Source organism: Dermochelys coriacea, chromosome 19 (genome assembly GCF_009764565.3).
Source record: "Dermochelys coriacea isolate rDerCor1 chromosome 19, rDerCor1.pri.v4, whole genome shotgun sequence".
Classification (NCBI taxonomy): domain Eukaryota; kingdom Metazoa; phylum Chordata; order Testudines; family Dermochelyidae; genus Dermochelys; species Dermochelys coriacea.
The window spans coordinates 12,235,296-12,361,337 of record NC_050086.2 but is presented as its reverse complement, the minus strand read 5'-3'; the positions used below and the strand labels follow the sequence as shown (position 1 = coordinate 12,361,337).

Below are 126,042 nucleotides of genomic sequence, written 5' to 3'. Positions count from 1 at the left end.
TGTCTAGGCCAAACTTGAGCAGCACTGGGTCCCAGAGGCTGCAATGCACAGAGCACAGAAGTGATCCCAGCCAGCCCTGTGGGACATCAGCTGCCACACAACTCTCTTATTTTGGGTGCCAACCCATGGATTGAGAAACCATGAGCTAGGGAAAGTCACTTTGCTTGGGAATCCGAGGCACAGAAGCTAAAAATGTCTTTTTTTTGTAAAGCATGCTGAGATCTAATAAGATCTATGTAAGCTAGGTGCTGTGTAAGAGCTAGGTGTTCCCAGAGTAACAAGGATACTCTGAACTGTAGACAGACAAAAGATTAAGGTTTTTCTGACCTTGCAGGTGGCCATGGTGGTGAGTGGGTTTCCATCCAAACACTACTGGAGAGACAAGAGAAATGAATTGAAATCCCTGTCTTATAGGGATTTTTGACTCGGAGCAATGACGGAACTAAAAGCAAATCAAAGGGCTGGTTAATAGTCAGACTCCTGAAAGGGGTATGGTACAGTTACAGCTGCAGCACTGTTGCTGCTGTTGTAGCAGCTCTAATATAGACAAGGCCTAAGTGATAATTTGTCATTGCATTCTAGTGACCCTTACTTTAGTTGCAGGTGTGTTAAAATGAGAATGTGGGGAAGAAGGCAATCACCAATTGTCACACAAGTTGCTGCAGGCTAGTAGGGACTTTACTGTTATTGATTTTACATGCTTGGATACTATGATGATAAGCAGAATAAAACCCTAGGATAAGACAGTGAGATGGGAAATTTTGTCCATTACCAGGTAACACCCCCTACTAATCTTCATCCATGTTACAAACCCACCCCAGTTATATATTCTGTTTTGTAAAAGCCAAATGCAGGGTTGGGGGCCACTTACCACCTTTCCCAAGCCTGTCAGTGTGGGTGTGGGCTGCATTTTGTCCTCCACACCTAAACCATGGGTGGGAAGGATTTCACATACTCCCCAAAAGCCCGTGAGGACACTCCCCTTCCCTTGTTACAATCCTGGAGATAAGGCCACCCACCCCTTGCGGGAAGCCTGGGGCTGGGGTTTTCTTCCCTGAAAATATTGCCGAGGCAGTTTCCACCCTGAAAGTGTGGGTGGAAGTGGCATTCCCTACCCGAGGAAGTTGGGGAGGGCAGCATTTCCCCAGCCCCATAAGCATGGGTGCAGGAGTTGCCATTCTCCCTCCCATGAAAGCAGCGGGGAGACTGACCCTGTGGTACTCGGAAAGTGAAGCCATGAATTTAGATGCCTAAACATGGATTTGGGAGCCTAGATTCAGGCACCCATTTGCTGCCCCCAAAAAATCTTGGCCTAGAAATATCAAATGGGTACAAATTGGGTTGTGGCTAAAGAAGGGGAAATGGGCTGCCCCGGGAGACTTGCGTTCGCTTCCCATTTCTGCCCTGTCTCATTGGGTGGCTCCTGCTACTCTCCCTACAAAACTGATAAAGAACAAACATTATTTCCTAGGCAGAGGTGTTAATTTATTGATGTCTGCAAAGTGCTTTGAGAGCCTCAGCTGGAGTGTGAGGAAAGGAAAGGGCAATATATTGCATGAGAACTGCTGCCCCACAAAACCTCCCACCCCATGTTGTGCTTGAAGGATCTGCCTGTGTCGAGCATTGTCAGCCCTTTGCTCAGCCTTCTGTAGTTGCAAAGACCCTTGTAATAAAAGAACTGCTCCTGATGCTATCGGGTGACGGGAAGCAGGTGTGAAGATAGAACAGTATCTATTACAGACGCTGCATGAGCTGCCCTGCCCCAGCTCCATTCTTCCCACTCCCAAGATGTAGAAAGGGGAGAGCTGCAAACTGACATACAGGAAAGTAACCCTGTCTCTTCCCCTCCTTTGTACCCTGTCCCTTTCCACAGTTAAACCTGGGTGCTGAGAGCTTTTAACATGGATTCCTTACTGCCCATGCTGGGACCAGCTGGCTCAGTTGGTGGGTGGTGGCAACAGAAGAGCCCGCAACTAAACTGATTATGAACAATAGGGATGGGGGTGCAGGTGATAGGGTCAAATCAAGGATCCAGAGGGTGTCAGAGAGTAGAGAATCTCAGACAGTGTCCAGCGATCTGAGTAGGAGCCTAGAGTCAGTGGATGCTGCCAAGAGGATGGGTACATGAACAGACAAGGGACTAGAAAAAAAGCCCCACAGTCAGAGGTACCCCCCTGCATCCAACTTGCTGGACTGATGGAGGGGTGACTTGGCCAGTGCCAGGAGGAAGGGGTGCCAGCCTGTAAACTGAAATCCCTTATCCACAAATAAGCTACATCACCCACAGTAGCAGGGCAGATTTCCCCCACCCCCACCAAAGTGATCGCACCCTGAGAGGGGGAGCATCTCCATGGCTCACTTAGTACATAGCTGCCTCTCCATTGCAAGGGCGGCTGGTTAGCAGCATCTGAGATGTTTATGAGCCTGGAACACTTGTTCATGAGGAACATGCTGGAGAGCCTACAGCTCATAACAGATGGAAACAACTTCTAGCACCCAGGACAGCCCTGGAGTAAGTTGGGTGCCATGCCTACAAACTTCAGTGGCGAATGCATCCACTTCAGCCTTAGGCCTGGTCTGCACTAGAAATGGTTTGCTACAGAGGGAAGATGCAGCATATATCGCAAAGCAGTGCTTTTGCCAGCATAACTTAGACCCGTTCCCTGAACAAAATAAGCTATACCAGGAAAAGTGCCATTTTTGTCAGTATAACTGTGTCTATGCTGTGGCTTTTACTGGTATAAAAATGTAATTAAAAAAAAATCACACCCCAGCCCACATTGCTACAGTGGCAACAGTTCTAAGTGCAGTCGTGGCCTTACTCGCTATGGGTCTGAGCTGGATTTGAAGCAATGACTCTTCTAGTGCCTTAGGCATTCACTAAATTTGTTTGGTTTCAGAGTAGCAGCCGTGTTAGTCTGTATTCATGAAAAGAAAAGGAGTACTTGTGGCACCTTAGAGACTAACAAATTTATTAGAGCATAAGCTTTCGTGAGCTACAGCTCACTTCATCGGATGCAAGTGAGCTACAGCTCATGAAAGCTTATGCTCTAATAAATTTGTTAGCCTCTAAGGTGCCACAAGTACTCCTTTAAATTTGTTTGGTCACCTTGGGGTTTAGCGGTAGCCATAAAGCAGTGTGTGTGGATCCCCTCCGAGCTCGAAGTCAAAGCTCCCCTGAGCCGATGGCTCATCGGGCTGGCAGTTAAGGCATGTCAGTTTCATAGCCAACAACATACTAGAGAGCGACATGACCGGTATCAGGTTGGACTGCCTTGGACTACTCTAATTTCTGCAGCTGGGTGAAATATCTCCTCTCCTCATCTTCCCATCAAATGAAACAAAGGTGATGATGAAGCACCTGAGAGATGGGGACAAGGCATTCTCACGTGAGCAGCTCTGGCTATGGAATGAACTTCCAGAGGGGATCAGGCGCCTCCAGCATCTGACCATTTGTAGGACTTTCTTTGAGAAAGTCGTTCCACCAAAAGGACACTCACAACATGAACACCCCCTTCTATTCCCAGCCCCTTGCCATCCCCCATCACCTTCTGCCAGCTCCCCTGAGCTTGGCTGTAGACAATGGATTGTGTGGTGTGGTCTGGATGGAAGCTGGAGGCATGTAGGTAGGCATAGCAGTCAGTAGGTTTACGGTATAGGGTGGTGTTTATGTGACCATTGCTTATTAGCACTGTAGTACACGATCCATTGTCTACAGCCAAGCTCTAGACTAAGATACAACCACATTTGCTCCAACCCCTCAGACAGAGACAAACACCTACAAGATCTCTATCAAGCGTTCTTACAACTACAATACCCACCTGCTGAAGTGAAGAAACAGATTGACAGAGCCAGAAGAATACCCAGAAGTCACCTACTCCAGGTAGGCTCAAGAAAGAAAATAACAGAACGCCACTAGCTGTCACCTTCAGCCCCCAACTAAAACCTCTCCAGCACATCATCAAGGATCTACAACCTATCCTGAAGGACGATCCCTCATTCTCACAGGTCTTGGGAGACAGGCCAGTCCTCGCTTACAGACAGCCCCCCAACCTGAAGCAAATATTCACCAGCTGTATTTTCCACCGAATGCATCTGATGAAGTGAGCTGTAGCTCACGAAAGCTTATGCTCAAATAAATTTGTTAGTCTCTAAGGTGTCACAAGTACTCCTTTTCTTTTTTACAACAAAAACACTAACCCTGGAACCTATCCTTGCAACAAAGCCTGTTGGCAGCTCCGTCCACATATCTATTCTGGGGATACCATCATAGGGCCTAATCACATCAGCAACACCATCAGAGGCTCGTTCACCTGCACATCTACCAATGTGATACATGCAATCATGTGCCAGCAATGCACCTCTGCCATGTACACTGGCCAAACCGGACAGTCTCTACACAAAAGAATAAATGGACAGAAATCAACCGTCAAGAATTATAACATTCAAAAACCAGTCGGAGAACACTTCAACCTCCCTGGTCACTCAATTTCAGACCTAATAGTCGCAATTCTCCAACAAAAAGCTTCAAAAACAGACTCCAATGAGAAACTACAAAATTGGAGTTAATTTGCTAACTGGACACTATTAAATTAGGCTTGAATAAAGACTGGGAGTGGATGGGTCATTGCACAAAGTAAAAACTATTTCCCCATGCTAATTTTCCCCTACTGTTACTCACATCTTCTTGTCAACTGTTTGAGAGGGGCCATTCTGATTATCACTACAAAAGTTTTTTTTCCCCCTCCTGCTGATAATAGCCCACCTTAATTGATTAGTCCCATTACAGTTGGTATGGCAACACCTATTTTTCATAAAAACAAAAGGAGTACTTGTGGCACCTTAGAGACTAATAAATTTATTTGAGCATAAGCTTTCTCTGTGTATATATATCTTCCTATTGTATTTTTCACTGCATGCATCCGATGAAGTGGGTTTTAGCCCATGAAATCTTATGCCCAAATACATTTGTTAGTCTCTAAGGTGACACAAGTACTCCTCGGTTTTTTTGCTGATACAGACTAACACGGCTACCACTCTGAAACCTGGGGCTAGATAGATAGATAGATTAGATGATGGATGATGGGTGTATGGGGATAGATAGATAGATTAGATTAGATAGATGGGTGTTGGAGATAGATAGATAGATAGATAGATAGATAGATAGATAGATAGATATTCAGAAATGCTTAGCACCCACCCACAGTCAGAGGCCAGTCTTTCAAAAGATTCCGGTTCAGATCTGCAAAGTTATTTAAGCCTCGACCTCCCATTGATTTCAGTGAGTTCTTCAGTGCATTTGGTGCTCAGCACTTTTGAAAACCCAGCCATTGTGGAAAGCAGGGCCGAAGCGCACACATTTCAGTTAGTTCACATCCTTGTTCCACCATCTCACTTTTTTCCTTTCCTGACTGTGACTCCTGTCATTTAGCCTAGGAAGATGTTTTATTACCTGGAATAAACAGACCCATCGGGTGGAGGGGACAGATTGTTTGCTGATAACAAAGGAGGCCTCCATGCCTCACTCCACAGGGAGGCAATGAACAAGCTGCTATTGTTTGCAGCGTCTTCAGGACTCCTTTATCTGGTAACAATTGAATCAGTTCATTTGATCCATTCTTTGCTTTGCTCCATGTGTTTGGATTTTCTTCACAGACAATCTCTTTCCTAATTAAGTCAAGGTGTGCACTAGGAAAATTCCCTCTTAATGGTTCTCTCTGTCCCTTCTAATCCCAGGGGCACAACAATGGAGCTGCTTGGATAGACAGGGCCAAACTGTCACATTAATGGAGAGATCCTCCAGGGATCAAGCTTGCTTGGGTGGACTAGAGGCCAAACTGTTTTCAACCCCAGTGGAGAATGAAGCAGAGGCTGAATCTGTTGATGCCTCTAAGTCCCTTTGACTTAAACGGAGCCAGGATGTCATGTGGTGTATTGAGAACTGTGCTGAATGACCAGCTATCACTTTAAATTTGAAGGGCCTTTCTGCCCCTGCTTGCAGGTTAGGGGGCTCTGAGGGTAGCATGGGATCTGCATCAAAAGCAGTCTGGAGCAAGGTGGGGTGAGTTGTGCTTCGCTGCCTTAGGGGGCAGCCTGTGGTGTCACTCTGTATTTGGCTGTGGTGTGTGAGATTTCTGGAGTGCGTGCAATAAGTGGTGCATTGCAACCTTCCAGGAAGAGCATTTATGGTTTGAGTCTCCCAAGCTAGCGCCTAAAAATAGCAGCATGACTGCGGCAGCATAGGTGCGGCTCAAATACAAATCCAGGTGCTCGGGTGGGATTGTGCTTGGGACGGCTGTCTGTGTCATACACGCGGTCTCACTAGATGATTCCAATGGTCCCTTCTGGCCTTGGAATCTATGAATCTATGAATTTTAATCACCATCCCATGTAATCACCATCCCAGCGCCCTGTCTACACTTGAGTTCCCCCCATTGCTGCTATCAATGGCATTGCACTGGTGATAGCAACCGGGGAAAATATTAAGGGGGCCGGGGGGAAACATAGTGAAGACACAGCCGGGAGTCAGTACAGACTGAAACAATAGAAATGAGTAATGCAAACCTCACTACCAATCCCAAAAGACCATTAACATTCCACTGCTGGTCTTCCTGCCGGATAATGATCTCTCAAACTGGGCTCCATGGGGCACTTGCTGGGGGTCTGTGGAGAGCTGGCTAGGCACATGATCATGGTTCTTCATTATTGAATACCAGGAAACCAAGCTCTTTCCTAACATTACTTTCCCCTATAAGTAATTGCTGTAATTGCCACATGGACTGTCAGTGCTTGTGAATGGGAGTGGAGATGGTCTCTATTCAAATGCAGATCAATGAGTGTTCTTTCAGTTCATTTGGATAGTTGAGACACTGTGGAACTGACAAGCACAAGAGGTGAAGAAAGACCCTAATAAGAATACGTCTTTCTAGCATGTCCAAGGCGATATTAGACTGGACAAAACATTGCAGAGGGTATATAAACCCTCACGTTTCATGGCATAAACCAACAACTGTCTGTGGTCAGGAAGAAATTTCTCCTGTGGGCATAATTGTCTACTGTGGAGTTTCTTACACAGACCTTTGAAGCAGCAGTTGCTGGACACTGTCAGAGACAGGACACTGGGTTAGATGGAACCCAGGTCTGATCTGGTCTGGTAACTGCTAAATTCCTAGAATTGCATCTCCCCCACCTCCCCTGTGAGTTTGACAGTAATTTGATACAGTGGAGTTGTCTGTTTATTGGCGGGGGTGGGGGGAAAGCTGATAGGGACTAAGGCTGGGAAAGGGAATGGGGGAGTGTCTCTCTCCCCATAGCAGAACTTTGCTCCCAGAGGGGACTCCACTAGGGTGGGGTGAGAGGAGGTTAATGGGATGAGGGTGGAGACCTCTGGTTAAATTCTCTCTCCTTTGTCTCTCTCTCCTGTCATTCCATGCCAGGATCTGGGTTTGTAACCTCCTCCAGGCCAATTCACCCAAGGCTTCCTCTGGGGAATCTGCATCTTAATTCAAAGGCTGCTCCAGTCCCCCAAGCCCCAGCCCTGCTGCCCCTCCTTGGAATGGAGCCGGTGCCACCCCCTCCAGTCTCTCACCTGAATGGCAACTGGCACTACCAGTTCCGGATCATCCTGCTGGGGGATTCCACCGTGGGCAAGTCCTCCCTGCTGAGGCGCTACGCTGAGGGGTCCTTCATCCCGGCTCCCTGCCCCACCGTGGGCGTGGAATTCTACAGCAAGATGATGGAGCTGCCTCCAGGCATCAAGGTGAAGCTGCAGCTTTGGGACACAGCTGGCCAGGAGAGATTCAGGTGAGGAGGGACCAGAGACCCAGATCGCCCCATTTCACACCACACACCCAGCGCACTGGAGCTACCTTACCCTGCAGGCTCAGACACTTCCATCCAGAGTCACATTCCCAGTCTCCAGTCACTCACGCACACACACCCAGAGTTATAATTTTCCTGGCATTGGCACAGCCCTGAGATAAGAACCTTAGAAATCCCTGAGACGGCCCTTACCCATATACCAAAGAGATCCAGTCTGCGGAGACCAGATCCCTTCAGAGAGAGACACACACAGAGAGAACCCTCCATCTCCCCAGACACACAGATCCCCTGCCTGCCCCTCCAGACTGGACACATATACCCATAACTGGGGACCCAGCTCACCAGCTCCAGACCAGTTCCCTTCACCCCAACACACACACATCATCCCTGATCTGGTGCTTTCTCTTTCCTGCCCCAATGGCCTGAGCTGGGTTGTTGTTTTTTAAAAAAAGGTTTTTGTTTCCAGTTTTCTTTGCTTTACAGCTTTGTCAATGTCATGCTGTAGCATGATCATGTGCACGATGAAGTCACCCAGTCATGCTTGTGTGTTTGCAGTGGGTGGGCCTGGGTGGGAGGGGTTGCATTGCAATAGGAGAGCATAGGGTTTTTGTTATAAGTAGGGTCAATTCCAACTGTTTATTTGGCTGTCGATAACCCCCCACTCATTTTTTACTGGGACCTGCCTTTCTTATGGAGAAAGAGCAGCAGGAAGGAGAGTGGATGAAGTTTACAGCACTGGGGAAACTTGGAGTCTAGAAGGCAGGTTTGCTATTGTCGCGATCTGAATGGGGGAGTGGATGGTTCTGTTCAGTGATTCCTGCATGCTGGAGAAATAATGCCTCTGTGTGTGAAAAAGGATCCAACCAGTTGAGAGGCTTGTTTGCTGGTGGAGCCGAGGGTTTGAGATCAGAACGGCTGGTGATGGCATAACTAGATATGGGCCTGGTCTGGCACATCTACGCAGGGGAACAGCTCTTACCACTGCAAATCAGCTCTTCTGTGGGGAGCTACAGCTGCAGTTTATATCAGTTATAATTGTACTAGGCGCTGCGGTTTCTGGTCATGGGGGGGGGGACGTTAGCACTAAGGAGTGAATGGGCAACTAGCACTGAACTCCAGGCATGCTTTCCCCACCTCATGGCACACACGCTACATGGAGCACTCCAATGCAGCACAAAACAACTGGAGTAGGGCCTAGGACAGGGGCCTATTTAGGTGCCTAACTCCCCTGGGCCAGAGGCCTTGAAAACCCTTACTATTCCAGCACTCCCATAACACAGCGAGGGGTATGGTTTTAAAATCTAGAGCATGCCTCCCTAGCTCAGTCTCTAAGGTCTACATGAGCTGTGCTTGACTTAGGTCCGAATATGTGGGGCACAAAGATGATTTTAGGCTAGCTCTGAAGCTCCCTGATCCAGGGGCCAGTCAGGGGGTTATTTGGCTCTTGGCACAATTTAGAGATGTTTCAGAGCTGCTCTAAATTACACCAGCCAGTGACCACAGGCACTGCAACCACAGCCTCCTTTTCCTGGCCATGCTGAGGACTGGGCGGGGCAGTGATATAGAGCTACTACATCAGTCTTGCATAACCCAGGGATTCCTCTTGTGCAAGGAGACACCTCACCCACATAGCCAGTGACGTTTTGCTGGATCATAGGAGAGAAGCCAAACCATAAGGCCAGTCTTTGATGGATCTGCTCCCAGAAAAAAACCTCTTAACATAGATCCTTAAAGATGGATGACATAGTGGGGATCTGCCCTTATTTGTCTTTGTATGATGTCTGAAGAAAGCCTGAAACATTTCTTTCCTGCTTGTGTTTTATATTAGAAGTGTCAGGATTCTCATGTATTGTCTTCCCTGATTCTGCCGAAGGGCTCCTTGGAGTACCAGAAAGATGGATTGGGTGGTTCTCAGCCCTTACCAGAGGGCATTTAACCGTTAACAAAAAGTATTTTTCTCTTCAGTGTGTGCAATGTATTTGAGTCAAATAGATGTTCACAGAAAAAAGTTTCAAGAAGTTTGACTAAAAATCACTTCCCTGATTAATTCATCAGGTTTTATTTCTTTGCCATCTCTGGGGCCCAGATCCTTAAAGTTATTTAGGTGCCTAACTCCTATTGAAATAAATGGGAATTAGGTACCCAAATACCTCTGAGATGTGGGCCTGGGGCCATAGTTTGGTCTCTAGTTGTCCACAGAGTCTTCCAGAAAAATAAAAAGGAGGTAAGACCTGAATTTCTAATGTAAAAGATAAACGTGGGGGGACACCTCTCCCAAACCTAATGTTTATGTCATCAAGTAGCAAAGAAGGGCAGGGCCCCAGCTGAGCGTGAGGTTGAAGGTAACACATGGCCCAAAGTGAGTAAAAGCCAGTGGGGGCTTAGAAGACCAGCCCTAGTCCCTGAATGGCATTTGTAGGTGAGAAGCAAAGTTAAGGGCTCACTGAGTTGTTACGCTTGTGTTCCCAGATGCATCACCAGGTCTTTCTATCGGAATGCTGTGGGTGTGCTGCTGGTGTTTGACATGACCAACCGTAAGTCCTTCGAGCACATCATTGAGTGGTACCATGAAGTGGCCAGCATCCAGATTATGGAGAAGGTCATCTTCCTCCTGATTGGCCACAAAAGTGACTTGAAGTCAGACTGCAGAGTCTCCACTGAGGAGGCAGAGGGGCTGGCAGCCTCCCTGGGCATAGGGTTCATTGAAACATCTGCCAAAAGCAACACCAATGTGGACTTGGCCTTCGAGACCTTGACCAACACCATCTATGAGGCTCTGAAGAACAAGGAGATCGATCTGCAGGAAGGCTGGGATGGGGTGAAGGTGATTCATAAGAGAACCTGCAATCCCCAGAAGAAGAGGCGAAAACCACAAGAAAAATGCCGATGTTAACCTAGAAGTTAGGGACTAGGACCTGGTGTAGGGATGGAATTGGTGGAGAAGGGACTGGATGAGCCGATTCAGAAATAAATTAGGGATGGGCCTGAGATGCAAAGTTGCAGGATCGGGGGATGGGAGTTCTCTAGGGAAAATAAAAACCTCCAGGACTTGCTTTCACCCATTGTAGTAGGTGACTTCCATCAGAATAATAAAAAGTGCACTACTGCCCCCTATAGGTGGAGAACAGGGAATCCAGGACCAGTGACCCACCACTGACTAGCTGCTAGAGGCTTTCCCTTGGTTCTTAGCAGGGGAAATCCCTTTTAATACACTGCAGGACTGGCTCTTAAACTTTTTAATTACTAATTTTTAACTGAATTTTGGGACTAAGAAAATCTTTAGAAATCTAGGAGTGCAGCTCTTACGGCATTACAAGGGATTAAATCCCCAAATCCCTGCTTTATTGAAACATGCCAGAGACTTCAGCTTACAAAGAAACCGGCACGACTTGATTTTGGGTGCCTAAGGAACATGGTGAGTGGAAGAATTCTCAGGACATAAGGAAGCCGATTAGATGTTTCCAGAGGGTAGAATTCAGTTGCAGTGCTCAGTGCAGAGGGGTGAGATTCACCCCTTTGAAAAGGGCCACTATCATGCTTAGGTACCCTTTTAATTAATTCGTTAATTGTAGAACAAATTGCTCATTTTCTAGCATAACCCTATACTGTTTGGTCTAGACTGAGGAGACCTTAAAAGTACATTATTAGTATTCCATCAAGATCGGGGCCCCATTGTACTATGTGCTATACCAACATATAGTAAGAGACAGTCCCTGCCCAAAAGGGCTTGCAATTTAAATAGATAAAGGGGTCAGAGGGGAAACTGAGGCACAGAGCAGGGAAGTGACTGGCCCAAGCTCATAGGCAGAACTGGGAATAGAAACTATGTCTCCTGACTGTCCCAGAAGTGTCCTGTCCAGTCAGCCACACTCCCTCGCTGATCATGCTCCTATGCTCAGCCTTATGGCTTGATTGCATTTGAACACTTAAAAACTGCTATGGTAAACTCCCAGGGAAAGATTTCCCCCTCCCGTATCCCTGTATAATGCCATAAATTTCAATGGCATAGCCTGGATCTAAACAAGAGTGACATTATGGTAACATCTTGCATCTAGTTAGAAAAATCCGAGCTCTGTTCCTCCATAGCCAGGCATACTGCATCTGTCGAAAATCAAGCTGACATTAAAACGCCCTAGGTGAAATCCTGGCCCATGGGAAAACTGCCGCTGCCTATGTATCACCAGGATTTAACCCCAGTGTATTTACAGGTGTCTGTCATTATTGTTTGTGAATATGAAGCGGTGCTATATATGGACTAGTGCAATCCTGCTACTCACATGTTTCCAGCTTGTATGGATTCTTTATTAAAAATAAGTCATTTCCTTTGTATAATTTGGTGCTTCCTTCAAGATTGAGGGTTAGGAAGGAAGAAAACTGTGCCAGATTATACAGCAAAAGGCCTTCTGCTGATGCTCTGCACTTCTGTGGCTCCATTTTATCTGAGGATTTTAAAACCATCAATAGTTTTTAACTAATGAGGCCTCACCCGCCTCCTGTGAAGGGTGGAAATATTATGTTCATTTTATAGATGGGTAAACTGAGGCACAATAAAGTCAAGTGAGTTGATCAGAAAAGTGGCAAAGCCAGGAGTCCTGATGTCTAGGACACCTTCCCTACTCACTAGGCTGCACTTTCTCCACCTTAAAATAGTTTTAAACTTTCAGTTTAAATTAATAATTCTTTCCAGGGATAAAATAATCCAGTGGCTTTCAACTTTTCTAGACTACTGTACCCCTTTCAGGAGTCTGATTTGTTTGGTTTACCCCCAAGTTTCACTTCACTTAAAAATGACTTGCTTTCAAAATCGAACATAAAAATACAAAGTGTCACAGCACACTATTACTGAAAAATTGCTGACTTTCTCATGTTACCATTATAATTATAAAATAAATCAACTAGAGTATAAACATTGTACTTACATTTCAGTATATAGAATATAGAGCAGTATAAACAAGTCATTGTATGAAATTTTAGTTTGTATTGCCTTCGCTAAGATTTTTTAATGTAGCCTGTTAGAAAACTAGGCAACTATTTAGACGAGTTGATGTACCCCGTGGAAGATCTACGCGTAGACCCCGGGGTACACGTACCTCTGGTTGAGAACCACTGAGCTAATCTGTCGTCTCTTTTTTTCTATTGTATCTAGTCTAGCTATCACATTTCTTATAAAGCCACCACTGCAGTATCTGGGCCCATTGGTGTTTCAGTTCTGCAGTAATCACATGATTTTGCCTGGTTCATGTGTCACTGGAGATAGGGAGAACAGGAGTACTTGTGGCACCTTAGAGACTAACAAATTTATTAGAGCATAAGCTTTCGTGAGCTACAGCTCACTTCATCGGATGCATAGAATGGAACATATAGTAAGATATATATATATATACACAGATAAGTTGGACGTTACCATACAAACTGTGAGAGGCTAACACGGCTGCTACTCTGAAACCTGGAGATAGGGAGGTAATTGTGTGGGGATTGTCAGATACAGTTAATTCAGAGGAGTCCTAGGGTCTGTGTTATACAGGTAATTAGACTAGATAGTCATAGTGGCCCCTGCTGGCCTTACATGCTGTGAAACTCCAGAATCAAACTGAGCAGGATCTCCCTAATCTAGTCTCTTCAAGTTCTCACGCTGCTCTCATCACTAGCCTCCAAGGGGCCCTTTCCCAATTTCCACCCCCTTGGCGTGGAACCACATGGGGAAAAGTGCTGAGGCCTCCTCACCCTGTCAGCTGCTGCAGCAGGTGTAATGGGGGTGTTTAACCAACAGCCCATCTTTGATTCTGTTTGTAGAACCTCCTGCAGCTTGGTGGGCTGGCGGCCGCAGGAACTGAACCTATGAATGCTGCATCTTAACCCATGAGCTGCTACTGCTTCAGCTAAAAGGCTCACCTCTGTTAAACTTATAGGAGGGGCCCCAACCTGTACATGTGTGGCCCAGACACCACTGGCAGGGGAGGGAATAGCGCCACCACATGGAATAGGTGTGGGTTACTTGTGCTTGACACCAGTAAGGACAAGTCTGTCACTGCAGCCTGGACTGATGTTTTCAAATCGTTGGGGTGAAACCGGGCTCAGATTCGAGTAAAGCTGGAGCTGATTTTATTAATTCAAATACAAGTATTCTGCAGGCCCAATAGCCGTGCACAAGGCATGAATGAACACAAAGCAATACATGCCCTGTCTTGTCTTGTTGCTTAAACATTCTCCCAAGGGAAACCAGTGGCTCTGACAACAGACCTCTGCTTACTCCAGAGGCTCAGCTCATGCCCACGTTGGCTGCAGCTGGGCGGGGAAGGAACTGCCTTTAAAAGCCAATCCTATTAAGGGAATGTGAAAGTCTTTTAAATATTCTCTATAACAGCATACTAAAATGGAGTCCATCTCTAGGGTCTTCCAGCCAAAGAGCTCAAACCCTTTAAATTTGGACTAAGGGTTTGTCTATAATCTGGAATAAAGTAAAGTGTGGATTTAAAACAGATTAACTATTCCTGATTAATCCTGTGTGTGGTCACTCTTATTCTGGAATAAGTATGTCTACATACAGGGACGTGTAGGTTTTTGGGGGCCCAGGGCAATATCTGACACAGAGGTCCCCCACCCTTCCCCAGAGGGCCGGGGTGGTGGTGATTAGCCAACGAATCTGCCCTGCACTCACCCCACAGAGACAGCGCCTGTCTCATGGGGCCAGGCCCAGCTCCCCGTTCTGGGTGTTGTGACCTTACACAAAGGACCACAGCACTGCCCAAATTTGGCCTGGCCACCACTCCATCATGAAGCGGGTGGGTGGAGTGGCTGGGTGTAGGACCTGGGTGTAGGACCTGGGGCACAGGGTCACAGCCTGAGTGGTGCTGACACCCCATTGCACCAGGTCACAATGCTGCCCATTCATACTCCATGGGTTTGAAGGCGCTCTCAGTTGGGAGATCTGGGACACACTGCACCTTTTGCACCCCCCTATGGGCAGGCTGTGTCCACACATAGTGTTAATCAGGAACAGATATTCTGGAAGAGCTCCCCAGGATGGTAGACAAGCTCTGAGCCTCCCACTGCCCCAGTGAGGTCAGTACTATCGCCTGTATTTCACTGGAGGGAAAACCAAGGTGCAGTGACTTGCTCAGAGACAGACAGTGGCAGGGCCTGGAGCAGAACCCAAAGTCACCTGACACCCAGGCCTCACTAGTTACAAGGCCCCTATACATAATCTAATCTTCTTAATCTAACCTAATGCCAAGGAGATGCTTCCTCATCACAGCGTTTTGCATCTGTTTTGCTTGTTCTGACACACAGGGCCCAGTGTTACTGAGCGGAGACAGTCCTGACAGCCAAACGTCGGAGTAATACCTTCTCTCTGCCTTCCCCTTCTATAAACACTGCGCACTCAGCAGGAGGGGTGGCAGCTGCCTGCCTGGACATGAGCTAGAGCAGCTCTCAGCCTTCAGCTGGAACCATCTCGCTCCACTTCCAGCAAGTCGCAACCGGCAGCGCCGTGAGAGTTCCCTCTCCAGTCCGCAGACACTCGGCTCCAGGCTCCTTGCTGCTCACAGGCTTGTCCCGCTGGATACTCCGGATGGATTCGCTCTGGCACTACCAGTTCCGCATTATCATGCTGGGGGACTCGACGGTGGGAAAGTCGTCCCTGCTGAAGCGTTACACCGAGGGCACCTTCCTCGACTCCATCAACCAGACGGTGGGGGTGGATTTCTATGTCCAGTTTGTGGAGCTGGAGCCCGGGCTCCGGATCAAGCTGCAGTTCTGGGATACGGCTGGGCAGGAGCGATTCAGGTGGGTTTGCCAGGGGAGGATTAGACGTATGTGTAAGTGTGTGTACTGGACGGACCGGAGCCGGAGCCAGAGCCAACGAAGGGCGCTTGAAAGCTGCAATGGGGATTAATACAGGTGCAGGAAACTCCAGGCTCGAGTGCAGGCTGTAGTTTTCTTGCATGAACAATGCTGAGGAAAGGGGCTTGGTTCACAGACCAGACACCAAAGGCCTTGAAGTAGGAAAAGCCTGGACCATGGCTCGGTTAACTGCTCCCAGGCGTCCCCTTGCTGTTGTGTCTGAGCCCAATGGTCCCCGAATTGAGGGGTGCAAAGGAACATTCGGGGGGAGCAGCAGGGTCCAGGCCAGCCCCCAATGCGGGCAGGGAGGGAGTACCACCACTCTGCTCCCAGCTCTGCTCCGGCCCTGACCCCAGCCTCGGCCCCTGACGGTCACTCCATTCCTGGCCCCAGGCCCAGATATGCTCCCAACTGCAGCCCCAGCCTCAGCCTCCTTATCCCTGTCTGTGTCCCATCCCCCACCTCCCCTGGGGAGCCATGGCCCCATTCCAAGCCCCAGATCCTGGGGGAGGAGGGGTGCACTAACAGGGGTAAGAGGGGGCACAACCCTGAAAAGTTTGGGGATCACTGCTCTAGCACAACTTGGAGGGACCCTAGATAGTCTCTCAGACTCTCCTTGGCCTCTCTGCTGAGACAGGCAGCAAAGGGGGCAGCTGGTGCTCTGCAGGAGAGCTGTTTAGTCTATGGGGCCTCCTAACCTCTGGGAACCCGACAGAAACTCCACCCCCAAGCTCATTTTCCGTGGGCTGGGTCCAACTCTGTGTGTAAAGCACCTGCAGCCATGCTCAGGTGCTGCTGTGTGGGGCTCTCTAGAGCATGTTGGGGGAGTTTAAAGCCCTCACTTTAGGGACTCCCCTCCTCCCAAATTCTCGGTGCATGTGTCATCGCCCTGCTAGGGTATGGCAGGGGAGACTTGTAGGGTTTTCAACCAAACACTGGCCCCAGTGCATAGAATAGAGGTGCAGAGTGGGAGGGAGCAGGGACCCAGCCCTTAATTCTGATCAGAGGACTAGTACTGAGAACCACTGATACACAATGGGGCTTGACGGCTGGGCTGGGGCGCTGTCAGGGGGAGTCACACACTGGGTGTGAAGAACTTTCCAGTTAACAACACTGTAGGCACCTACTCAGCCCCCCCATGGCCAAGGGCAGGACCTGTGGGTTCCATGCTGGGGTGGGGTTAGCAAAGCTGTTTGGCTCAGCTCGGCTCTTCCCCTGTTGAATGTTACTATTTGAGCCCTTACCTTTCCCCCCCTTCCATTGGCTTCAATGAGAGCAGGATTCACCCCAGGTTCGGAGGAAGGAAGGCGAGGGGTTAGCAACCACCTCCCAGGTGAGGGGAGTTCCAGCTCTGTGGCTGAGACTGCCAGGCCAGGTGGGGTACAGACACCAAAGCCTCATTCTCTTTGCTCTTACCCTGGTGTCAGGTCAGAGCAACTCCACTGATCTGTCTGGTTTACACCAGTATAAGTGAAAGGAGACCCACGTCCCTAGGGACTGGACTGAGACCAGCTATCCAGTCCAGACCCAAGGCCGTTTAGTCCAGCAGCACCTCAGGGTATTAGGTACAGAGTTTTCTGCTTCCTAAGCTAAGGGGCTAATTATTAACCAGCCACATGCCCCATTGAAAGGAACTGGCTGGGCACACCTGAAGCACCAGGGCCAGCCCCGAGACGTGGAAGAAAAGGGGCTTCTGAAGTCTCATTTACGCTGGAGGTTTGGCCAGTTTGTAACCAGTTAGTGACACGGGCAGCAGGTTTCCAGGAATTTCCCAAGCGTGGGAGCATTAGCACAGATGAGGCTCAGCTGTTTAGTACCTCTGTGTTCGGAGCAGGCAGACATAACACAAGGGTAAAAATACTGGCACTGCTGCCACTGCAGTTGGGGACACACAGATGGCTGGGAAACAGCAGGAGAGTTTCCAAAAACCTGTTCTAGGCAGAACCCAGACTGGCTGTAAACATGCTTTGTTCACACCCCACATGGTTAATTCTCTGCCACCAGCAGCGTAAGCTAGCACAGTGAGTGTAGGAGACTGGCTTGGAGTAACCAGTTCAGCCAGCTCTCGGGCTGCCAGGGCATCCCAACATCCATTGCTCTACCTGCTACTGGGCAGCGGGTCCTCAGGGTACTCTACCCTCTGCCAAAGTCCAATGGGATAGCTGCCTGGATTTTCCTAACATGTACTGATATGGGAGCATAAATTGATAGGAACATAAACCAAGATAAACCGGGGGAAAGAAAAGATGCATTGTGGACACAAGTCAAGCAAGTGGCTCAGATAAGAGTCACTCCTGTGACACGAATCTGGTTGAACATGTACCATAGACAGATGTTATATCTAGGCATTAGGGCTAGTTAAAAAAATTCCATCAAAATCATTTTGACAAAAAAAAGTTTTCCATGGCACGCAGGGTTTTGTTTTGTGGGTTTTTGTTTGTTTGTTTGTTTTGACACGAGAAGTAGCTGCTTTCCTCAGAACATTTAGTCAAAAAAATGATTGCCCCAAACCCAAAGTATCTGCATTCAAAATGGCACCCAGCCATCTCACAGGACTTGTAGATCAGGGGCTTTATGCTTCCATTCCCCTCTCTGGGTGGGCTCTCTACACAGACCACCTCTCCCATGATGCACCATGACCAGGGACTCCGATGGGACGCATCACTTCTCTTCACCACCTCAGGGAAGAGTGGTGCATCATGGAAGATGTAGTCTAACCAGAATAAGGCACCTGAACTATAATTCCCATGAGACAGTACAGTGCCATTCTGAATTGAAGTTTTGGTTTTCGAGAAGTTGAAATTTTCTGCAGAAAAACATTTTCCATGCAGTTTCACAAGGCAGCCTTTGCTGTCTCTGTGCCATAAAGATCTTAGGAAAGTAAAGCAATAAGAGAATGCAGAGTCTCAGGCTGTTCCCTTCTTGTGTCCTAGGTCAGTGACTCGCTCTTACTACCGCAACTCCGCTGGGGCAATGCTGATGTTCGACCTGACCAACCGAGCATCCTTTGAGAGTATCAAGGAGTGGCATCAGGAGGTGACAGACACGGTGAAACCTTTTCACGTAGTCTTTGTGCTGGTTGGGCACAAGAGTGACCTGGTGCCACAGCGCCAGGTTGAGCGAAAGGAGGCTGAGAAGCTGGCTTCCTCACTGGGGGCAAAGTATATAGAGACATCCGCTAAAAGCAACAACAATGTGGATGATGCCTTCCAGCTGCTGACCTTGGAGATCTATGAAGCTGTGAAGGCGGGGGTGCTGAGCCCAAACAAGGATTGGGATGGGGTGAAAAGCAGACTGCCACCCACAGAAGAGCCCAAAGTACAGAACCTGGGAAAACAAGAGAAGCAGAAGAAGTGCTCGTGCTAGCCAGACATTGTAGACTAAGAAGCCAGAGTGAGCTACCATCACTCACCTTCCTGTTTGAGACTTGGCTGCCAGGCAGGACTATATGCAAGGAGAGTCACAATAGCCTCTTCTAACATGCTAGTAGTTCCCGTTAACCTCTCCCAGCAAAGACAACAAACAGAACTGGAACGGGTAATGTTTCCATCCACTCACGTTCAAAGGCTGCAGGGTTACACAGCACCCTTTGTGCTTGGAGGAAATTCCAAATAGGAATCCAATGGTCTAAAGCACTGGAAAAGTCTGGAATTTACACTTGGATACAAAGTTAAATACATTTTATTCATATTTCTGGTTGCCTTTAGCATTAAAGTTAGAACAATAAACATGCCAATGAAAATGGCAAGTGTCCCCCAAGTGGTATAAACAGCGACACTAGACCCAGGTGCATCCGATGAAGTGAGCTGTAGCTCACGAAAGCTTATGCTCAAATAAATTTGTTAGTCTCTAAGGTGCCACAAGTACTCCTTTTCTTTAGACCCAAGAGGTGCCTGCAGATTCAGAGGATTTAGAATCTCCATGGATGCTGCATTTTCTACAGACTAAACATTCTTCCAGCCATCCTGGTTGTGACGCACTCCCAGCATCGATGTTCAGCTTGGAGTCTACAGAGCCACCCAGCGACAGCATCTGAAGCACCCCCAGCTACTCCCATTCTCATCAGTGCGGCTCCTCATTTTAAAACCCTCAAGTTAACATTAAGTGGTGTTTTGCTGCAGGTTGTCCTGCCCGAAACATCCAGCCACCACGTCCCTCTCATGTCACTGAACTTCCCCTTCGCTTAAAAGGAGATGGCCTAGGAACAAGGCTGCAAGTTTCGAATATGAAAACAGTCACTCTATTTGGGAAAAGCAGCTTCCCTCTCAGGCCTTAGCTTTAGCAATCAGGTTCTAGGGCAACAGGACTGGCTATTCCCGCAGGCTGTGTTCTTGTGACTACGCAGGGTACTGAAATGCCTTCAAGACAGAACAGGGTAGCTTTCGCCTCCAGGTTACTGGTTAGAATCCAGACCATGCTGATAGTTTAAAAATCAAATAAAACAAAACAAAAAACTAGGCTCTGTTGGCTTTTTAGGTGACCACTATAAGAAATGAATTGGGCAGGTTTCCAACCAGTTTCCAGACCAGACTGTGGTACCTAAACTTGATGTTCTATCCGTTCACTTCACAATAATTTAAGAAAGTGGCACAAGAACCAATGAAGTTTGGGATCCAGTTTTAAACCACATCATAAAGAACCATCTCTACAACTGGCCCCTACAATGTCAGTCTCAGCGGAAAGACCAATTATTAGCTAGGCACGGAGAATGGATGACATTCATACTTACTAGTGTGAATCCCCATTTTGGAAGGGCCATGTCAGGTACCAGAATGGCAGTTTAGGACACTGCCTATGCTGTCAATAAGAGTTCAGTTATGAAGTTAACCAATCTCAGCAGGATTCTTGCAAAATCCCCTCCCTTACTGCAATAAACACACTTTGTATAGGTTTACATTTTAATGTTTTTAGACAGTGTGTACGGAGAGATTTGGCAAACCAGTAAAGTGCCTGAAACCACTATTGCAAGGGTTCTAAAACTGGGGGTTGGGCAGTTATTACATGGGGGATCACAAGCAAGCCTCCACCCCAAACCCTGCTTTGCATCCAGCATTTATAATAGTGTTTTATATATATATATATATAAAAAAATTTAATTTATAAAGGGGGGGTGTCACACTCAGAGGCTTGCTATTTGAAAGGGGTCACCAGTACAAAAGTTTGAGAACCACTGCACTATTGCTTATTGCTAAAAGTAGTCAAGTCAGCAGGCCGTAAATTGGTCATGCAGCGGCCTTAGCATAACCAAGGCAGGAGGGAAGGGAGTTTTGGGTGCTACAGACAGGGCAGCTTGACCCCACGTCCTTCCTGCTAAGAATGTTGAAATTGCTGATATATGTATTTTAGAAAAACAGGAAGTCTGTCTGTATGTGCCTCCGGGAATGTTTGTCAAGGCCCCAAGGTATGGACACTCGGGAGGGGGGGGGAGAATCTGATTAAGTTGATGATCAGAAGGAAATCTCTTGCTTGACCTTTAAAAACTGCTTGCTTAGCAAGTTTTCTTTAAGGGACATGTCATTGTATTATTAATGTATAAATAAGGCAAAAAAGTTTGAGGTAGCTGGACTTCTCAGGAGGGGCTCTTCAGGAACGCTCCCTCTGGACGCACCTTGGGGTCCCCACCAGCAAACGAAAGTTTGGCCAGCAGAAGCCTATCACGGTGCCACTCGAAAGCCACGTTCAGCTTCGGTAATTATCAAGGGTTGGGGGTGTTTTACTAACCTGTTGCGTACGTTAAAGCACTCTTGCATTGTCCTTTTTGTGCCAGCCATCTATCAGTCGGATGGCTGTCTCCCTTGATTTATTTCCTGACGCCACCTTGCCCAGAATAAAAGTTACCAAGAGCTTTGGGTTAAAAGAACCCCAGGTAACAAGTGGGCCAACCAGATAAGAAGTCTGGATTTTATCTGCGGTGCGGCCTTTAGCTTGGAAAGCGGATGACTTATTTTAGGACCACGTATATATTTCAGTCTTTGGGGGCAGCTTTCAATTTCATTCTTGTCGACCCAAAACTCAAGAGGTACAGATTTAGGAACACCCCTCCCCTTTCATGTTTGCAATTTGAAGAACGTTTCCCACCTGATTAGCAGAGTTACTAGGGTCATTGTTTCATGTTCTCTGTGTGTGTGTGTGTGTGTGTGTGTGTGTGTGTGTGTGTGTGTGTGTGTGTGTGTGTGTGTGTGTGTGTGTGTGTGTGTGTGTGTGTGTGTGTGTGTGTGTGTGTGTGTGTGTGTGTGTGTGTGTGTGTGTGTAAATCTCCCCTCTGTATTTCCCACCAAATGCATCTGATGAAGTGAGCTGTAGCTCACGAAAGCTTATGCTCAGATAAATTTGTTAGTCTAAGGTGCCACAAGTACTCCTTTTCTTTTTAGGGTCAAATTTGTGGCCTAAGCTTCAATTTATTTTCTAAACAGTTTTAAAGTGAGTTATGTGCTGGTGAAATGTGCTCAACTGACAGCCCTGGAGTCTGAAGACTTCCATTTGGTAATGGAATAACACATGCTTCCATCCCACCATCCCTGATCTGCAGAGAGCCAGAGGGAAGTCCGGTCTCTGTGACTCGCCAAGTCCTTGGCCTTTCTGCTGCAGCTGTCAGCCAGGGCTCCAGTTGGTCTTAATGTGAACCCTTGTGCACTAGGAACTGGACAGATACCATTAGTTTATTTCACATAGGCCAAACAGCCAACAGATGGTAGGACTTGTGGTCACTACTCACCTCAGTCGGATCTCAACTGGCTACTTAGAGGCAAAATGGTCTGTGCTGTCCCTTACCAGTGCAAGAGCCATCCTAGTCCTCCCCTCCATTTTGAACCTAAACCTGGCATGTCCTTTAAACATCCCTGCAGCAAGCCGCCCCTCTCTCCTACTGCCTAGAGATTGAAATGAGGCGCTGTACACACATCAAATGCAGAAGCACGAGACAATGCCCGGCTTTAGATTAATAATTTCTTTATTAATGTAAAACAAATGCAAGTATTTATATAAACATTGACATTACAAAGTACTGGAACTGGCAGGTGGGAAGGGGGAAAACGAAAACCTCTACAGATGCTTCTAATACTGTCCCAAACAAGACCAAAATGCTCTGTTCCTTGGACAATCAATCACTTATACAATAAACCACTTTAAAGGTCACAAATAAAGTCTTTGTTTCAAGATACGATGCGCTCTGATTGGGGGCTGGGGAAGGGGGAGCATATCATGGTTTTTGGCCGATCTCCTCAAGGTCATAGATATTGCTGCACTGTTAATAAAAAATATATGCTTCTCTGTAAAGCATTAAAAAAAAAATCCCATGGATGGTGTCATGGAGGCTTCAGCTTAGAGGCAGATATCCCCAAACGCACAGTTGTCTCCCTGTACTCCCAGGGATTATTTCTTGGTTGTTTTGCGGATCAGTGCCATCCTCTGAAACAATAAAGGGAAAATACAGGGAACTGAGCGACTGGAACATGGTTATCTGCAAATCAAGCTGGGAACGTGGCTATAAAGGAATGAGATTGAAGAAACACAGGGTCCACAACAGGTTGCTTATGCAATACCATATGCTGAAAGTAAGCTCTGGTGAACAGTGGCGATATATCAAGAACTACAGACACAATGGCCTTTAAACACTTTGGGAACCACATTTTAACAGTTAAGATGGGTTCTAGCTAAATCCATTTGTAACTTGATTTGTCTAACTTGTGGGTGGGGCCAAACTATAAGCCATGCTGAGAAGTGTTCCACCTGGGTCCTACTCAGGCTTGTACACGTCTGTGGGCAGTGTTCTACCATGAATTAGTGGACCAGTATTTAAACATGGTTCTTTAAGGCTATTTGAATCCTAGCTTGGATAGATCCATAGCCAGAAAGTTAAAAGAAAAAAAAAAAAAAAAAAGAAGTCAGAGAGTCTGGGCATCTCTCCTTGGGAGAAATTCTGTCTGGAGTCATCATTTTGGTTTGGTGATTCTACCTTAATCCTAATTTCACTCAGTCATTAGCACAGTTTAATATTTTACTTGCATTGTGCACTGAATCAAAATCCACCTGAAGGTCCTCTGTCCGCACCCCATAGCATTTCATCTGCTGTGTCAGGAATGCAGCTGTCACGTTACCATGCTGGTGCATTTCGTGGGTGTAGAGATTTTTATTCATGGCTTTAGTCTTTGACTTAAAAACCCAGCAAATTCCAAAATTGGAGCAAGACAGAAACCAGTACTGAGTAAGCAACTAACAGCTGAAATTCCAGGACAAGCACAAGTGCTCTTCAAGAGGAGCCCCAGCCAGATATTTAAGTAGGAGGTGAAACAATTTTCAGCTGCCCCTATATACAATGGCAACAAGTCACTTGCTGCCACATTGTGCAGCAACCATTTATTTCCAGTTGAAGGGACTCTGCAGTAAGACCTGGGTCACTGTTACATACACGCATGGCTGCTGCCCTTAGCTGACAGAGCCATCAGCCACACATTTTAATGCCGTATTTAACAAACGGCAAGACTTACAGCCCTAGTCACTCTTGATCATAGTATGCAAACAGCATCCCTGGACTCCCGTGGTTTTATGAACAGGGATTCCCTTCAGTCAACATGGATTTTTAAACTCTTCTGGAGAGAGAGCTTTCTGGCTATTCACACGGATGCTGGCTCCATGCGGAATGGACCATGAAAAACCAGCCATGCAGCACTCTCTCATGGGCATGATTGTGTTTTGGATCCTGAACTGAGTGCCTTCTCCCTGACCGCTTAACTGGCTATGGGTGAAGGGTTGTTTTAGGCTCCTCCTTGGAGCGTCAGAGGCTAGGTGAGAATTGCTCTCCAGCACTGTCATCAATGCTTAACTGCAAGGTCCACTGTGCAGGGAGCCAGCATTACAAACTAGCAGTCTCTCGTATGGGGCTCCCAACAACTGACTCTCTACTGCAACTTGAAGGGTGGGACCACCAGTTAGAAGAGAGAATCTAGCAGCAGCCTCCCTGTATTAGATTGTTGCAGCCTTAAGAACACACTGCACTCTGAGTCTAAAAGAATATTCAAGATCCACAGTGTCATCGGGATTCCATTCTTTCTTGGCCACAATGCAAGAGTGGAGATGAACAAGAGCAGCACTGGCATGTGTGGAAGGAATTGGACAAGGACTCTGCCTGTATTGACTTCCCTACATTTGGCTATTAGTGCATTCACAAGAGGCTCCTCACCTGTTTGTGAGCTTCTGTAGTGCAGGCTTTTTTGTATGGCCGGATTTCTTCAGAACCAAAACCAGGGATCCACATGTTCCACTGGCGCTCTGGAACAGAAAGCGCAGATCACTGCATAAGAAAGCTGTGCAGAATGTCCAACACAGGGAAGCCCTCAACATACCAGAATAATAAGAACTATTCAGTGAACCTCCTGGTGCCAGGGCTGCAGATATTTAGTGAGAAATGGGGGTGCTGGGGAATCCTGGACTCCTGTGACTAAAGGCACCACAAAGGTTATTTATTATTTGTACTGTGCTTGCATCTAAGGACTCGAGTCAGGGTCCCATTGGGCTAGATACTATATACAGCTATTGTAAACAGCCCCTAAACCAAAGACCTTATAATCCAGGTTACAGAATGGATATAAAACGGCATGCCCGTGCATAGGAATAGGAGCGTTTGGAGGAAGAAAACATAAGGACATTTAAATTGTCCCTGATTCCCAGCAGGTCCATTAAGAAATGATGCCTAGACAGCCACCCTAGGCTCAAGTTCATAAAGGGGCAGCCTCCTCCATTTCTCTGCTTCCACAAGTTTTGGTTAGACTAATTCCCTCAAATGTCCCTATTCAGCGTTTGCTCTGGTTGTGTAGCGTGTACCCAGATCCCTACCCCAAGATCTAGCGGGGACAATCCCTTTTCAGATACTTCTATCCCTCAGTTCTGTCTCCTCACTGACAAGATACGAATCTCTTACCGAGATGCAGCTGGACATCCTTCACTTCCAGAGTGTTTGATTTGCGATGTCGGGCAAGCTGGCAGGCAGCTGTCACCACACTCTCAATGAAATCATCAGCAATCTGCAACAGCATCTGTGGGGGAGTAGGGGGTTGAAGAAAGGAGCACCTCAAACCCATTCATATTTTTTGGATGACTGTTACAGTCAAAAAACGTAGTGACCACCATGAAATTCAACCCTCAGAAGCCACTGCTCGCTAATAACAGTTTGACCACACCCTACAGAAAAGCCACTGGGATGTCTGTCACCAGCAAAAGACTGGTTAATAAATTAGAATGAATACCTCTGAGCACCAGCAATGTATATGGACCTTCAGCACCACGTTTGAAGCTGACCAGAGCTTGCGTAACAGCACAATAGTATAAACCAATCCTCCCTGTATTGGGCAAGGGGCTACGTCAGCTCTGGATTGGCTCTGCATGTCCCATTTTACTGGTACGGGTTGTCACACATGGCCTACCTCCTCCACATCCTCATCCAGCTGCTCATTGGGATCCACCTCTCGCACCAGATCCTGCAACTTCTTCTTGGTTAAAACCTGAGGATAAAAGGGTGATCATTTTCCACACTGCATTAGCAATCTGACTGGCAATACACAGCACAGCAGAAAAAAAAAAAAAAATTGCTCTTGGACTGCCCCCACAACGGTACTCCACGGTCCAGGCCATGCACAGTATTGACAAAATGTAACACCCCAGGAACTGCACAGATAAAAACTCGGCAATAACTAGGCATTCTCAAACCTACTTGGCAGCTACAAACAAAGCAATAGCCAATGGGACAGAATAATGAATAAGGCTGTCCTTTCATGTGAGACAACATTTGCTACCATCTCAAAATACTGTTGATTAAAGCAACAGTGTGCTGGCAAGAAAAAACAATTGCATAATGAGAACTCTTGAAGGGTGGACTGCAAGTACAAGAATAATTTCAATAACTGCAGGGTTATATTATGGGCAAAAGATAATATTTTACATTTCTATGGTGCCCGCCATTCAGAAGTACTTCAAATAAGGTACATACACCACCACTGGGTGGAGGACAGCAGTCAATTAGCACAGAGCATGCTGCATAACAGCTGGGGGGGAGTGAGGATTTTATTAGTTTCTGAGCATCAGCAGCATGCTCACCATTGTAGGATATAGAGGGATGGTATCACCCTGTCCCAAAAGTCTTACAAGATAAACTAGATACATTTGGTTCAATGACACTGAGGCAAACCCCTTCTCTTTTGAGAAGTGCCAATGAGTCAAATGTCCACAAAGCCTGAGTTTAAAAAGCATCAGAAAATCTACACAGAAACTTGGGACATTTAGTTTGTTTCCCAGAGTAGAATGAAAGGCTAAGTGAAAGCTACTGGAATCTGAATCTGCGATTCCCATAAGACTTGGGAGTTCAGACATAATTATGCTGTTAAGCCACTCCCCTCCAGGGGAGCAGAGCCTTCTCTCCATCTCAGCTTCCCTCTTAGTTCTTCTGAAGCGGAGCAAAAGTTTCCATTCCAGCCCCAGCATTGCCACAAGAGTGGAACTGCATGGGGTGGGGGTATTTCTGCAGGGAAAGGAATGGTGTTGGAGAAGACTGAAACCAGATACCTTCCTTTTTTGGAATATGTCCCATTTTGCTGCCAGAATGCAGCCAATCATTTTATGTGTTAAAAACTGAAAACAAGTGTTGCATTATATGCGTAAAATGGCAGCTGTTTGACTGTGGTGCTGCTTCCTCATTGTCCCGAGGAGGTATAAGTTACCTACACACACCATAGGTTGGAGCCAGCAATCTGACTTCAGCAACCAGGTTTAAACTGACCTTTTGACCTATTTCAGGGAGGCCAGGGAGGGGAATCTAGCACATTGCCCTACACTTGTTATGATGACCTACATCACTGGAAAACAGATTTTCATTGTATTCAGTATTTTGTTTTTCATACAAGCCACACTTTGAATGGGATTTTCTTATCTCTCTCTGATGTTTATCACTAGGAGACTAGATGCAACCTGCAGCTGATCTATACAGTTTGTGTCTGATTCAGATTGTAAACTCAAGAGAGGCAGGAACCGGATCTCTGTAGCACTGGGTGAACCGTGGATACTCAACTGATAAGTTTAATTAATGTAAAATATTTCCAGGTCATTTAAGGGAGAGTCATCAAACTAAGGGAGGATCTGAACAACTCCCGGTTTGCCCAAGATCTCAAGTGAAATTACCTGGTTGCTTTCAGGACTTAGGCGTCCCCCTCCACTAGGAGTCCCTGGCATCTTTGCCACAGTGGTACTGTTTGCCATGGAGCTCTGTGGTGGCGTGTTGGCTGGTTCTGGCTTTATCGAGGAGAAACTGGATAGGTTGATCAAGGTAGATGGGCCAAACTGGTTCATAATCTGCTGGGCTTTAGTCTTTAAATCATACAGCTTGTCAAGATCCTGCTTCTTTTTGGGGTTGTGAGGACCCAGACCAACCAGCTGGAGAAGGAAAGGAACACCAAAGTGAACAATGGGGTAAAGGTGTGAATTTAGAGATTGGATTTCACTCCCTAAACTCCCCCTCACTATCTGTACTAAGACTATATCCCAGAGGCAGTGTCTGGAGGCTTTCAACTTAATCCGATACTTCCAAACACATTTTGAGGGGAGGAAGGACATGGGTGGAGAAAGGAAAATATTTTTGTACATTAAAAATAAAACTTTAAAGGAAGGCATTATGTTTGCACAGACTTCACTGATTGGAGAACCGAGGATGGGTTGTGAAGTCTGACTGAGCCAGCCTGAGTACATCCTAAGAACGTTGCATTCCCTCTTCCAGTCTAACACCAAAATTCAATCCAGGCCTGAATCCTACAGACCCATAAAAGGTCTTTTCCCTCTTCTCCTACCTGTGCCTCTTTGGTGGCAGCCTTAGGTCTCCATACTTACTCCTAACTGGCAGATTAATGACAACCTCCTGATGTATAGTTGGGAAGAGTTCACGAAAGAGGAAAAAAATCAGATTATAAACTCTGCAGGGCAGGGACTGTCTTTTCGTTCTATGTACCATGGAGCCTGGTCTACGACTGGGGTCTCTAGGCACTACCACAACATGAGAGACTCCATTTTTACATTTCAGACATCTACTTAGCTGGGAAGAGGAGAAAGCTGATGCAAGGCACCTCATGTAGCTGCGCTGGTTAGAGTCAGGCAGAGAGTAGGAAGGTACAGTTAAAGCATCTGCCACACAACCCCAACAATGCATTTCAAGTCTGACCTGTAATTATTCCCAAACCAAGACATTTCCAATAGTAGGACAGTTTTGCAATGCGAACAGATATTGAAAGTTTGGCCTAAGCCCTAGAATTCAATTTCACCTATAAACCTTGTCAGCATTAAACCAGGTCTCCAAAAGTGACAGGACAGTAGAAAACCCACCTTTGCCTCTAATTCCTTTGATTCCTCACTTCAACTGAGGCTTTCAGCTGCACAATATGGAATTTAGTGGACTGTCAAACAAAGGCCAGAACTGACTAATTTCATACGCCTAACTAACGGCCTGCTCTTTCCAGATTAGCCATAAAATTCTCAGATTAACTCACGTCATAGGCCACTAAACACCAGATGATAACATTTGGTTATCATATCATCCGATGAAGTGAGCTGTAGCTCATGAAAGCTTATGCTCAAATAAATTTGTTAGTCTCCAAGGTGCACAAGTACTCCTTTTCTTTTTGCAAATACAGACTAACACGGCTGCTACTCTGAAACCTAACATTTGGACTGGATCTGAACTGGCAACCTAGATTAGTAAATAGGGTCTAGAACCTTGAAACATCTAGTCTTCCTAGCACACTACTACAGACCTACCACTTGGCTTCCTTGCCGTCAGATTTGTGGCCCACAGCTCCACAATAGCATGGCTCTGTCCAAACCTGTGTTCTTCAGTTATCACTAAGAATGGTAAAGGAAAACTGTAGTGATTAGTACTAATACACAAATATTTATTAAATTGTTTGACCTATCAGAGTAAGAGGTTTCAGATGCTCTTACAAGTCTTTCATCATTCTATTATCTCAATTCAAAGAATGCAGTTGTCAATGGGATACCTGCTTCTGCCACTATTTTGCTGATAATTCAGACCAATAAGTAGGTGGTTACATAGAAAATACATCTCACTATTTGAAAGGACAGACATTAAGCTGTGAAGTGACATTTAAGTGGAAACTTTAATAGCAGTCTATATTAACTCTGAAAATCTTATTGCTCGTGCATTGAGGCAAATGCGTTTTCTGTGTCTGAACATAAAACTGGTTGTGATGACAATTTTTGTATTTCTGACTTTTGTTTTAAGTGATTTATTTTCCATAATTAGATGTTGGGGTCTCAAATTCTCTTATACTGCAGTTTTCCTCTATAAAAGAGCACCCTTCGGAAATGTCTCTTCTCACAGTGACAAGTGATGCAAGCTGAAAACAGGCTACCAGGAAAAAAACAAAACAGATCAAGGACATTTATATATAAATTAAGGGAAATAATATTTTCTACCTTTTGTAGAAAATGTGATTTTCCCCTATAACAGCATTAAATTCTTTGTTAGTTTGTATTAATTCACACAGAAAAATCACTCTTAAAAATAATCACACAAGAATGCTTAGACAGTGGATATTTTAGTGTTTCATTCCAATGCTCAAAGTCATGCACTGCTGCAAACATATTACATATATTTTTCTTTAAAAAAAAAATATAAATGCAAGTCACTTCACGTAGCTCTGATATCAATTTCTAGCCCAATGTTAACAGATTTTAAAATAATGCAAAATCCCTACGTTTGTGTCTTGGGATATTCTTCAATCATACAGAGCCCTATGAGCTCTTAGTTGGCATTTCTGGAGCGAGGCCCCTAGAGCATAGTGCAAGAAGCAGAAGAAAGGATTCCTGCTTCTGACACTAGTTCGCTGGGTGATCTAGGGCCAGTCACTTAGCCCTGTGTCTCAGTTTACAAAGTAGGAAATCTTACCTACCATGGAGGGGTCAGAAGATGTTGTATAAAATGCTTTGAAATCCTTGGGCAAAAAGCACTAAATTAATGCAGAGCAATTTTTACGCTCACCTCTAATTTCAACCTTTGGGCATAATCAAGTCATCAGAACACAAACAAAATGTGGATGCACAGGTTTCAACCTCAAGTCCTACATGGCACTTCATGGCAAGCTCAAGCAACTTACTTACAGCTATCTGAGTGTCTAGATCTTTAATTACATCAGCAACTGCTGTGGGCCCAGTGAATGGAGAGGCCATTTTCCAAAAGCTTCCTGTAAGTAAATAGCCAGTGTTAACCTAGTCTCCCCTCCTCCTGTGCTACATACCTCTCATTCCCACAAAGATACCAATTGTTTTGCATGTCACCTACCATATCATAGGAAGATCAAAATACACACCACAACACAGCTATGCCTTGTCCTTATTAAAATGATCAGATGTAATTTTTCTGGGTGTTTAATATGAAGCCTTACTTTAAACATTAATTGTGAACCTAGCGTTTCTTGTCTTCTGAAGTGGTAAGGTATTTCCCAGGATCCCCAAGGGTGAGGGGAAATCTATGTTTATGTCAAATCTTTGCACCGGAGTAATCTGTATTGTAACTGAGTAAGTATCACTATTGCAGCGTTAGACTAGAAGATGCAAAGTTACTTATCGTCTACAGCAACAAGATAACTTGTTGAACCATTCACCAGAGTGCTTGCAGCTCCCATTTCCAGGAAGAAAAGACATTGAGCAAAGAAACCTATACAGAGAAATTAAAGGTAATCTGCAAAGGATTTTTTAGGAAATTTGGATATACTTTTTTTTTTTTTTTTGCACTTTATGATGGGTAAAGGCTGAAAGTTTTCTTTACAGCTTGCTTTTTAATTTAGAAATATCGGGAGTGTCAAGTCTGGTCATCCCCTGTTTTGCTAGAGGACCCCTTTGAAGTGGTGGATATTTCAGGAGAGGTATATTGCAAGTACTTATACATTAATGGTAAGGTCAGGATTGGCTGAATCTTTAAGAGATCTCCTTTCTACCAAGTGTTCATTAGGCATTGGAGTGAAATATGTATTAAAAAGTTTTTAACTGTGTCTAAAAACCTTCCTCCCTCTCAACTGTTCTGCTTTCAGCCTTGCAATGTCATAATTTCATTATTTCTCAAGTTATCACAGAATCTTCCAGGATAACGAAAACCAGAATTTCTAGTGTTAAAAATTAAGCAGACAAGACCCATTCCAGCCTCCCATGCTCATCACAACCAAAGAAATGTTACAAATTCAGTTGTTTTCCCCTTTGTAGGTCATGTTTAAGGGTTTGATTCAAATCTTAAAGTGTGGAGAAAAAAATGTCAGCACACTTTGTAAAAGGAGCCACTGAACACTGGCACTATGGCTGATTACATAGATGGTCATGGATCTTATATTAATTAATCAGGTTCAAAGACCTAAATATGAACAGAGGCCACCCATCTTTACTTTAAAAAAAAAAAATCAGTTCCACCACTTCTGAAACGAAGAGTTCATTTTGAACCAGTTTAATAAATTGGACGTCAGGAGAACACATTATACAATGCATCCACAGCCCTACTCAGGTTTCAGTATAAACAAACTAAAAACATAATTGTAGAAACAGATTCTGTACCCTAACACCTTTCCATAATGTTCTTCCTTGTGTTCAAGTCAGGAATAAGAATGGTCACTCTCAACTCTAGGAAAATTGATATTGTTTTCTTGCATATCAGAGCAAGATGAACTCATTTTAAAAACTTATACAGGGGGTTCCCTGTAGCTATGCTCCATTAACAAAGGTTTAAAAATTAATCTAATTTCCTCACAGACTTCTAAAACTTCAGTCTCTGAATCCCCAACTATGGTATAATTAAGTTTTCACAGACATTTAGGGAAATCTCAGTAAATTCCGCAAGCTTCCTGAATTGAACATGGGCTCCTAGGTGCAACGACAACGCACTAATTATGACTGCATAGTGTGCAATATATATTCTCACCAACAAACAAGCTCTATTTTCCAAGATAGCATCTGTGGATTTAGCAGAATATAAATGCTGCATTTAACTAAGGGAAAATGTGTAGAGCCCTGTGCGAATATAAAATTTGTATCTGAATCTGATTTGCAAACATGGTCAGCGGACATAAAGCAGATATCCACAGATTTGCGGGGTTCTAAAAATGTGTTTTTACTTTACATTTGCAGGTCCAAAGTCTTCTAAACAAAACACTTCAGGATTTACCAAGGTCTAAGTACTTGCTTATTCAACATGTGTCCCTTGGGACAGAGTTGGCCATTTCTTCCCCTTTAGAGATTTTTTTAAAGCATACTTCCCTTTCACTTCAAGTTTTTCTCTTAGCTGCTAAAAGATATAATATGGCATCTCCAATGAGAAGCAAGGAAAAGGAACATGCATAAATTTTCTAAATGTGAGAACACAGAGGGAAATTCCAGTTTCTCCTACAATATAGCTGTACCCACTGTCTGAAGTAGTTTTTCATTGCACAAACAACTGAATACTCCATGGGAGCTTACAGATGTTCCAGTCACACAGTAAGAGTTCACTTTATTAACTTCAGTACACCATGACCAAAGTGATTTTTCACTGAAATTGTAGGAAATCATTGGGCAATCAAATGGATCTGCCCTCTATTTTCAAATCTCATTTGAAACCAACTTTTTAATCCTTAGAGCTTTGAGGTTTTCCTTCTGTTATTTTCCCCTCTCAGGCATTTAAGAGCTAGAGTTTGGATTGAAGATGTGATACAAAAGAAAGTTAGACTGCACTTTCACATTTGAATTTAGGACACCAAGATATGGTATCCCTGACACCCCCTTGCTCTTGGCTGCACTGTACCCAGCTAGGCAGGGAAGAAGAATCCTCCAGCGATGACTTAAGGTTTGCGTCATTCACATGGTGTTTCACTCCCAGTTCATGCATCCCAGGCGCGGCAAGGGGATGCTGGAGATTAAACCCCCTCCTCAACTCCCCACGCTGGAGGTGCCCCTCTGGTGATGACAGGAGAGCGTGAATGCTCCCTAGAGAGTCTCCTAGGGCTTAGCTTGCCTGGAAGCACAGAGAGGGGGGAGCCCTTAATCCCCTCCTTGGTCCTGCCGGGGAGCCCCTAACTACCCGCCCAACCCCCGCTGGGGGCGGCCGTGCCCCGCGAGCAGACTCTCCCCCGGAGGGCGGGGCCCGCACTCACCGGCGCCCCCTCCTATCGCCCCATGTTCCGCGGCCGGACCCCCCCGGCTGAGCTGCTGCCGCCGCCGCCGGCTCTGCGCTGCTCGCCCGGACCCTCCTGCCGACCCGTCCTTCCGCTGCCGCCGGAAACGCTCACCCGCGGCCAACCAGAGCCTCCCTGCCGCAGCTGGCAAGGAAACGGCGCCGGGCATGCGCACAACGGGCAGCCATCCCCAATGGCGCATGCGTTAAGCCGCCACCCCGAGAGCGCCTCTACTAGTCAGTTCCCGTCATGGACTGCGCATGCCCCAGCCGCCCCCCGACCTCTGCGCAAACTCCCCATCCTGGCGTGTTCCCATGGCAACGCCTCAGGCGCCTCATCTGGCCGTGCCCAGCCCCCTTCCCCCCCAAACACCTAGACCCTTTGGCGCCCCCCCCTGTGCCTCCCGCTCGGGGTCCCCCTCCCCTCGGCTCCGCTGCCGTCCAGCGTGCGGGTAATAGCCCCCGGCGGCGAAGGGCAGTGAGGGGGGGTTGATAGAGTCCCGCCCCCCCCGTCCCGCGAGAACGGGCGGTTCGTTGTGGTGTTTAATGGGAGGTTGGACGCAGCCAGTGACCTGGCTCGGGGTGCGGCGGCCGCTTAGATTGTAGGCCCGCTAGAGAAGGGGCCACTGAGCCATGTACAGCGCCGAGCACCGGGGGGGGGGCAGGTCTGTGACTGCCCCGTCTTGGTGCGATCCTCTTACACATTCCTACGGCGCGGTGAATAATAATGACTCATTATGAAATGTTAGGTCTCAGAGGAGCAGCCGTGTTAGTCTGTATTCGCAAAAAGAACAGGAGGACTTGTGGCACCTTAGAGACTAACACATTTATTAGAGCATAAGCTTTCCTGAGTTACAGATGCATCCGATGAAGTGAGCTGTAGCTCACGAAAGCTTATGCTCAAATAAATTTGTTAGTCTCTAAGGTGCCACAAGTCCTCCTTTTCTTTTTATGAAATGTTAAGCACAAAAAAGACGAATCAAAGAGGTACTGGGCAGAGCTGGGCCCGAATTTGGTTTCCATTGGGATTGTGGGGGTCAGCGTTGGGGCAGTGCCTGTCAGCTTGGCTGTGTTCATGTTGTGCTCACCTTGTCCATCCATACAGGTAGCGAAAGGAAAGGGAAGAAAGGAGCTACAGAGACTGAGGGTCGACAAGAACGAAAGATGGACACAAGCGATGGTGAGAGAAAGGTGCTGGGGGAAAAGCAACACACAGTAAGCAAAAAGAAAAGGAGTACTTGTGGCACCTTAGAGACTAACAAATTTATTTGAGCATAAGCTTTCGTGAGCTACAACTCACTTCATCGGATGCATCTGTAACTCACGAAAGCTTCGTGAGCTACAGCGATGAAGTGAGCTGTAGCTCACAAAAGCTTTTGCTCTAATAAATTTGTTAGTCTCTAAGGTGCCACAAGTACTCCTTTTCTTTTTGCGAATACAGACTAACATGGCTGCTACTCTGAAACAGACTACTCTGACACATTTCAGAGTAGCAGCTGTGTTAGTCTGTATTCGCAAAAAGAAAAGGAGGACTTGTGGCACCTTAGAGACTAACAAATTTATTAGAGCATAAGCTTGCGTGAGCTACAGCTCACTTCATCGGATGCATTTTACTCTGACACAGTAAGCAGTTATAGTAACACAGCCTTGCAGCCAGGTGAGCAGGCTTTCTGGGGGCGTGGGGGTATAGCTCCGTGGTAGAGCATTTGACTGCAGATCGAATGGCCCCTGGTTCAAATTCAGGTGCCCCCTTTAAACAGCCCCTTTCCTCCCCTCCCTTGTTGGCGCCCATCTCTTCCCCAGGGGCTGCTGCAGCCTCCCCCCTCTGAGGCTTGGCTGAACCTTTTGCCTTGTTTTGAAGCTGCTGCGGATTCTCCGCCTTCCCCTCCCCCTGGCCCCGCCCCTCCCCCGGCTCCTCTTTGCCGGGTCTATGGTGGAGTCCCAGCATGCCATGCGCCGTTTTTGCATCTCCTGCCGGCCCACTCTGGTGCGCACAGTTGAACGATTTCTGGATAAATTACAGTAAAATAAACGAAAAGGCCGTGATGGGACTAGATGGGGGTGGTTGTGGGATGTGACAAGTGGCTTATCTCAAGGGGGGAACCGGCCTCTCGTCCTGAGCTGCAAGGCTGAGTGACAGACTGGGGAGGCGGGGCCGCCGGGTGGTTGTTAAAAAGGGCTTCTGCTGTGTATGGCACATGGAGTGGGGCGGCTGCGGCTTTCCCCTGCCTCGTGCGGAATCGACATCAAGAGATTTCGGAAGCACAATTTTTGCTCCTGGGGCAGCTGGTAATCGTTGGTTCCGGCGCCCCGAAGTGCAGTGTTAAAGTCAGACTGAGCTCCCTGTGATATGGTTTTTTTTTTTAAGCAAGTGTTCTGATCACGTTTCTTTGGGACGGATGTTTTCTAACGGATGATGTGAAGGGTTTTCTAGTACCCTAAATTGTATTTCTGTAACTCCTTGTAGTTTAAATGAGAATGTTTTCCTCTTTTTAAGATTGTTTCTCTAGGGTATAACTGCTCGCTGACTGCTGTCCTTTCCACTAAGGGTATGGGTGAATGTAAGTAACACTTGAAATACATTTCTAAATGCCTAGTTCAGAGAATATTTATTTCTGCTCCAAATACAAAGGTAGTCCTTCCTCTAGCTTCGAAGTCTTTCATAATTTTCCAGACAGGAAGTACATTTATCCTCTAGAATTTAATTTGCTTTATATCATTATTAACTACCTAGAACAGAATATGTGTATTTTCCCTTCCCCTCACTCTGTTTTGGCCTTGCTGTTTGCTAAATACTTCATGATGCATTATTTATCCCTTCCCAAAGTTAGATTTTATTGAAGCATGAATTACATGGGGGGGAAAAAAAGAAGCAAGACACCATTTGTATGCTTGCAGTTATTTTAACAGAGGGCCATCTAGCAGAGTGAAAGTAAAGTTGTTTTCCCTGTTTGAGTTTTAACCCCCGCAGGTAAAAATCAGATTTCCCCAAATCTTTCTGCAATCTGCAAAATATTGTTCCTGAAAGTGATCTTGTGGCTGGCAGTGTTTGAATCAAAGAGAGGGGGTGGATAGATTGCTGGAAGGTGCTGGGGAGGTAATTCTTTGGGTGCTGGGATCATTCCAGTTAATGCTGGTTATCAAGAAAAGGGGCTCAGCCCACCTCCCACTGCAAACTAATGCAGACATCATGCTGGGCACAGTACTATGATTTATTAACGTATTTATTCACTGTCTGTATCTGTGTATATAGCCAAGTGTACAAATTTTGTACACTGAGTTTTGTCATAATAGATTAGATAAATAAAGGATGTCTATGAGGATTAGATACATAGATAAAAGGTGTTATGAGGATAGATGAATGGATAGATAGCTAAGGGAGGAGTGTATGGGAATGGATGGTTAGATATATAAGGGGGTGTATTGGGATGGATGGATGGATGGATAGATTTTACAAACATTTTCTCTTTCAAATATGAATCTTAAAAAAGTTAAATGTCTCCCACACAGTTTAAACAGCACAACTTTCAAATGACAAGGACAAGCACTAGTCTAATGTGCTGAGGGAGTGGCTGTATACAGAAAAGTAGCCCAGCAGAAACATGCTGTTATGAGTAACTGTGCACTGCCTAATGATGCTCAAGGCCCCTCTCAATGTGCTCTTGGGAAAGGGGAGTTTGTGTTAGAGACACACAAACAATTTCCAGGGAAGACTGGATTTGCTCTGCTTGCAAAACATTCAGATTGTGAAATTTCCTGGGTACTTTGTTCTCTGATATTGTTCACAATTTGTTGTCACGGATGTCAATGAGAGTTTTGCCATTGACTTCAATGCAGACAGGATATCACCCTAGCAGTTTTTGATTAATTTTTTTGAGGGTTTTTTTTTTCCCTGAAACAAAACTGAATGTTTTTCCAGTCTTCAAAAACCAAAACACTTTTGTTTTTCTGTTTTTTGTTGTTGTTTCCCCTCTGTCTTTCTTTTAACCCTCCCTTTTTCCCACTAAGAAAGAAAGAAAGAACCCCCCCAACTGAAAAAATAAAAATTTTGGCTGAAACAAAAACCTTCATTTTAGTTGAAAACTGATTTAAAAAACAAACATTTAGATATGTTTTCCTGCTAGTCCAAATAACTTTTATTCCCAGCTCTTAGGGGGAAGTGATGCCCACAGTAACCCACCTCTGCAGGCTAGGAATGCTGATGGCTTTGGGTGGGAGCGCTAGGAAGAAAGTCATTGTAGCCAAGTGCATGGTTCCTGAAACCCAGCACATTCTGTAGCCAAGACGGAGGAGTTGTAAAATGGCTGGCTGTTGCCTCCCACCTTTCTGCCCTCCTGGGTGGAAATAAAGGAGGTCCAGTTGGTCTAGTAGTCATACAAAGGTTTGGGCTTCAGGAGGTTCTTGGGAGGCAATATAATCCAGAGGAATGAACAGACAGGAGACGGGAACAACTGAGCTCTATCCCTAGTTCTACTGCTGAGTGGGTGTGGGGAATTAACTTTGCCTCCCTGCGCCTCAGTTTCTGCACATGTAAAACTGGAATAATGATTCCTAGCTTCCACCTGGAATATTGCAAAGATTAATGAATGAGTGCTCATGCAGTGCTTTGAACATGTACCATGCAATGAAAAGGCCATGGATTAATCCCATCCAAGCTTCATAGCTTGACCACAGGAACGTCACTTGTGTCTCAGTCAATGTTACAGGGTAAAAGGAACAAACCTAACTGGAAACCAGAACTGGATGCAGCCAGCGATTGGGGAGGAGAAGGTTTCCAAATGGAAATACCTAGCTTTGATTGAGCCATTCAGATCAGATCTTCCAGTAGTGTGAAGCAGCATCACTCCACTGAACAATGTGGATTTCCACCAGACCAGGATATGGCCCATTCCTTTTCAAGGACTGGAGCTAAGCGAATGGGGCTTTTATTTGGAATCAGTCAATTGCCCTTTGGGGAGATCCAGGTACTGTGACATACGAACCCTCAGGTGCACCATGAGGCCTCCGGAGCAGCATCACCCAAACCTGGGGAGCTGCAATATTGGCACTTAGTACCCAGTCCAAACCCCACTGTAGTCAATGGGAGTCTTTCTGTTGAATATAATGGGAGCTGGATCAGGGCCTTACTGTACACCCCCAGTGGCTCTGCCTCTCCAGTGCCAAGCGTCACAACGCTGCGGGGAAGATGGCTGTTCCCCGTCACTGAAAGCAAACAGGGTAGGCAAAGACTTAGGGTTGGTCATGGGGTTTCAAACACCACAAGGGGGCTCCCACGCTGTGGTATTGAACTTGCAGAACCTCTCACATAGGAAGGTTCTTGCTGAGCCTGGACTTGCTGAATCATTCTGTGCATGTGCATGAGGAGGTACCACAGAGTGCTGCGCCGGATGGATCTGCAGCAAAAGACAACTAGACACACGCATCCTGAGATTCTTGGAATCCATCTGCTGAATATTATAGAACCCCCTAATGGTCCTGGGGCTGCTGCCAAAGCGACAGGGCTTTATCCATGCTGTGAGGTACTGCCAGGAGCTGTACGTGCCTCTACGTAAGTATTTCGGAATGAATGGGGGAGTGCATATAGGGAAGGCTGCACAGCAATCTGTATGTGAGGGTGTGTGCATCTCTGGAGGAGTGTACACGTGTGCTTTTGTTCAGGGTGACTGCAGAAAATGGGCATAGCAGAATGGCCAAGTGCAGTGGTTCTCAAACTTTAGCAACCTGAGGACCCCGATTTTGATTTAAAATTTTTCATGGACCCCGAAGCCGGCTTCTAATTTTCCCTGGGGGGTGGTGCTCAACCCCTGCTCAGCCCCAGGTCCTGCCCCCACTCCACCCCTTCCCCCAAGGCCTGCCCCCCACCCCTCTTCTTCCTGCCCCTGCCCCTGCTCCAACCCTGCCCCTCCTCTTCCCCACCTCTTTCCACCCCTCCCTGAGCATACCCCGTCCCTGCTCCTTCCCCTCCCTTCCAGAACCTCCTGCACACTGCTGAATAGCGTGGAGGGAGGGGGAGGAGTTGATCAGCGGAGCCGGTGGCCCCACACATGACTCACGGACCCCTGGAGCTGGACATGACTCGCGGACCCCCCAGGGGTTTGGACCGTGGTCCCTAGTTTGAGAACCGCTGGCCTACTGGATAGGATACTGAACTGGGACTCAGGAGTCCTGAGTATTATTCTTGGCTCTGCCGCTACTTTGCTGGGTGACCCTGGGCAAGTCAATGCCCGCTCTGTGCCTCAGTCTCCCTATCTGTAAAATGGGGATAAGGATTTATTCATTTGTAAAGTGCTTTGAGAGCTACTAATGAAAAGCACTATTAGAAGAGCTAGGTGTGATTATTATTGTTGTTCATTCTTCTCTCCTTGGGAGCACATTGTCAAACACAACACAGATTTGAGGCTCCATTCCCCATGCACTGGAGGAATTGGCAGCCTGCGATGCTGGAAGGATGGGGTCAGCCAAGAATGAGCAGTTCTGACACTGCAGTCATGGGTCTTTTCCATCCATCTGGCTGCTGTTAGAGAAACACAGTTATAGATCAAATTTCCCTTGGGAAACATTACTGTCCCCAAGCAACACCATGGAGTTGGGACGGCGATGGTACGTGCTTAAGAAGAGCACCAAGCTCCCCGTCCTGTCTCAGCACTGCGGTTAATGTCTAGTATTGCTATGCAGCTTTCTCCCTTTCCAAGAATCTTGGATTAAGTGCTTGTTGCAGGGACAAAGGCAGAAAGATCACAGGAAACAGGTGCAATTCTCTAACAGATAGAAATGAATGGCCCATGACGCTTTGTAACCAGTGTCCTCCTATCCCATTACAAACATTGCCTACTTGATCAGTGAAGAAGCCAGTTAGAGAGAGCATAGAATTGCAATTCCTCTCCTCTTGATTCCAGTTTCCCCTGATCTGTCCTACCATGCATGTGCAGAATATCTGTCGCTTCATAGCTGATTTAAAAGAGGGACTTAGCTCCAGATCTTCAAAGGTATTTAGGTGCCAAGCACTTAAATATCTTTCTGCAGACACACACGTAAATAATTTCATTCCTAAAAACTGCTCAGGTGATTAATGTGATTTGCCTGCCTAGCATCACTGTTTGCTGGACTGAGCCCCTGGTCAGTGAAGTGCAGGTGTAAAAAACATAGTTTGTGGGTTTTTTTAAAAAAACATTTTACAAGCCCTAATTTATCTGTAAATATTTTCCTGCTCTTTTGATTTTATACTTCAAGGAAGAGTAGCCTTTGTTTTGGGATTTAAACCCCCATACCAGCTTGTGCTGGAAAGGTATCTGTCTGCCAGTGACAGGAGACAAACACAGGAATTGAAACCGACTAGAAACAAAACATGAAACTGACCTGCCTGCTTTCACCATGAAAGGCAGAAGAACAAACAAACCAACGGCCTTGGCGCTGATGAGGTTTGTAAAATTCCATTTAAGTTTTAATACCAGAGGGAGGCATTAGAGAGCTCATACGGCAGCAGGGGGCGCTCTTTCACTTTATGTGTAGCCAGTGGCAAAGTATAAATGATGGTTATTAAGAAAACAGTAATAGTGATGCAGGTAAAGGAGAGAGAGAGATAGATAGATTTATTTATTTATATATGTTCATTGATCCTGAAACTGCTCCTTTGAATCTGAAAGGGAGGTGAAGATGATCTGGGGTATCTATTAAGTTCAAGGGAAAAAAACAACCCAAACAAAACAAAATAATCAGGTAGTTAGAAGGATCAGCCTCTTCCACACAAATTGGTGCTATAAACCCCATGGCTATTTCATTTCCCTTTGCTGGTGATAGACAGGGCTGCTGCTTCTTGCTCTATAGGCCCAGAGCAGATTCCCCAGTGCAGCTGGACCCCCTTCTCCAGCTGCCTGGTGTGTGTCCCTTTTCCACAGCCTCACAAAGGTTCGTGGTAAATGTGGGTGAGAGGGGAGTCTCGGATCTGGAAGCAGTTCCCTTCTGGGGAGGTGGTGAGCCCCGCTAGGCCGTCACCCCACAGGGTGGAAGTCCACTCAGTCTGAGGCTCTGTGTACACAATGCTGGCTTGGTGGGATCCCTCCCCTCTTGTGCTGTTCGGCGTCTCACCAAGCCGCTGAGCTGGGAAGTCATACTGTGGCTGGATCCCCAGGGACATCGGGGAGGCCAGCGACCCTGCCCGACCTTGGGTGGTGGGGACTACTTTGATGACACTGGTGTTCTTCTTGGCAATGGCTCCCCCGGCCTCCAAGGCCTGCTCTGTGAAGGGGGTGGCGTATTCAGGCTCAGGTGGCAGGGGCTCTGCGTACTCGTGGTACTTGCCCGGCACGTCATAGTGGTTCACTACCAGCGGGAGCGTGTAGCCTTCGTCCAGGGCGGGTTTGAAGGTGGATGGGGCTGTCTGACTGCTGGGGCTCACCTGGACCACGTCAGGCTCAGCATATTCTGCAAAGGAAAAGCAGCACAAGCCCTTAGAAAGGCAACTGAGCCCCTGAGCCAGCTGGTCCCATGCTATGGGCACAGATTTTCCAACCTAAGCCTGGAAAGGATTCCATCACTGGCTGCTCCGGTATCCAGCTGCTAGAGCTGGGGGAGGAGAGGGGTGTGTCTTGTTCCTTCAGGCCTCCCCTGTGAAGGACCAGGGACCTCTTTCTGCGAGCCCTGGCCTAGCTCCTACCCCCATTGGTAATCATTGCAGTTCCTTGTAGCTGATCGACCCTCAGCAAAGCAGCCGATTGCTCTCTCTGCCAGGCTTTCACCAGCTGGTGCAGATGATGGCGAGATGCCCAGACATCACCAACAATACACTCAAGGCCTCAGATCCCTGTCCTGTTTTCAGCTGATGGATCCCTTTGTACGGATGGCACAGTTATCAGCTGCTCAAGCATTCAGATGTTTGCTGCTGGACTGAGGCCCATTTCCCCTTCCTGGGTGACTGTCAGGTCCTTCAGCAACAGATGGGGGAGAAGATGTCTGAGAAACCGGACTGCCAAGAGGAGAGGATCCCAGGAGCTGAGTCTGAGAAATGGCCTGTGGTAGGAAGCTGGGCAGGGAACCAGTAAGGGGCTCGGAAGGGCTGATTCCAGCCACATCCTGTGGGGCTCTGATCTGGAACCCAGTGGTGAGGGTGGGTCTGGGGTTCCCTATCCTCCCTAGCACAGGGGGAGGAAAGCTTCCCTGAGGTAAAGGACTTAAGGACTACAGAGCCCAGTCTGGGGCTGTTAATCTGATATTGGGTCAGGGGCTGTCTGGCCTGTAGGACTTTTTACTGCCCCAGAAGGGGTGAGATTGTGAGAGACCTGGCCGGAGGGCCAGAATCATGAGACAAGACCCACTGTTGCAACGCCAAACAGCTGACATGGGGGTCGGGGGGGGGGAGGGGGACTGAGGTGGATTTGCTGCAACACTGCCTGGCTGTGAGGGGATGGGCTGGCTGATGAGTTTGCTTGGATACCCTCCCTCTGCCACCTACCTACCTGCAGCTCCTTTATAGACCCTATGTTGATGTATGTCAGGTAGCAATCAAGCCACTAGTGGGGACCCCAGAGAATCCACTGACAGAGAAGGGTCCCCCAGCAGAGTCAGGGCAGCTGGTGACACACATCCTTGGCAGGGCACTCCTGGGGCAGGAGGAGGTGTTGGGGAAATGTTCCTGTTTACACCAAGCTGCTGGTACCCTTGGCAGCTGGCACGAGGAAGGGCTGCTGGGACCTGTACTGAAGGCTGAGGTAATCCTGAGCTGACCCAGCATGGGGAAGAAGGGGCCAAGGTGGTGCTGTAAAGCTGCCCCCCCACCCCACGAGCCATACACTGAGCTGAGCTCCAGTGCAGGAGGAACCTAGCCCAGAGAACGATCTAAGATCTTAACCCACCCCATTGCTGCAACATGTGGGGCCCAACTCCTCAGCTGTAATGAGTGCCCCAGTCCCACAGAAATCAATGGGAGCTAGGCCCAGCCCTTCCTGCAGTGGGGTTTGCCCTAGGGACAGGTGCCACAGTAGCTGCACTGGTGTGATCCCCCTTGTGTAGAGAGGAAAACCCTCCCTTGGGATCGGGCTCCACCTGCTGGGCGTGCGATTAGTGCCTGTGCCTGTCTGCAGGAGGGGCGCACACCTATGCAACAACTCCAACAGCCAGCTGAAATTGGGGCAAATCCACAGGACAGGCAAGGCCTGGAACGTGCAGAGACAGGCAGAGCACTGTGCGCACACACAGGCAGGACAACAGAAGGGCAGAGAATCCTGATCAAGCTGGGCGTGGGCTTAGGGTTACAAACATGTCCTTGATCGGCTCGTGCCAAGGGCTGAGAGGAAGCCAGGCTGAGGTTTCTAGAGAGAGCGAGACTGGAGCTGTTCTTTGCAGCTGCGCTGGGTTGTTTCAGTGAGACCTGACCGGTGGAGCCTGGCTCAGCCATCTGGCCTGCTCTGGCTCAGGAGCTGCTAGCAGTGACAATGGGAGCAGGAGTCTTTTCAGCGCTAGGCTGGATGGAATCTGGCCCAGAGCACCAGTGGCCATGGCAGGGGAGTGAGTTTAATGGATCTCAGCCCAGTCTGCAGTGAGCAGCAGCCCACACTGGAGAATCCACCACCTCAAATGCCCCCTTGCTGTTGGGGGTTGCGGGGGGAGGAGAGGGGAGGGCTAACTGGCCATGGAGACTGAACTCCATCCTTCCCTGCACAGCTAGTTCTTCCAGCTCAGGGTTGGCCAGGGGATCACGGGGGAAGCTTGATCTGTGGATAAACAGAGCTCTTTGGTCTCCAAGGCTGTCAAGCCCCAGCCCTTTCCCACCAGGAAAGCTGTGGGGAGGGTGGCCACAGAAGCCCTGCATGACAGTATCATCCGCTACACCTCTCTGCCCAAAGGCGGCCCACTCTCAGCCCACAGCGGGAGAGGGGTCTCTATGCCAGGCCATGGCTTGGGGCATGCACTCTCCGGGAGATGTGCTATAAAGATTCCCTCTCCCCGGCACAGGAGGCTCCTGTGTCAACGGCAGAAATTTCACTCTCGCTCCTCTTGCCCCCTTAGTTAGCCAGTTCACTGCTGTCTGTGACTGAGCCCTATGTCTGAGCTGGGCTGGCTGGTGTGGTGGTACCAGTGCCCTCTGCTGGCAGGTGCAGCATTGCATTATCTGTGCACCTATTTGTTCTGTCTGCTGGGTCGCAAGTTCCATTCTTGGGTGGTGCATATGTGTAGGTAGCAGATCATGGAGCCTGGTGATAGGTGCTAGTGCAGAAGCAGGGCTGGTTCTGGGGGTGGGCAAGCAGGGCAGCTGACTTGTGTGCCAAGTTCCAGGGGACTCTGTACCACTTGCCTTTTTTGCTGCTCTCAGGGTGGGGTGTGGGGAGGGAAGGGGGAGGATGTTTTCTGCCCTGGCCAGCAAAACACCTCAGGCTGCTCCTGCCCAGGAGAATGGGAGTCAGGACTCGAGTTCTGTTCCTGGCAACAGGAGGGAGCATTGTGTAGTGGTTAGAGCAGGTGTCTGGTAACTAGGATCCCATGCTCTAATGTAGTGGTTCCTAAACTAGGGGTGCTGCTTGTTCAGGGAAAGCCCCTGGTGGGCCGGGCCGGTTTGTTTACCTGCCGAGTCCACAGGTTCGGCCGATTGCAGCTCCCAATGGCCGCGGTTTGCTGTTCTCAGCCAATAGGAGCTACAGGAAGCGGCGCGGGCCGAGGGACGTACTGGCTGCCGCTTCCCGCAGCTCCTATTGGCCTGGAGCGGCGAACTGCGGCTACTGGGAGCCGCGATTGGCTGAACCTGCGGACACGGCAGGTAAACAAACCGGCCCGGCCCGCCAGGGGCTTTCCCTGAACAAGCGGCGCCCCTAGTTTGGGAACCACTGCTCTAATGGAACACCCAGCTCCCCATTACCTGGTGAATGAGCCCCGCTGAGCTCAACTGGGGTCCCAGCCATGGGGAACGAGGTCAGTTCAGAGCTGGACGGTTGTAGGCTCTCACTGGCACACACCTGGCTGGATTCCAATTTCGGGTACCCTAAGGAGAGAGGTGGAACCCCCCAAGCCTCTGTTAGTCGGGTGGCTTTTCTTCTCTTCCCTAAGGCTGAGCGGGAGGCACACAGTGCAGCTGCAGCATTAGGGCTGGCAAGCAGGGAAACAAACTACAGAGGAGTTCAGGTAGTTGGGTGGCCCAGTGGGTGCAAATTTAGAGACCTCTTCTCAAACCAGGCCATAGAAGGGCAAAAGGGGGCCAGCAAAGTACCTGGAGGAAGGATAGGCCTGGGTGTCAGGACTCCTGGATTCTATAACTACCAATAACACTAACTTGGTTTAATACCAATATCTTGCCCTTACAGAGCACTTACCAACAGTAGCAATTGAAGGGCCATACACAATGGTTGCCCAGCTAAAGCCATTTTACAGATGGAGAAACTGAGGCAGAGAGTGGGGAAATGGATTCCCCAAGGTCACCCATCAGGCCCATGGCAAAGCTGGGAATAGAACCTAGGTCTCTTGGTTCTATCCACTAGGCAACATTGCCTCACATTCAGGCAGTGCCCATGGGCTTGTCCACATGGGGACTTAGTGTGCGGCAACCCAGGGTGTGGCTGTTCAGGGCTCTGGCCTGCAGCTTGCTAACAGCAGGGTGTCAAAGCACACAATGGAATTAGTCAGGTGCCCCGTGCACTGCTTACGCCCTTTGCCAGTTGTCCCCAGGGTCACACTAGTGCATGAAGAATTACAGCCCTGCTCACCATGCACTAGCTGGCCATGCAAACAAGCCCTTGTGCCAGTGTTACCAGGTGGATTTTTAAATGGAGCTGTTTACATCAGAGCAGCTTTTCTAATAGAGACAATTCCCATGTGGGAATAGTAAATGACTGGGAATGGGAAGGGCAGCTAAGACGGACACTTCAGCCTTTGGGCCGCTTCTCCCCTGCCCTGCGCCTTTCCCCCCATGCAGAGCGAGTGTAGCCCACCACTTGAGCAGGGCGCTCTCTGCAGAGGTGTAAATGACGTAGGAGGCAGCAAGGAATTGGGCCCCGTGGAGGCCAATGAATTAATGTGGCACTCATTGTGTGTCACAAAGCAGCCATGTGCCGGGGAAGGCACCTGCCCATCCCCCAGACAATCTCCAGCAATATCAGCACTGGCAGAGAAGTGGATGTGAGTGACACCTGGGTGGGGGAGGAGGGTTTCAAAGAGAGCTCCATCACAAGCTTGTAATCAAAGATTTAGGCCAACATTTGTCATTGTGTCTGCTGGTTTTGCGTGCACAACATGACACACCTCGGAGTTGAGGAGGAGGCTGGCCCAATGGTTAGCTTGCCAGCCTAGGCTGTGCAAGACCTAGGTTTGAGTCCTTGCTTTGCCACATATTTCCTGTGTGACCTTGGTCAAGTACCTTAGCTGTGCTCTGTGCCTCAGTTCCCCATCTGCCCAACAGGAATACCAGCACTGCCCTTCCTCCCAGGGGTATCTGAGGATACATACAGTGAAGAGTGGGAGATGCTGAGATGGGGGGGCATTGTAAGCACCTAAGATGGAGAGCTAGAACCTACGACCCCTGCTGAAGTAAGGAGGAGTTCTGGGTGCTCAGTGGCTCTGACAATAGAGACCAAAGGCACAGATCCTCAAAGGTATTTAGGTGCCTCTCTCCCATTGATTTCAAGGGGAGTTACGTGCCTAAATCTGGGCCAAGGTGGCTCAGAGGGGGCACCCAGAATGAGCAGCTGCATCTGAACATTGTGGCCTTTATGCATTTGTGGGGGAGTGAAATGCCTCCTGAGCAGGCCAGCATGCGGCCTGAGCCCCACTTGAGCCCATGGAATATTCCCCTTAAGCGAGGAGCAGCCTAGCTGAGGGTTTGAGCTCAGAGGGGCTTGGGAAGTGCTGCTTTGCTTTTGCTGATATGTCCGCTGAGGAGCATGCCAACTGCCAACAGGACAGACTAGGAAACGTTAACCCAGAGTGACTCATTTCACTACTAATGTGGAAATAACCCGCTCTCAGAGTCCAGCTCTTCCTGACTCTCAGGGAAGCCCTGGGCAGACCGTTTGCCAGCTGGCTACCATCCCACCTGGTTACTCCAATCTTGTGCTTCAGGGAGCACTTACCTTTCATGAGGCTGCAGTTCAGATCAGCTGTTGTCTTCCTGCCAAAAGAGAGAGGGGGAAACAAGGCAAGTCCATAGCAGCTCCACACAGGCTGAGCACCCGTGAAGCCAGCGCATGGCCCAGGTGCTGGTGAGCAGGTTAGAGCAGCCCATTTGCTCCGAACTAGCACAAGGCAGAATCTATCTTTGAAGACTAATGAAGAGCTTTGTTCATGGATTCATAGATACTTAAGGTCAGAAGGGACCATTCTGATCATCTAGTTCGACCTCCTGCACAACGCCGGCCACAGAATCTCACCCACCCACTCCAGCATGTTGTTTGTTGACAACTTCCCAGGGTGTCACATAATTTGAACTCTCAATTGCTCAAAGGTCTCGGGGCACCCCAAATCTCAGGGGCCTGGTAAGTGTGTGCTTAAGAGGTACAGAGCTCCTAAGCTCACCAGGGAGAGCACTGAGCTCCTAATCTGTTCCTGCACTGGGGCTGAAGCCAGCAGTTCAGCACCTGCAACCTCCTGCGACATAAGCCCTGGAGCCCAAGGAGTCAGGGTTCACCTGAACATACCACTCAAACCCCAGTGAATTCACCAGCTCTGGATCAACTTTGCCTTTGCCCTGTGGTTACCGGTCGAGAGGTGCCCAGGGCAGCAGTTCAGGATGCAGAGGGCCAGCTTGGCTTTGGGCATCTGTGCAAATACTGGTGCTGCCCTTGTGAAGGGGGGAGAAATGGGAGAATCCAGAGGCACGGGCATGAATGCAACCGCATGGCGTGGTGGTGAGTGCCGGGCAGCGGGAGTCAGTGGTGGATTAGCCACTGGGCCAATGGGGCCCGTGCCCAGGGGCCCCAGCCAATTTGGGGGGGGCCTGGGAACATGGGCACCTCTGCGCCCCGACCTGCTCCCCAGCAAGAGCGCCAGGCAGGCAGGGAGAGGGGGGAAAAGCCCCCACACCCTGATCCCGCTCCCCAGCAGGAGCACCAGATGGGCAGCAGGGATTGCAGGCAGAAGGGGTGGAGAGGGGCCCCCACTTGTTCTGGCCTAGGACCCCACAAACCCCTAATCCGCCTCTGGCAGAAGCCAGGACTCCTGGGTCCTATTCTTGGCCCTCTCGCTGGTTTGTATGGCTGTGGGTAGCTTCTTTTGCCTCACTGAGCATCAGTATCCCTCATCGATGAGACGGGGATCGCGATTCAGGCCCAGAGCGGAGGTACTGTGAGGAGCCCCAGCAGGGGGATGCTGGGGGTGTGAGTCACTGAAGCCCACAGAACCCCAGCAGGGGGATGCTGGTGAGCGGCTTGTGTGTCTAGCACACTGGCTACCATGGCTCAGGAGCACAAGTCCCAGCAACCATTACGATCGAGGGCTTTTACCTTTGGTGCAGCCTTCGGGGCTCCAGAAGGTTGGCACTGAGCTTTGCAAAGGGTAGGTCACTTCCTGGTGTGGATGGGGCCCCTCAGAGGCATGTTCAGCAGGGGCTGCCTGGTCCAAGCCCACCCTTGTGGGTGCTGACTTCACAGCCTGTGTGCCCAGCCCTGATTTCTGTCAGCAGCAGGTTCTGTTTCAGGAGAAACGCTGCCCCTGGTGTCTTTGGTGAGGGACAAGTCTGATCCCAGAGGAGAACACCCTGCTCCGGGAGCCTCTGCAGGGGGTGCTGGGAGATGACGGAGGGAAACAGGGAGCATGGGATGGGGGAGAGGGCAGGAGGGGCATCACCCACCTCTTCTTACAGCAGAGGAGAGCCAGCAGCAAGAGGCCAGATGAGAGCAGCACAAAGCCCCCGATCAGCAGCATCACCAGTAACATGGAGCCTGGGGAAGGAAGCAGGGACTCAGCAAAGGGCTCCTCTGTCCCTCCCTCCCTCCCTCCTGGTGTCAGTGGGAGCTGGTTACACCACACCCCAATGAGGATGCACTGCTCCAGATCCCTGTTGCAGAGGGTCCAAGCTGTGCCACTGCAGCCCTGACTCCAACGGGAGCCATGTTAGGTAAAGGAAAATACAGAATCTGATTTTTTGCTTCTATGCCCATGTCACTCCATTGGGTGCAGGGCAGTGACTCCTGATTTACTGCACTGTGACTCGACCGGTTTCAGGGGCATGAGTGCTGATTAGACCAGTCAAGGATCACAACCCAGGACAGTATTTTTAGAAAGGCAGATTGACCAAAACCACAGGGAAAAATTCCCCAAAACTTTTAATTGTGGCAGGATTTTTTTAAAAAAGCTCTGTTATTTAATCCTTCTCCTTCTGATGCCAATACAGACCTCATGAAACAGGCTTCAGGTCACCACATGTTCCCCTGCATTTTTGCAATCAGTGGGCAGGTGGCCAGCTTGTAAACTAAACTCAGGAGGCCAAATTCTGGTTAAAGGAGATTGAAAGGGGAGGGGTAGCTCCTACTGCACCAGCTGACCTCAGCTGCACTTGTGTAAATGCAGAGTCACTCCAGATTGACACCACTGTTAGTGCAAGCAGAGTTTGGGCAGATCTTCCTTATTGAAATAAAGGGCCTGATTCCCGGCTATGTCACTGCCGGTTTGCTCTGGCATCACTGCACCGAGGAGGACAGAGTTGTGCTGGATCAAGCTGAAGTGATGCAGCACAAGGGCATGGGATCGGGCTCAGAGTTCTTCCAACTCATTTCAGTCTATTCCTTTCCCTTCCATGTGTGTCATGCAGCTCCCATCTACATCCCTATCTAACTTTGCAGGAGTTCCGGGCAGGGGGTGAGAAGACACATCACAGTCTGAAACAAAACCAAATAACATGCTGATAGCGCCGTAGGGGACTAATCCTGCTCTCACGGGTGTACAGCAGGAGCAACGCCACATAAGTTTGGGGATGAGCCTGTATACTCCAAGTGCTCAATGCATGCTACTTAACTGGGGGGGGGAATTCTAAAAGGTGCAGAGGGGAGTTAGGTACCCAATTCCAACTGACTTGCACAGGGGGAGTTGGATGTCCAGCTGCCCTTTGAAAATTTCTTTCTTATCCTGCATGGCTCCATTGTCAAGAGAGCATTATTATCTCCACACTGTGGGTGGAGAAATTGAGGCACAAAGGTTAACACCTTGATTTGTTTAAAAAATGTGTATCCAATTGCATAAGCTAACCTTCATGTGCAACCAGGAGCCTAATTTGCATGTACAACTGCCTCCGTAGTGTACACAGATCAGGTGTCTGCACAAGCCAGTAGCCGACCACGTGTCTAACTGGCCGCTTAGGTTTGCACATTCTGGATTTGCATGTCCAGATTCATCCCAGGGTTGCCCATTTACTGGTGCACGTGAGTAACTTTTAAAAATTGGTCCCGAAATGACTGACTTCCTCAGAGTTGCACAGTGAGTTAGTGGCAGAGTTGAAGATAAGTCTTCCCCCAGCTTGGACCACTAGGCCATGCTACCCCTGTGCTCTGAGCTGCACCTACCTGCTTTTTCTGGATTTATGGTGACTCCTGGGATCGCAGTGTGATCGGTAGGGATGCTGGTCAGGATGGGAACCTCCTTTGGGGCACTGGGTACTGCAAACCGCACAGTTTAATAAGCACCATTAACATGCAACAAGTAATGAACAGTCAGCCACTCCTCTCCAGCAAAGAATCTGGCCTGTGTCCACCTGAACCTGCCCTGCTCCCTAGACAGCAGCATTGGGCAGGACAGAGGGGTCAGAAATGACTGTTTTCCAGCAGAAGCCTGGTTGTTCCAAGCTGATGGTAACACTCTTAGTTGTATAGGGTGCTTTTCATCCCTCTGCTGCAATGCAGTTACCTCTGTGGTGGAAGGCAGCTTGTCTAACACTTTGCTGAATGCTACACAGCAGCTGAGGACAGGAAGGAAAGAAAATCCAATTGAAACTACAGGGGGAATTTAGAGTGGCAGGATGCACTGGCTAAGGAGGATCTAGCCAGACTAGCCTGCCTTAGGATCTTTAATGGACACATGGAAAGGACCCCAGCCCTTACCTGGGGGATTGGCTCACTTCCAACCCCTCTGCACGCTCTGTGTAAGTCTCCCAATTGAGGCATGATGCAGCCCAACCCTGCTTAGCTTACAAGAGATAAGCACAGCCCAGAGACAGCTGCCACTTGGCCCCATTCCTTGGATGGCATTCATCTCCATCTGCCCAGCCCCAGGTGCAAAGCGTACGCTTTAATTCTTAGCTAACCAGTGCAGAGAGGTCTTGGGTTCAGGCTCGTCTCCTCAGCGCCTAGGGAGCCACTGGAGAGGAGGGCAGCCCCCTGCACCAGAGAGCCATGCAGCAATGAAGCCAACACAGGTCCATGCTGGAGGACACTGTCGCTGGCTAGTGATAACCACACTTCAGTCTGACTGGGCAGCCCCCTCTGCTCCAGCGGAGCCTCTCACCATAGGGCCGGGGCGCCTTCAGACGAGCCACTTGGCAGCCTTGTAGTGCCACCTTCAGGGCGATCCTCTGGTTCCAGCTCTGGGGCATGATGCGGAGGTAGCGGGCCAGGATGGGGGGGATGAACGTGTTGGAGACCTCTTGGAGGCTGTCGGCATTTCCCTCAAAGACCTGGGGAACAAGAGGAAGATAATGGGGGGGTCAGCAAAACAGATTGGGGGTCATGCAGAGCATCACTCCCCCACCTACTGTCTGAGCCCATTGTTCCCATCCCAATGCCACCAGCTCTCCCCGGACACCAGCGGAACCAGTTTAAAACCACCTGCCTTGGACCAGCCTCTGAGCTGTCACATCGGTGTCAATCCACTTTAGCGCCACTGAAGTCAGTGGGGTCACGGCAGGTTTACACAGGGGTGACGAGAGCAGAATTCAACCCAGGATCTGGTCTGTTCTTCTGTCACTTCCATATCTCACCCACAACCCACCTCCCTCTACTCCATCTCACCGCCCTCGGTGCAGAAGCCTTCTCTGCAGCTCTTGCCACCAGGCGCAGCCTTCCTGCGTAACCACTCCCCATCTCATGTCAGATCTCAGCTGGCAATGGCCCTTTTCTCCTTTGCCTTCCCCACTCACTTCCTCTGCTAGGATCTATTCTTTAACCCTATACTTCGAGATACATATGGGGTAGGGGGAGGAGGGAAAGGACCCAGATGCTTTAGGGTGGATCCTTCTCTTCTACATATAGTCACAGAATGGGGGAAGACACTTCTCTCCCCCAGCGTGACTCTGTGCAGGTGTCTCTCCTTATGTGTTGGGGGGGGATCTTTGCTAGGGATTTAGACCTATATGTGTGTGGGGGAGGTGGGTGCCTACATGGAAATAGACAGGCAGGCAAGTGACAGGAAGGGAATGGAGCTGGTTGAAAATTTCCCTTAAAAGTGTTTTTTGGCTTTTCTGACTATATGGACATTTTCATGAAAAAGTCAGTTTTTGGAAACAAAGGAAAACAAAACAATACCCCCTTCCAGTTTTTATAGGAAAATTTAAGTTCTTGGGTTTCAAAAGTTACACCTAACCCTGAAATTTTCCAAGAAAAATGTTGATGAAAATGCAAATCAACATCGTTGTCTACATTTTTCACGGGGGGAAAAAACAAACCCTTTTCCCAATCAGCTTGGGAAGGGAACACAGCCCAGAGACAGGGAAAGACTTGGAACACCTGAAAACTGTCCCCACTTTATTTTAAAGCCATGTTCTCTTTAAGGCACTCTCAGCGCTTTGTATTTTTTGTAATGTCAATTTTTCTTCCCTGTTTTTGCTTCCCCCCCCCGCACCTCCCCAATTTTAATTTCATGCAAATGTTACACCTCAGTAACTGGGAGGCAGTGTTGGTTAGGATGCCTGGATTCTAGTCTCAGCTCTGCTTCTGACCTGTTGTGGGACCTTGGGCAAAACACTTAATCTCTTCATACCTCTGTATCTGTAAAATGGGGATAACAACTGTAAGGAATGGGCTAGTGCAGTGGTTCTCAAAGCCAGTCCGCCACTTGTTCAGGGAAAGCCCCTGGTGGGCCAGACAACTTGGTTTACCTGCTACGTCCGCAGGTTCGGCTGATCGCAGCTCCCACTGGCCGTGGTTCGCTGCTCCAGGCCAAAGGGGGCTGCAGGAAGTGGCGTGGGCTGGTCCAGCCTGCCAGGGGCTTTCCCTGAACAAACAGCGGACCGGCTTTGAGAACCACTGGGCTAGAGTGTATGTGCACCACTGCCTTCTGCATGGAATCCAAACCATATGTCATAGTTTCCATACTGCTAACAACCAAAAGGGATTCTTCTTCAACTCAGGTGGTAGGGGGATGTGCTTTTTGGAGCAGGAAACTCCAGTTCTGTCCTTGTTAAATTCCAAGTGGCTATGATATGCAGGATCAGGACAGCTATAAAGTCCTAATGGCAGCAGTTGCTTACAACACTGACCTAGCTACCAGGAAGTGTAGAGAGGCTTAATTAATGTTTGAGAACTATAGTAATGGAAGGCATCTCCAAAGGCCAGACTCTGATCTATGTTACACGAGTGGAAACCCACAACAACTCCACTGATTTAATGCTGTGGAGTAACTCCAGTTTTACAGTGGAGTAACAGAGACCAGAATCTATTTCTAAGCATCTGTATCCAGACTCCAGAGAAAAATACCCTAGCTCCTATTGCAGGTTCTGCAATCAGACCAAGCCAACAGGCTAATTTAGAAAGATTCAGTAAAATTTCCCTTTGTAGAATTCCCACTGTGCTCTCTGCTCTCGCCACCACCTGACCTCCTTTTGTCAGGCCACACAGTCTCACCGTCTCCTCCTGCCCGCTGCTGGATCTGTAGGCTTTCCAATTCTTCCCATCTCTGCTGGAGAAAACCTGGTAGGATTTCACGTAGAAGTTGTATTTATCTGAGGATCCCTTGGTGATAATTCCTGGAACATGTACAATGAAATCAGGAAATGGTAACCGCAGAACAGGATGTAGGAGTCATGTGAAGGCAGCCATTGGCGGTTGGGGTCTTGAAATAGTCTTGGGGTTGGTATCTGATAGAGACATAGACTTATGGGGGCAGATATCCTGCTCAGAGGGTGGGTCTAATCCAACTCCCATTGATGTCAATGGACAGATTCCCACTGCTCTAAGCAGGTGTTGGAATTTGGCCCTTGACACCAGGCAATGAAGAGCTCTTATGCTTTAATGGCATAATCCACCCTAGTCTTTGGTACTGCAGCTGTTATTATATAGTGGTTGGAACAGGAAAAAACCAAGACTCCTGGGTTCCTTCCCTGATAGAAGCAAGAGCAAGAGTCTGGGCATCAGGAGTTATAGCCTGTGACTCGCTGTGTGACATCCCCCTCTGTGCCTCAGTTTCCCCATCTGCAAAATGGGGGAGATGATACTGCCTGAAGGATGTGGGGGGGAATTAATGGATCCCTTGAGAGCCCCTGAAAAAAACCCCAGAGCGGGGCCTAGTCATTATTAGGTTCTCTCTCTCTAGTCGTCGCCTGCTAGGAATTTAGTAAGAACATGCTGTCACCCCATGTCTCAGCTCCTTTTCCTTTCTTGTCTGAATCCCTCCTTTCCGTTCCCCCCACCTGCCCTCCGGCATCTTCCACTGCAAACTGCTGAGATGCCGCTGGGTTTGAACGTCTAACCTCTGTGGAAGCTGGCTCCCCTCGCCTGAGATGAACAGATAACCCCCAACTGCACTCCCGGCCTGCATTCCACTCAGCCTCCAGCCGCCCGCCTCACAATGCCTCCATTTTCCTCCTTCCAATTAACACAGGCATTCTGGGCCCGCCACACAAAAGCCCCAATTTTGGTCAGGGCTTTCGAAACAAAGGGCATTTGCTGGCCACTGATGCACAAGCAAAACATTAACTTGTTCAGCCCCGAGGTGGCCAATCCTACCCCTGAGATAGTGGGGAGAGGGAGGCAGGGAGGGAGAGAAAAGAGCAAACGACAGAAAAAAGAGAGAGAGAAAGGAGGGAAAAATCAAGAGAGAGAAAAGGGAGACAGTGAAAAAGGAGAAAAGGCCAGAGTGAATGAGAGGGCTAGAGAGAGGAATCATATGATCTGTGACCCCATGCACACAAGGCCAAGAGCCCCATGGGGAGGAAAATGTGTGCATGGGAGGGATCTGGAAGGGATGAAAGGGGAAGGATCTAATTCTGCTCCCAGTTAAACTGGAGCAAATCTGGAGTGGCTCCATTGACTTCAGTGATGTTTTTTCCAGATTTACACCAGGGTCACTTAGTCCAGTATGAGTCCATTGTCTTCACTTGATTTACACCAGTATGAGATCAGAATCAAACCCAGTCTCTCCCACCCCAACTTTGTTTTTTATAATGCCGTCCATCTCTTCCTTTAAACAGGGAGTCCTTATGTGAAAAGCACCTACACCTCAGAAATGTGGGTACCCCTAGGCTGTGGGCTGCCACTTGGCCAGAGAGCACCCCAAATCTATCCTCAATCATATCTCCCAGCGGGGAAAGGGGGCAGTTGGGCTAATGGAAGAAGGAGGATGAGTCAAGATTTCCCAAGAAACCACGCTCTGGGTCCTGGAGGGTGGGGTGAGTTACCGCATGGCCGCTGAACCCTACTGTGTGTGACAACCAAGAGAGCAGCCCGAGAGCCGTGGCTGGACAAGAAGCTGGGGCTGATTCTGCTCTTGCTGATGCCAGCATGAATCGGCAGGAACTCCACCAACGACAACAGTGCAAACCCGGTGCAAGGAGAGATGCGGGCTCCCCACCAAGAGGGGTTAGGTACAGCAGATCCTCTCCGCCCCCTTTAACTGACCCCGGGCCTGCCTTTGTCACTCCCACTCCAATCCGGATGGCTCATTTTGCACACACCCACTGAGCACCATTTACACTTGCTCACTTGGGGCTTGCTCCAGTGCCCACTGACTCCCATCCATTTCTATGGTCTTCAGCTCCACCTACACCTGATATGTCATGGTCACAGCTGCTGCACGAGACACAGTGTATAAAACAGGAGGGATCTAAGGCTATAGGACTATTTGACAAGGCCTCAGGCCAGCAGCACCCATGGGCAAGGTCCTCAGCTGGTGTCAATCAGCTTAGCTTCATTGAAGTAAAGGAAGTGACACCGATTTACACCATTTCAGGCTCTAGCTCTGTATATTCCATCAAAGGCACGCAGAGCTTGATTCTTCTCTCACTTTACTCCTCGCTTCCAGCAGTGCCACCGATCCTGTGTCAGTGGAGTTACTACTGATTTACTCTGGTGCGGGTGAGCTCAGGATGAGGCCCCTAATATGATTGTGAGACAGATTCTGGAGGGACTTCACTGGGACTCACGAGAAAGACTGAGGATCTAGCCTGTAAACTGCCATAGCTGCATGGAAGCAATGGGGCTACAGTGATTTACACCAGCTGAGGATCTAACTCCTACATTGGCATAGCTACAGTGATGTCAACGGAGCTATGCCACTTGACACAGCTGAGGATCTGGCCCTTAAACAGGTGTAGCTACACTGGAGTGATTGGGGTTTACACAGCTGAGGAGCTGCTCCTACGTGTGGTGGTACAGTCCTGGGGGAAGAGAACAGCCTCTGATACTTACTGACCTGTGATGTTCTTCCTTCCGCCCAGATCTATCTCCAGCCATTCGGTCTCTGAGCTGGGATCGGCAGCCCACGAGTTCCCGTGGGCACTGAACGCGGCCTGCTCCGCTGTCCAGGGCTTGTACTGCCCCATGGCGTTCACCTCATGCCAGGAGGAGGAGGCGTTGAAGCCAGCTGCTTCAAGGGCATGGTCACAGGCTGGAAAAGAAGGTGTAAAACTGAAAGACAAGCTGACGAATCGGCCGAGGCAGGAGGTCACAGGGTGGTGGGGGCTGGACGCAGTGGAGGCAGGGGCCTTTATGCCACAGTGGCTCAGCCACAGAGGGAATGTGTTAGGGGGAGTCTGATGGGTCTTAATGAAAAATTCCTCTGTCTGTGGCCCAGCCCTGTGTGCGGTGCAGCCCCAGCAAACAGCCGGCAGCTCCATCTGACTCAGCATTAACCCCTGATGGTAGCTGCCTTTCTTTTGCCATCTCCTCCTTTGATCCTCATCCCCAGTGACAAAGCCTGCCCTGCTTAGAGGGGTAGCAGGGTTTCATTTCCATGTGGCAGGGCTGGATTCAGCCCATTCATCTTCCCCAGCTGGGAGTCTCTCTGTCAAGCTGTTCGCTCATAGCCTGCAGCCAAAGCTCAGCGTGGCTGGCAGAACACAGCCTGCAGTGCAGGATCATCACAAAACGTGCCTTACACTTGCACCTGCCTGATGGCCCGCCTCTCCGTACTCCCCCACCTTAACCTGATGTAGCTCTGCTGGGCCAGGTGCTCCGCTGGAGTAAATTGGTATAGGTCCCTCAACTGCAATGGAGCAGCTGTACGCCAGCTGAAGAGCTGCCTCATTGACTTCACTGGAGTTAATTCTGATTTACTCCGGTGTAAATGAGAGGAGAATCCGCCCCGGGGACTCTCTCCCTATTCCCACTGAAGCTGCCAGGAGCTTTGCTATTGATTTCACAGGCAGCCGGGTTGGGCTTATTCGAGGAGAAATGGAAGAGGACGTACCTTTGTGAAAAATGAGGCGCTTTTCAGATAAGGACCCCCTGTTTAAAGGAAAGGGTGGAGAGCATTACAAAACAGGGGCACAGAGATGGCCTGATTCTGATCTCATGCTGACGTAGTTCAGATGTAACTCCACTGAGGTCAATGCCATGGTAAGTTACACCAGCATGAATCTGGAATAAGTTCCCCAAAGTCACTAGAGTTACCCCAAATTTGCCCCAGTGTAATTCAGAGCAAAATTCAGTTGTCAGGGTTCACTCTCCTTCCTGACTGTTAAATTCGCTGATTTCAGTGGAGTCGCTCCTGAGCCACACTGGTGCGAGGCCACATGCAAGAAGGAACAACCATCCCACAGCAGCACATTTTCCCTGCTATGACACCTCGAGCTGGTGGAAACTAAACCATGTTTGACACCCTGGGCAAAAATCAGAGTGGGTGTAAATGGGTGCTGCTCCCCAATTCAATGGTGTTACATCTACTCTCTGATTATGATCCCCGCCCCGATGTCAAACTCTCCCGACCCCTATGCCACCCCACAACCTCAGCCATTGCTGATCACAGTTTGGCTACTGCTGAGGACAGCCCCAGATCTAACTCCCTAGAAAGCATGACTGGTTCCTCGTTCCACTAGGGCCGACCACACGCTCTGCAACAGACATGAGGCAGTTTGGCCCTGTACACACCAGCTGCCAGACTGGGCAGGCGGGGCTGCTGGTGAGATGAGATTGACATAATGCTGCTGACGCAAGTCACTGTCTTGGTAAAGAAGCAGCTAGATTGTATTATTGGAATTAAATCAGAATTGGCTTCTATTCCCTGATTATTAATGATCTGCATTTCTATGGTCCTTTTCATCTAAGGAGCTCAAAGGGCTCTACAAACATTCATGAACATATTGAGCCTCACCCACCCCATTAATTGGACAAGTCTCATTACAGCTCGGGAAACAGCTGCGCAGAGAGATTAGGACACAGGTTTTTAAAGGCCTTTAAGCGTTGCTGCACGCCGTGATGCTCTGGCTGAGTCAGGTGCAGGGACGTGCACGGGGGGGCAAACAGGGGCACCGCCCCCAAAACTCCTCTGGAGCTGGGGCAGGGAGAGTGAGTTTCTCCAGCCAGGCAGCCCTGGGGCTGCAGAAGGGAGATATCTGGCTGCCGGAGGGGCGGGATGGGGGAGAGCCAGCTCCACCACCCCTGGGCAGTGGGAGAAGGGAGGACAGATGGCTCCTCCAGCTGTGGGGCACAGAAAGCACCCCTCCAAAAGTGAACACATTTTTATTCCTGTGCACATCCCTGGTTAGGTGCCTAAACCGCATTGGGAGATGGGCTCCTAAATCACGCAGATGTTGCAACACTGAGCACAGTATTGACCTAAAGACCTTTAAAAATCTGGACCTAAGTGACTTGCAGGTCAATATCAGAGCTAGAAACAGAACCCAGGTCTCCCAGAGCCCCTCTGATGCCCCAGTCATCAGCTCTTTAAAAGAAAATATGGGCCAAATTCGGCAGCCATCACTCAGGTAAAATGTCAATGGACTTTTGCTTGAGAAAACATTGCAAGATTTGGTCCTCTCTGATTTTGAGCTACACATTGTCCTTCTAAAAGCAGCGGGCTAGGTCTTGGGCTGGTACAAATCAACCTAATTCCATTGCAGTCTGAGGACCAGGGCCAATCATCCTTTGGAGGGGCATGGGCCCCACAGGAGGTCAGCCCAGCCGTATCTACTAGCTCAGCAATCAAGTTGGCTGCTCACCTTTTTGAGTGGAGTCCATTGGCGAAGGCTGATTCATAGAGCGTGATCCCCTTCTCCCGAGAGAGAGTCAGCTGACCTCCCAGCTCATCCAAGATCACTCCAGCGTGAATAGCCGCCTTGCAGAGAACCGAGGTCTGGAGGGGGCATGGAAGTGGCGAATGAAAAGGGAGGTAGAGAGAAAACCCCAATAAGAGAGTCCAGCCTGGGCTCCAGTCTGGAATGGGGCAATTCCATGGGACAGAGAGCATCTGGCCTCACTCACAGTGGTGTAAACCCAAAGCGAACCTATCGATTTTGGTGGAGCTTTTCCAGATTTACACCGGTGTAACGAAGACCAGAGTCTGGCTCACAAAGACTGTGATCTCTGCTTTATAAAGACTTTGGCCCAATTCTGATCTCACACCAGTGCCATCGGGCATAGACACACTGGAGCGAGACCAGAATCAGGCCCTTTATTTTTTGAAGTGAATTTTGCTCTGGTGCAAAGTGTGGTGGAAACAGCAGCCTTGGACTTTCCAGAGCTCCGTGTGCCTATGGATTAGACCCAGCAGGTGCATGCTGTCCCATATTGGCTCTGCCAATGGGCTTGACCTGGAGGACCTGGGGGAATTCACCCTTCAGGAGCCCGTTCAATTCTTGGCCTCCCTGCTGAGACTGCCAACAAGATATGGATTAGGGCAGCTGTGCCTGTGACTCGCTTTCCCTACAGCCGCCACTCAGGGCCGGTCTCTTTGCAAAGAGCACTGAGGTTGGTACTCACGTCTCGGTAGCCCTGCTTCGCATTTCCCCATATGTCACCCGCAACTCCCTTGCAGCCCGCTGGGCAGAAAACACTGAAACACAGGACAAAGGAGAAACCTGGATGAAGTTCTGACCTCTCAGCTCTTCTCCAGCGCAGCTGGGCTTCCCTTCATCCCCGATGACCTGGGGCTTGGAGATTTATTCCTTCCCCGTTATTTTCATTTAGCAAAGTTGGATCTGATGGAAGGTGCTGGACCAGCCCTCTATGATCAGAACAGATAGAGCAGTGCAAGCTTGTCCAACCAGCATCTGAGATTTCGGTGCCCTTAGCCCAGGCATTCTTGCCCTCTCCACTGAGGCTACCAGGAAGGGGGAGCATGGTGGTGGATTGTGTGATGTACATGGGGAAGTCAAGTCAGACCCATCAGGTTCATCCCATGAGCGGCATCCCCTGGTCCTGAAAAGAACTGGGCCAAACCTGCAAACCATTTCCCATCAAATGTTTGTGTCAATTGGGGCTCACTCTCTGCAAATATTCTAATGAGCAAGTTCCCCGGCAGAAACAGACACCACTCGAGTGAATGTCAATGGACTGTTCCTAGAAAGCGAATGTTGAAGTTGTAATTGTGAGTATTCGCACCAGAAACCTGACTGTTACTTTCCTCCTGTTGGGGCACTACAGGATTACTACAAATTATTACTACAAATTATTCACCTATGCAGTGAATCCATTGGTGAGTGGCTAATAACCATGAATAATCTGCACTAATGGCACTTTTCATTGGATGATCTCATAGTGCTTTATAACTAGTGATTACAAAGCCTGACAATCCCCCTGGGAGGCAGATACTACCCCAATTTAGGGGGGAAACTGAGGCACACACAGGGGAAGTGAATTGCTCAAGGCCATTCAATGAGTCAGAGAACCCCGGAATCTGGCTTCTTAAGGCCTAACTATATTATGGAAATTTGCATCAGTGTAAGTGCATCAATGCAGTTACATCAGTGCAAATTGTCACATTCTCCAGATGTCCCCTGGATAATTTCAGTGGAGTTACTGTGTGGATGGGTTTGGTTTATTCTCAGATAATAGACTCTGCATTGGAGTCCGCTTACCTGATTTGTTCCTGGTGGTAATGGGTCCCCTTATCCAAACAGGAAATCAGATCTAAAAGACAGACAGACAGAGAATTCCAGTGGCCTCCCCCATCTCCCATACCCAGAGGCAGACTGCTTTGCTGTTTGTTTCTCGGAGACACCGGCTTGACACTGGTGCAATCCAGGGAGTGCAATGAGTCACTCCTGATTTACACCCATCTGAGCAACAGCAGATTCACACCCATCAATAAAGCCCTTGTTTGTATTATAAACCCCTCTTGCTCAGCATGGTCTCACAGTGGCCTATGCTGCATCCTGCCCATGTTATACCCACACGGTAATGCCATGTTATACCACCATTATCACCCCAACAGTCATTCACAAAGGGCCATGTTCTAACTTCCCATTGACTTCAAAATGGTCTCAGCTTCGGTCACCTTAGGCTGGAGTTTATCTCCCTACTTAGGGTATGTCTACACTATGAAATTAGGTCCAATTTATAGAAGTTGGTTTTGTAGAAAGCGTTTTTATACAGTCGAGTGTGTGTGTCCTCACACAAATGCTCTAAGTGCATGTAGTCGGCAGACTGTGTCCACAGTACCAAGGCAACCGTCGACTTCCGGAGCTTTGCACTGTGGGTAGCTATCCTACAGTTCCCACAGTCTCCACCGCCCATTTGAATTCTGGGTAGATATCCCAGTGCCTGATGGGGCTAAAACATTGTCGTGGGTGGTTCTGGGTACATATCGTCAGGCCCCTGTTCCCTTCCTCCCTCCGTAAAAGCAAGGGCAGACAATCATTTTGCGCCTTTTTTCTTGAATTACCTGTGCAGACGCCATACCACGGCAAGCATGGAGCCCGCTCAGCTAACCGTCACCGTATGTCTCCTGGGTGCTGGCAGACGTGGCACTGCATTGCTACACAGCAGCAGTTTATTGCCTTTTGGCAGCAGACAGTGCAGCATGACTGGTAGCCGTCGTTGACGTAGTCTTGGGTGTTCTATTAACCGGGTGCCCGGGCAAACATGGGAGTGACTCAGCCAGTTCATTTCCCTTGTTTCCTCCCATGGCGATTGAGTCCTACCAGCAGTGCACTGTGTTTTAATCTGCAGCCAGCAGAAGATGATGGCCAGCAGTCATACTGCACCATCTTCTGCCGAGCACCCAGGAGATGACGATGGCTAGCTGTCATACTGAACAGTCTGCTGCTAGCAAGATGTATAAAGATAGATGAAGTGGCTCGAAACAAGAAATAGACCAGATTTGTTTTGTATTCATTTTCTCCTCCCTCCCTCCCTCTGTGAAATCAACGGCCTGCTAAACCCAGTTTTGAGTTCTATCCTTGAGGCGGCCATTCAGCTTCTCGCAAAGCCACCCCCTTTGTTGATTTTAATTCCCTGTAAGCCAACCCTGTAAGCCATGTCGTCAGTCGCCCCTCCCTTCGTCAGGGCAACAGCAGACAATCGTTCCACGCCTTTTTTCTGTGCAGACGTCATACCACGGCAAGCATGGAGCCCACTCAGATCACTTTGGCAATTAGGAGCACATTAAACACCACACGCATTATCCAGCAGTACATGCAGCACCAGAACCTGGCAAAGCGAAATCGGGCGAGTAGGCGACGTCAGCGCGGTTACAAGAGTGATGAGGACATGGACACAGACTTCTCTCAAAGCACATCCCCTGGCAATGTGGGCATCATGGTGCTAATGGGGCAGGCTCATGTGGTGGAACGCCGATTCTGGGCCCGGGAAACAAGCACAGACTGGTGGGACCGCATATTGTTGCAGGTCTGGGATGATTCCCAGTGGCTGCGAAACTTTCGCATGCGTAAGGGCGCTTTCATGGAACTTTGTGACTTGCTTTCCCCTGCCCTGAGACACAAGAATACCAAGATGAGAGCAGCCCTCACAGTTGAGAAGCGAGTGGCAATAGCTCTGTGGAAGCTTGCAACGCCAGACAGCTAACGGTTAGTTGGGAATCAATTTGGAGTGGGCAAATCTACTGTGGGGGCTGCTGTGATGCAAGTAGCCAACGCAATCAAAGATCTGCTGATATCAAGGGTAGTGACCCTGGGAAATGTGCAGGTCATAGTGGATGGCTTTGCTGCAGTGGGATTCCCTAACTGTGGTGGGGCCATAGACGGAACCCATATCCCTATCTTAGCACCGGAACACCAAGCCAGCGAGTACATAAACCACAAGGGGTACTTTTCAATAGTGCTGCAAGCACTGGTGGATCACAAGGGACGTTTCACCAACATCAATGTGGGATGGCCAAAAAAGGTACATCTTCAGGAACTCTGGTCTGTTTCAAAAGCTGTAGAAAGGGACTTTCTTCCCAGACCAGAAAATAACCATTGGGGATGTTGAAATGCCTATAGTTATCCTTGGGGACCCAGCCTACCCTTAATGTCATGGCTCATGAAGCCATACATAGGCAGCCTGGAGAGTAGTCAGGAGCTGTTCAACTACAGGCTGAGCAAGTGCAGAATGGTGGTAGAATGTGCATTTGGACGTTTAAAAGCGCGCTGGCGCAGTTTACTGACTCAGTTAGACCTCGGCGAAACCAGAATCCCACTGTTATTACTGCTTGCTGTGCGCTCCACAATATCTGTGAGAGTAAGGGGGAGACGTTTATGGTGGGGTGGGAGGTTGAGGCAAATCGCCTGGCTCCTGGTTACGCACAGCCAGACACCAGGGCGGTAAGAGGAGCACGGGAAGGTGCGGTGCGCATCAGAGAAGCTTTGAAAACCAGTTTCATGACTGGCCAGGCTATGGTGTGAAAGTTCTGTTTGTTTCTCCTTGATGAAACCCCCCGCCCCTTGGTTCACTCTACTTGCCTGTAAGCTAACCACCCTCCCCACCTCTCTTTGATCACCACTTGCAGAGGCAATAAAGTCATTGTTGCTTCACATTCATGCATTCTTTATTAATTCATCACACAAATAGGGGGATAATTACCAAGGTAGCCCAGGAGGGGTGGTGAAGGAGGGAAGGACAAGGCCACACAGCACTTTAAAAGTTTAAAACTTATTGAATGTCAGCCTTCTGTTACTTGGACAATCCTCTGGGGTGGAGTGGCTGGCTGGCCGGAGGTCCCCCCACTGTGTTCTTGGGCATCTGGGTGAGGAGTCTATGGAACTTGGGGAGGAGGGCGGTTGGTTACACAGGGGCTGTAGCGGCGGTCTGTGCTCCTGCTGCCTTTCCTGCAGCTCAGCCATATGCTGGAGCATATTAGTTTGATCCTCCAGCAGCCTCAGCATTGAATCCTGCCTCCTCTCATCACGCTGCCGCCACCTTTCAGCTTCAGCCCTCTCTTCAGCCCGCCACTTACTCTCTTCTGCCCGCCACCTCTCCTCCCGGTCATTTTGTGCTTTCCTGCACTCTGACATTGTCTGCCTCCATGCATTTGTCTGTGCTCTGTCAGTGTGGGAGGACAGCATGAGCTCTGAGAACATTTCATCGCGAGTGCGGTTTTTTTTTGCCTTCTAATCTTTGCTAGCCTCTGGGAAGGAGAAGATCCTGTGATCCTTGAAACACATGCAGCTGGTGGAGAAAAAAAAGGGACAGTGGTATTTGAAAAGACACATTTTATAGAACAATGGGTACACTCTTTCACGGTAAACCTTGCTGTTAACATTACATACATAGCACATGTCCTTTCGTTACAAGGTCGAATTTTGCCTCCCCCCACCGCGTGGCTAACAGTGGGGAACATTTCTGTTCAGCCATAGGCAAACAGCCCAGCAGGGAACGGGCACCTCTGAATGTCCCCTTAAGAAAAGTACCCTATTTCAACCAGGTGACCATGAATGATATCACTTTCCTGAGGATAATACAGAGAGATAAAGAACGGATGTTGTTTGAACGCCAGCAAACATACACTGCAATGCTTTGTTCTACAATGATTCCCGAGTATGTGCTACTGGCCTGGAGTGGTAAAGTGTCCTACCATGGTGGATGGAATAAGGCTGCCCTCCCCAGAAACCTTTTGCAAAGGCTTTGGGAGTATATGCAGGAGAGCCACGAATCCCAGGGCAAATTAATCATTAAACATGCTGGCCTTTAAACCTTGTATAGTATTTTAAAAGGTACACTCACCAGAGGTCCCTTCTCCGCCTGGTGGGTCCGGGAGGCAGCCTTGGGTGGGTTTGGGGGGTACTGGTTCCAGGTCCAGGGTGAGAAACAGTTCCTGGCTGTCGGGAAAACCGGTTTCTCCGCTTGTTTGCTGTGAGCTATCTACAACCTCATCATCAGCGTCTTCCTTGTCCCCAAAACCTGCTTCTGTGTTGCCTCCATCTCCATTGAAGGAGTCAAACAACACGTCTGGGGTAGTGGTGGCTGAACCCTCTAAAATGGCATGCAGCTCATCATAGAAGCGGCATGTTTGGGGCTCTGACCCGGAGCGGCCATTGGCCTCTCTGGTTTTCTGGTAGGCTTGCCTCAGCTCCTTAAGTTTCACACGACACTGCTTCAGGTCCCTGTTATGGCCTCTGTCCTTCATGCCCTGGGAGATTTTGGCAAATGTTTTGGCATTTCGAAAACTGGAACGTAGTTCTGATAGCATGGATTCCTCTCCCCATACAACGATCAGATCCCGTACCTCCCATTCGGTCCATGCTGGAGCTCTTTTGCGATTCTGGGACTCCATCATGGTTACCCTTGCTGATGAGCTCTGCATGGTCACCTCTGCTGATGAGCTCTGCATGGTCACCTGCAGCTTGCCACACTGGCCAAACAGGAAATTGAAATTCAAAAGTTCGCGGGCCTTTTCCTGTCTACCTGGTCAGTGCATCTGAGCGGTCAGAATGGAGCACTCTGGGATAGCTCCCGGAGGCCAATACCATCTAATTGCGTCCACAGTACCCCAAATTCGACCCAGCAAAACCGATTTCAGCGCTAATCCCCTTGTCGGGGGTGGAGTAAGGAAATCGATTTTAAGAGCCCTTTAAGTTGAAAAAAAGGGCTTCATCATGTGGACGGGTGCAGGGTTATATCGATTTAACGCTGCTAAATTCGACCTCAAAGCCTAATGTAGACCAGGGCTTAGATTGTTTGCTCTCTGGGGCAGCAATTTGGTTCTATGTTTGTACAGCACCTAGAACTTGTCTGGGTGCACGACAGGGGCTCTGTATGTGGCATTCAGTGATCGCTCAGGCCCAGATCCGCAAAGATTCTTATGTGCCTCACTCCCATCAAAAGTGTTTCCTTGAATGAAAAATGAATCAAGCCTCATAACCTCTCCGGTGAGTATCATTATTCCCATATTATAGATGGGGAAACTGAGGCACTGATCGGTGACTGGCCAAAATTTACACAGCTAATCTGTGGCAGAGTGACAGATAGAAGGGAGGAGTCCTGACCCACAGGCCCTGCTCTAACCATCAATGGACGCTGCCTTCCACAGATATAGGCAATGTTTAGCAGCCAAACTGCTAGCTTATGAATGGGACCATGCTGAATAATGCAAGGAACTGTGGCGTATTCCCTAGGAAAGCCACAGGGATATCCAAGCCTCTTCTAAAGGAAATTACATACCGCAATCCAATGTCTGTGGATTCCCAGCAGCCCAGCCCAACCCACCCACTCTCACCATTCCTCCAGAAACCACAGAGGATGGTGGAAAACAGAAGGTGACTCATGAATCTTTATGGCATACACCCAGAGACTGATGTGCAAGCCCCTCAGGGTCAGACGCCAGCTGCAGATGCCGATTGGTGCCTAAGTCAGAATGTAGGGCCCCGAATCTCCTTTGCACTAAGGCCCCGTCGCATCTCTCAGGGCAGCATGAGAGGGGTCGTTAAGTGAGAGCACAGGTGCTCGGTGCCCACTTTATGGCCCCTTTATACCGCCAGCATGGAGCTGAGGGGCTTTAGTGTACATACGAATCAGACACTGTGCGTGCGTGTGTTTACACCATACGCACACACCTACACACTCACGTGCATCAAATCCACAGAGCGTGGCAGGATAGAAAGGATTAGCCAGCATTGACTTTGGGATGGCTGCATTATTCACAAGTGACAAAGGCACGAATCACGCCCAGCATCCCAAATGACAGCTGATAAAAGCTTGTCACAACACCCCGCCTGCTGGATTCTGCACATGCCCCTAGGCTACAGGAAAGGTTCCAGCAGGGGGGTTCCATAGGCCACTGGCGGACCGTGGGGCATTTCCTGATGTGTTGTCTGGTTACATGGCACTGCCTTCCTCACTTCCGACTACTAAATGGCATGGAGAGATGGAGCCACTCAGTATTTTCCTAAACCGACTTTGCCAGTGAGTCTGAGATCCCCGACGGGAGGGGAAGCAACCTGCCTATGTGTGAATGGAAGGGGAGGTGGGTGTCCCAATTGGAAACATCCAGGAGACAATCCCTGCAGTCTGTGCAAAATCTCGAGAATTCCTGGGGCACAGAAAATACACATTAGCATTTGAGACTCAAAAATTGTTTTTACTGCTCTCTAGTGGGTGATCTTTGCCCTGTCTGGGGCAGTCATGATGTTTTTGAGGCAAATTCCATATTTGGGAAGGGAAGGAGATTTTTCTGTGATTCTGGGTTTTTTTTTATGGCAGCTGTTTGAGGCTGTTAAGGTTTGGGATGGTAGAATAGAAGTCCCAGGGAGACGGACCAGTGGGCAGAGTGCATGGGAGGTGGTCAAAAGTGAATGATCACCTGGATAGCACCACCATATATGTGGTTGTGATAGGGCTGGCCCCCCTTGCTGTCCCTCCACTGGCAGCCAAACAGTAAATGGAAAGGTGAAGGCTCAATTAGCCCACAGGATGGCACCTAGAGAGTTGGGGAACCAATTCCTTATCAGGCCCAGCTGGGTTTCTGTAAAGGGAGGAGTTTTGCACAGAGAGTGAGGGTAGGGAGTAAGTTCATCTGCCCAGCCCAGGGGAAGAGCTGCTCTTGGGATCTGCTCCTGGGATGGAAACACTGACACCAAGCCAAGAGAGATCTGGTGAAACCAGAGGCAAGGAGTGAACCCCGGCAGGGAGCCTAGATAAAAGGGCAGGACTTGGATTTCCAGGGGGATAGCCCTCGGAGGAACTGCTTGCTATCTGAGCTGGACAGGACTCTGCGGAGCCTGGAAAGGGGCTTAGAAAAAGGACCTGAGGGCAGGCCCAGGTCAGAAGAAGCCAGGGAAGCAGCAAGGGAGTGGCAGGAGCAGACCTTGACTGCTCATGCTGGAGCCCCTCCTGAGGAAACTACAAGGGATAAGGACTATTGGAAGCCCTGAGACACAAGGCCCAGAGTCAGGGGCTGCTGACACAAGTTTATTGAACTATTTATTAGTGGGACTTTCTGTCCCCCTGGAAGCGGGGGGCGGGGGTGAGGAAGGTGACCTGGCTGGAGGACTGAGTCACAAGAAGAAGACCACCGCACGGCCGGGTGGCTGTCTGCTGGGGCGCCAGGAGTGGAGAGCCAGCTACAGCAGGAGGGAGCATGCCAATGGTGGGTCCCCTTTTCCACAGTGGTATTTTGTATGGTGTTATCTATGTGATAAAGTGCATTTAGCACACACCACTGCTCACTTGGCCTGCCTTCTGTCCAGCTCCCTGGGCTGTATTTTAACATGCCACTCCACCTAGCAGTTAACAGACCCCAACTGGAGTTTTAAATCCACATACTGCAGACATGTTTCCTCCTCTCCTAAATGTGGAATCCCTCCCCTTTCTCCACCACCGCCCCCTCCAAATTACACCGGCTCAAGGCCCAGGCTGGGTGAGATTCAGTTCTGAGCCAGGTTTAAGGTCTGTCACAGCCCTGCAGTTCTGGGACTGGGAGTTTTGTACCTGTGACATTTCATTCCATATTCCTTATGAAAATATGCTTATGATATGGTTATGACATAACATGGCTCATGTAAGATGTCATTGGAAAGGTTATGATTTACTGAATGTGATTATCCAATTTGTATGCATGTATCATTTCTGTATCTAAAGTTAGAAATATGGGCTATGTAACAATTACATCTGAGTGTATTGGGAAGACACCCACCAGAGGAAAGGCCATCCTATTCAGATTCGATGGGCCATTAGGAGGAACAACCAGACTGTGAAGATACTAATCTCTTTCCGTCCTGGGACAGAGCTGTGACACTACTAGGTCAGGTGGTCTTGTCACCTGAGACTGAACATTATCTGGGATGTCTTGTAACTTTCCACTGAAAGGGAAGAGGGGTCAAGCTTGGGAAACAAAGGATTCCCGCCTTGTGTAAATCATAAATCCCCAACGTGGGGAGGAAGATAAACTAGACTCTCCTCTTCTGCCTCAGGGCTTCCAAGAAGAAAGACTATTGAAAGTACCTGAAGGGACAAAGAAACCAATCTGAAGGGAAGGGCAGGGGTGAGTCCAGACTGAGACGGGGTCCAGTCTGTAAGAAAAATAACTGGAACTCAGAGCTACAGAAACTCTGCATCCTGCCTAAATTCAAGATTTAGGGTGAGAAATTACTATTTGTAACCAATTTCTTTAGTGAAACAAGCTTAGTTTGCATGTTTGGTTTTATTTGCTTAGTAATCTGCTTTGTTCTGTCTGTTATCTCTTGTATTCACTTAAAATCCACTTTTTGTAGTTTATAAACATATTTCTTGTTTATAATATAACCCAGTTTTTGCAATTCATAATTGGGAGGGGAGGGGAGGGGACGGGGTGGGAAGAGGAAGAGGCTGTGCATAACTTCCTCCACATTGAGAGAGGAGGTGGATTTCATAACATACCTTTGGGTCTGCACTCCAAGGGAGGTGGATACCTGAGTGCTGGGACAAATCCCTTGAGCTGAGTCTTCCCAGAACTGATCTCAGTGTTTGTGTCTTTCTGCAGCTGGGTGTGGCCCTGCCTGTGTCTGTGCTGGAGGAGGCTTAATAGCCTGGCTCAGCAAGGCAGGTAAAAAGAGTGCCCAGGTTGGCAGAACAGGTGGGCTCAGCGGTATCCCAGTACATCAGGTAGCATCTTATGGGGGGCAACCCCTCACAATACCATCAGAAAGGATTCAAAAGGGGAGGTTCCCATGTTTCTCATGGGGCCCCAGCACTCAATTCTAGCCCTGGGAGGCCCTGAAGTACCATATTTTTAAATTGTCACATTATTGTGTCTAGCAAAGTGAATGCACATCCTTTTTTTAAAAAGACGTCTGTTTGTTGTAATTTTTCTCCCCCTCTGAACCCTGCACTGGTTAATGGATGGTAACGAAGACACCTGGCTTTGAGGGTGGAAATTGATGTGTAGTCCAACATAATTTTGCAAAGCTCTTTAAGTGAGATCCCTGCAATATTTTTTCTGTAATGTGTGTAGTGGATACAGAACTCATTATGGGGGGGAGGGAGGTTGGTATAAAGGGTTAATTGGCATGAGCCTGGAACAACTTGCACAGCTCGATCATAGGGTCAGCATGCGTGTGTCCAGGGGGAGCTGTGTGAATAAGGGAATTTTTGATTTGCTGGCAATTCTGAAAAATGGGGGGGGTATATTTTCAGATCCAAATCCTGCTGTCAGCCCCAATGTGGTTGTAACAGCAACACGAAAGCCCTGGGGATAGGGAGACAGTGTCATTTGGGGACCTCTGAGCCCTTTGTCCCTGATCATCCCGCTCAGAAGGACTAGAGCACAGATGTTGTGAGGGATCCTCTTGGCCTACCCACCCCCACTTTGCCAGGAGCATCCACACAGAGCTGGGCTTGGTGGTGTGCTGGTGGGGCAAGAATCCACCAGCATGGACTCCTGGCTGGGGGACCTTCTGTCCCCATGGAGAGGGGGCTGGATCCGTGTGGTGCAACTTGTGTCCTGTCCCTTCCCCCGCTCCCCAGGACCAGAAGTCCCCTGCTTTTCACTCCATGCTGTGGCTGGGCGGTGTCTTGTACCTGGGTGCTGGCTGGTCGCGTAGGAGAGCAGGAAGCCGCGCCCTGAGCGGTGAGTGGTGCTGTTGAACTGGACAGTCACTGAGCTGGAGTTCATCACCAGAGGCGTGGGGTTTGAATTCCCGCAGTACGGACCTGTTGAGGGAGAAGAGGCCCCTGAGTGACATACACGGAAACATGGGGGAATTTTCCTGCTCCACTGGTGCCAATAACGGGAGAGATGGGCAGAGACCAGGCATGTCTGCTCGGGCAAAGGGCTCTGCCGCCCCTGTTCTGAACCACAGTCATCGGGCTCTTTACCAGCTTTTGCCCACTGACCATGGCCATGATCCGTCGCGTGTCTGCTTTGCCTCCTCATCACTAACATCCACGAGTAAAAATCTGAATCACCAGCTTGCACCCAGCACTGCGACCTTTTGGGGGAGGGCAGATAGAACGGGCCCCAGATCAGACCAAGCCGTGGCTATGAAAGAGGAGAGGAGAGGAAGGTCCTCCAAGCATGGAAGGAGAAGGCAACAGAGTGGGCGAAGGAAACTGGGCTAGAGGTGGGCCTGGGCAAAGCAAGCGAGAAGAGATGAGAAGAGATGCAAACAGGAAAGGGAGCCGTGCAGGTGATGTGGGAGGTAGAGGAGGGATTAAACCATGACGTGGTCCAGGTGACAGGAACAGGAGATTATTCTGGCAGCAGGACTGGAGGGGAGCAAGGTGTGGGTATGTGTCACCAGCAGATAAAGAATAGAAGAGGGAGGGATTTAAAGGTGTTCCGAAGCAGCCACAGCTTTTCTCCTGGCATTTCAGCTCAGGGCTGCAGTAACTGGGATGAGGAGAGCAGATCTGTTATTACTACTGCTCCGAAAACCCATAGCACCTCCCCAAAGATCCCTGCCAAGCCGGTCCCTATTCCTCGTACTTCGAACCCAATCCTGCTGCCCCCAAAGACCACTGCAAATCTCCCCTTGACTTGAGCGGGAGCAGGAATGAGCCCTGATCAAAAAGACCGAAGGGCTGATTTCAGCCAAGACACATTCTAGAAGAATGTCTCCCCAGCAGGATGCTGGCCACATTCAGTGGGGAAATGCTGGCTCGCTCGCCGCGTGGGAGGCCGGCTGCAGTGTCACTGCTGAGCAATACGGGCTGGCCCAGATGGCCCGACGCCTTCTGCAGCGCTGAGTCTACTTCCAAAGGGGCGGCCGAGCACAGCAGCAAAGTGAGCAGACACCCAGCAAAGTCCTCTCTGCTACGGATTATTGTAGGGTGCCCTGTGCATTCCTAATGGGGCCACCCCGTTCCCCCTCCCTACATCTACTTTTTACCCCACTCCATCCTCAAGGCCCCTTTCGCTGAGAGACTGAACAGGGCTTACACCTTCCTCCGCAGCAGCTGGAGCTCAGCTAATGTCAGACCCTGGATCCGGGACAAAACGGAACTGCCAGATACGATCAGACCTGATGTCTCATTTTCGAGCCCTTCAGCATCATCGACCACAGGGGTGCTGTGAGTCATGCACAATGCTGCTTCTCCCTGTCCCACTCAGGGGCACCCTGCTGCAGCCACACACGTTGGCTGGAAGTGAAGGCTCCTTCCTGCCAGTGCGCAGCTATAACAGTATCATTAGCAACAGGACCTTCCCTCCTGTAGGATCCCAGAGGGCTTCGTGTGGTGCTTATGTCCAGGAATCATTTTGCCCACCACTGAAATGCAGCCACCTCTGAGATGGAAGATGGCAGCTCTTTAACAGTGCACAGTAGTGCTAAGCAGTTTAGGATAGGAACTGATAGATACTGGGGTTGGTGCTGCTCCTGGCAGCCTAGGGCCTGTAAATGTACTGCAAGGGGTCAGGGGAGAATCCCCCCAGAGCAGGAGCACAGTAGGGAGGATATTAATGGCCCTACACTGCCCATTTTTCATGTGATGCTGGGGTGGGGCCTGGGGCAGGATGGGAGTACACATCCTATGGAGAAAGACAATGCAGACTATGGAAATTCTAGGCTGGGGCCTGTGTTGTTTGAAAATTAGGCCTTTAAAGGACCTCGTGCCCTACTGAGAGGAAAGGGGAGTCTACACCTCTCACCAAACTCTTGTTTCAGGCCAAGGATATGTTTACACCAGGGATAGTTGTACTGCGGGTAGGCACAGCTGCTTCCGCTTTAATCCAGTGAGTGCAAGTAACACTAGCAGAGAAGACTTGAGTGGCTAGCGCACATTGCTACCTCGGACAAGCCCACCAGGGACTCTGGGTGGGTACTTGGGTGCTGGCAAAGGCTTAGTCTGTGCAATTGCATCTACACTGCTAATTGTTATGTGCGCTAGCTAGATTAAAGCCAGTGTGGCTATGCCTAACAAGCCCCTGCTATACATACACCTTCATTTGGGGCGTAGATGGTCCCTTAGACCAGTGGCTCTCAACCTTTTTAGACTACTGTACCCCTTTCAGGAGTCTGATTTGTCTTGCATACCCAACTTTCACCTCACTTAAACAACTTGCTTACAAAATAAGACATAAAAATACAGAAGTGTCACAGTACACTATTACTGACAAATTGCTGACTTTCTCATTTTGACCATACAGACACTCCCTGGGTTATGCAAGACCTGATTTACGCAAATCCGCACTTACAGAAAAAGTTTGTTTTTTTGGTGTAATGGTCGGGTATACATTTCCGACTTACGCAAAATTTGAGTTACACAAGGCATTCTGGAACGATTGAGTAAGTCGGGGAGCGTCTGTATAGTTATAAAAATCAATTGGAATATAAATATTGTACTTACATTGTAGCGTACAGTATACAGAGCAGTATAAACAAATCATTGTCTGTATGAAATTTTAGTTTCTACTGATTTTGCTAGTGCTTTTTTATGTAGCCTGTTGGAAAACAAGGCAAATCTCTAGATGAGTTGATGTACCCCCTGAAAGACCTCTGCATACCCTGAGGGGTACACGTACCCCTGGTTAAGAAGCACTGCCTTAGACAGTGCTTTCTCTGGAAAAGTTTCCTTCACAACCATAAGGGCTAGAAATTTAGAGCCAGACCCTGAGCTAGTGTGAATCAGTGTAGCTGCTTTGACATCAGTGGAACTAGACTGGTTGACACTCGCTGAAGATCTGGCCTTAACTTTTTTTTTAACTGAAGCCTTAAACAGGGCATAATTTGAATTGGGAGGGGGCGGGCGAGGGCTGGGATCAGCATAGCTGGAGTTTGTCTCATCTGTCCTGAACTAAACAGAAGACCCCAAACTCACTTTGCTTCTGACCTGGCTGGAACCTCCCCATCTCTGAGCTGAATGGCTCGTGCCACCGAGTTCTGTATCAGTGGGGAAAATGCCATTGCACCGGCAATCACTTAAAAATGTGTGCTGAATCAGGCCAGCAACCCAGCCCATCTAACCAGGACAGGAGAATGGCAGGTTCTAGATCTCTCTCCAAGCAGCTTGGTGCCTGCTCATTCCCAGAGCCAGAAAAATATCTGCACTCCTTTGGGCTTCTGGTATGCAAGGCAGTGGCAAGACAAGACTCCCACAGAGTTCCCAGAATAATTTCTAATGAGGATCTCTTCTTAATTACGTCATGTCTGGGGATCGGGAGACAGGCAATCCTAACACTCAGCTCTTATCAGGCAGCCGGAATCACTTGTTCCACTTACTGGATAGACACATGCACTGGCTGGGCTGCCCCAGTATAAACTACTCTTCTTCACTGGAAGGGAAGTCCACTTCACAAATGCAAGCAGAACCAGTGGCTATTAATTCGGCTGATGGCCCTGAAGGATCGGGACAAGACTAAGGGGGCGTCTGTTTAGGCTCCCTGTCCCTCACCTTCCTCTTTGCACAAACCAGACCCAGCAAATAAACCCTTTAGGCCGCAAACCATTTACTCCCAATGAATTTGCCTGCGCTGTCTCCCTGATTAAAACTTCAGCTTAAGCAGCTGATGGTGCCAGTCAGATGGCCTATGGCAGGGGTGGCCAATCTGAGCCTGAGAAGGAGCCAGAATTTACCAATGTACATTGCCAAAGAGCCACAGTAATTGTCAGCAGCTCCCCATCAGCTCCCCCACCCCAATCCCAGTGCCTCCCGCCCATTGGCAGCCCCGCCAATCAGTGCCTCCTCCTCCCTCCCCGTACCTTCTGATCAACTGTTTCCTGGCGTGCAGGAGGATCTGGGGGGGGAGCGGGAGGAACGAGGGCATGGCAGGCTCAGGGGAGGGAGTGGGAAAGGATGGAGTGGGGGCAGGGGCTGTGGCAGAGCCAGGGGTTGAGCAGTGAGCACCCCCTGGCACATTGGAAAATTGGTGCCTGTAGCTCCAGCACTGGAGTCGGTGCCTACACCAGGAGCACATATTAACTTCGGAAGAGCCACATGTGGCTCCAGAGCCACAGGTTGGCCACCCCGTCCTGTCCCTTTGGTTCCTAGTGGGGCAGGTTCCCACATCCTCAAACCACCGTCACTGTTCTTCCCTTCACTGCTTTTGCAAACAGTCTTGGTAGAGAGGCCAGGGGCTGGATGGGCCATTCTGCTTTACTCTATCTATTGTACCACCCGTCACCATGGTCTGGGCACTGTCCAGAAATGCATGGAGCCTCAGGACTAGCAGCATGCCATGGTCCATGAACTCCCTCCACCCTCTGGGGTGGTCTCCCAAGGGCAGGGTGGAGGAGGCCCTGTGGCAGGGAGTTTGTCCTGCCCTGGTCTGCGGGTGGAGGACATCACTCCCCCAACTTGCCCCAGCTCTGTGTTCAGCGAAGAGCACACTACAGGGCCCAGTTCTCCTCTCTCGGATGCCAGGCAGGAGCGTGAACCAAGAGTAGCTCTGCAGAAATCCCTGGGCCTGACTCTGACCTCACGCAGTCTTTACACCAGAGTAACTCCATTTATTTCGGTGAGTGGCTCCTGATTTGCTGCAGTGCAAGAGCAGAGCAGAATCGGGCCCATTATAGGGACAGTTTGTTTAAATATTCCCTTTCTGCCAAGGTCCAGCCACACAGGGCTCTCTTGCTATATTTTGTGCTGCCCTCCCGTTCTGCCTTCTGGGCTTGCTTCCGGCAAGAGCCTCCAATGTGCTGACAATGTACAAAACCTTTTAAAGTGACAGTGCACTGATAAAAATCTTAGGGCCAGATCTCGAGACTGGCCCGAGCACCCTGGCTCATTGCAGTGAGTGGAGGGTAAAAGTACAGGTGGGCTTTCTGCCACTTTCCCACTTCTCCCCTGATCCTTGAGGCTGCTGGGGGCCAAACTGCACTCAGTGCAAGTTGGAGCCGTCTCATGGCTGCTCTAACTCTCACTGGTGGGTAAGTGTTTTGCTGGCCAGGATTCATGGAGAACATCATACTCTGGCCCCACCCCTAGCATATCCCCTCCCTGACCCCAGCCCAACCAGTAACACCTCCAACACCAGGAAACCAAAGCAATCTCTGCACCAGCTGCAGATTCCTACATGGATCAGGGGTTGCTTTAAATCTCCTTTGTGCTGCTGGACTGGTGCAAAAGAGGGTCAAAGATCCGTCCCTTGCATTTAAAATCACTGGCCTCTCCTCTATTGCTGATCATGGAGCCAGTTTAAATAGTAAGGGTCAGAGCCACAGCGGGTGTAAGTTGGCCCAGCTCCACTGACTTCACTTACACTAGCTGAGGATCTGGGCCTAAGTCTGGAGGAAAGGCTGGGCAGGTGGGTGGAGAATGCGGCGACTGTGAGACAATCTGAGGGGGTTTGCAGATGGTGAAAGGGAATCACAGAGCTGGCAGACACTTCCCACGTGGGGGAGGGTTTCCAAAAATGAGATATCATGCTCTAAAAAGGAGGTTAGTGGGACTCGGACTTGATGGTGAATAAAGAGCCAGGAAAGGTGATCTAGGCTTAAAAGTAGAGGTGAGTCCAAGCTGCTCAGATTAGGGTCTGTTCTGGTTCAAACCCATTACAGTGGACAGTGAACTTGTATAAGTCACTTTACTGCTCTGTGCCTTGGTTTCTCCATCTATAAAAGAGGGAGATTAATATTGATCAGTGGTGGACACAGCTTAGTTCACATTTAGAAAGTGGTTGGAGATCCTAGTGCAATGTGAAGGGTGGCTCTCTTCACAGCCTGTGTAAACTGTGGCTACATAATTTTTAACTACATTCACATATCTCCTCGGCTGATGAAAGGCTGAAGCCCAGAGGAAGCATGACAAGTTTAGACCTAAGCACCTGACTCATTCTCTGTAGCTTGGTTGGTCACTTCCTGCTGTATCTTCCCCCTCTCCCTTTCTTGCTGTGTTTAAGAAGAGCTCTGTGTAAGGGCGAAAGCTTGTCTCTCTCACCAACAGAGATTGGTCCAATAAAAGGTATTCCCTCACCCACCTTGTCTCTCCAATATCCTGGGACCAAAACAGCTACAACAACACTGCATATGCCGCTCAAGAGACACTTGTGAACTGTTGGAGGAATTTTCTGCGACATGCTGCCCAGACACTTGAACAAACCCTGGCAGCGCTCACATGGACAGAGGGTCCTTCACAAGGAACGTCACACCTCTCAAATACCGTGATGTTCGTTCCAGGCGTTGGCCCTTGTAGCACTGAGGACAACAGGAAGGACAAAAGAGGACTCATGGACAGTGCAAGGGATTGAGTCAGGACTCCCAGGTTCTATTCCAGGCTCTGACACTGATTCACTGTGGAAGCTTGGGCAAGTCACGTCCCCTCTCTGTGCCTCAGTTTCCCTGTCTGTACAATGAGGACAGCATTTATTTTCCCACCCCTTCTAAGATTGACACTTTTCTCCACGAGGTATACAAGCCTTCATCCTTACCTCAAAGAAGCTATTCATAATTGCTCATTTAAAGGCAATTTGAGAGGGATTTTTTTAAAAAAATGGGCTTGTTTCAAGTCTGGTTGTGCTGGAGAACCTGCTGGATCTCTCAGAGATGTTTACAGTGAGAACATGCATCTTAAATGAAATGGTGTCAGTCTTTAACAAAGGTTTCCCTACTCCAGAGAGTTCATTAGGCATTTGAGTTAAATAAATACGAACCAAAACAAACAATGGGACATGTCCTGAGAGGATGGAAATGAGGGTGGCACCACTGAAGTCAGAGTTCTATTAATTTTACATCAGGTGAGGATCTGACCCTAAGTTTTAAGCCATCTGGTTAAAAATCCCTTCCCCTCCAAATTGCTCAGCTTCCTCTATCCTGGCTCTTGTGATGTTGTCATTTTATGAGTTCTGCAGCCACCACAGAGTCTCAAAGGGCAGATATATTAACATGCTGTTCAGGACACCCAGAACTTTGAGCCACCGTGTTCCATCTCTGGCTCAGCAAGAAAGAGCTTTGCTGGAGATTCAACTGTGTCAGCTCCCTGCCATGCCAGCTTGTCTTCCTCATTGGCAAACTCCTCGAGACTCTATCAGTCTTCACCTTGCCTTGCAGGTGCGCTCAAATTCCCCAGAGACATCTCTCTGCGGCATTCGGCCATCTCCTGCAACACGCCCAGAAGTTACTACGTTTATTGCTCCTTTGAAGAGACAACACACTGCAACTTGCTAATAGAATGGAGGGTCTGGCAAACACTCTTCTTTCAAAAAGAAAAGCAGTACTTGTGGCACCTTAGAGACTAACAAATTTATTAGAGCATAAGCTTTCGTGAGCTACAGCTCACTTCATCGGATGCATTTCTCTAAGGTGCCACAAGTACTGCTTTTCTTTTTGCGAATACAGACTAACACGGCTGCTACTCTGAAACTCTTCTTTCAATTACAGCACTGGGTTGGTTGCTATTCAAAGTAAAACAAATTCATTAAATAAAAGCCAGGTAACAATGCTAAGGAGAAGGCATAACAATAGTATTGTGTCCAGCCGGATAAGCATTGGTGACACAATGTAGTGAACCACCAGTGGGCCTGTGGCACTGCGGGGAGGAAATCAAACCCTGAAAATCTTCCAGACCTGCTTTATGCATCGTAGAGAAGCAAAAAAAAAAAAAAAGAGAGAACCCAACTCCAATGCTGATTTCTTTGTGGGTCAACTTTCAGGGACCCCAAAGGAGACAGATGCTCTGAGCACTAAGATCACCAACAGCTTCTCATAACCTCTCTTCTTCTCCAGCAGCCTCCAATGCTCCAATTCCAGAGCACAAGTCTCCCACCTACTCTCTTGCCCAACAGCCATCCCTTCCAAATGGATTTCAACACCCCCTCTGCCCGCCTGACTCTCTTCCCACAGGCTCCGCTTTCTTGCTGAAAGCTGCCAAGTGTCACATGCCTCAATGGCAAGAGTGCTTGGATTTTGAAACCACCACTGGGTGGGGGGAAGAAAAAAAGCCCTGTTGAGTTATTGCTTCCGTCTCCCCAGCCACAGCCATCAGGGATGCAAGAGGCTAAAGCACAGCTCCCCAGCGCTGTTAGCAAAACCAGCCACGCTGCAAATAATCTGTGTCTGAAGCTTGGTTACTCACATTAGCAGAGAGAGAACCACATGTTGTAACCAGTGATGAGCTGTCAAAATCTTAACAACTGGTTCCTTCCTCTCTCCATGAGGGGGTCATTGCCCACCCCCGCCCCCCGGGACTCCTGCCCCATCCAATCCCCTGCGTTCCTTGACAACCCCCCAGGACCCTTGCCCCATCCACCCCTGTCCCCTGACTGCCCCCAGAACTGGGCAAGAGGGTCTCATGGGCCACAGTAGTGGGTGCCCACCCCACCCCTAAGAGCCAGAGGGACCTGCTGGGGGTGAGGTGGGGAGACCCGGCGGTGCTTACCTGAGGCAGCTCCCAGGAAGCATCCGGCAGGTCCCTCTGGCTTCTGGGGGGGGGGAGCGTAGATAATGGGGGGAGCAGGGGGAGCGGCCGCTCCCCCCACTGATCACATCAAAAGTGGCGCCTTAGGCGCCAACTCCGTGGGTGCTCCGGGGCTGGAGCACCCACAGGGAAAATTTGGTGGGTGCAGAGCCCCCACCGGCAGCTCCCCACCCCGTGCCCGGCCCCAGCTCACCTCCGCTCCGCCTCCTCCCCTGAACCCGCCGCCCTGCTCTGCTTCTCTGCCCCCCACCCCGGCTTCCCGCGAATCAGCTGTTCGGCGGTAAGCCGGGGCGGGCTGAGAAGCAGGTGGCGGCTTCCCGCTCAGGCCCAGGGAGGCGGAGGGGAGCTGGGGCAGGAAGCGGTTCCCCTGTGCCCCCCCCCATGGTTACCTGCTGCGGTGCAGGTGGCCCTCCTCACGCCCCGCTCCCCACTTTGGGCCGGTTAAATTTAGAAGCCCTTTTAGAACCGGTTCTCCCCTCGCGGAACAACCGGCTCTAAAAGGGCTTCTAAATTTAACAACCGGTTCTAGCGAACCAGTGCAAACCAGCTCCAGCTCACCACTGGTTGTAACCCATTGGTTCATTGTGTTACGTCTTGCTCTGCTAGTGGCTGGTGTCCACACAGGAAGATAAGACCCTACTACTGCTACCAGCTAATAGTTACTACTTTAGCTCAAGTGAGAGACGCCTGTTCCAGGTTCAGTCCCTGTTGCTGCCCTGTAGAGTGTGTGTGGAGAGTCACTGTGTTAGCACATTTCCAGTAGTCTACACAGGACTTATGGTAGCTGTTTATAAGAATTTAGGGCAGGCCAAAGGGATTTCAGTGAGCAAGGGACACACCCACCGTTGGTCTGTTCAGGCTGTAATTCAGAAGTGCTGCTGGATTCCTCGCCAATGCTAAGTTCTTGTCTCTCAGTATCCCTGAGCAATGCTTTCCAGCATCTCTGGTTGGCTAGCAGACTCCATCCCATCTTGCTGGATGATGACCTGGTTTCGATTATATAGGCCTTCGTCACCCCCGGGTAGACTACAACAATGCAGTTAGCTGGGCTTGTAGCCATCAGCCCCTGGGGAAACTCCAATTAGTACCAAACGCTGCAGCCCGTCTCCTCAGCAACACTGGCTCCTGCATGCACATCAGACCAGCCTCTGTTCTCTGCACTGGCTCCCCATCCAATACCAAAACTGAAGGCCTCAGTCCTTGTCTTCATGGTGCCTGGGCCCAGCACGTCTAGAAGAGGCTGAAGCTCCAGGATGGGGATTGTGGTTTGACAGCTCTACTTCTCAGGAACAATGGGACTTTCTACCAGAAAGCTCATCTGGGCAGGTGACAGAGCTCTCTGCGGCAGCGGTCTGAGGCTGTGGAATGAACACTCAGTGGGACAAAGGGCCATCACAAACCTCCCGCTCCAGGTGCACTTCTGCAGCTTGCCTTTGCTAACACACACAGCAGCATGTAGATATAAATGTCCCCCCCAAATCCCTACCTGAACAAAAGCCTCCATTGCAGACCCGATTCCCTTCCTGGGGACCAGAGGTAGATTATGGTTTTGTGGGGCCCTAGGCCAGGGCAAGTGGGGGGCCCCTCCCCATCCCTTCCACCTGTGGTTCCACCTGCCGGGGAGCAGGGTTGGGCACAGGGGTGCCCCAATTGGCTAGGGCCCAGGGGATGGGCCCTGTTGGCCCAGTGGCTAATGCGCCACTGGGGAGAGCGTGAGCGAGAGAACGAACCACACACACAATAGATGTTTGTCCTGTCACTTAATGCAGGACTGGAAGATGCTCAGATACTACAGGGATAAGGCTCGGAAAAGGACCCGACAAGAAGGAAAACCTAGGCTGCCTATCAAGCAAAGTGTCCTAAGGGTGCGAGTGACTAGATTGTGGAACAGTCTGTTATTGGGTAGCAGGTGCAAGTGCCATTGCTTGAGTCACTTAAACCTCAGGACGATGCATTGGCCAATGCACTGCAGGGAACAACCCTGCCTGGTCTAGGCGGACGGAGGTGACATGATGCTGGCCTGGGGGTGGGATGCGAACATGAGGGATGCCTGACATGGAGACCTAATGATCCAGTGTAAGTGCGATCAGAGTCTCTGGCCTTTTCTAGGCCCCTCCCCACTGATGTCAGCAGAGCTCAGCACTTCGCAGGCTGGCTCTTGCCCTGTGTTAGCGGTGGATGGTGCCAGAGCAGAAGCCCGATTGGCAGAAGTACTGAGCACCAAGAACCACACTTGAAATCAATGGGAGCTGCAGATGCTCAGCACCTCTGAAAATCAGGCCTGTACTGAGGAAGGGGACAAAATAATCATATTCGGGAGATCCCTGAGACAGGTCAACCCGACTCAATGGATCTGCACCTAGGATGGATTTGGCCCCTCCTGTTTTGGACTGCATGAACCCCAGCAGTGGCTAAGTTTACTGGTGGAAGAGATCAATGCTCAGCCCCCCCCATGGACACGTGAGGAATTCTGATTAAAAGCCCGTGGGTGGGATAGAAACGAACCGTGTAACCTTCCCCTCCCCCCAAGCCCTCTCACGCTACAGATGAGTCACCCCAAATTTAGACTGTGCATCATTAAGACCTTGTGTCCCAAGGCGAGAGAAGAGCCTCCAGCTGTGCTTTGAAAACCCTGGCTCTGGCTCTCTATGGATGGAAGGGTGGTGGTGGTGAGGGTCCTGTCTGGGGAAGATTCCCCTCTCCTCCATTCGGCCAGCCTTGTATTACTGCCAGATGGCGGCGTATGACACATGCTGTACCAGATGTTCCAGCATTACTGACGTGTTTGGCATGTGCCGATTCAGGCTAGAAAATCCGAGCTGCCCCAGTACACAGGGCTGCTTCGTCCAGGCTGTCCATGCAGCCGAGTCAGCTAAACACCCTGCTCTCTCCTGCATTACATCCGTCCTGCTGCGACAAGCAACCAGCAAGGTCATGACCACAGGGTCAGTAAATCAGACCCAGGAAGTTTAACCCTGCACAAAGCTAGCACCAAGCACTTTGTGTGTCGAGCTGGGGCAAGGAGGGCACCAGTTGGCTAGATCAGGGTTTGTGACACAGCTCTGTTACTATTCTTCTATCAGTGATCTGTCTATCTTATGGTTTTCTCTATCAGGCCGGTCGCTGTAGTAACTAATGATTTTCCACAACCCTCCTGGGACTCAGGTGAATATTATCTTCCCAGTTATGCAGCTGGAGAAACTGAGGCACAGAGCGGAACAGTGACTTGCCCTAAATGAGTCAGTGGAAGAGCTGGGAATAGACCCCAGGAACAACTGCTATAAATCACTAAACATCAGAGGGCCCAATCCTCCAACCAGCTTCGGTTGTATGCTACATACATCCACTTTTGACCAACCACCCCCAGCTCCAAATGCCCTTCCTGAAAGCTTTGGGGGTGTTTCGATCTGGGTCCAAGCTTTGGGGGAGTTTGGATCTGGGTCCAAACTTTGTGGCTCAGACTCCACTCACAAGGCAACACGTCACAAAACAAGAGGCTGCAATATCCAGTCTAGCCAAACTGCACTGAACACAAGACCAGAGATGGGATGGGGGACAGACGGGCTTTCAGTCATCTTTGCAGCCTCCAGATCTGGGAGCCAAACTATGAGGGCTCAGACCACGAGTGTAAATCAGAGCAGCCTTAAGGCTGCTCTAATTTAGTCAGGGTGCTTATGGCCCCTGGGTCTCTCCCAGCAGCAGGGGATTGCCAGCTACAGGGACCCTCTAGCCTTGCCCACTTCTCCTGGATATGCTGCCTGAACTGCTATGGTGCAGCAGTTGGAGTTGGGCTGCAGGGCTGGCTCGCTATGTAAGTATTGCTGTGATTCATCTGAAGTGGGGCCGATCACTAGCCAGAAGCGACATCTGAGTCAGAGTGAGTGAATCCCACATCCTCATCCTGCTCAAACAGCACTTCGGAGAGGCCTCTGTTTTCCCAAGGACAGGGCCAGTGAGGAGAGCAGCGGGAGGGACTGGAAGCCCCTCTTCCAACCACAACACTGAGCTCATCCTGTCCTCGGCCCCTCTCCCCCTTTAAACCAACTTTTCCACAGAACTTCCCACCCTGCTGAGCCCCGAGGGGCCTTCCCAGCTGTTCCAGCAGAGGAAGGGAGCAGACCGTTGAGTTTAACTCTCTACTGTTCACAGTGAGCGATAACAACAGGGATGCCTGCTCCAGCATGTTGGGATGAATGTTGGAATCAAAATGCATGAATCAGGGCCCAGATCCTGCCAGGTGCTGAGTGCCCCCAGCTCCTGCACAAGTCAATGGGATATCATTGGTATTAATGTGGCATCCTGGCTCCGTGTGTTGTGTCCCCTTCTAGTGGCTGGTATACACGTAGGAGAAGAGTCTACTACTGCTAGTAACTAGGAAGAAGTTAAGCCCTTAGTTCAAATGGTAGCAGCTCAGGCTTTGGATGAGGAGTTCCAGGTTCTATCCCTGTTGCTGACTTTTGTAAGAGTTCTGGCTGCTCAGCCGCTTTGAAAATCAGGCCCTGCGCTCGTCAGTTGTACAACTTCCTTTCATGCAGCATGGCCAGGTGCTAGATCTAAAGCTTTAGATGCCACTTTCGGGTCCTTCTGAGCCCTGCCCATCTTTATCTGGTTTGTCAAAAGTGCCTATCACCTTGCAATGTAAGCGCCAACTCTTGGGACCAAATCATTCAGGTCTCCGTGATGCCATTCCCTTCCTGGAGCTGCAGTGGCAGAACTGCGGACTTTGGCCCTTGCTCTGTATGTCTCTTATCAGCACCATGTGTTTGTATTAATTGTACCTAACTCTGAACCTTCTGGGGGAGCATGCGCATGAGTGAGAGTGTGTGTGTGTGTGAGCGAGTGGGAGGTATTTGTCTGAGTGTGCGTATATGTACGGGAGGCAGGTGGGGAGATGCACGTCTCTCGCACACTCCAGGATGAATGGCTGATGCAGCAAGAGTGGACCAATTCTAAATAAATTGTTTCTAGTCGCCTGGCAGACAAACTGCTAATCCTCCCTCTGCACAGAAACTTCGCTTAGGAGTCAAGCAAGGGTTGTCGACTCCCCCAGCTTCCTCCCCCCATCCCTTCCTCTAGCCAAGGCGAATGGGGTTGGCTGTTATTCTTATGAAGAGACAGTCACATGGCAGCCCTCTTACTGGAATCTACAGTCACACACAGTGTCTGGGAATTCGCCTGAGATGTAGCGTTAGCTGCCTCCTATGGGAAGCCCCTTGGACCACCTTGTGTGGTAGCACCAGAGTGAAGGCTGGGCTGAGAACAGAAAAGGAGTCCGGGTGGGGTTTTAGGAATGGCAGCAGTTGTGGCTACTACAGCTGTAACCCGCACACCTCCTGGGTGTGATGCTCTGTGTGTTGGCATCACAGCTCTTGGAAAGATAGGCTGCTCCCCAAGGCCGGAGCACGGTGGCGTGAAATCTCTCATTCCACAGCGCTTGCCTCAGCTGTGTGGAGTTTGCCAGCTGTGTAATTTCCCACAGCAAACAAAACCAAACAATGCTGAGGAGACTGGAGTGAGAAGCTGCTCTCCTGTCCCAGCAGCACGCATCCTGCCGCTCCGAGCCCCAGCTCCGGCAGAGCTTCCGCAATCGGAAACCCTTGGCAACCTGCTGAAGACGACACGCAGCCAGGAAAGCTTTGCTCCAGGCTAAAACTTGGTACAAAATTCCCAGCCTGGGAGCAAGGATCTGTTCATAGTGTTTGTGCCAGTCGGGAACAAGAGCCAGTGGGGTGAGCTATGTGGGCAAAAAAATCCAAGCAAAACTTACGCTTTTGTAACCAAAAAACAGCTTCAGTGTAAAGGCTACACTGGACACAAGCTGACCTACTGGGCCAAATTATTTGTTGGTGTAAATTAGTGCCTCTCCAGCTCTATTAAGAGGAAACCAGTGATTGTAGCCCAGTGTTCCTGAGCAACCCTACAATAACAAACCGCAGCGTGGTGCAGCCTCGGTCTTCATGAGCAACCCCTACAATAACAAACCGCAGCATGGTGCGGCCTCAAGGCTCATGAGCAACCCTACAATAACAAACCAGTATGCACGTGCATGAAAGAAAAGGAATTTTTAAAACTATCAGAAAGGAAACCAAATTCCATTTCAAGATATTACCAACAGATGGAAACAACCCATGTGAAATCGGGCACCCCCCCACTCCAGAGAGAGGCCCTTGGGGAGCAATCGCTTCCCTGTGGCCCAATCCCTTTTACTGGGTAGCTAGATCAGGCCTTGCAAGACGCATTAAAAATATACTGGCCACAACTCACGTGCAGCAAATGGCTCCCTGATTTGTTACCATATATAGGCAGCGGGGAGTCGGTGATGACACCGGAGGCCAGGGAGGCTCCATCCCAGGGGTGCCGTATACAGCCTGCGAAATGTCAGGAAAATGGCAAGCTCATTCCAATGGTTTAAAAAAATTAAATCTCTGTCTTCCTCCTGCTGCGAGTGTGTGAATCCACAGCCAGAGCCACCCTCGGCTACATGCAGTCTGCTGCCCTTGTAGCAGGGGGAGAGCACATGCGACTTTCTGCCTTCTCTTTGCTCTCCCAATCAGTGGGGGCCCCCCAGCTGCTTTAACTCATGGCCGCCTGCAATGGCCCCCAAGGCCCATTGCAAAGGCTGGGGATTGCTGGAGCACCCTGCTCTTCTCCTGGCATGACCCTGTGCTGGTGGCAGTGGGGTATGTGGCTTACAGCTGGTTATCCTGGTTCCATGCCACCAGGGAGATCCCCCCTTCATCAGAGGAAAGCCCACTGCTGGGGCTCAAAGCAGCCTGGCCCAGGGCCAAGAATCTAGCTCACTGACTTTAAAGAGAAGCTTATGCCTCCCTCCCATGCTGGCATTTGGTGCTCTAGAAAGGGAGACCAGGCCCCTGTGGGTCCAACTATCCCCTTGTGTTGCACCATGTGTGGTCATTTACACCTGGGCAATCTGAGTGTACCTGCCCCGGTCAGATTTATACTCACTTAGGATAGGTGGAAAAAACCCTATAATGGACAGTTAAGAGATAACCTACCCAGAGCAGAAAACACTTCCCAAACTCGGGCCACTAATGACTGGCTTTGTCCTGAAGCAGCAGGGTTTATATCCGGTACACACTGTTTGTCTTTCCAGTGCAGCTCTGAATTTCACAATTCTGCTCACCATTCTTGGCCGCAGTGAGATCTTGTGGCAGGGAGTTCCACTGGCCAATCATACACAGCATGAGAAGCGTATTTGTATGAAATGTGTTGTGTATTTTCATTATCATCACATCCTCTATAAAAATGTAGGGCTAGGAAAGTGATGATCCCCACCTCCCCAGATACATCTCGGGCCAGATTTACAGCATGTCGGGTGCTGAGCTCCACTTGAAATCTGGCCTTAAGTGGCACAGTGGGAGCTGAGCACTTGAAAATCTGGCCCTTATTTTGGTGTCTAATGGGACACTGAGCTCTAAGTCTGTCTATGGTACTTACGTGATTCCGTCACCATTGTAGCTGTGCACCTCACAATCTTCAATGTATTTACCCTCCTACCACCCCTAGTAGGCAGGACAGTATTACTTGCCCCATTGCACAGATGGCAAACCTAGGCCCAGAGACACTTGCCCCAAGTCTCACAAGAAGCTCATGGAAGAGCAAAGAGTTGAACCCAGGTCTCCAAGTCATAGTCTAGTCCCCTAACCACTGAACCATCCTTTCTGTCCTCACACCCTGTTACTGTTGCCCTTTCAACTAGGAGAGCAGGCTGGCCCTGATGGTCGGGTCATGAATCTGGGACTTGGGAGATCTGCGTTCAAGTCCACACTCTGCTACAGATTCCGTGTGACCTTGGGTTAGTTACTTAGCCTCTCTGTGCCCCATCTGTGCAATGGGGATGATAGCATTGCCCTAGGCGCAGCGGTGAGGAGAAGTCCATTCAGGACTGGAAGGTGTTCACATACTAGGTATGGGAGTTTATAGAAGTACCCGGGGTGGAGAACTTGTGCGGAGGGAGGAGACAGAACACAAGGGATTTTTAAAAGAGCCAGAGCCAGGAGATGTAAAGCTTTAACTCCCATGTGGGTCATGCCCATTAATGCTGGGAGCTCTGCAGCGCCCCGGGACACCCAGGGGCGGCTTTAAGCACAGTCCGTGGTATTTCAGAGTAGGAAAGAACCCAGGTGGGATGAACTTTTTTGGCAGCAACAGGGCCCTTGGCAACCGCATGTGGTTCTAGCTCCTAAACATTTACTCGGCAGTTCACATGGAGTGAAGTGTATGATGCCAAGATAAACGGAGCTGCAGAGGTGACCTGCGAAGGGAGAGAAGTTGCGTTGCTTTGCTCCTCTGGGCTGGAGAAAGGGCTGAAAGGGGGTCACCCCCCACCCCTGCTTTTTCTTTACCTTGGAAATACTAATGGCTTAGAGGGATTTCATGTGCTGGGAATAACCTATCCCTGCCTGGCTAGCTTCATCCCCTGGCAGGAGCTGCTATACTAATGGCACTTCCCAGCTAGAAGCTCCAGCCTAGCGAGCGTCTGAGTTGCACAAAATGTAGCTCAACATTAATGGCCCCTGCAAAATTGGGTAGCTGCCAGTACAAATAGGCATCTACCATCTCTCTCCAGGCAGAGGAGCAGTATGTGTCCCCCGCACAAGGCGGTGGAGGAGATGGGTGTGTGAGGTGAGGACCATGGACGTGGGGTGCATCCCCTGTGGTGTTGCATGGGCCAGGGGAGAGACGGGGCAAGGCCAAAATATCTACTGCTGCAGGGCTCCTCCTATCCAACCCCCCCACCCAGTAACAGAGGCGATGGAAGCCCCCTGACATTTACCCAACAATTGAGCTGCAGCAGCCTGCGCAGTGTGGCTCCAGTGCTGGGCTGCTAAACTCGGGGCCGGATCCCCCACCTCCAACTTCACAGCTGCCGTCGAGGTCGCTCGGGGCTTGCACGAAAGGTGGTGTGACCTGGGGCAGCAAATCCGATGGGTCGCATTCTCTCCTGGGGTAAACTGGAGCAGTTCCATGGAGGCCAATGAAGCTGCCCTGATTTACCCCAGTGGAGGACTGGGCCCCAACCCCTAACACAGGAGCCTAAACTACTTGCTACCAAATATTGAGTAAAATACGATCCTGGGGATTTGTCCTTCCTCTGAACTCTCCCCGACAGGGCTAAATACACTGCAGGGGTGGGCGCGGGGAAGAAAGCCCTGCAGAATAGACTGTAGGAACAGTCCCGGCCCTGGGGATGGACTCAAGGATTTAATAGGCATTTTCCGTCTCTGATTTCTATGGTTATTCAGAGACACATTTGATTTCCCTGCAGTGACCCTCTCCTGTGTCCCTTTGTCGGAGTACAATGGGGCCCTCTCTTCACTGTGCACTGAGCTTCCTGGATGCTTGTCACTCAGCGCCTCTTTGTCGGGCAATTCCCTTCCGGCTTCAGGCTGTGCCACTCCGCGGTTAGCCCCGTTTCCTCTTGGCTCAGGGCTGGTTGACTCCCCCTCCTATTGCCCGGGCAGCCTGTTGCGTGAGTGATCAGATTCCGGGAAGACATCCCCCTGGCAGAGATTTCCAAAGGGGAGGGGGAAACAAGGATTTCTCTGCAGGCAGGAGCCACTGCTCTGCCTGGCCTGTCAAATCCCTCTTACGTCCATTAAATCTCCCCCCGGAAAATCCTGGAAATATTTGGGCAATTTCTCAGCAGACAAAGTTAATTAATTTGCAGACACATCTGTTCCCGTCCCTGCACCCTTTCTCCTCTGTCATGACCCCCCCGTCTCATATGTCTCCTCTGTAAAAAAAAATTAAAAAGCCAGATTTTCTTGATCTTCTCCTTATATAGGATTTTGTGTAACCCTGGTCACAATCCTTCAATCGGATCTGAGCCCCACTGAGCTGGGGAGGGATCTGTTCCCAATTGCAGGCTTGAGATCTGGTAGCTCAGGCCTCTCGATTACTGGATCGTGGCCGGAGGTTGCAGGGCCGTGCGCTTTAGCTTGGAAGCTGGAAATGCCTCAGTCCCACTGGGGGCACCTGAGCTCCAAAAGGCAGCAGAACTGGCAGAACAGCACTGGCCGGTGGAGCTCAAAGGGTCAAGCCCCAGCCAGTGGGTCCATACTCCCTGTTTCACTGAGCGCTGCTCCATGGGTGCCTGTCCCAGGCCATCACCCGTTGGGAGTTCTGGGCAGGGTCAGTGGGTGACTAGGCAGCTCTGTCAAGGGAGAAGGAGCACCAGAGGGTGACTCTATTTCAGTCCATGGGCTCCACCCCGATACTGGGTGATTCCCCTGGACGAAGCTGGTGGGTCAGTGGTGATTGCAGCAAAGACGTTCTCTGGGCTAGGCCGTTGGGAGCAGGACTTGCTGTGCCCTATCGGAGCATCATGCCCTGAGACCTCTGGAGTTTGACGTCTTGCCAAACACTTGCTCAGGCAGAACCCCCTTGAAATGAACAGGTGGCGTTGGGAGCTGGTGGGGCAGGGACTGGGTCTCCCTCCCTTTTTGCCCAGCACTGAGCACCCTGATGGCTCTCAGTACATTATAATAATGGATCAAGAGCCTGGAGAGCAGGCTGCAGACCAAGCAGTCCGGCGTAGCACTGTGATTCTCCCCCCGTGGGGGTTAGCTCACCCCTAAGCACTTCCAGTACTCCTGCAGCCGTGCTGCATGCAGCCAAGGGGTCCACACGGCACAAGATTCCCGGCTCACCCCCACACTCCTTTCCCAGTCCAGCCTTGCTCCCTGCCCAAACGCTCCCTGCACAGATCCCTGCTGACGCTGTGCTCTGGGCATGCAAGGGGGTGCATGGCCTACCCATGCCCCACCCTCCCTGGTACTGCACTGGTTCCACTTCGCCTGCAGAGCTCCACGCTCACTGAAGGAGACAGGGAAAAATTGCCCCCGCATGGCCTGCAACGTCATGCATTGGTGGCTGCCTCTGCCCATGTGGCGAAGGCTGTGCCAGGGAAGTCCTTACCAAGGCTGGTGCCATCAGAAGGGGATGAGAGCAGCAAGAAGCTAGAAGCGCAGCGTTGGGAGGATTCGATGTCCATGTCCCCGAAGGCCAGGAGAAGAGAGCTCCCTTCGGCTGCCAGGATCCTCCACTCGCAGGCTGTGTGATTGGGATACGTGCCAGGGTAGTTCTTGGAGGTCAGCGTCCCACTGTGAGGTGTCAGCATGGTGTGGCCACATCCATCCCCTGGAACACAAGGAGGCAGGGTGAGAGATGGCTGGACGCATTTCAGACACTAGCGGCGCACATGCCTCTCTCAGCTGATACATCGGCCATGATGCAGCTCAACCAGAAATGGGCCCTGTAGTCCAGACACTAACTGACCCCTCAGAATCAAGGAGCACCCAGAGTGGGGCACTGGGAGCTGATTCTTAGGCTGCATCCCTGACTCTGTTGCTGACTCACTGAGCAATGCTGGGCAAGTCTCTGATCCCGCCGCCTCCAGCTGTGGGTGGCCTCTGACTTCCAGAGAAGCTGAATATCTGCCACGCAGCCACACCGGCTGAAATCAGCATGAGCTGTGCATCTCAGCACCTGGGAAATTCAGGTCCCAGGTGTCTCAAGTTAGGCCCCCAAAAGTAGGGGGAAGTGCTGGTCTTAATTTCTCCATGTCTGTTTCCCCACCTCTAAAATGGGGAAAGTAACATCCCCCCACCTTGCAGGACTGTTGGCAGCATCAATTCAGCTGTGTCTGTAATGTGCTTTGTAGCCTTGGTGGAAGGTGCTATAGAAGATCAAACTCTGTATGATTTATTAGACTTATTAATAACCACTAACCTCTAAGGACTTCTCTACATGGGGAAATAGCCCAGAGTACTCATATGCAGAGTTAAAAGAAAAGGAGGACTTGTGGCACCTTAGAGACTAACAAATTTATTTGAGCATAAGCTTTCGTGAGCTACAGCTCACTTCATAGGACACTTATGCTCAAATAAATTTGTTAGTCTCTAAGGTGCCACAAGTCCACCTTTTCTTTTTGCAGATATAGACTAACACGGCTGCTACTCTGAAATATGCAGGGTTGTTGCAGCTGTGTTGGTCCCAGGATATTAGAGAGACAAGGTGGGGGAGGAAATATCTTTTAATGGACCAACTTCTGTTGGTGAGAGAGACCAGTTTCCAAGCTACACACAAATCTTCTTCAGGCCTGGGAAAGGTCCTTAGGCAACATCTACACCAGCGAGCTTACCCGGCACAGCTGTACCAATGCAGGTGCGTCGCTGGAAGATCACTCATGTAGCTGTTCTATGCTGACGGGAGAGAACTCCCCAATGACATAGCGCTGGGCACGTACCACTTATGCCGGTGAAACTTATGTCGCTCCAGGGGGTGTTTTTTCCACACTCCTGAGCAACATAAGTTTTGCCGGCATAAGTGGCAGTGTAGACATGGCCTACAGGGGCTCTAAGGAATACAAGCAAAAGTGTCATCTACCTTTCTCCTTTTCAGATGCGCTCAGCTAATGATTTCGGGGCTTTTAAAATCAGCTTTATAAAAAAAGTCATTGGAAATGAATGCATGTGGATGAGAAAACAATCCAGTAACCTCACTCCTGCCATATCTATTTGGATGCATGTCTCTAATCAGCAGTATGTGTATTGCTTCATTTCTCACCACACGTGTGAAACCATTTCATCTGCTGTTTTCCTAATAGGTTTTAATGTAGAATCATAGAATCGTACAACTGGAAGGGACCTTGAGAGGTCATCTAGTCCAGTCCCCTGCACTCGTGGCAGGACTGAGTATTATCGAGACCATCCCTGACAGGTGTTTGTCTAACCCGCTCTTAAAAATCTCCAGTGACTGAGATTCCACAACCTCCCTAGGCAATTTATTCCAGCGCTTAACCACCCTGACAGTTAGGAAGTTTTTCCTAATGTCCAACCTAAACCTCACTTGCTGCAATTTAAGCCCATTGCTTCTTGACCTATCTCAGAGGTTAAGAAGAACAATTTTTCTCCCTCCTCTTTGTAACAACATATTATGTACTTGAAAACTGTTATCACGTCTCCCCTCAGTCTCTGCCCCAAAGCGTTTACATGCTAGACAAAGGATAGGAGGGGAAACTGAGGCACAGAGAAGCAAAGTAATTTGCCTGACAGAGGCAGGAATAGAACCAGAATCTCCTGACTCCCAGGCCACTAAACTGCACTGCCCCTTCCCCCATACCATTCACCCCAAAGTACACTACAAGCTTCAGGTGCTATGGAAATGCAGCCTTCTTTGGTGTGCGCCCATACTTGCCTAACCTCAGGTGCTCAACTGACTTCAGCAGAGCTATTCCTGATTTCCACCAGTGAAAGGAGAATGAGACCCATGGGCTTTTGCAGGTGAGCCCCCAAGATCTCAGCACTTTCAGCTCCGCAGCTGCACAGGTGTCACTCCGACTGATTCACCGCCGCATTACTCCAGTATTACACACCAGCCTAACTTCCCTGACACTAATGGACATCCCCTCCTTTGTCTGTCTCGGCCATTGAATTTAATGGAGTTACACGGGCACGAAAGGCGAGTAACAGAGTGACGAATCAGTCCCACTGCGTAAAACAGAGGAGGACTAGAGAGAGGGGTCTGGGTTAGACCAGCTTGAAAGCGAACTCCCAACTCCCACCATTCTCTGGAGTCACTTAAAATATTTTCCTTATTAAACATCTTTTTCTGGGTAATTTTTTGGGCCATAGGGCCAAGAAAAATCTTGGGAACTGGCGTGTGGGGAGCAGCCAGGCTGAAAATCCCAGATTTTTCAATTCCCCATTGTGGCCAGCCATGGATGAGATAAGAGGTTGGATGATCTTATGGCTAAGGGACTGGGGCTGGGCTGGGACTCGAGGGCCCCAAACTCCATCCCAGAGTCCCTGTGCGACTTTGGGTAAGTCACTTAGGGCCAGATTTTTAGAGCTATTCACCTCTCTCTGCCTGTTTCCCCACCCACCCTTTGTCTGCCTTGTCTATTGAGAGTGTGAACTCTTAGGGGCAGGGACTGCCTCTCACTCTTTGTCTGTACAGTATCCAGCACAATGGGGCCCCAGTATTGGCTGGGGCCCCTAGGTCCTATTGGAATGCAAATAATACATAGTGAAAAGAAGTCTCTTAGGCTTGGCATGTGAGCTAGAGGGTAGGGCACACAACTGGGAGTCAGGACACTGCGGTCAGTTCCTGGTTGTGCCACTGAGCTGCTGGCCACATAGGCGCTAACTCCGTGGATGCTCTGGGGCTGGAGCACCCACAGGGAAAAATTAGTGGGTGCTCTGTACCCACCGGCAGCCAAGCTCCCCTCACCCTCGCCCCACCTCATCTCCTCTTCCTCCCATCCTGAGCGCGCCACATCCCCATTCCTCTGCCTACCTCCCAGCGCTTCCTGCCCAGCCACCTCCAAACAGCTGTTTGGCAGTGTTAACATGCTCCGGGAGGAAGGGGGAGGAGCGGGAACGCAGCGTGCTCAGGGGATGAGGCAGGACCGGGGCGGGGATTTGGGGAAGAAGTTGGAATATTGGCAGGGAGGGGGAGGAGTTGGGGTGAGGACTTTGGGGAAGGGGTTGGAATGAGGGTGGGGGCAGGGGGTTGAGCACCCACGGGAAAGTGGGGAAGTCAACGCCTATGGCTGGCCAGCCACTTCGCTGCTCTGTGCCTCCGTTTCTCCTTCCATCTTTTGTCTGTAAATTCTCCAGGGCAGGGCCTGGCTCTCGCTCTGGGTACATACATCACCAAGCACAGTGGGGCTCTGATTTTGATTGGCGCCTGTCGCTGCTACTGTGATACAATGATAAAGCTGATCTGAAGAGCTCTGGAAACGGTGACCTGGCAGCTGTTTGTTTTTGCCACAGCGTGAAAAAGTTAAAACCACACTGCCCTTCCTCCTTCCAGCTTTCTCTCTGGCAGCACTGACATGTGGTTAACCAAAATCAGGAATTCTATCCCTTCATACATTACAGCTCTGCCACCAGCCGCTGATCACAGAAGAGCTTTTCTGTGCTCAGGGTAGATGGAGATACGATGGGCACAGGAGAACATTAACAACACTATCAGAGAAAGCTAGTTGGCTCCCTCTTGATCTTTGCAAATTGAGGTCAGCCCAGTGAAAGATTGGTCACTTTCACTTCCCATTCCTGGTCAGTTTTACTTTCCAGTTCTCCTGTGCTAGCAAGCTGTTGTGCTCACCTGGTTTCCCATCCAGGTAGGGTGAAAAAACCTGATTTGGTTTAAATAATAACAATGTCGAAAAGCCCACAGCTTTCGATTCACGGCCTGAACCAAAGTCACTGGAAGTCTTTCCATTGATTTCAGGGGGCTTTGGCTCAGGCCCGTGGCCCTTTAAAAAGAGGAAATAACCAATTAAATAAACAATTTTGGGCTTACGCTAAATTGACGGTGCCCCTTAAAAGCGAAACTTAAAGAAGGAGGGAGGTGACCAGGGTTCTGCCAAGATGTTCTATCAGGGGGCGGGGGGGGGGGGTCTTTTCTTCAGCCACAGACTGGTCCTGGTCAATGGAGGCTGAGTGTGGTCTATGGAGCCCATTCCTTGGGAGGGTACAAATCAAGTGCCTCTGATCAGGAGGAGAAAAGACTCCGTTATCCTAGTGCAAACGGATTCATTGTTTATGTCCAATAACTCTGAGGCTGCTGGGAGCTCATGAGCCAGGCTTCTGTCCCCGCCAGCACACCTGCTTTTCAGCCCCATAAAGCCCCCATTTTTGCCAGCCACCCCCTTGGCAGCCCATGGTCCGGAGTTGCTATAGCACATGCTGGCTGGGGGAAAGCCTTCAACAGAGGAGCCACTGTGTGACCAAATATCAATTAGGTCCCTTCTCTTGCTTGTCAGCTATTGTGCAGCCTGCATTTCAGATGAAAGCGGCTGTGTCCAAAACCAGCCCTCCCCATCTATTGGCAGCAGGACAAAACGGAGACGGTGAAGGCGTCTCTTTGCTTGCTTGCTGTTCCCTTTGCTTTTCTCGGCCTCTCGCAGGGAGATGAGATCGCAGCGCACACAGCTTGAGAAAAACCTTCCCGCAAGAGCCGCTTGTGGGAGGCTAAACTATTATTCTTCACACATCAGCACACACTTAGCTCTTGAATGCCAAAGCAGGAAGCTCCCGTGGTCTGGAGTGACCTCCGGCAGCCCTCGCCACACCATCCTGCTGCGAAGGAGGCTGGCCAGAGGAAGAGGAGCGGACAGCTGTGTTTTGGACAGGGTCATGGCCCGCGCTGCATTCACAAGCAGATGTAGGGCTTGATTCTAGTGTCATGGAGTTAGGGTGACACACCTGTCCCTCATTTCATTGATCCGTCTGAGGGTGACCATCTGTTCCTTATTTTAAATGGTGTTCCCTGACCATTTTAAACACTAAGCTGGAGCTTATGATAATTGCATTGTATACTAGAGGACAGTGGAAACGTACAGAAATGAGAGGAAAATCCATGCTATGCTAAAGGAAATGGTGTTTTCCTAAAATGTCCCTTAAAATCAAGTGTTGTCCCTTATTTTTCATGTGATTTTCCCTTATTTCCATCCAACACAGGTGGTCACCCTATGTGGGATAAATCAGGAGTCATGCTGCTGAAGTCAGTGGAGTTACACTGGTGTAAACCCAGCATGAGCCAGCTCAGAAAGGCTCCCAAACTGCTAATTACTAGGGAAGGGCAGTGGTAGTTCCCACACCCCACACCCTCCCCAGGTCTCAGCGCTCACCTAGCAGGCCAACTCTGGAGTCTCACTGCCCAGTTCTAATCTAGTTTCCCTCCATTCAGGCCCCAACAATGAGCCCTGTCCTACTTCCATTGAAACTTTTGCTATCAAGTTCAATCAGAGCAGAATCAAGCCCGAATTTAGGCACAGCCATGGACCACTGGCTCCCATGCACTCTGCCAGTGACATCACACCCACCACCGACCCCCTCTGGAGCCTGGAGGCTACCCATGGGGTCAGGCATGTCTCTGTTTTTTGAAAACTACAGACCAGTCTGATTCCCGTGGGCAGGCCCCAGTGCGGATCTGGAGTGGGTGCAGAGTCACCGGCACAGCATAGGCTGGGATGACGCACAAGGCAAGAACCAGGATCTGTGGTGGGATGAGCTGGAGAGACACATTTAATTTCCCCATGTGTCAAATCCCGCCCCCTGCAACCTCCACTGGGAGTTTGGCCACTGACTTCAGTGGAGCCAAGATTAATCCCTTAATGAAAGCCCAGGTGCCACCTGTGTAGCTTCAACCTGGACATCAGCTCTTAGATGCTACCCGATCTCTCCAAACTCCATCAGTGCAGCATTTCCCTGGTATAGTAGGCCAGGAGGCTAGCATCAGTTCTAGGGGAGTCAAGGACGCAGCTCCAAGTTCAGATGCCTGGGGTGGATTCCCACAGCTGCTGGAAGCAGGCTGCACCTGCCCGTCCCAGGGAGAGAGGAGTAGAGGGGTGTGTTTTCCCTTCGGGGAAATAGCGTGCAGAGGTTTACAGTGAATTTGGAGCTGGTGCAAAGGGCCTGAGTGAAGTCCCTGATTTCCCCCCAGAACAGGGGAAATGTCTGGACTGTTTCAAGAGGTCAAGCTCTCCCCCCACCTTGCTGATGAGGCCCCTGCCTCCCCTGGTCACTAGGCCTGGCAACTGCTAGGCAATCTTCAGCCTCCTCCATGATTCACTGTGTCCCTCTCTGTCAGAGAGCGGCCAGTGACACTGGTTTGTGTGAGATGGCCTCCTGCCCACGAGGCACTGAGCTCAAACCACCATCTCCTTTCACAGAAGCCTGCGAACGAGCGGCTGCCAGATGGGAAGCACTGCTGGCCACGTCCAATCCTGCAAGGCACTGCCAGCGCTTTAACAAGGGGCTCCCACAAAATGCCCATCTCCCCCCTTAGCCTGTGAAATGCCCCGAATGGATGCCAGGGGTGTGCGTAATGCAGAGAAAGGGGGGTGAGGAACTGGGGAATCCAGTTAAAAATGCTCTCTCCCCACCCACGGGTGAAGGCAGCATCCCCAGGCAGACTCCTCCAGGAGCTTGCGCTTTGCTGGCTATATTTATATAGTGTCTCTAAAATTCTGGGCCAGATCCTTGACAGGTGTTAGCCAGCACAACTCCACTGACTTCTGCAGGGCTGCCCTGATTTACCCTGCCCGAGGATCTGGCTCAAACTACATTGCTGATCATGTCAGCTTGCCTGTTTTGTAGTGAAGGGGCACTATGGGGGAATCCTACTGAGACAGATCTGGCAATTTCCAGCACTATCTTTGGGAGATCTCACTGTATTAAGATGATGAATCATTGGGCTAGGGATTATCTGTAATTCCATGGGAGAGGAAGTACAGTGTGGGTAATTTAGATAATTTCACTCAGGTTCTAACACTGCTAGGGAGGCACCCTCACCTGGAGAGACCTGCATGTAGTGGTTCAGACTGGATTCTCCAGAGACCAACGGACAAAGAAAGGACTTTTGGATGAACAGCCTAAGTTTAAACTGATGCCAAGCCTTCTTTCTGATGCAACAAAGGGACAGATCCTTCTGTCCAAGAGGGGCCCCCATCCTTAAGGAAGGGTTGGAAGTACTGACACCTGCCAGAGCTTGAGGCTGGAGTTGGGGGTGACCTCTGGTAAGCTTATTAGCATGAGTGTAGTTTCTTTGATTGTTTTTATATGTTTTCTCTGTCATGCTTTTACCTTAAGAATAAATGTGCTTGCTTAGAAAGAGCTGTGGGGTAACTTAGAGCTGTGGGAAATTACCTGGTCATTGCTTTTGGAGAGAAAGCAGAATGCAGATGCAGGCCTTTTAGGCAGTCTGACTTGCTGGGGATATCACAGTGCAGGCAGAGAACTATGCAGCCTGGAAATATCCCAGTCCGGAGGGAGAGATGTGGGTCTCCGCCCAAAAGGGTGAAGGCTGGAGTGCCAGGAGCCTAGAGTAGGTGTCTTTGTTGGACCACAGAGGGGGAATACAGGTGCAGTGGCCCTGAACTTTGACGCATCCCCAAGAGAAACATTGGTTGAGCTTTTCAAAGCCGATGGTGGGATGTCCCCACATGACCCCCATTTGCCAGTAAGTGCGGTCGCTGAATCCCCTCACGGGCTTTGCAAATCTCAAGCACTGGGCCTGATTCCACTCTGCATTGCACACCGCGTTACCAGCAACTCCTGTCCTGAGAGGGGATAAGTGATGATTGCATTCTGATTGAGCAGCATTCTAAACCCATGCTGATCAAACATCAACGATTAGCACATGGTCCAAAGTGGCGGCCAGCCAGGCTCTTCCCGTCTGCCATTTGGTGCACTCTTAGCCAATTTGGTGGCACAGAATTTGCTCTTCAGCAGTAGGCAAATTTGTGGTGCTTAAAAATAGATTTCTAGATAAGGGGGAAAAGCAGGAGGTGTGGTAACAGTCCCACCATCCGCCTGATATTTGTATGGGAAAGTCCTCTCTAGCAAGGAGGGCTTAACAGAAGCCAGAGATTTGGGGAGGGAATGGGGTTAACAATTCCAACAGAGCAAGGGGGGTGACCTCCATTACACCTTTATTTAGGGGGTGGAGATGTTACCAGGGAGTTACAGTTATAAATGCATCCGATGAAGTGAGCTGTAGCTCACGAAAGCTTATGCTCAAATAAATTTGTTTTTCTCTAAGGTGCCACAAGTACTCCTTTTCTTTTAGTTATAAATTTATAAGTTTAGTTATAACTGTAACTAGGCTGAATCAGACCCAGTGCCCTAGAGGGGAAAGTTTCCCTGGTCCGTTCCCAACCTCAGCTGTCAGGTCACCCCATCAATTTCTTTTTGAGTTAACTAGAAAAAAAATCAATGTCATTTTCTCCTGACGGGGAGAATGGTACTTACAGGAATTGCTGACCTGCTGCACAGATTGAAGATGCAGATGAATGGGATTAATGTCATAGGATGAGAGTTTAATCAAGACTCAGGGAGTGGGAGAGGATAATCTGCTTGGCTAGCGTGATGCCAAAGTACATCCAAAGCACGCCGTAGATTCTGGCCATGCGCCGCTGTGACTGTGTTATCTGCTGCCTTCCAACTCCCACGGCAGGAAGCATTTTTGTTCCAGAGCAAAATGCCTGGAAGGTATTTATATCCAATAAAGAGAATGGAGTGGGGGGAGGGACAGCAAAGGAATGGTGGCAAGAGATGTCCAGTTTGTGGTGGTTGCCCAGCCACTGGCTTTGAGAAGTCAGAACAGGCTAATGGGGATTCACCGGTGTTGGAGAGGACCTGGCTGTCAGAGGCTGAACTTCAACAGAAGACCAGAGACAGGCCAAGGGGAAGCAACTTTACACTTCCTTTTTCATCCCTTTAAAACCAGGCCCTCCGCAGATACCAGGGACACCCTATGTACTGCAGCTTTGAGGCCTGCAGCTCCGTGTCCTAGAGCAAGTCAGTGGTGGAGTTAGAAATAGAACCCCGGAGTCCTAGCTCCTGCACCTGGCCTTAAGCAAGGGATCCAGCTTCCCCTTTGCTGCCCATGTTCAGGCAGTAGAGTAGGCAGTTCCTAGTCCGGGGGAGTTTCTCCCTTGGCTGCAGAGGCACAGGGTTGCTTGTGGAAGAGCAGTGGTGGGACGGGGGATAGAGCTAATGGTTAGAAGAGCTGGCATCACCCCTCCCTCCCCACGCCCCCGAAGATCCTACTGCTGCAGCTCAGAGGAAGATGGGGAGAGAGGGCCAAGACAAGATTGGCCTGGGAAATGAAGCCCTCTGTAAAAACATCCAAACCCTCCCTAACGCACATGCCAAGCACAAATGCCAGAGATAAGCCGAGCACCACACTTGCGGCCAGGAATTTAATTTCAGGACTCTGCTGCATATGAAGATGCTATCGGGTGTCTGATAATTGAAAAGTGAAAACTAATAAGGCATTTAACACTTGGTGCCTGGGGAGCCCTGCTGATTAATTACACCCCACTCTCCTTGAGGCTCCGGGCCTGTTGTAACTGGAGCGGGGAGACTGCTGCTGAGCAGCAATTGCGAATAGTCCTTCCCCTTCTGAACAGCTGGTTAGTTCCACTGTGTTCATGCCCCTTCCCTTTCAATAGCACAGTCTAGTGAGTAGAACCCTAAAGTGGGAGGTGGGAGACCAGCTTTCTGTTCCTGGTTCTACTGCCGATCTGCTCAGTGACCTCGGGCAAGTCTCTTCATCTTCCTATCCCTCTGTTTTTTGTCACACTCTTTGTCTCTCTTGTCTGTTTAGACCGTGAACTCTTTGACACAGGGGCTGCGTCTCTCCATGTGTATGTACAGTTCCTAGCACACCGGGTAGAGCCCTGCATATCCGCGGACCATTTTTGCGGATAGTGGATCAGATGCAGATACAACCGTGCAAGGCTCTACTCACCGGTGGCGCCTGGCCCATGGTGTCCAGATTGGGCAGCCCGGGGGGCACAGCGCACTCAGGACCAGTGGCTGGGGCTGGCAGTTCAGCACCCACTCGCTGCGCTGCTTCCTGTCCAGGAGCTCGGGCCCCTTGAGCAGCGCCAGCATCCCCACCATGGCCCGGGCTCTGTGGTATCTGAATTCCCACGGACTAGATGGCCCAGGAGACAGGCTCCTAAGCCATTACTGTTCCCCTAGAAGACACCAGTTCAGATGCAGCCACTGTTAGCCAGCAGTGAAAGCTTTCACGAGAGCTCATCTCTGACATGAGTTTGGTGGGTCCCAACCCAATTCTCAGAGAGTGAGTGTCCGCATCACACAAACTCACGGCCACTGACTCGACCATGTTGTAGAGCAGAGAGACCACAGTCCAAATGGGCCCTGGAGACTGAACTCTCCTCTTATGTCTACAAGGTAGGGATAAATGGATATTGGTGGGGTAGGTTGGGGACTTGCAGCCTTGGCGGGGGAGTATATCCCTGTGTCTTATTGTGCAGGTACCTCGGCTCCTTGTTTCCTGCTGTAACACAAACATTCTTCTCCCCACAAAGAGGGGGTTTGCGGGAAAGGCTCTTTGTATCGCTGGTGACCAGAGCTTAATCATTTCCTGCTTCTCTCACCTGCCCTAGTCACCCATTTACCTGCTGCCTCTGGAATGCAAATGTCCTTGATCAGCTTGGTGGGGTTTGCAAGGGAGCAGGCCAGTGGAAAGAGTCCATTGGCTGTTATCCAACAAATGAAAGGAGCAATTGTCTTTCAAAGCATCCAGTCACCTTCATCCTTTCCCCCTTCCATAGGGGCTTCCTCCCAAGGATTCAGACAAGGGATCCAACCCTCCCAGCTCCTGTCAAACCTTCCTGCAAGCCCGCCTTTTCATAAGGAACATGTGCACCCCCAACTTCCCACCTGCTGGACCTGCCTGCAACACCCATGATGATCCCGTCTCATACCTTCCCAAATTGCAAATGCTGTGGAGCTATGGAGGAAGCCGGTGGAATTCCCAGTTTAGCATCCGTGTTAGTCTGTATCCACAAAAAAATAAGGAGGACCTGTGGCACCTTAAAGACTAATTAGTCTCTAAGGTGCCACAGGTCGTCCTTTTCTTTTTTCCAGTTTCTGCAGAATCCCGATTCCCACGGTTTGGGGGTTATTTTTTCCTGATCTGTAAAAAACTCTGATTGAACTTTTTGCTTTTCCAGCACACTTGCACCTTCCTGGGTACATTCAGCAGGAAACCACTTTCATCATGTTCAGCAGATTCCTGCCAGGATATTTGCTACAGGATGCAGGAAAGACAAAACACAGCACTGCATCTCCCTTCCCCTTGGTTCCAAGCTACAGCATTAAACCCAGGCAGCACTTGCATTCTGTTAGGCCAATGCTAGATGTCTATTGCCTCTGTGTGTGTATGTATGTGTACAACAGGGATTAATGTCTAATTTATTTACTTCCAAAGGTTTCCTTTCTAGGAACCACTTAGTGCCACAAATATTCAACTCTGAAATCAGCTTACAGCTTTAAAAAAGAAAACCAAATGCAATTTACATGGAAATCTGCAAGAGAAAATGCCCATTCCCTTAATCTGATCCTATTCAGAGGACTATAGGAGTACTCTTAACTCGAGCTGGGCAAACTGTTTTTGGCCAAAAACAACAACAAAAAAAGCAGATTTGGAGACCCTGAACAATTTTGCAACTTTATGTTAAATTCACCAAATTGTTCTTTTGGGGGGGAATACCCCCAGAATTGAAACTTCGTTTTAACATTTTTCTAAACTTTTCCATTTTTTGGTTTGACATGAGTTTTTGTTTAAAAATGTCCTTTAATTTTATTTTTAAAACCCTCAACACTGTTTTAAAATGCTCTGCATCTAAACTGAATGTGTCATTTGACCCCAAATGAGGTTTTTTTTTTGACTTTTCAGCTGAACAGAAGTTTTGAAAAATTTTGGTTTGCCTCAAAACTAATTTCCTGCCCCCCCCCCTCGATCTTTTTGAATTGATGGTGAACTGAAAAATCTATTATTCGCCCATCTCTACCCTTAATCCATGCATAGAGCTACCATGGGCAACCGGAATCTCCTGCTTGGCTCATGTGTTTCATATAAAACTTCAACCAGGCTAAATGAAATTTGCAAACATTTTTATGATCATGGGAGACCAAGCTCTGGTCTTTTGAACTGATCACAGCACAAAGAGTGAGGAGACCTGGGTTCTAATCCCAGCTGTGCCACTGATTCTCTGTGCAACCTTGGGTAAGTCACCATCCTTTTCTAACTTTCTCCCTCTGCAAAATGAGGTGATGATACCCATTTATGTGAAGGGCTTTCATATCTATGAATGAGAAATACTATAAAGTGCAAAGTGTTATCAGCATGGTTGTAGGGGTGAAATCACATAAAATTCACTCGCTTCACACAGTTACCAGATGAATTTCACTGTAAGTATTTTTGGGCTCATTCAACTCCCAAACATGAATCACATAAAGCCTATGTGAACTGATGCAAACAGGGGGAAAAGGATTTGTACGAATCGCTGCGAACAGAAACCTTTAAGATTTGTCCAGCTGTTAACCATAAGCTGTATATATCCTCTTAGCGCTGAATTCAGAATCGGGCCTCATGAGACTACCGGCCCACAGTCATGGATCCATAGCAAAGACTGCAAGATCCACATCTTGCTTCCCCAAGGCCCTGGGGTCAGAGATGATATCATTTTACTACAAGGTATTAATGTGCAACGTGATCACTATAATGTGGGATGTCCAGTCTTAAAGAGCAGATAACATCACCGAGCAGCCACAGTGCGTGTAGGATATGTGGGGAGAAGATGTCACTACTTGTTATTGACGAGGTTTCACTTGGAAGGGTAAGAGATTGGGGTAGGGGGGAAGAGATCATTGCATCTGTCCATTGGAGGGGGCAGAAAAAACACATTTCTAGCTAATTCATTCATTTCTCCCTTACACATTTGCTTCACACTTGTGTTTTCCCACCATTCCATCCAGCTTCTTTCCCAGTTTCCCCACTGGCTTCTTATAGTAACATCATGACAGCTCCTGACTTTAGATTTGGACTGGTGTAATTTACAGTTGTTGTGGTTTAATTATCGGATTATATAAATGCTAAGTCTCATGAATTTTCTTATTATTCAGCTAAGCTAAATCAGTTCCCTTCCCGCAGAAAAAAAGAAGCCATACAGCCCTTTTATGCAGCTCCTTTCTATGTAACCATGGGCCTCCTTCCTGTTTCCATTGAAGTCAAAGGGAATGTAGGGCCTGATCCATGCCAATGGAAAGCCTCCTGCTTATTTCTATGAGCTTTGGATCAGGCTCTTAGCCACTGACTGGAGCAGATGGGTACCCATGCCTATCAGTGCCAGGCCAGATCCTGAAAACCCTTACCCATGACAGTGGTCCTTATTCACATGAGGATCGATCCTGAAAGGTGCTCAGCACCCCCCAAAGACTTAGTGTGAGTTGGGAAGCACTCACACATCACAGGATCAGGCCCACAAGTGAGGAACAGCTGCTCACAAGATCAGTCCGTGGGTGCTAAGGGAAACAGAAAGGGGCTTATGCAACAGCCGCCACGTTGGCCAACACACTGGGGATTGAACCGGGAGCAGTGAACACACACACTGAGCTAAAGTAGCCGTAACAGACTCGTCTCCTCAGTGGGTCGGCACAGAGGGGCTCTACAACCCACTCACCAGTGGATTACACTTGTTCACCTTTCAGGGAAGGGTCACCTGGCAGACTTACAGATGGCATTTACTCTCTACTCCTCCTACTTGCAGCTCTCAAAACACTTTACAGCCACGTCTTGTGTTGAATGAAGCTTTGACAATGTGCTCGGGCTGTACAAGGCACAAAGCTGAGATGGTCCCTGCCTCAAGGAATGTGCTATCCAAGAGACAACCCCCAAGGAGACAGGACATGCTGGGAGATCCAGGGAGGGTGTTCACTTTGAGGTTTTCTCCCCTTGTGGGTGCTGATTCTTTTGGGCAGTCTCAGGAGAAGTGAGGTTTTAGGAGGTGGCTGAATGAGAAGACGGTGAGGCCTGGTACCTGGGCTTTGAAGGTTGATCCCATCCGAAGGGGCCATGTGACACTTAAGCTATGTCTACACTGCAGAGCTGTGCCGGGATACACCCCAGTGTAGACAAAGCATGCACTGACAGAAGGAATTTTTCTTTTGATATAGGAACACTGCCACCCTGAACAACAATCGCTATGCCAAATCGGCATACCTGTGTCTGCACTGGGCACTTTGTCAGCATAGCTATGGTGGCTAGGGGTGGTGGTTTTTTCACACCCCTGACTGATAGAGCTAGGCTGGTATGTTTCAAGTGTAGACCTAGCCTGAATCTGGCCAGCTTCTGCCATACAATTTAATCACTATGGGCTATACATATTGTTTCATGTTTCATTCTTATGTGCCCGTCTATAGCTTTTCATTCATACAACATACTAAGGAACCTCTGGAAATATCCACATCTTAAAAACCAATCAATGTAGACTGAGGAAGAAGCATTAATATGCACCCAGTGTATAAGCAGCCAGACAGTCAAGTCCTACATGTGCATGAAAATGGGCAGCAAGATGCACACTATGGACTTCAGCCTGAGTTGCCAAAACTCCCGTTGAAGTAGTGTGACCAGATGTCCCGATTTTATAGGGACAGTCCCGATTTTTGGGTCTTTTTCTTATATAGGCTCCTATTACCCCCCACCCCTTGCCCCGATTTTTCACATGTGCTGTCTGGTCACCTGCGTTGAAGCCAACGGGAGAGTTTTGGAGGAACAATCATGCAAAAGCCAGAGATGGGTATTCTGATCTCCTACTCCATATACCCCAATTACGATCCACTGAATTTCACAAGTTTCTGGTTGTTGTTAGCCATTCCATTTCCAAACAGTGCAGTTACAAGGAGACCGGCCGCGCCAAAGACTGTGGCGATTCTCCTGGCAAAAGCACGCTCTATGTCAGAGACGCCAACACCGTGGGGGCTCCAAGGCTGGAGCACCCCTGGGGGGAAAACAGGGGGTGCTCAGCACCCACGGGGACGCTCAGCTGTCGGCAGCCGCCAGTCAGCCTACCTGCCTTTGACAGAACAGTGTGGACCGGTGTAGACTGGCCACACATTTGATTCCTACAGGCGCTTTAAAAGAGGCAATGGCATGCACATGATCCTTCTGTTATGCCACACGGAGCCCAGGGAGCAGAGGCAGCTCGGCGGAGGCAGCTGCAGGGATATTCTGTGCAGGAAGCCCCAGTGCATTTCCCGCGGCGATGGGTCCGATCCGGGGAGCTGGGCTCTCCCCCCTGCGATCCGCGCCCCTCCCCACCGACCTGGCCGGGCACAGCCCGGACCCAGCTGCCCCGGGCGGGGGGTCGCTTCCTCCGGCCCCTCGCCCCACCCCGCAAACTTTCCCTCGGCCGCCGGGAACTCCCGTCGCGGGGCCTTACCGCTCCGGGCGCCGGCCGGCGAGACGTGCAGCAGCTGGAACAGCTGGAGTAGCAGAGGCGCCCGCAGCCCGGAGCGCATCGCAGCCGCAGCAGCCCGGCCCGGCCCGGCGCGACCCCGACCCCGACCCCGCCGCCGCTGCATCCCCGGCGCGGGAGTCTCCCCGCCCCTCCCCAGCTATTGGCGGCAGACGCCGGCCCGGCCCCGGCCACTGGCCTCTCCCCGCTGCCACTCAGCGGGCGGGCAGAGAGCGGGTCCCACGGCTCTGCCCGGCCGGCTGCCCTATTATGGCAGCGGGCCGGGGCCGGGGCCGGGGCCGGGGGCCGGGGCGGGACGCGGGGAATGGGAGGCGGGCGCGAATCCGGAGCGGTGGGCGAGGGATCTGTACGGCTGAGTTATAATGTGAAGCGGGGGGTCTACCCGCACCAGAGCTACCCGCACCCTAGAGCGGGGGTCTCAGCCAGGGACGCCCAGGGGGCTCTTGTCTCCGAGGTCGGCGTTTCTCACCCCTGGGGGCTGCAGGACAGGTTTGGGGTGGACTCAGGCTTCCGAGTCCGGAAAGGGGGATAGTGGCCGGGAAAGGTTGAGACGCCCTGCACCAGAGCAGCCCAGCAGGGCCGGGGTTTGAAATGAGGGGAGCCCCCTCCCGGAGCCGATCTCTCCCCCCTCCCCCCCCCCCGCCCCCCGCTTTGGGAGAGGATCAGAATCCAGGATCCGGACCCAAACTTCACAACTGAATCCAGGATCCGGACCCAAACTTCACAACTGAAACCACTCTCTCTAGAAGAGTGGGACGCCCCCCTTCCATCTAGAAGTCCCCAAACATGAAGGGAACAGAAATCCAGGGTGGGATGGGGGCGCATCTATAACAACATTTACATGTGGGCATTATGTGTTTCTCAGATGCGGCCACCGTGGCCTCATGCAGCCATCAAGGGCTTTTCTTGCGGCTACAGCTGCCTGGGCAGTGATTGGGATCAGGGGCAAAGTAAGGGCCCCAGCCTCTCTCCCTTCCTGTTGCTCCTGGATGCAACCCCCAGCAGGGGTTGGGCCCTGTTCCCCTCTGGAGACACCTGGGGCACAATGCTGAAGGAGTAGGCAGCTGGTGAGTTCCCCACCTTCCCAGGGGTGGTGGGGCTCAGGTTTTGGGCTTTAGCCCTGGGGTGGGGTGGGGTGCGGGGCTTTGGGCTCTGACCACCCCCGGCCTCCCCTGGCCCCCTATCCAGGGCTTAATTTCCCCCCAGGCTTGCCGGGGCTGAGTAAGTCTGCAGTGAAAAGTGATACTGGTATGTTTGTTAATATCACTTTTCACACAGACTTACTTACTAGCTAACAATAAATAAATTACAATGATTTGAACATGTCTATGTGCCTATTTATTTGTTTTTCCTAAAGCTAAGTAAGTATTTTAGCTGAACATGTGAGAGCAGCCACCAGCAATTGTTGGTGGCCGCACTCTGAGACCACCAAAAAATTTGTCCTGAGAACCCCTAGAGTCACCATGGCCTGGAGGAAGGAGCAGATTCCAAGCCCAGAAGGGACCAGTATGATCCTCTAGTCTGACCTCCTGTATAATGCAGGCTAGGGAACCTCCCCAAAGTAATTCCTCTAGCAGATCTTTTAGAAAAATATCCCATCTTGATTTAAAAATGGTCAGCAATGGAGAATCCACCTCGACCCTTGGAAAATTGTTCTAATTGTTAGTACTCTCACTGTTAGAAATAGATGAGTTTCATCCAGTTTGAATTTGTCTAACTTCAACTTTCAGCCATTGGATGTGTTATACCTTTGTCCACTAGACTGAAGAGCCCATTATAAAATATTTGTTCCCTATGTAGATGCTTATAGACTGTGATCAAGCCATCCCTTAACCGTCTCTTTGTTAAGTTAAATAGACTGAGTTCGTTGAGTCTATCGCTAGAAGGCAGGTTTTCCCATTCTTTAATCATTCTTGTAGCTCTTCTCTGTCGAGCCCTGCGCAGATACAAAAATGGGTATCCACATCTGATCTATGATCTGCAAAAACTGTCTGTGGATATCCGCGGATGTGGACATCTGCAGATAGCTGTGGATTTGCAGGGCTTTACTTACCATGGCTGGGCTGAAGCTGCTGGAGCCTGGTCAGGGAGAGTGCGTGGGCAGCTTTGGAAAGCCTGTGGGGAGTCACAGACCCTCCACCTACCGTCAGCCGAGCGGGGAGCCTGGGGGGCAGGGACATGGCCGGGGGCAGCTCTCAGCGTCCCCACCCCCGCACCACAGGCAGGTGGAGGGTCCGCTGCTGCTCCCCACGGCTCCCCTGGGCTCCATGGTAGCCTGGCTGGGGATGGAGAGGGATTGACGTGTGGAGCTACCCAGGGGCTGCTCAGGCCCCTCACCCAGGGCAGGTGGAGGGACCCAGGCTCCCCACAGCTGCCAGTGTGGCATTCCCCAACCCGGCTCTGTCGGGGGGGCGGGGAGCGGTTCGGAGTCACAGCCTGGCCATGGTAAGAGCCAGGTGGGGAGCCATGGCAGACCTTCACCTGCCCTGGGCAGGAGGCCTGAGCAGCCCCTGTCCAGTATCCCTAACCCCCAGACTCCCCAACCAGGGAGGGTGGAGGGATCCAAGCTCCCCACAGCACGGCTCTCCCCAGCCTGGCTCCAGCCTGGGAGGGGCGGCTTGGAACTGCATCCCGGCCATGGTGAGAGCCAGGTGGGCAGGTGTGGGGAGCTGTGGTGGACCCTCCACCTGCCCTGGGCAAGGGGCCCAAGCAGCCCCTGGCCCCTGTCTCTGCCCCCCAGGTCCCCCGCCCAGGGCAGGTGGAGGGTCCGTGCCGCAGTTCCTCACAGCTGCCTGCCCAGCTCTTACCGTCAGAACCCTGCACGGATACAAAATGTGTGTCTTTATCTGCACTGCTATCCACAGAAATGGTCCTCTGATATAAAGTGGATACCCGTGAATTTGCAGGGCTCTACTTCTCTGAACCCTCTCCAATTTATCAATGTCCTTCTTGAATTGTGGGCATCAGAACTGGACACTATTCTTGCTACGGTCACACCAGTGCCAAATATGGAGGTAAAATAACCTCTCTACTCCTACTTGAGATTCCCCTGTTTATGGACCTCTGTTTTGGCCACAGTGTCGCTCTATGAGCTCTTGTTCAGCTTATTATTCACCATGACCCCCAAATCTTTTTCAGAGTCACTGCTCCCAGGAGAGAATCCCTCACCCTGTTTGTATGACCTGCATTCTTTGTTCCTAGACCTACACATTTACATTTAGCCATATTAAAGCACATATTGTTTGCCTGAGCCAAGTTTACCAAAGGATCCAGATCACCCTGAATCAGTGGCCTGTCCTCTTCATTATTTACCACTCCTCCAGTTTGCTTGTCATCTGCAAACTTCATTAGTGATGGTTGTTTTCTTCCAGGTCATTGATAAAAATGTTACATCGGATAGAGGCCAAGAACCGATCCTTGTGGGTCACCACTAGAAATGCACCAGCTCACAGATGATTTCCTGGTTACAATTACCATTTACCTGCTGATTTTAAAATGTCTAACTGTAGTGATTTCTGTTTAACATCCTCATAGTGGATATTAGTGAAATGGAAAGAGCGTTCTCACCACCATCAGATGAGACTATGTCAGGATTGGGAGTCAGGCAGCTCTGAATTTGGATCCTGGCTCTACCATTCGCTATGTGGCCTTGAACAAGGCATTATGGGAAAAGGTTTCCAGTAAATCTGGATAGTTCTGGTTTTGGAAGCTGAGTTTGAGACCCCTTGAACCTGGTTTTCAGAGGTCCTGAGCACCCACACTTATTTTAAGGTAACTAGGAACAGTGGGTGCTCAACGTCTATGAAAACCAGGCCTAAAGAGTCTCAGATTGGGCACCCAAAATCAATGGCCAAGTGACTTGCCTGAGGTCACCCACACAGTCTGTGGCACAGCTAGGGTAATAGAACCCAGCTTTGTGTCAGTGGGAACTCCACCTGGGGGGGGTCAGTGGTATAAAATGGCCCTAGATCAGTCCTATAGCAGTGATTAATTCTTGCAGATTACTTGGACAAACGAATGAGTTCACTACTGACTTGCGTCCCCTTCAGTCACTGCTTATCCCAGTAACCAACTAGCAGATTCCTGTTATTTGCTGCTTCAGGGACTCCTGCGTTCTGTTTCTAGATTTGCCCTGCTGCATTATGGACAAAATGCACATCACCCTCATAAACCCAAGTCATTTTTGCAGCTGAAGAGTCTGTGTGTACTGTAACAATAAACTGAAACTCACCGCCCGCAACACAGCTCTGCCCCCGTCCCGTGGCTCCACTTCTGTGCCAGGAGCCGGGGGGGTGTCTCTCAATCTATGTAAACATGGATTGGGTGGCCCCTCCCTTGAACAGCCATCTCCTTTGTCTCTGTCCCTGCACAACTGATCTACCTACAGCCCTTCCCTAGCACAGCCCCAATGTAGGGCAAAGTGAGGCACCCGTCCTCTGTACTGGGGTGAACTTCTTCTTCTGTGTCTCATTTTAACCTGCCTCTGCCTCAGTTTGCTGATCCACCCATGGGGCCATGATAGCACAAAGGAGCAGTCAGTAAAATATAAATTAGAATAAATGCCTATATATCAGGGTGGGAAAACTTTTTCGCCTGAGGGCCACATCAGGGTTCTGAAATTATATAGAGGGCTGGGTAGGGAAGGCTGTGCCTCCCCAAACAGCCTGGCCCTGCCCCCTATCTGCCCCTTCCCAAATCCCTCCCCCTGACTGCCCTCATCAGAACCCCCGACCCATCCAACTCCCTCCTGCTCCTTGTCCCCTAACAGCCCCCTCCCGGGACCCCCTGCCCCTAACCACCTCCCCGGGACCCCACCCCCATTCTACCCCCCCATCCGCTGACTGCCCCGACCCCTATCCAAACCCCTGACCCCCCAGGACTCCCACACCTATCCAACCGCCCCTGTTCCCCGTCCCCTGACTGCCCCCCACAACCTCCGCCCCATCCAACTGCCCCCTGCTCCCTGTCTCCTGACTGCCCCCCAGAACCCCCGCCCCTTATCCAACCCCCCTGCTCCCCGCCCCATTACCATGCCACTCAGAGCAGCAGGACTGGCAGCTGCGCCACCCAGCCAGAGCCAGCCACGTTGCCGCGCTGCCCGGCAGGAGCTCACAGCCCCGTCGCCCGAGCACTGATGGAGTGGCGAGCTGAGGTTCCGGGGGAGGGCGAACAGCAGGGGAGGGGCCGGGGACTAGCCTCCCAAACCGGGAGCTCAGGGGCAGGGCATGACAGTCCCGCAGGCTGGATGTGGCCCAGGGGACGTAGTTTTCCCACCTCTGCTATATATCCAGCACTTTAAAATAACAATAATAATAATTAATAATCAGGAGTGGGGTAGACAGGTTCCAGGGAAACTCTTTCTGATTTAATGTCTAGGGCCTGATGCCTACTGAAACAGCAGCTCTTGTTAATTAGCTATTCACTGAGGCTTCTTTCTGTCTTCGCAGATGCTTGGCATCAGCATGACATGCATTGGCACGGATGCCCCTTGGCGCCATCGTGTGGTCATGATAAGTTATACACTGACACAGGTAAGTTGGTACAAATGTACTGGCTTCCAGAGCCTGTCTTGGCCCAAGAGTGTGGCATTGGCCTTTACCATGTGTGATGCCTACACCGAAAGGAGGCGACACAACGCAAAATCAAAGAGAATGTTGCACTCAGGTCTTAGAGTTTGTCAAACCATAAACCCACTTAACAAAGGTTTCCCATGATATATGTAAATGCATGTATGATCCAGTTGAAACAACAGGTTTAAAACAACTAAACCTTCCCCTGCAGTGGTTGCAACCCAGAAGTGGCAGCATGGACCCCCTGCCTGAACTTGAAAACAAATGTGAGCAAAGTGAAACTAAGTTCATGGGTTTTCTTTGTCCAAGCTGGAGGGTGGAGGGGGGGGAGGAGGAAGAAAGCCAGGTGTAAACATGCTGAAACTGAGGAGGATGTTGGTATTATTGTGTTTTCTCTTCTCTGCTGAGTGAAAAGGGCTGTGGGGGGATTAAAAGACAAGAGGGCTTGATTCTCATTCTGGCTGACTAGATCCTCTTTAAATTAACTTTGCACCTGCTAGTGTTCTGGGCCAGGCCAGACCCTGTCTGGTTCAAGGGGTAAATTAGAGCAGTCTCAGGAACCCAGAGTCCTCTATGCCAGTGGTTCTCAAAGCCAGTCCGCCGCTTCTTCAGGGAAAGCCCCTGGCAGGCTGAGCCAGTTTGTTTACCTGCCGCGTCCGCAGGTTCGGCCGATCACGGCTCCCACTGGCCGCGGTTCGCTGCTGCAGGCCAATGGGGGCTGCGGGAAGGGGCGCAGGCCAAGGGACGTACTGGCCGCCCTTCCCACAGCCCCCATTGGCCTGGAGCAGTGAACCGCGGCCAGTGGGAGCCGCGATCAGCCGAACCTGCGGACAAGGCAGGTAAACAAACCAGTCTGGCCTGCCAAGGGTTTTCCCTGAATAAGTGGCGGACTGGCTTTGAGAACCACTGCTCTATGCCACAGTCAGCTGAGACTAGTCAGAGCCCAAGGCACTCCAGTCACCCCCCCCCCCCCGACACACCAACACCCACACTAGGGGCTGCAAGAGGCCAGCACAGAGCCATTCGGTCCACTTTATACTGGCTGGGAAACCCAGTCTCCCAAGGGCAGGACTGAAGGATATTGGTGCAATGAGTGAAAGCTAGCACAGCAATTGTCTTCAGTTCTGGGCCAGATTTTCAAAAGTGCTCAACCACCCACCTCCAGAGTGCTCCTTTAGAAATATGGCCACTTATTTTGGTGCGTAAAGGAGCTGTTTTGAAAACCTGGCTCTAAAACACTCCTGATTTACACTGGCCTGAAAGGAGAACCAGGTCCGCTATGTGCTATGAAATCCATGTCAGGCCTTGCATACTTCTGAGCCTCATTTCCATACATTGGACATTTTTAAAAACAGACCCTCTAACCTCATGTTTCCTTGTCATTCCTTACTGAACCCAATCTTGCCCAAAATCTCAGAATATTTGGGAGGAGGGGGTGTGCAGGCCCCTGATCTACATCTCTCCCTCTGGAATTGGAAGACTCAGACTCCTGTTTTGAAACCCTCACGCTGCTGGGCAACGCTGGGCAGGTTGACTCAGCCCTTTATCCTTGCCCACATCAGGCTCTGTGCCATTTGCTGCAGGTGGCTCTTTCAGATGAGACCTCCCAACCCAAGGTCTTTCCTGCTCTCTGGGCAGGCAATGAAGAATTGATGATGGCGCTTCTCAGAAGAGCAAGAGCTCTCTCACTGTCATGTAGGGTACTGTGGGGCCGGTGGCGACTGCTCTCCACCCCAAGGTAGCTGCATTTCAGTCGTGCTGTATATGGCTCATGAGGTGCTTTGGGAGAAAAGATGTCATAGAAATGTGAGGTTTCAGAGTAGCAGCCGTGTTAGTCTGTATTCGCAAAAAGAAAAGGAGGACTTGTGGCACCTTAGAGACTAACACATTTATTTGAGCATAAGTTTTCGTGAGCTACAGCTCACTTCATCGGATGAAATGTGAAGTGTTATTAGACTCCTGTTTCTAGTCAAGCCTGTGCTCAGCTGTCTGCCAGACATGAAACAGGCATATTCTTCTGGGAGGGATCATTAATGCCTTAACGTATAAGGAGATGATATCTGGCCCAAACGTTACCTAACTGGAAGTCTGCGGTGGCAACCAGCCATTAGGCCAATATCTATGCCCCGTATGCATCAAATGGAGCAGCCCACACAGCCTGCGGGGCCCAGCATGCAATGCTCCCCATCTTGATTTGAAAGGCTTAAGTACACCCCACAAAGGCTATGGGTCCTAGCATGAACCCTCCAGCTCATGCAAAAGTCCTGTATATGTTAGGAACTCGAGCCAGGGCTGGAAACTGTGCTCAGCAGTGGGTGTCCTTAAACAGAAACCAGTGAACTGCTAATATTGACTGGGCAGAACCATTTTCAGCACTGTTACTGAACGTATGATTGGGACTCAACAGCAAAGGGGCAATTTCCTAGTGTAGACATGACTTCAGTGGCCTAGGCCCAGGTCACAAATCCCAAAGTCTTAGTGTGCAATTCTCCTTGATCCAAGGAGCAGGGGTGAGGCTCACAGGGACTTCAGGTTTATCTTGATCTGTGTGGATGGCACCTGGATCAAGATGAAGTATTTTGGACTGGAACATGGAGCCAACCCAAGGCTACCTAGATGGAGCATTGCATGCTGGCACCTTTCGCCTTCATGGGCTGCACCCAGGGCTGGCCTTCATGGCAGGGTTAGGATGCCAAATCAACATCTAGGGAGGGAGCCGCATGGTGCAGCTGACCAGCCGGTTGGTTTATTTGACCCGTCACTCTGGCAACTTTTTTTTTTTTGCTCAGCTGCTTAAGGCAGCAAACCATGCAGGGGTGGCCCTGACCACAACTATATAAAGGCTGAAAGGAAGTATGCCTGGACTGCATGAAACTGCAGTCCGTGTGGCCTCCCGGAAGAGGGCTCTTAAGGGTGCCAGCCCTGCACTTCTGCACGGGCCCTGTCAGGGGTCATGACCCCTTCCCATCTTCCTCCATATTCATCTGAGCTTCTTGTCCTCATCTAAAGCCCCTGTTTTTAGGCAGAATAGCCAGGTTCCCTTCTTATAGTCTATTTGGGGGAGAGGGAGACAGGCCAGACAGCAGAGTGAGCGGCAGAGCTGCCCACGTTGGATAACTGCCTCTCAGCTGAGCAGTCTCCCACTCCAGTTTGGTTTTTTTGGGGGCGGGGATGTGAATAAAGAACAGATTATGCATATTAATTATTTTTAAACCAGGAAAGCAATTCATTCCCAGCTCGAGGCGTATCCAGCCCAGAGCTGCTTCTCCGAGGCCTATGGAACCTCTGCCCTCATCCTCCATTCAGTGCCGCTCTCAGGTGGTTGCAATGATGGGAACACTGAGCTTTTGGGTGTCAGCCCTGAGAACCCCCGGGAAGCCCAAGTCTCAAGCCAAAAGCCTTAGAGGAACAGGTTGGCAGCGAGGACACCCCCATGGACAACACCCGCCTTGGTGTCTGAACCCCCTGCAGACTGGCTGAGCACATGGGCACCAGACCAGTGTCATGCTAACACCTGCCTCCTCCCCACCCTCTCCCGGAGAGTCCTGGACTCAGCTATCCAGGCGTGCAGAGTCACCTGGCGGGAACAGGGAAAGGGAGATGCTGCGTGGAGGAGAACGGGGGGGGGGGGCAGCACTTTTGCTCACAGCCTCCTTGATGCCTCCCAAGGGCAGGGGTCCTGGGCCATCCCCCTGGGGCAAGAAAGGTCTCAGGTGCGGATGGCCCCAAGAAGATGGGGATGCCCCTCTGGGGGGATGGGACGGATCCCCTAGGTAGGGGTCGCACGTGATCACCCAGGGGCAAGGTGTGGGGGGAGGATGCCCCCACCAGCCAGGGGTCCCACGTGATCACCCAGGGGCAAGGTGTGGGGTGATGGTGGCCCCCCCCAGCCAGGGGTCCCACGTGATCACCCAGGGGCAAGGTGTGGGGTGAGGGTGGCCCCCCAGCCAGGGGTCCCACGTGATCACCCAGGGGCAAGGTGTGGGGTGAAGGTGGCCCCCCCCAGGCAGGGGTCCCACGTGATCACACAGGGGCAAGGTGTGGGGTGAGGGTGGCCCCCCTAGACAGGGGTCGCACATGATCACTCAGGGGCAAGGTGTGGGGTGAGGGTGGCCCCCCCAAGCAGGGGTTGCACGTGATCGCCCAGGGGCAAGATGAGGGGTGAGGATGCCCCCCCCAGCCAGGTGTCCCACGTGATCACCCAGGGGCAAGGGGTGGGGTGAGGGTGGCCCCCCCAGGCAGGGGTCCCACATGATCACCCAGGGGCAAGGGGTGGGGGGAGGGTGGCCCCCCCCAGGCAGGGGTCCCACGTGATCGCCCAGGGGCAAGCGGTGGGGGGAAGATGCCCCCCCCAGCCAGGGGTCCCAGCTGATCTCCCTGGAGGCCGGCCGGGCTGCTCCCCGCACCGTGCACAGGGCCCGGCCCGGAGAAAGCGGCACCCCGGGGAGGCGGGGGGGGGCACCCCAGCCCTCAGAGCGCAGCGCAGCCGGCGGAGGCAGTAGACAGGAGTAAATGGTCCGCGGCCCCTTTAAGGCAGGCGGCGGCCGGAAGTCCTGGCGACTGAGGGCTGTCGCGAGCGCGCCTGCTGCGCATGCTCATTCCTCCCCTCCCCCTAGCCCCTGACTCGGCCGTGCGGGGACGGTAAGGGACAGAGGGCGCCGCGCTACGGGAGCCGGGAGGGGCCAGGCCCGGACGCGGAGTGCGGGGGGGGGGTCCGGCCGCAGTGGGAGGGGGAGCCCCAGAGCGCGCCGCCGCCGTACGTGCCGCCGCCGGGAGAGGGACGTCGCGCCGCCGCGGGGGGGGAAGGGGGGCTGAGTGGCTGCGTCCGCTCGGGGCGGGAGGAGGGGAGGCCACACCCCTTCCCCAGGGGAGCCCCGCCCCTGGCCGCGCCGCGGGGGCACAGGGGGCGCTGGGGCCCCGACCATCCCTGGGGGGAGGCTTTGGGGCCCCCGCCCCCCGCCCGGGTATCATAGGTAAAGGGGGCTGGTGACCTCTGACCCTTTCTGAGCTTTTGGGGGGCTGGTGACCTCTGACCTTTCGGGGCGGGGAGTGAGCTGGTGGCCTGGGGCACGTGCCCTCCTCGCTCAGTTGCCCAAGGCCCCAGGTGGCATCTGGGGGAGTTTGTGCTGCCTGAGCCCTGCCCTGCTAGCCTGGGGGAGGGGGTTGGGGGTGCAATGGTGAAAAAGCTCCTGCCCCCTTCTCCTCTTTCCCTACACAAGGTGAAGAGGAAATCTGGGCTGGCCCTCCAGTACCTGCTGCTCCTTCCCAGCCAGCACGCCATAGACTGACCCCTTCCCCCACCTGCGCGCACATGCGGACTAGGGGTCAGCGCAGCTCGGGCCCGTTGGACATCTGACTCTGAAGGTGGCATCTCACTTTCTCCAGTCGCTATGGGATGATGGGGACACAGCGGTGGAGGGAGGGTCTCATGCTCTCTGAGTCCCTGATGGCCAGTGGGTAAGGGGTGGTAAGGGTGGAGACTCACCCCATCTGATCTCAATGGGAAGGTTTTTGGGGACAGCCCCGTGCCTGTTGTCTACTGGCCATGCAGGTGTGAAGGGGACTGGGCATCCTTGGACCACCTGTGTGTTAGATTATTGAGGCCTTGTGGGAGGTGGAGGGCTGGGCCTTTGGAATCCCTAGTGGTTACACCAGACTGGAGAGTGAAAGGTATGTGTATAGTGGGTGCATGTAGCGCTCTGTTCATCCCAGACATGGGTATTACCCTTATGACCCTGACTACAGATGGATGAGGGGTGTTTGGCTGGGTGGGTTGAGTCCTGTGTTGTCCTGATGCTGAAAAGGTGACTGGTCTTGTGGTCTGGGACTCTGACTGGGGATAAAAAGTGTGAATATGTCCTCCCTACCCAGGATAGGTGAAGGATCTTGCACTATGTTATCTTAACAGCCAAAGAATGAAAATAATGTGGGGTCTCACCCTCCAAAGCCTGACTACCAAAAGGTGAATATTTTAGGGTTTGTGAACCTCTATATGGAGGGGTGAAGGATGAGACATTTCTAATCCTGTGACTTTGGCTGCAGTGGGATGTGTGAACACTTAATGAGGGAATGTTATGCTGAGTTTCATAAATCCAACTCTAGACGCCACTAAACATTGAGCCCAAGAATATACAGCCTCTGATGCGTAGTAAGTGAACTACAGAGAATTGTATTGTTCCCATGGGATCAAATCTGCCTGTATGTCAGGCACACAAGTTGCAGGAGAATAAATATCAGGTATAGGACTCTGCCATTCCTAGTGCTGAATGGGGACTGCAATTGCAGTTCAATTGTATGTATGCCAGGTCCAGAAGCAACTGAACTCAGCCCTCTGCGGAGACTTCACTGCAGATTTGTCTTGCCTGAGCCCAAGTGACTCATCTTCCTGGTAACATCTGACACTAGGTACTTTGATGTGCTATGAAGCTCCCAGAGTTCCCTCTTACAGAGACTGCAGATCCGATTCCCCCTAGACACAGACAAGACCCACCTGAGCCAAAGAAATCTTGAAAACAAAGGAGAACTGATTTGATAGCTGGATCCTACCATATTCTCCTTGATCAATTCTCAGTTGTGCATCCCATGCAGCCACAACCTTACTGGGCCACTTGTCCATTGGCCACATCATGTTTCTATTCCTTGCTTCCTTCCGGGTCGCTTCTCTGCCATGTTTATAGCCATGTTCTGATTGGTCCCAAAACACACTGCAAATCTGCAACGGGATAACTAGTCTTTCTTTCTGAAGCAGGGATGTGTGCTTTTTTTTTTTTTTTATGTCGGCGCATAAGCAAATGTTTTCTTGGTAAGTTGTGCCTAACATTTGGACCTAAACAGAGTCAGGCTTAGATCCAGCCCGATCTCATCTGGCAAGGAATGCCACAGCTGGAGGTCTGCCAATGAGAGAACACTGCCTCCAGCAACTCAATAATGTAAACCTGGGTCTCTCTGTGAAGAGGAACAATTAATGATATGTACACATACATGTAGGCTATTCCAGATGGCAGGAGGTGCAGAGGAGAAGGCTCTCACATCAAGGATGGTGAGACTGGGGAAGAGCAGAGAGGAGGCCAGCTAGACAAGATGAGGTAGAGAAATAGACATGGTTTCTAAGACAGACTGGTGCAAATGGGTGGAGGATTTTAAATCCAAGGAGAACAATCTTGAACTGGAGCCTGAATTACTTTAAACAAATTACATAATGTGTTATCCTCCATAGTTTTTAGGCAAGGATAATAATCATAAAAAAAAGCAATTAACTCCTCCAGTAATAAAATTACATGTATATTTTTCCATGTGAGCTCTAGAGAGTATTCCAGCAAAGCACAACAAATACTCAAGGTGCTTTCAGTAAAACACTCTGAAGATCTTTACTCCCATCCCTCCTCGACTCATCTTTGACACTAGGATCACAGTCTTTCATTTATGCTTGCATGCAGTGGGGAAGGATCTGGCCTGTGCATTTTTCTGGTAATAAAAGATTATGGCATCAGGATGCCTGCTAGGAATCTTGCAACTAAGGAAAGGAGGAAATTAGCCCCATCTTAGAAACCCGTCTCCCAGCGCACTCATGTCTGCTGCCAAGACCAAGCATGTGGGTTAGTGCTGACCTGACTGGCACTGATTTTGCAGTGTTTGGTTCATAAACTACACTGTACAGGTAATTCCACTCTGCAATCTGTCTGCTGTTAAAATGTTGTGAATATGGTACTGTGGGGTTCTGTGTTTTTTGTGTCTCATTGATACCAGATCTAAATGGTCTCAACTGCCTGCTTTGCAAGCTGAGAGGTACACTCTCTGGCTTATACACGCCCATCATCCGAAGCCCAATATCCCCTTCTCTTTCATGACAGCTGTTGCAGTTCAGTTTGCTTCTGCAGCATGGAGTTTTATCAACAACTAGTCCTCCCCTTCACTTGCTCGGAGATTGAGAATCGTTCTTCTGTAAGCATCTCAGCTCCCTTAGTCCAATATCATTTTGTTAACTGTTGCAGGACTGCTGGTGACAGTTGCTCTTCCATTTCAACACCATAGAGCATTCTTGTTCTTCCCATGAGACCAGGGTAAATAGCTGCCTCTGCTTGTCCGCTACAGCACACTTGCCACCCAGCCCTTTGACTGCATGTGAGAGATGGCAAATGCCGAAGTGAGTGTCCCTGTGGGGGATGTGGTGGTTGTACCAAGCGAAGGAAATGAAGGGGAGAACCCGGAAGATACCAAAACCCAAGTGATATTACAGCTACAGCCAGTGCAGCAAGGGTGAGTGATCCATGTCACTTTGCATATTCTAGAATATTGACACACACGTGAGTGCACAGGTGTGGGAAGTGGGTATGTTTGCAATGTGGCTAATCTCATGTATGTGATCCAAGGCATGTCCATTTTCAGCATGCTCTTTAAGGGGTACTTCTGAAAGGGTTATACTTTGATTCTGTTCTGCAAGCCGTAGAGGAAAAGAGAAATTATAACTGATTAAAATGTTAACCTCTAACAATGACCTAAAGTAGTTCACATACATAATAAGGTAATGACTTTAAGGTTTAACATCTTGGGAATTCCCAAGCTAGAAACAAGCCCTGGGTGTCTCAGAGGGAAACTGAGAATCCCTCCCCTTTGCAATGATTAGGAACATAGGAATTGCCACACTAGATCAGATTTGTGGTCAGATCTAGTCCAGTATCCTGTGTGACACTGGCTAGTACCAAGTATTTCAGCAGAAGGTGCAAGAAATCTCCATAATGAACAATTAGCGAATAACCTGTCCACAGGGGAAGCCTTTTCCTAAACCCAAGCAGAGACTGGTTTATGCCCTAAATCATGGTGGTCTATATCCCTTATTTTGTAATCCTATCCTATGTAATTGGATTTTCTCATTATCCATAACTAGATGTCTGATCCTTTTTTGAATCCTGCTAAAATCTCAGATTGAATGTTTTGTAGCCATAAATTTCACAGATTAATTATATGTTGTGTTTTAAAATAAAAAGTTATAATACTACTTCTTCTAGCTCTATTGGGTCATGAGATATTAGACCTTAAACTTGTCATTGTTTGATGACTAAATACTGCTCCCTCTATCTTAGTTTGTTCTATTTGGGGTCACATACTGGGCCCGCCACTATGGTATCTGAGCTTTGGGCCAGTGTAATTATAGGACAGGGGAATTCCATGTTTCCTAGCAATTTTTTTTTTTTAATGGCTGCTCAGGGGTATGAATGCTAAAACAACGCCTGGGAGATAGATTAATGAGCCACGTGCAGGTGAGCCAGGCAAAGGGGCATGATAAATGCAGTTGATCACATGAAAACCACCACCTATGTGATAATGTAACTATATTGACATACACAAACGTCTGTGCCTGCTTTGGCATCCCCTACTGTGAAATATAATAAAGCCAAGGTGCTAAATGTTGGCAGCTACAATAGATGACAGTGTATTATGGTACCCTGCATTGGCAGTCTCTTTCTAGGGACAGATGACTTACAACAGTTACGTGCCTTTTAATCAATAAATATATTGCAAAAAACATTTGTACAACATGAACTAGAATTTTACATGCATAAAAATCATAACATTAAAAGTACAGATTTATATAACGAGTAACTCTGTCCCTTTGCCTGTAGGCATGACAACTGAATCTTTCAGTCTGTAATCACAAGGAGTATATACAGTAATGCAAAATGCCACCTGTATATCTGAGGTTGTAGGCAAAGATGCAGTATAAACGTAAAGCAGAGAATTAACAGACTTACTGGTGGAGCGGTGCGGGGGTGGGGAGCATAGCATTGGTAACAGCTATGCATGTTTCAATCACTGGTGACTATTACTCATTTTTTTTATACCTGACCCCCACCCCCACCCCCCAAAAAAGTTTGTAAAACAAAAGATTTTGTCCCTAAGGGACAAGTAAGCAAAAAATGAAATGAGGTTTTTAACCCTGTGCTATGAATCTTAATTTTTCCGTGATTTATATAGTTTGTTTATCGATGGACACTTTTACAACAGGATTTACGAAGAGGGCTCTGAGACCAGTGCCGCTGTGGTGGCTGTAGAAACACATACCATACACAAACTAGAAGAAGGGATTGGTAAGTTTCTCTTTGGTGTGGACATAAACATGTCTCCTGCAGAATTACTTGCAGTTTGGTTTGCACCTTTAATACACTACAGTTCTCTCACCACTGGGATCAATAGTTGGGATGTGGAGTGCATTGTCTTGGGGTGTTCTCACCTGGATCACCAGTGCTATAGTTGCCATTAGGACTCTTGATACTGGGGGTGAAATCCTGGCTCGAGTAAAGTCAATGGCAAAACTTGCATTGGTTTCAGTGGAGCCAGGAATTCACCTTGAAAGCCTTTTTGGTACACAGAAGCTATCTGTACAGTGTATGTGTGAATAGTGAATCCCAACAGGAACTGTTTGAGCATCTATGCCAGTCCCTGTCAAACAGCTGGCTTCTTCCTTTGTATGGATTGATACAGGTTAAGGGTTTGGGTTAAATATAATGAGCTGAGCATGCTGGCTCTGCATTGCTGCCTGCCAGCCCAAGGAGCAAGAGCCTAGGGAGAAAGTTCTCTCAGAATCACACAGTGGATCTTCACTCTAGCATTCTGCCCCTTCGATGTGTGTGGATCTCCCATTGACATCAGTAGAAGATCAGCACCTGCACGGAACAGGTTTTTGGAGCAGAGACCCACTGCTTAGATACTAGAGGAGAACATTGTCCTATGTCTTAAATTTAAACTGAGATTTCCCATGTGACAGGATGTGGTTCTACTTACAGACACTTGGTGACCTTTCTTTGTACTTGCATTGGATGCATTTTGCTAGCATTGGTGATCACTTCAGACAGATTCTGCTAATATCTACTTTTTTCTTTGGGTGTTGCCATTTAGAAGGAAGTTACCTGCTGCAGGAGAATGGACCCTTTAGCTACATTGGCTTTATGAGGCTGGGAAGGATAAGAGGCGTACTGCTGAATTAGGAAGTGTCCTACTCATGAAACTGGACGCTCACACCTCTGCCTTTGGGGTTTGAGCTCCCAATAATGAAAATCTCATGTTATCCATGCTTCTGCCTGCAGACCCCAGCACCATTGAAACCAACGAGGAAATTGAGATTGCCTACCCCATCACCTGTGGGGAGAGCAAAGCCATCCTTCTCTGGAAGAAGTTTGTCTGTCCAGGAATTAACGTCAAGTGCGTCAAGGTAACTTGTTTGACATAGAGTAGCCTGAGTTCCTTCACCAGATCCCCTCTCTGAAGCTGGGACTGTGGCAGGTTGTCTTCTTTCTTCCAGTGTATTTTTTCTTTCTCTCTCTCTCTCTCTCAATTTCATCTGTCTCTCTACACTAGAGTTTGGCAGCATGCAGGGCCCCAAACATGGGAGTTGGTTTTGTCTCTGTAAGAGGCAAGACTACGGGGAGAATCTCAGGGTGGAGGGTTCTCAGCCCCCTTGTCTTTCTGGGTCGCTGTTGATCCCTATTTAAAGTCCTGCTTTTTCTTTCTTTTCTTCTATCACATTGCCTTGGAGCCATGTTCTGATGGTTTCTAGGGGTACCCAGGACTGTGTGTGTGTGAGAGGCTTGCTGGTGCTTAACTAGGAATCCGCTCCCTGATACCAGGAGTCTGTTAGCCGCCCAAATAATCTCCTCAGGCCTCTGCCAGCCCTCACTTTGCCTTGCAGGTTAACAATAGGTGTATCTGAGCCCCTCTGAAACCATGCCCTGTAGTATCCAGCCCTTGTCTATGGATACTCACATAAAATACCAGGTAAGCTGTCCCCAAAGGAAGAGGGCTCACACCAATTTGATTCAGCTGAGGGTCAGCTCCAAAATAACATCACAGCACTGAGGTATATTTATAGAGAAAATAGCCAATGTGTTTTCAAAGGCTGAGATTTAAGAGACAGTGAGTAAGGATAATGGAAACAGAAATAATTACATATAAAACAAAATAATAAAACACAGTCTGGGTCTACACTTGTTAATGTAGACCTTTCTTATATAATCAAGTAGATTAACCCCCAAACGGTCAGTCTTTTGCAGAGTTAGCTAGCCTAAGACAAACCAGGATCCAAATATTCAAGAAGCCCTCTCTGCCAGGGGTTTTTCTTAGTGAATGAATAACAAAAAGTCTTTTTGCCTCTCCTTATATTTCCCAAAATTCATTGTTTTTGCCCCAGAATCAGGTTCCTTTCCTCGTGTGCTGGCTCCAAGTTGCCTTCACATCCTTATGTTGACTCCATATGCAAAACATGCTTCCATTGTCTTGTCTTATGACGCTTAATCTACATATGGACCTAGGCAGATAGGCGAATATACACCCTTTTGTCTGGCAAAACCTGTGTGTCAACACTGCCTGGGACAAAGGCTTTAAAACATATTTTAGGTACATATACACAACTTCTATCTATGATCAGTACATATATCTCACAGTGCTGATGAGGATCAGTATGTCATAAGCTTTTATTTGAGATCTCACATGTCCCTTTTGGTATAAATACTATGACAGCCGTGTTTTGGGTATAGTAAGGTGGTCAGGTCTGATAGGCATTGCTGTTACAGAACAGTGGACCCTTTGCCACTTTGCATTGAAGGGTTCTTAGGGTTATTGGGGAATACTCCTGAAGCAGTGCAGGCACCCCTCAAGCATTCCATTCCTGAAAGGGGAAAGGGAATCCTGCTATCGGGTCCCCCAGCTGGCAATGTAATAAGCTGTTGAGGTTAATGCCAGTGTGCGCTTCTGTATGTTCAAACAAGTCGTGCAGGCCAGAAACGCTGAGAGCTCTGGGTTCCTGCAGCTGATGTGCACTTTGTGGCTTCAGTGTTTTACAGCTTGGCTTTTAGGAGGGCATATGTCAATTATTGGTGGGAGGTAAAGTTGAGGGTATTTCCCAAGCAAAATGCTCATGCCACACGGATGGTGTAGTGTCATTTGACACATAGAGCTAATTCAGCCTAGTGTAAATAAGATGTATACATCACTTTAAACTGCCATGTATTTAATTAAGGGAGTTAAAGGATGAGAAGTATGATTTAAGCGTGG

The 126,042-nt window shown here is 49.7% G+C and overlaps 6 protein-coding genes and 2 non-coding genes across 22 annotated transcripts in view; 6 read left to right on the top strand and 2 right to left on the bottom strand.

Annotated features, from left to right (window-relative positions):
• LOC119845267 (ras-related protein Rab-42-like) overlaps positions 1-424 on the top strand; it is a 3,570-nt gene extending 3,146 nt beyond the window's left edge. Inside the window, exon 3 of the mRNA XM_038377253.2 lies at positions 335-424. Coding sequence (XP_038233181.1) covers positions 335-424 — 90 coding nt within the window. The remainder of the gene's footprint in view (positions 1-334) is intronic.
• A 7,122-nt stretch (positions 425-7,546) lies between these two features.
• LOC119845473 (ras-related protein Rab-42) lies at positions 7,547-11,040 on the top strand. Its single transcript, XM_038377765.2, has 2 exons — positions 7,547-7,803; positions 10,291-11,040. Exons 1-2 carry the CDS (start codon positions 7,556-7,558, stop codon positions 10,712-10,714), a joined length of 672 nt encoding a protein of 223 aa, XP_038233693.1. The 5' UTR covers positions 7,547-7,555; the 3' UTR covers positions 10,715-11,040.
• A 4,201-nt stretch (positions 11,041-15,241) lies between these two features.
• On the top strand, positions 15,242-20,644 carry LOC119845496 (ras-related protein Rab-39B-like). Its single transcript, XM_038377849.2, has 2 exons — positions 15,242-15,606; positions 18,597-20,644. Exons 1-2 carry the CDS (start codon positions 15,392-15,394, stop codon positions 19,027-19,029), a joined length of 648 nt encoding a protein of 215 aa, XP_038233777.1. The 5' UTR covers positions 15,242-15,391; the 3' UTR covers positions 19,030-20,644.
• A 1,950-nt stretch (positions 20,645-22,594) lies between these two features.
• On the bottom strand, positions 22,595-33,972 carry TAF12 (TATA-box binding protein associated factor 12). Of its 3 annotated transcripts, none has more exons than XM_038377963.2 (7): positions 33,825-33,972; positions 30,814-30,896; positions 27,829-28,080; positions 26,082-26,159; positions 25,580-25,694; positions 24,842-24,930; positions 22,595-23,070 (listed from the first exon to the last, which is right to left on the bottom strand). In XM_038377963.2, the coding sequence occupies exons 2-7, from the start codon at positions 30,880-30,882 to the stop codon at positions 23,035-23,037; spliced, it is 639 nt and encodes a 212-aa protein (XP_038233891.1). In that variant the 5' UTR covers positions 30,883-30,896; positions 33,825-33,972; the 3' UTR covers positions 22,595-23,034. The 3 variants fall into 3 exon arrangements, with proteins under 3 accessions (XP_038233891.1, XP_043362087.1, XP_038233892.1); XM_043506152.1 differs by lacking the exon at positions 33,825-33,972 and adding an exon at positions 29,452-29,535 and having other exon boundaries at positions 30,814-30,828; XM_038377964.2 differs by lacking the exon at positions 30,814-30,896 and having other exon boundaries at positions 33,825-33,966.
• Positions 33,973-35,524: 1,552 nt separating this feature from the next.
• On the top strand, positions 35,525-35,596 carry TRNAC-GCA. The gene has a single exon. It is a non-coding gene; the product is annotated as a tRNA-Cys (tRNA).
• A 419-nt stretch (positions 35,597-36,015) lies between these two features.
• On the top strand, positions 36,016-36,157 carry LOC119845598. The gene has a single exon (XR_005289650.1). It is a non-coding gene; the product is annotated as a U11 spliceosomal RNA (small nuclear RNA).
• A 5,266-nt stretch (positions 36,158-41,423) lies between these two features.
• Positions 41,424-107,549, bottom strand: LOC119845403 (discoidin, CUB and LCCL domain-containing protein 1-like). Of its 3 annotated transcripts, none has more exons than XM_038377661.2 (15): positions 107,393-107,549; positions 91,537-91,758; positions 71,827-71,958; positions 61,974-62,025; positions 60,877-60,949; positions 60,117-60,250; positions 58,367-58,404; positions 57,371-57,565; positions 54,586-54,707; positions 52,253-52,421; positions 51,316-51,408; positions 49,608-49,698; positions 47,893-47,930; positions 45,690-45,812; positions 41,424-42,265 (listed from the first exon to the last, which is right to left on the bottom strand). In XM_038377661.2, exons 1-15 carry the CDS (start codon positions 107,532-107,534, stop codon positions 41,742-41,744), a joined length of 2,148 nt encoding a protein of 715 aa, XP_038233589.2. In that variant the 5' UTR covers positions 107,535-107,549; the 3' UTR covers positions 41,424-41,741. The 3 variants fall into 3 exon arrangements, with proteins under 3 accessions (XP_038233589.2, XP_043362086.1, XP_043362085.1); XM_043506151.1 differs by lacking the exon at positions 107,393-107,549 and adding an exon at positions 105,327-105,471; XM_043506150.1 differs by lacking the exon at positions 45,690-45,812 and having other exon boundaries at positions 107,393-107,537.
• Positions 107,550-117,519: 9,970 nt separating this feature from the next.
• The window catches only part of GMEB1 (glucocorticoid modulatory element binding protein 1), a 19,466-nt gene continuing 10,943 nt past the window's right edge, over positions 117,520-126,042 (top strand). The window contains exons 1-5 of one of the 11 annotated variants that reach the window (XM_038377896.2): positions 117,554-117,639; positions 118,218-118,362; positions 121,090-121,254; positions 122,971-123,083; positions 124,080-124,204. In XM_038377896.2, coding sequence (XP_038233824.1) covers positions 121,127-121,254; positions 122,971-123,083; positions 124,080-124,204 — 366 coding nt within the window. In that variant the 5' untranslated portion in view covers positions 117,554-117,639; positions 118,218-118,362; positions 121,090-121,126. Of the gene's footprint in view, positions 117,640-117,903; positions 117,972-118,090; positions 118,363-118,413; positions 120,656-120,989; positions 121,255-122,970; positions 123,084-124,079; positions 124,205-126,042 lie in introns of those variants that run through there. The other 10 variants (XM_038377901.2, XM_038377898.2, XM_043506148.1 and 7 more) reach the window with 10 other exon arrangements.

Bases quoted from the DNA above. Each gene is read 5' to 3' on its own strand.
- LOC119845403 (XM_038377661.2), bottom strand. From the start codon at position 107,534: ATGCAGCGGCGGCGGGGTCGGGGTCGGGGTCGCGCCGGGCCGGGCCGG. The intron at 49,699-51,315 runs GTAGGTGCAGCT...TTCCTTCCCCAG, and splicing joins CATAAATCCAGAAAAAGCAG to GCTCCATGTTACTGGTGATG. The intron at 42,266-45,689 runs GTAATGGGGAGC...TTTCCTTTGCAG, and splicing joins CAGCGGGGCTCATTCACCAG to AATATGCTGAGCCTGACGTG.
- LOC119845496 (XM_038377849.2), top strand. From the start codon at position 15,392: ATGGATTCGCTCTGGCACTACCAGTTCCGCATTATCATGCTGGGGGAC. The intron at 15,607-18,596 runs GTGGGTTTGCCA...CTTGTGTCCTAG, and splicing joins GCTGGGCAGGAGCGATTCAG to GTCAGTGACTCGCTCTTACT.
- LOC119845473 (XM_038377765.2), top strand. From the start codon at position 7,556: ATGGAGCCGGTGCCACCCCCTCCAGTCTCTCACCTGAATGGCAACTGG. The intron at 7,804-10,290 runs GTGAGGAGGGAC...TTGTGTTCCCAG, and splicing joins GCTGGCCAGGAGAGATTCAG to ATGCATCACCAGGTCTTTCT.
- TAF12 (XM_038377963.2), bottom strand. From the start codon at position 30,882: ATGGCCTCTCCATTCACTGGGCCCACAGCAGTTGCTGATGTAATTAAA. The intron at 26,160-27,828 runs GTAATTTCACTT...TTTTATCCTCAG, and splicing joins TAAGTCCTGAAAGCAACCAG to GTTTTAACCAAGAAGAAGTT. The intron at 23,071-24,841 runs GTGAGGAGCCTC...TTATTGTTTCAG, and splicing joins CTACAGAAGCTCACAAACAG to AGGATGGCACTGATCCGCAA.